This window comes from Cupressus sempervirens, chromosome 9 (assembly GCF_028749045.1).
Source record: "Cupressus sempervirens isolate cs-2001-9-10 chromosome 9, ASM2874904v1, whole genome shotgun sequence".
Lineage (NCBI taxonomy): Eukaryota > Viridiplantae > Streptophyta > Pinopsida > Cupressales > Cupressaceae > Cupressus > Cupressus sempervirens.
This window is the reverse complement of record NC_143126.1, coordinates 551,082,848-551,185,347: the sequence shown is the minus strand read 5'-3', so window position 1 is coordinate 551,185,347 and position 102,500 is coordinate 551,082,848. Positions and strand designations below refer to the sequence as shown.

Sequence of the window (102,500 nt, the reverse complement as noted above, 5' to 3'; positions counted from 1 at the left end):
ATTAGCAAAGTTGAAATTAAAATAATGTTGAAATTAAATTACAATTATAAAGATCAACAAGTAAAATTTGTTTATATTCCTATGATTACTTACTAAGTAGTTAGTACTATGATTGAGTAGATGACCCAAAGAGGTTTTTTAGGGTGCTCCATTCTGCATCATTTGGAAGCTTCGTTTAATTTAGGTTGTACATAAATAGTTGTAACCTCGTCAATAGTGCACACTTTGAAGAGATATTTTTTATATGAATCGAGCATTTTATCTATAGTTGCATTCAATGTTGACAATGGTTCGATGCAACTTGCAATTCTTTCTAGAGTAGTTTACTCGAGCAAGTTGCCTAATTTAGAGTCCATGATGTCCTACAACTTTTTCATGCAATCTTCTCTTCCAAGTAATTTTCCTTTTCAGTCAACGGGATTTGGTAATTCAGCATTTAGCATGTGGAGTATTTTGTAATTCATCTTCATCAATTCTCTCAAAGAAAAATTCATAGCTTCCTCTACTTTCATTACTTTCTTATAATTTTGGTTGACAGTTAAGGCCATTATAGAGGCATCGATGCGTTATTCCCTAGCTTGCCAATTTCTTGTCACTAAATCTCTACACTTTATGCAAAATTTGTTTCGCAATATTTTCTATCGGACTGGGGAAGATCCATTTTTATCCTCAACAAATTTTTTTTATATTTTCAATGACATCTCTAATATTGTTCTTTAATTCAATCCATTCAAACAAGCTATTAGTATTCTGCATTAATTTCTGCCAAATTTCTTGTTTGATATGCTTGACTATTTTTCTTAATCTATCATTGGCATGATGGTCTTCGGAAGATGTAGTTATATTTTGTGCAATTGCATTCTCCGTGTCTTTTATCATTTCACAAACCTCCATCCCTCTTTTTTCTTATTTCCTTTGGTTTCCCTTGTTAATTAGTTTCTCTTTTCCTCTCATCCTCCAATTATTTCTTTAAATTATAGATTGTCTTTGAAGTAGACTCCTCTTTTTTCTTCTCATTCTCCATTCCATTCTTCAAAACATGGATTGTCTTTGCAGTAGCATCCTATTTTTTCTTTTCATTCTCCAAATCCTTAAAATCATGGATTGTCTTTGTAGTAGACACCTCTTTTAACTTCGCATTCTCCAATTCATTGTTCAAATCATTGATTGTCTTTGCAGTAGACTCTTCTTTCTTCACATTCTCCAATTCCTTCTTCAAAACACAGATTGTCTTTGTAGTAGACTCCTCTTTTTTCTTCTCATTCTCCATTTCCGTCTTCAAATTATGGATTGTCTTTGCAATAGACTCCTCTTTTTCTTTTCATTCTCCAATTCCTTCTTCAAATTATTAATTCTCTTTGTAGTAGAGGACTCATTTTTCCTCTCATTCTCCAATTCAATCTTCAAATTATTATTTTTACTGACAACAAATCTCATCTCATTTTTCAATTTATTGTTTACCTATGCACTATACTCTACAGATTTGAACAACTGTGCAGTAAAGGTTTTTTCATCCTTAAACTTTTTTTTTGCTATCATCCAATTCTTTAGTCAGTTTTTTTTCATTGTTCATCCATCTTTTCTTGATGCAAAATTGGCTATGTAGAAAAAGAATTTGTTATCCTATTTTGCAATTCTTTGAACCTATTGTCTAATGCTTTCTCTTTGGCTTTCACATTTTCTAGGTCGGCTATAACTTTTCTATTTTCTTCACAAGTTTTCTATTCTCCCTCTTTTCTTTCACTACTATAGAATAGATCATTTTGTTGGTCTCTTTTGATATATTGATTTTGTCAATATTTTTCACTTTCAAGAAATTCATTTGGAGACTGCTAACTTGCATATCATTAAGAGTTATTGGACTACTTGGTGGATTATTATCTTTAGCTAGGGGCATAACAACCATGAAATTCATCATTTTTGTGTTTGGGTTAGATGTTGGAAATATATTGTTAGTATTAGATGTATGATGTTCATGACGAGCTAAATCAACTACATCACTTTTCAATGTCTTCATAATTTTCCTATTTCTTCTTTTTTGTTTGATCAAATTTTGTTGCAAAGTCATTAAAACAAAAAATCTTTTTTTTGTGGAGACAATTGAATGCTTGGAAGGTGAATTATCACTTGTATTGATGTATGCACTTCCAACTCCAGTTACTCCACCTATGTCAATGGTTCTAACAATTGTATTTTGAGGATTGCCAACAACCTAAGGAAGACCCATTACAAATCATGGAGTTTTAGGACTATTTTCATGGTTTTGTCTAGAAGCTACTGGTGCATTCATTTTTGCACTAATTGTTGACATTGTTTTCATTGTAATTGTCATAAGGTTTTGTTTTTGTACACTAGGTTCACCTGTTCTAGTGCCAGTGAGATCAACTTCAATTGGATTTGAATATTTAACAAATATTGTATTGGGTTGACCTTCAAAAGTATAACATTTTTTTCCCTTTGTAGATGAATCATGTTCAATCTCATCGAAGAGTCTAATGACTGGTTTACTTCCACTTTTTAATGGAGTTGGTACTATAGTTGAATTCCAAAGCCCTTCACCTCTTGGACCAAGGGTCCCTATACCAACATAACCCATGTTTCATATCATAGTTACCCTTGTAGTATACCTTTGTTTAATAGACTCTCTCAATTTTAGTTTAACAAAATTTCTTTGAGACTCGGTCTACCTAGAATCTTGAATAGCTTGAATGTCTTTGTCAAAGTCAAACTCACTTTGACGATCATTGTCAATACCATATTGATAAACTACAAATGACTACTCTTTATTCCAATAATCATGAAAAAAGTTCAATTTCCCCAAAAGGTGTTGAGGTCTTTGGCTCACCCAGATCCTTCCTTGTTTCCCAAAAATCATTCATTTTGGCTTGACACCAATATTCAAATTTGAATGCATCTTTAAATTCTTTTGGCATAGATTTCTTAGAAGGTTCAACAGCTTTCTTGTATAAATTGAAGTATGTCAAGGACTTTGATTTGTGTGACTTTGATATGTGCAATGTCGTAATTTGGGATGGCAATTCTTGCATTGAAATATTATTCTCTGCTACATGTTTCTCCATCTTTTTCTTAACCTCATCCCAAGAATCCATGTTTTTAAAATTTTCTACCAATGACATCCCTCAATGTTGATATTTGCTTGCAAAATTCCCATTGGCAATAAGTTTTTCTTTTATTATGTTGAGTGAATCATAATTCCAGTGAGTGACAAGATCAAAGATTTAAAAAATCACTAATCCATTTGCCACTTTGAAAGCCTTTCTCTCAAATGTGAGCTCTCCACATGAGAAAGGAAGGAAGGAAATATCATTTTCTTTTGTTGTCCATTGAGCACTTCATCTGTGCTCTCCATCTGACATACATATTCCAATCCAAAAACCCTCTCTATCACATGCATTGGAAGTTTGCACAGTTCACTACAAAACCGTAAAACCTTAACACAGTATAGTCTTCCATGAAGAACTAGTCAATTGAATTTGACTTCCCAGTTGAATGAAAAAAAGATACAAAAAATCTAGGCATCAAAGTACCCATAATTTTATGGTAAATAAGTGCCAAAAAGAAATCTACAAAATGGTTGTATTTATTATTATTATCTCATCCTCATCTTATGTATCCACTCATATACTAAACTTGGAGTCTCTAATTTCTTTTGGGATTTCTCATCAAACTTAGAGACCTCAATATGAAGCTTGTTGTTCTCAGTCTCAGATATTGGGTGATGCTTTTCTAAAAGAAGGTAGAAAAAGTACATCGTGAACCTAAATATCTTGTGTGAACCTTGTTTAATCATTAGTAATTGTTCTTACATAGATTCAACAATGTGTTGAACATAATTATATTATACCTTACTTTTACCTTGTCAAGTGAATCACCTCGACAATGGATATTATAAATCATTTCAAGAACACTGGCACCCACTTTCTTGTTACTGTCCAATCCTAGGCAAAATGCTAACAATGAAATAGTATTATGAACTCATGGCACAAAAATATCATATTCATAAGGAGGTGTATGATCTCTATGTAGTTTAACTCTAACACTAGTATTATTAGTAGATGACTCTGAGCTTATTAAACCCTTAATATAGGAATCTTGAAAAACTCTCTCCAATTTGTCATAAGCATGTGCTAGTTTATCCAACTCAATGTGCACGTTAAATCTATTTGCTTTAAACCCTAGGTCAAACATAGTGCAAAATTCAATCACAAATATGGATAAAATTTCCTTCTGAGTTGTTTCGTTTACATTTCCTTTCTATTTTTCGTCATAATTTTGAGCGCATAGCATTACAATTTCTAGGTAAGGGAATACTTGGGGTACTGCCAGGTGTGCTAATCCACTAACCAACACAACTAGTTTATTTTTACACGCACCAATACATTTTTTAAATTTGAAATATTTGGTCACCTTATGTGGATCTTCCTTCTTATTAAACAACGAATGTCTAATTCTCATGAGACCCCTATCTTCATCAATAATGGGATCAAAAATATCATGATATTCACCGATGAAACTTGGCATTTTTACCAGTTCGCTGAGCTTTATTTTGTCTTTCTTTTGGCTTGCACTCATACTAGAGGTTTTTGACTTTGTTTTTCCCATGTGTGCTCCTGGTATTTGACATTTGTGAATCATAATTGAAGTTAACAATTAACAATTAAAATAAAAACCTAAAACCCTAATTTACAAATTGTAGACCTAAGACTCCTACTGTTGCACTGCAAAAAAATAAAAAATAAATTTTAAATACCTAGAATCAAGATTCAATAATTGGAATTTGGATTTGAGTTGTGTCACTGCTAGCATAGACAACAAATACTCTCTTGTAATCCTCAAGTTTCACAACAAAATTCAGTCACATTCTTAGAAAACCCTACAGTATCGACTCTTGGACTCTTGAAAACTTCAGTCTAAGAAAATTAAAAGAAAAAGTTTAAAACCTAAGTAATTTATAATTATTAATGGTTTAAAGTACTGAGTATTGTACAATGTATATGTAACAAGTAAACTTAAAACTATATGTTACTAACATTACTAATAGTAATAATAATGTAAATAATTAAACTGGTACAATTCTTTTAAGAATTAAATAATAAAAAGAAAATTTCTTAAATCAACAACTAGAGATGAATTTTGAGATGATTTGGGGAATTTTATTGCTTTTGCCTTGATTCATTTGGATTTGTGACACATGTCATACATGTCACGAATCTAGATGAATCTAGGAAAAAGTGATAACATTCCCCAAATTGACTCAAATTTATCTCGAGTCATCAATCTTTCTTTTAATCAATGGTTAGACATTTGAAAGAGTGCAGTTGTCATCAGTGATACAATATGGTTACAGCTGTCATGAGTGATACAATATGATTACAGTCGTCATCAATGATCACAATGAGTGAATTTGGAACACGTCCTAATTTCAGGAAGAAATAGACTTCATGTTATAACTTAAAAAATTAGGCCTGATATAGAGTTGAGGTCGTTGATCTATCTTACATTTGAAGGTCCAAATCAATTCCTTTCACCATAACACTGTTAACATGCAAAATTTAAGTGACACTTAATTGAGCAATGAGCAGATACGTGCTACAAATCTGTATGAATCTAGGAAAAAGTGAACACATTCCCCAAATTGACCTGAAATTCATCTCGGGTCATTGATCTTTTTTTAAATCAACAGTCAAACATAAGAAAGAGTATAGCTATCATTAGTGATAAAATATGTTACAAATTTCATCGATGATCACATTGAGTGAATTTGGGATGTGTGTCCTAATTTCGGGAAGATATAGGCTTTATGTTATAACTTCTAATATTAGGCCCGAAATAAAGTCAAGGTTGTTGATCTATCCTACATTGAATGGTCCAAATCAATTCCTTTCACATAACATTGTTAACGATGTCACACCAACCAAGTTGGCAACAAAAGAAGGCACATTATTACTAGACACTTAATGAATTAGCAAACTGCAAGTACATTGTATAGTGTACACTTGGCATATGGGGCATGGCCCACCTATGACTATAAATTTGCAACAAATTAATGAAAATGTAATTATTATTAAAAAATAAATATTAATTGTCAATTTGTTGTCACTGGTAGGCTAAGTACTATTGCATCATTTTTCAGATTTACTATACTAGTAATTAAATCACACACATTCACATTATGAAAGGATAGATGCAATGTTTTTTTAATTTACAAGAGTTAAAAGATATAAATTATTTCTTGATCAATGATGATGTTATTGCCCAAATCAAGTTGGGTTTTATAAGTTATATAGTGAATTTTAGGAAGTCAAAACATCACTACTTTGGTTGAAATGTTTGCACATTTTTTAAGCAAGATTGAGGATATAATAAAATATAAACTTTAAACAATTTAAATTAGAATAAAACCAAACAAGAAATAAAAATGAAAAAATAGAATTATAATTTATTATATGTTATATTATAATAATTATAATATTTATACAATTATAATCAATAATTATTTGATTATGATAATTTTATTTAATAATCATTGAATTGTTGCTTAATTGGAAAAATTATCCAAAATATGATTAATATTAAAAATATTTCTCATCATATTTTAATAGATTTAGATTTCAAAATAACATAATGAATTAATATTCAATATTTTATATGAACAATTTAATATAAGTTATAATTTGAACTTTTTATTTTCAAATCAATATAATTTATACAATTGCAACATAACTTCTTTTTTTGATAAGCAAGAGGTTGAAGCCATATATAAAATATAAAAATGAGTACAACCCAACTCATAAGGCACCAAGAGGATTGAATTGGGTAATAGTCCTTTAGTTTTGCCTAATTTCAAAAAAAGTATCTTCTAATCCACCTCCAATGTTATAAAGTTTACCACATTCTTTAAGAACATCTCTTTTGTTTTAATTGACCTGAAACTTCATAGAAAACCAATAGTCCTTCAGGCAGCATAACTTCTTTTTTTGATAAGCAAGAGGTTGAAGCCATATATAAAATATAAAAATGAGTACAACCCAACTCATAAGGTACCAAGAGGATTGAATTGGGTAATAGTCCTTCAGTTTTGCCTAATTTCAAAAAGAGTATCTTCTAATCCACCTCCAATGTTGTAAAGTTTACCACATTCTTTAAGAACATCTCTTTTGTTTTAATTGACCTGAAACTTCATAGAAAACCAACCGAATAGGCAACTCCATATTTCTTTATTAAAGATTAGAAAAACTAAAAATATTAGCGCAATGAAATTAGATAAAAATAAAACACCTTAGGAAGCCGTCAAATAGAGAGAAGTGCATTGTAACCATAAAGTAGGATAGAAATAAAACAAAAAAGGAGCATTCAATCCTCAAAGAAGAGTTGCAATACTAATAAAATAATAGCATTCACAGAGCAGACTATTCTAATCTCCTCTATTTCATTTATCCAAAATGCCAACAAGACGAGAAATAAAATGGCAAAAGAGATTGAGAGAAGGAAGAGAGGGGAAAAATTTAATCCGCCTCATCTGAATGGGCAATAGTGGATCCTCCACCTGTAAGGCTTCTTCATCCACCAGAATCGAGAGCTCCAAACATTCCAAGCTTGCTTAATTGTCATTTTTCCAAGCTCCACTATGTTCCTTAGCCACATACTCCTCTAACCAATTACTAATACAAATAAGAAAGATGAGACAATGATTAAAAATTAGTTGCTAGGAAGGCATTAATCCCCATGTTAGCTAACTCATCCACTCGCTTATCACCTTCCTAGTAGATATGGTTGAAAATTATTCTAAAGCTATAGCCAATTTGCATCTATCCTCCAATTGGGAAGGGATTCCTTTCTAAGAGCATTAATTATGATTGTGAAATCTCCCTCAGCGTCCAAATTTTTAATATTCGTTGTTTTACGTAACCAAAGGCCTTCCATTAGAGCATAGATCTCTGTCAAGTTGTTTGTGGCATTACCAATATATTTGGAAATTTTAGCCACTTCTTCTCCCATATCATTGTGGATGCAACATCCTATGCATGCTTGGCTAGGATTTCCTCTTGAGGCTCCATCGAAGTTGAGCTTGAACCAGCCATCTTCCGGAGCCTGCCAAATGCATTCCAATCTTTTTAATTTACCTAGAGACTCCCCTTCACCCAGAAAGGGAGGAATTGCCAAACCTATCCTTCTTCCTCTCGTCCTTTAATCCCAATGAGACATCTTGGCAAGTTTGATGTGAGAATAAGCAATCTATTATTTGTTAATTCAATAATAGAGACTTCAATCTTGTGCTTAAGTTGATCAACTGACATTTGTTTATACTAGAAAATCCTTCAATTCCTCTCCTACCATAGCTCCCATAGAACTGTGGAAGGGGATGAGATTCAAAGGCTATGAAAGATGCTATCTGATCGCAATAGGGACCAAGAAGACAACATACTCTTAATTAAATTTGGAAAAGCCATTGAAACGTCTAGTTGCAAGTATAGCTATGCTCCACGGGGACACGTTTCCTAGGGTTTTACCCTTGTACCCATACCGGGTACAAAATGGGGACATGGTTACCCCTTTTGGTTGTCCCTTGTGCCATGCCAAATGGGCAATTTCGCATACTAGTATTTACACTTCAAGTATTTACTATTTAGTATTTACTTTCATTATGTCATCTTGATTTCATGCATCATGATGATACATTGATACTTGGAGCATTTGGGCATTTTTGCTAATTGTATGCGATATTCAGATATATCATATCATATTCTCATTTTGATTTTAATCTTGATAGTTTTCAATATCCATGTATTCTATGGTGAATGGTTTATCAATGTTATGATATGCATATTTGAAATATATCTCTAAAGTCTAATACTCCATATATAAAAATTTAAAAATTACCTATATTTTATAGCCGTCCCCTATGGTCTCGTCCCCTAAATTTTGGCTTCAACCCGTACCCATACCGGAAACACATTCCCATCCCTCAAAACATCCCTGTCCCAAAAACTCAGTAAAGCATAGAAGTATTGTCATTACCAACATGAACTAGAGTAAGAGCAGTGAAGAAAGAGATGGTCAAGCGATTTCTTCTCAAATTCATATAAGGGGCATCTACAGGGGGCCTAGATACCAAACTTCTTAAGTCTTTCAGCTATGAGGGACCTTTGATGAAGGACAATCCATGAGAAAATTCTTGCCTTGGAGAGGCAAAACTTATTTCAACACAGACGAAGAGGGAAAGGAGACAGAGAGAAGCTTAGAAGAGATTCAAGATACACATAGCCCATTTTTTAGCTATATTCTCCAGTTTTACTCCCATCCTAGATGAGATAGTATCATGCCCAAAATACAAGGGCAAAAACACACATAATTTTATTTTATTTTGTTTGATTTAATTAATTGATTTAATAATGAAATTTTAATTTAATGACCTATTCCTACACATTAATTATAAACCTAAATGAAATTTCAAGACATTGTTAGGAGAACCCGTATCTGTCTTGCAATGTACCTATGTTTTAACTCATGAAATAAACTTATCAAACTTAGCAGATTTAAATTGGATTTAAATTAAACAAAAACAACAATAACAAAAAATTACGTGTTTTTTTTCCCTTGTATTTTGGGCATGACAGATAGTCTTTCCCTCCCTTAAACAAGATCACTCTAGAGTAAAGGATAGATTGAAGAAGAGTTTTCTCTTCTGAGGGAATATCTTCAGCAACAATGTCTCTCCATTTCCAATTCAGACCATCTTCTCCAAAAACTACATAATCTTTACCTTTGTTCCCCCACTTTCTTCCAAGTAAGATTTGGCTTTCTAAAGGGAAGGATAATGATCAAGAGACTTATAAACTCCCCTTGTGTCATTCCAAAATAGAACCTCCCCGCCATCCCCTAGATTCCACGAGAGTTTACTCTAAATAATATTTCTACATTTCAGGAGGAGATTCCAAAACCTTGATCCTTTGGGAAAGTTGGCCTCCCTAAAGAGATTGATAGGATTGGAGGAAGAAAGGTATTTATGAGGGAGAATTCTTACCCATTTGAGGTTGGGAAATCTAAGCATCCTCCATAATAACCTATCTCCCAAGGCCATTCCTTGGTGCATGATGTTCTTTGTGCTTATACCACTTAGACTTTTGGGTCTACATATCAGGTCCCAGGATAGAAGGGAAAACTTTTTCTAATCTACAATAGCTTACCTTTAAAAAGTCCTAAGAAGACCTTCAATTTCAATCAATTTGTTGTTACTGAGGTCCAAACAAGAAAGGTGGTAGATAGGTTGGGTTGATAGAATTGCAGAAACTAGTCATCCTTCCTATTGAAGAAAGTCAACTACCTTGCCATTTTTACTTTTAGTTTTTTCACTAAGGGATCCCAAAGATAAGAAGCATTATGACTTGAATTAAGAGGAAAACCCAATATCTGCAAGGTAAGAAACCCTTGTTAAAGCCTAAAATGTCACATATTTGTGCTTCCAAATTGAAAGTAGTGTTGAAGAAGAAGATGTCAAATCTATCTATATTTATCTCATGCCTTGACGCATTTGTATATTAACTAGGATATCTTTCAAGGTTAAGGCCTCTCTAACCGAAGCTTCTCCAAATAACATTGTATCATCTACAAAATGTTGATGTGTGGATGGTCATCATTGCTAGTTATAAGGATACCTTTGATGGCCCCATCCACTCTTGCTCTCGAAATTGACCTTCCTAATGCATCAGCCATTAGAAGAAAAAGAAAAAGAGAAATAGGATCTCCTAGGCTCAAGCCTCTAGAAATACTTTGAAAGCCTACCAAGGTGCTATTTATTAAAATAGGCATTTTCAGAGTGGATATACATTCGAAAATTAACTCTATCCATTGTTTAGAAAAACCATATGCTTTAAGAAATGTACACAGAAAATGCCAATCTACCCTATCATAAGCTTTCTTAATATCCAATTTGATAAGCATATTGGGTGACTTATTATTCTGTATCGAATGAATTGCCTCCTAGGCTATTATGAAACCATCATATATCGATCGTCCCCAAACAAAACCAGTGTGTTCCTCACTTATGAGATTAGATAGCATCTTTTGAAGTCTATTGGCCAAAATTTAAGTGAAAAGCAATGGGTATAAGTCATTTAAAGATTTTGCATTATCTTTTTTTGGAATCAGAGCTACAAATGTATTGTTAACTTCCCTCAACAATTTGCCTAAGTTCCTAAGTCCTTCCAAGGTTTTCATTACATCTTCTCCAATGAAGTCACAACATTTCTGAAAGAAAAGGACATAAAAACCATCTGGACCAAGTGACTTATCTAGATTCATTTGTTTAAGGAATGTTTCAACCTTTGGTTTAGTTATTTTAATTGCATCATTATTTATCTTTAACAAACTATTTTTAATTTATTTGATATTTTTAACTAAATTATTATTAACTAAAAATATTATAACTAAAATAATTATTTATTATATAACTAGAACTACGTGGCACTAGCCTGCATGCATCTGCCATCAATTATTGAAGTTTACCGAAGTAATTTCTTTCAAGCCATATAAATTTTCATTCGAACAATGAAATTTGAATATTTAATAATTTTATTTTTAACATAATCTTTGACTATAATTTGTCTTTAATTTCCAAATTTTAACTATAATCTTTAAACTACGAATCAATTATGAAATAATAAAGGGAAAGTTGAAATCCTTCTTTTGTTTTTAACATTTAAATTTTTATAATGGACTAACAATTTAACAGTGCATCTGAAAACATCATCACTCAATAACAATAACAGTTGAAATGTTTTAAATTTTAAAAACAATAGTTCACACATTTCCAATAATAGTGAAATGAAAAGCCAAAAAGTAGTGATTTCATTAATTATATTTGACATTGTTTACATATTGATAGCATAAATATTCAAAATAGTTGATTCTATTATTTACATGCAAGGGCAAGGCCCAAATCCTAGACTCGAGTGGTAATAGTTTTTACACAAAAAAAGATTTCTAAAAACATTTTTTTGCCCCTAGGGCATAGGTTGGTTCAACAGGGTCCAGGTCATAGGGAACAAGGTTCAATTGTGGAAAGTTTGAAGCTTTCAATGGAGATTTGAAGCCTTCAATCAAAAAGGTACCTCCACGAAGAATCTTTTAGAGATGATTATATCGCTCAACTCGTGCAACCATGTGAAGTCAATCTCGTTGACGTTGTCCAACAACAACCACCTTCACAAAAAAACCCTCCCAAGTTGCGCCCACTTTCGATGGTGAGTCAATTGTCGTTCATTCAGGCCCAGTAGCAAGGGTGGTTTTTGCACATTACTCCTTAAGCCTCACTCCCAACACTTGTCCACTTCAACTCTTGTCCCCAGTGGAATCTTTCTTGCCAACCAGAGTGAGCACATCATCGGGTATCCAGCCCAAAAAGAGCTTTTGAAGATCCATTATGTTGCATCTCAAATTAATTGGTGTATCCATAACTTGTCACTCCAACCCTCAAACTAGAAAACAAATCTAAACCTAAGAACTTCTACAAACTAGCACAACTGACAACAAAATATTGAATTGAGAATTTGATAGTGATAGAGGAATTGAAGAGACTCTTTAAATAGCAGTTGCATTAAATTGTTTGCGATCTTTCATATCTTTAGTTTTCATTTTCTATTTAATTCACAAGTGTGGGAAATGTACTCACATTAATATCTGAGTGCCTGCCAAGCTACTTGAAATGCACTAGTTATAAGTTATAAGTTATAATTTATAACTGTCAGTGTCGCATTTATGATTTTAACCTTGATATGATGTTCAATACATTCCACTTAAGGGTTGTCGTGCAAAACTTGCCACATGTCTCCATTCCACATAATTTCATGCAGCTCCTGGGCTTTTTGAGTAATTGACCCCGAAATACATCTTATATCGTTGATCTCTAATTAATCAACGATCAACAACAATAACGTATTAGCAATACGAGAGTGGCGGCAGATAATTTGGTGACAATATTGATAATGAACACTACTCACTACACTTAACAATCATAAAGCCTTAAAAGTCACTAACCACTACACTTGACAAATTCACCTTCAAATTAAACAATTTTTCAATTTATCACCAAAGATTAGCCACAACCATTATTATTATTTGTTTCCCTACAAAACAATTAATTCACCTCACATTGCAAGACCATTTTAGGCTAACCAAAAAAATCACCACCATTTATTTTTGTGCCACCATGAACTTTTGTTTATTCAACACATTTTTAATGATTTTTGTTAGGGCAAGAAAAAATTTGCCAACAATATAATATTTTATTTCCCTATGTGGAACAAAACAATTGCCCTCCATATGAAAATTTTCTTGCCCATATAATGCTGGATTCGCCAACATTTTACATATTTTTTCCAAGAGAGGTTTCTTAAAGTTATCCCTGACATGTTGTGAGTGGGTGATCCTTGGGTATTTATGGAATTTTTTGTTTGATATATTTTGGCAACCGAATTGCTTTCAAATGTGGAGGTATGGTTCTCTGAGGATAGAGTGTCTTGGCATTCCATGAATGGGTTAATAATTTTAACGTTTCTGGAAAGCGTCCATTTTATTTCTTCTCAACTTTACTAAACAAATATAGGCTGAAGCTTCCTTGAAATCATATATCCACCACCTGACTACCTACCATGATTGATCTTGTTCCAAAAAGTATAAGTTTGACTCAATGTTGTTATTAACCGATTAACCATGCCGGCATTCTCAGTGTTGCTTTCACAAAATGTACATCTGTTAGAATTAACATTGATTAGCAACGAACTTATTCCTCAAAGGATCAGAATGAACCTTTTACCAGACTCACCAATCTCAAAACATGAATGCAGACTGAAATCAGCAGAATAAAAGTACGGGCAATAACTACAAGATGTGATCTTCCACATTTATGTACTCGAGGTAACAATTAAAGAGTGGCCTTTAGATTAGTCATGGACATCCTTTGGCAGGACTCCAAGCTTGACTGCCTCACTATTAATGAACAGAGTCCAGCTTTAATTAAAAAATAGTACTAAATAATCAGCCAAACTGTTTTATAAGGACAAAATGTTTGACCAAGGAAGGAAAGGAGAGTACATATGGTAAATAGTCACATATTTACCCAACAGCCTTAACTGCATGCCCATCACATTGAACCTGCTTAGATTCCAGTACAGTTCGTGTAGCATCCACAACAATCTGCCCATTAACATAATGCTGTCGGCAAACTGGCATGTAAACATCTGCACCTCCAATAACCTCAGTTTTTCTCTCTCCAGTTTTCCGTAACGTGAATGATGCAGGTCTACCACACATCTCACAGCGGGACTGCAGTTTAGTTACAGAATCAGCCAAGGGTATTAAATCCAGGGCAGATCCAAAGCTTTTCCTGCCAAGAGAACATGATCATCAAGAAAATTGATTTAATAGAACACCACATAAAGCATTACATTGAAAAAAATATAATATATATAAATATACACACACACACACATACATATATATACTCTTTCCAGCTCCCTGAAGGGTTATTAATCTCATAATAAAAGCAAAAATAGGAACTCGATTTGAAGCAACAATACCTCAAGTAGTCCCCATCAAGGCCGGCAACAAAAAGAGTTTTGGCATCTCTATCAGCTGCTACCTGGCAGAAACTATATAGATCTTTGAAGAACTGTGCTTCGTCAATGCCAATAACATCCAACTGTTTGCAAAAGCAGAGGAACACTAGAGACAATGTTAAATCTCTGATCAAAAGAATCATCGCCAACATCACCTTAAGGAAAAATTCTGTAAGGCAAAACAGCATTTTTTTTACCAAAAAATAAAGAAGAATAAAGTCATTATTCCCTTCTTAAAGATGTATTGTCAGATGCTTTACATGGAAAAACAACAATTAAACACTCACAACCTATCTAGCATACATACAAAAAACACAACTGGAAGAAATTCAAGTTTATACACCATAACTAAGCACACTAAACCAAAGAACCAAAACTCGGAATCGGATCAGAATCGGCAAGGCCTACTCGAATCATGAATCGCCTATGAATCGACTACAAATCGGTGAAGTGAAAAAACCCTTGAAATTTAAAGATTTTAACTATATAAAACTTATTTCATGCACCCTTTATTGAATATAACTTAAACACACTATAACATTATCAAATAGAAGTTAACATACACAAAAAAAAAAAAAAAATCATAAATCCATCACATACGTAAAATGTAAATTGTAGCTTAAGTAAAAAGAAATTGATAATATGATATCATATATCTGATTCAATGAAAGGTTTTAAGTGTTGCATATGATTGAAAGAGGTTAAGGAGGATCTAATTAACCTTTTAAGAATGTTGGAGGTCATGGTACGTTCGGTCAAGGAAGGTATTCTCAAAGTTATTTGTAACTATATATCTAATGTGTTTCCAAAACACTAATATCAGTTGATTGAACAATAAAAAAATTTAATAATCATAACTCTTAATTGAGATGCAACGAAAAAAAGAAACCGAAAAAAAAATTGAAATTTTTTTTTTTTTTTTTGCCGAGTCATGAAGCACATAACTCAGCGATTTAGGCAAAAATTGCCCATAATCGTCTAAACCGGCAATTTAGGCGATTTGTGCCTCAAAAATCGCCAAGGTAATTCAATGAGTTAGGAAAATCCGGGAGGGTCAAGTCGAAGATGAATCACAGCAATTCTCATTACTCTACACTAAACACACAAAATTTTGTCATATTGTATTTTCATGTGACTCATTGTTCAAATAATTGTACTCAGCACCCAAAACAAATTACTTGGACTGGGACTCGAACTCAGCTATAGGCGCAGCAAATAAAATAGGTACATAAATTCTAAAATAAACTTCACAGCATACTAAGCATAAAAAATGAACTTATAGGACATATAACTCTACTCTCTATTACATAGAAAAAGATCATATTGCCAATCAGAAACCCCTTCAAAAATTTACTTCTTCTGCCTCATAGCCATCATCCTCAAACTTATAAGTTAACAATGAATGCATCACCAAGTATGTCATCCCATTATTCTCCAATGCTTCTGTTGCCTCCACTTCTACTCCGCTCTTTAATTTTTGAAGATTTGTATCACTAAACATTGCATCCACATCTTTGGCAACCCAATAAAATACAAAGCAATGTCATCAAAATCAATTGCATTATCTAACTGCTTCCCTTCCACTTTTCTAACTCGAAGACAAACAATGTTTTACATTGTCATTAAGATGTTCATGGGTCATATGCTTCTCTTCATGTGTTAAAACTTAAAAATAGCTCAAATACTTGGTCTTGGCTAAAACTCAGCAGCCCAAGAATTTGACTCAAGACTCAGACCAAGCTAAAAACTCAATCTAATAAAATAGATTATGTAAGGCCTCACCCCGACCCATCATAGCATAGATATTGTATTTCCATTTTGTTACTTAGGACTGGATATCTCGACATATATTTTGATACTTGATGGACAGTAAATTAGGCTACTTATCCGATGATGTTTACCTTGTGATCTTCCATTATGATATATATTAGGACTTATTTGGCATAGTCGATGGATTAATGTATATTTATTCAATATTTCACTTTTATGATAAGAAATGGAAATATGATGTGTTTCAAGTGCTTAATTTGATCTTGTTAGGAAAGTTAGTAATATGTAATTTGTTTTTGAGGTTTAATGATTAAATGCTTAATATGTAAATGATGGAGAATAGGAAGTTAATTATGGAATGTGTTGTATGTGAATGGTAGATTAACAAAGTTATCATGTACTTTTACTTTCATATGTATTGTATATGTGGCTTTTCATTGGATTACTGACGCTCGATTTTAGTGTACAGGGAAGGAACCATGGAAACATAATGAAGAAACAAAGTATAAACACATGTTAATATGACACTACCAAGGTGAATCTTTATAAGATTCGTAAACCTCGTTATGATGTGTTTATTTTGTAAATGTGAGATGTATGTATATGGTACGTATTTCATGTGTAGATTTTGAACGTGTCATGTGTGATGTATAGTAAATTTTGTGTCACTTGACACTTGTACTCGTTATGTGAAACAACATGTTCTTGATGATGGATCATGCGGCCACCTTATCCTGAGTTAAATACCTTAATTGAGAAATTTGACATATTGCCTTAAATTAGTAAAGAGGACAAGGTCACCACCATAGGAAATTTGAAATTTGAACTTACCTAGCTTTGTGAGGGCCATTAAGTAGTTCTAAGGTGTAATTGTGACCAAAATAAGCCCTACCCATGTTAATACTTTAAGTTAGGGGGTTAATAATGACCACTAGGGTGCCTAGAAGACCTAGGAGACGCCAAAAAGAATGCATTTTATATTAAATCCGAAAATGAGAGTGATATATAGGGGACTAACCAAATTAGAAACTCACTTGGCCACTCTCTATCTTTAGAGACAACTAGAGTTTGGGGGAGAAAGATAAGGAGCTCTACTACAACTTCCATTTGCCATTGCTTGGAGTGAGGTTGGTACCCATGATCCATGATGTTCTTCTTTTGCATGTAGAGTTGATATGGTGTTCTTCATTCCATGATATATTTGGTGTATTATAGATGTGGTTTGAGGAAAAAGATCTTTTGTTGAGTGTTGCATGTGAGTTTTTTTTTGTGAATTCTTCCTTGAATCTTGTTGTTTACATGTTGTGTGTGTTTGTGTAATGGGTGTGAAGCATCACTCACCCTTGGGAGAGAAGAGATGCTTGAGTGAAGGGGTTAGTTAGGCTCACTCATGTAGTTGAGGAACTCTCCCATGTGTGGAGATGATTTTTATGTGTTCAATGGAATATGGAATTCTTGTTTACTTGCATTTGGGAGGTATAAGGAAGTGTGGAAAGAGGGAAGTCATTGTAAGCCTCGAAAGGGCATGATGATTATGAGAATATGCGAATATTTGTGATTCTTAGCATGGAAAATCCTCCTCATGGAGAGAGCCCACCTTCACCCTATAACTTGATTCATTTGTTGAATCTTTGTGCAAGCCTTGGGTTGAGTTGTCCTGTAATGTATTGTGTAGAATCTTGTTATATTGTTGTGATCATGCATGATATATGAATGTGTAGTTTGCTACAGTTTGTGCCTTGTTTCCCCAAGCTCGATAGGTGGCCTCCTTGAGGCCTAGGTTGGGAGGTGAGCCTCCATGGTTCTGCATTTTGTCTTTGGTTACAAGTATTTGCTTGAAGTCTTGGGCATATGGAAGTTGTTTACCATATGATTAATTAAGCAACGCACATAGGGGATCGATACGAACACCGAACAGCAAATAGCAAAACTTCTATTATTATTCGCATATGCCAACAGTACATCATGCTTTTCTCATATGATAATGATAAGATGCATACAATGCTTCCCAAAGGGGTTATAAATACTTTCCGACGAACCTTCCCGAAGGTATCCGTCGGCCAAGTACATTATACCCGCTACAAACTATTTTACCCATCGGCTACATAACAAGACTTCTACCGAAGAGACCCGTCAACCGATGCACAATTTCTGCCGACGACATTATCCCCCCCAAAAAGAAAAGTCGTCTCCTGACGACTACAGAACAAAACTCAAACAACTTATACAACAATATTGATCTGCCATATCACTTTCACATTCATCCTGTTGCATCTATAGCCTTTGCTAACACAATACTGACTCCTCGAGCTGACCTTGATAGCCACTTGTGCTGCTTCCTCTGCTTCCAACTCCTCAGTACCTTGAGCCAAGTGTCGCTGCACTGCCTCCAACTGGATGATCAGCTCCTCCCGAGCTCTCTAAGCATCCACCAAGACAGCCTCACGGCCAACACCTACTCTCAGTGCCTCTGGTAGACAGACACTCCATGCCTGCCGTAGCTCCAAGTCTTCTCAACTGGTCAAACTCCCATGACTGATATCCGTAACGACTAGGGGTCCAGGGGGCAACGCCCCCGGCGAGGTTGAGGGGCAGCGCCCTGGGTGCGTGCGCTCTCTCAAATTAGCACTTTGTAACCCACACAAAAATGCACGGAACACACCATTTCTGTCATTATCTGCCGATTTTGCACTCTTTCTGGCAACCACGGATGCATCCCCTTCCCTTTGGCATCATCTGTCACTCATTCTGAACAACTTGATTCTGTCGTCGTTTTTTCTTTTTTTTAGAAAACCTCCTGTCACCCTTCTATGATGAAATCCATACGGCTTCCAACTTGAGACAATCTGGATTCCAATCTGCTTAAAAAAAACGTACTACAATATCCTACCGTCTGTACAATGAAAATTAACAAGTTTTGGCTCCAGAAACCGTACGTTAATCTTCTGAGGCACAGAGCAACTTTGAAGGTGGAAACTGTACTTCAAATTTGAAACCCGTACCTTGTTTGAAAAAAACCGTACACCATTCTTCAAATGTTAAAACCGTACGGTATTCCTCTTTTATTGTGAAATCCGTACGGTGGTGCTCCTTCCTTACAAATGGAAAACCGTACATTGCTGAGAAATTCGTACCTTGCCAATTAAGAACCGTACGGCACTATGAAATCCGTACCTTGCTTATGAAAAACCGTACGACACTATGAAATCCGTACCTTGCTTATGGAAAACCGTACGGTGCTTCAAAATCCGTACTTCACTTATGAAAAACCATACGGCACTTCAAAATCCGTACTTCACTTATGGAAAACTGTAAGGTACTTCAAAATCCGTACTTTACTTGTGAAAAACCGTACGGTGCTTCAAAATCCGTACTTCACTTATGGAAAACCGTACGGTGCTTTTTGTCTCTCTTTTTTTCTTTTTTTTCTTTTTTTTTTTTTGAAAATCTCACTTCTGGAACAATTATGTACAATATTTACATATACACAGTACTTACAGTCTTCTCTCAGTTTGTCGTCCACGGGGGTGCGTTACTTCTTTCATTGCAGACATTCAACTTCGACCTCTTCACTACATCGAATACTTCCTTTCGGTCTAACATCCACTGTTTTATTGCTCCGTTATTGCTTACTTCCTGCATCTGGTATGGCCCGACCCATTTAATTTTGAACTTGCCTGGTTTGATCTCATTTTGATCGTCGTACAACACCCACTGTCCGAGTGGAAACCTGCTCCGCCTGTTCTGTGTCATCTCCATATCGCCCAGTTTGTTCCTGAAGCCCCGTACCATGGACTCCGTCAATTGCCCCTTCTGTCCGTCAATAACACTTTCACTCTGTACTGCTACAACTTTTATTGAGCCCTTCCTCTTTGTTGCCTGTGTAGACAGTATCGTGTGTCTTGCTGGCCGCCGGTACCTTTCTGCTATATTTGTGGTTCGACGTAATACTTTCTTCCGACGCAGTCTTATAGTAGAATCTTTCCTTCTTTTGGGTTCGTACTGTATGTTCTATCCTTCAGCTTTAGTCATACCCGCGTTTCTTTCTTTGGCTTTTTTGTGTTGCTTCGAACATTCATTTCCTCCTTCGGCTTCTCCATGTTCCTTCAGACATTCATTTCCTCCGTCGGCTTCTCTGTGTGCCTTCGGACATTCATTTCCTTCTTTCTTACCTTCGTCGATCCTTAGCATATTACAACTTGGAAAGAGCTCGTAATCCTCTATCTGCCAGTGGTAAAGACCATTTACTGAATCCAGATCGTCATCTCCTTCCAATCGTAGGACTCCCTCCTAATTGGGTTCCATGCTCTGCCTCCTCTCATCATCTTCTCCTTTGGAATCTGACGATAGAGCTTCTTCTCCAACCATCTGAGTGTGTAGATCAATGACATACTTTCGGCCTTTGCTTTCAAGTGATAAAGTATTTTTCTTCCAATCGTGTTTTACCTTGGCTTGTATCAACCACCCCCGGCCCAGAATGGCATCATATCCTCTCCGCTTCAATGGGATCACAACAAAGTCCAACAGGAACGGTTGTGTTCCAATCGTCACTGGTTGTGCTGTCAGGACTCCCAATGGCTTGATTCCATGTTGATCGGCCGTTAGCAGCTGGAATGTAGGCGGCCATAATGTTGGCTGTCCCAACTTTTTCCAAGTGTCTTCAGGCAACACATTGACACCGGACCCTCCGTCCACAATTGTTTCCGTCAATACAGTCCCGAGAATTCCCATTTCGACGACAGCTGGATGGCGTCCGGATGAGAGGGCTAACAACATCGGATCTTCTGCACTTGCGCCACTTTCCTTCTCCTTTTTGTGCACTGTACTTGCTCCACTTTCTTGCTTCCTTCCATGTTCTCCTAGTAGTTGAGCAACGGGAACAATGTTTGTGAGTGCCAATCGGAGCTAAGGCATAGTAAGCAACAGATCACTTATCCTGACAGGTATCTCGGCTTGCAAAATTTGCCGGACAATGTTCTGTTCTGCGCAGTTCCGTACGGAAGTACTCGGCGTGTCCTTCAGGTGTGTCGTTTCTGCCTGTGTTTCTTTCTGGATCTCTACCCATGCTTCTTCCAGTCTCTTCTTTTCTTCCGCCGGGTCGGGGTACACTTTTGCTTGCTTCCGTGTGATGGCCAAAACCTCTTCTTCGTTCGTCCTGACGGTGATCAAGTTTACTCCCGACTTCGGATGCCTAGCATCTTCATGATCTCCAGGTCCACACCAACGGCATAGCAACTTCGGTGTGTTCGTCATTGTGCACTCTCGGGCGAAGTGACCCCACAGATTGCATGCGCGGCATTGAACAATTAGCCGACCATTCGCATCGTACTGAATTCGACTCCTTCCTCCATTGTTGTTGTTGCCACCATTGTTGTTATTGTTGTTGTTGGTTTGACCCGCCGATTGTTTCTGTATCCACCTGATGTGGCACCTTTCATACTGGTGTTCCCGTTCCCTCCTGACGGGGATGCCTCCTGTGACAGGAACACTTGCTGTGGTGTCCTTGTTTTTAAATTGAAGGGACATTCCTTTACCGAGTGTCCGAGGATCTGGCAGATTTCACAAAATTGTCTTTCGGGCAGGATCCCTTCGTATGGCCTTCTTTCTTACATTCCGTGCACCATAGGTCATTGCCCTTAGTTTCCTTGTTCATGTTTTTGAATTCTTTCATCATCCGCATCATGTCCTTCTGGAGAGCACGGACCTTCTTGCTACTTCCCTCGTCATCATCGCTGCTATCTTCTCCTGAAGGCTCATCTGAATCCGACGAGCTGGTCTTCTTCTTCTTCTTTGTCTTCTGGTCACTTTCGAGGTTCATTGCTCGGTTATATGCTTCAATGTATGTCGATGGTGCCACGATCTTCATCTTCTTCCGCAGCTTCGGGTGAAGGCCTTCAATGAACCATCGTTTCTGTAACCCGTCAGCTGGCTTATTCTCCATCTTACTGATTAAGTCCTTCAACCTCCTGGCAAAGACCCGTACAGTTTCATTCTTCTTTTGCTTGGTATTGAATATCTCTGTGACAATTTCATTGTCATCACGCAAAAGTTGAAATTCTGCGATGAACTCCTTAATGTTATCGCAACTATTCAATTTCTGTGGATCAGCATCAGTAAACCAATCAATGGCAACACCCCATAGGGTTGCGGGAAATTGTCGGATCCATTCGTTTGTATCTGTTATGCCATTCTCCCTCCAAATCATTTCACATGTTTTACAATGTTGAATGGGATCCGCTACTTCATCACCATCAAATTTAGGCAATTTTTTCTTCGGACCTGCCATTATTACTGTATGTTGAGGGTTTTGTTGTGTACCTGCGCTGTTTTGCACTCCCGCGCTATTTTGAGCACCCGTGCTGTTCCGAACACCCGCGCTGTTCTGCACACCCGTGCTGTTCTGGATACCTGCGTTGTTCGGTACACCCGCGCTGTTCTGGACACCTGCGTTGTTCTGCACACCCGCGCTGTTTTCTGCTTCCGCGCTGTTTGGTGAAGAAGAGGGTTTGTCAACCGTAGCTGTCTGTTCCGGAAGTATATCTCGGACGAAGAGGTCACACCACGCTCGTGCTCCTTCGGCACTCCGAACCGTGCGAATAGATCTGCTTCCATCAGGATTCTCTTCCCGTGGCGTATGTAGGTTCAGAAACTCCTCCCGCGCTTCTTCCACCAAATCAAGCCATTGTCGAGTCTCCTTCAACAATCCTTCTGTGCTCTTGCTTCCGTCGGAAATCTTCTAAAACCTCCTTCGACGCTCTATCTGCTGAGCCAAAATTAACTTTTCCTGCGCAACGCGTATGTCATCTTTTTCCTTCAGCTTACTCTTGTCTTTGTTCAACTGATTCGGCATTTAATTCATCTCCGCCTGCCTGCGTGCCAGATCCATCGGGCAACGGCGCCAAATGTTTACCGTATGGATTAATTCCGCAACGCACACAGGGGATCGATACGAACACCGAACAGCAAATAGCAGAACTTCTATTATTATTCGCATATGCCAACAGTACATCATGCTTTTCTCATATGATAATGATAAGATGCATACAATGCTTCCCGAAGGGGTTATAAATACTTTCCGACGAACCTTCCCGAAGGTATCCGTCGGCCAAGTACATTATACCCGCTACAAACTATTTTACCCGTCGGCTACATAACAAGACTTCTACCGAAGGGACCCGTCGACCGATGCACAATTTCTGCCGACGACAGAAGTTGAGGAGTCTTACCTTTGCACAGTAGAAGAGGACACTATTGCTATTGTATTGCAATGGAGGACAATACCATTTTTGTTATCTGAACTTAATGTATTGAAGAAATGATGTTATTGTTCCATACATATGCCATTAGAGCGGTTGTGAATTACCTTGCTTGTAAAGATCCTTCCCTTGTGTATTTGGATATGATGATTCCACCACCCTAATGCTTGCTTGATATTGTGTTGAATGCAAATTTTGAAAAGAACATGAAGGGAAAATTTTCATTGCTTTGATGTTGCTTATCATTACTTGAAAATTAGAATGTGTTGAAGAAAAGAAATTGTATTATGATATACATTGGAAGAATGGATAGGATAATATCATTTGTTATTCTTATCTCCTCAAAATTTCATAAGAATAATCTTATTGCATTGATATTCAGTAATGTTTCTCATTTAGTTGTAGAGTATGCATTTGATAGTTGATAGATTTGTAGATAGATAGAAATTATGAAATTGTATGTCAATAATGCATATGAAATATTTGACGTTGTGAAACTAGAATCAAGAATTTCGTTTAAGTTCCTTACTGGTGTATCTTGCAAATAGCTTTTCTCAGTAATATGATAGTTGTTATCTTACATTAGATTTGCTAAATAGAATAAACATTAAGATGCATGATGCAATGTTAACGATCATCAACTTAAATCTAAACAACTTTAGAGATTACATGAAAAGACCTAGGCAAGAAGTTAAGTTGAAAAAAAAAACCTGTAGAAGCATAAAATGCCTCTGGAAAATGTATGGACAACCAAAAAAAAATCTCTTCCAAGATACAGTCATTATAATATTATTAAAAAAAAAATCAGTATAGAATAACCTTATTTTTCAAATATAATATTAAATGCATAAGTCACTATCATTATTATGACAGAAACCTTAAGAAGTAACAAAAAAAATATTATAATACCTTCCATAAGAAGGCGGCCAGGGCAATTAATTTGTTGACAGGGTTCATGGCCTTTTATTATAAAAAAATATATTGCAAGTAGGGGATGGATCACATCCTTACCCACCCCCTTACCTGTCAAATCAAGAAGGGAGGCATGTTTGGTTTAAAAGTCAACTTACTAAAACAATTATCATGTCCTAAATAGGACTTCTCCTTTTATGGCGCCTCAACCCAAGATTTACAATTAATGTTGGGGGGAGGGGGTGCTGTCTTATCAAACCACTCCCCGTGTTTTCCACTCCACCTAGCCATATGATTACGTGAGCAGCATGGAGGATAAAAAATGAGCAGCATGGAGGATAGAAAATTAATGAGTTGAGTGTTTTATAAAGTTTAATAATTGCCATGTATTTGACCAGCCCACATTCTCTCCTAAGCGGCCATGCTTGCAATGGGAGAAGTGTAAAAAAAGTTTTCAATTAATGCATGACCTGACTATACCATCTTTCACCCTAGGCGCCTAGCTAAGCATGGAATAAAGAAAAGCCTATTTGAAGACTTCTACCCACCCACGCCTAGTTGAGAAGAAGGTACACGTGGGGTAAGAAATTAGGGGCTGATCATTTAAAAAATAAAATATATGTGCATTAATATAATCATTGGGATTATTATGTAATCACATAGATTAGGATGTATGCATTGGTTTGATTTGACTTAAAAGGTTAAATTACAGGTTAGTAATAAGATAGTATGGTTAGGATAATGTATATTTGTTTAAAGTTATGTTGATTATGCTTGGATAGTAGGTAAATGTATATTTAGATTTTAGTTTATTTTGAGTATATTTTAAATATAGTTTAATAATAATTTTATGGGTAAAAGTTATATATTAGTTTGTTTTTAGATATTATGAATATAGTATATTTTACTTATAGATTTAAATACTGTTTTTAAAATAATTGTCAAGGGTTGCATAGGTAGTATAGGATTATGGTTAAGTTTTACCTGATATTTAATCGAGCAATATGTGCAATTATAGTAATCTCAGATTAGTATTAAATAATGATATTGTTAACAATTAAAAAATAAATGATGTGTATTATGAATAGATGGAATAGGTGGTTTAAAATAATAACCATAATAATAATTAAATAATAACAATAATAATAATAATATAATGACAATTCTAATATTAATGGAAATAAAATGATTAACTGAATAAACATCTTCTTGTTGCAACCCTCAGATCTCTTACCACTACTTGACACAGTTGAAAACCTTACTTGCACATCAGAGTGTCTTTCATTCTTGAGATGCAGTAGATTTAAGGACTCAGAACCATAACCATTAATGTAGTTCTGCATTCAGTAACTAGCAAACCAGTGAACACCTCATAGGAACTTGAAATCCAAATCCCGAGTAAAATAACCTCGTTCCATCATCTTACTTCTTCACTTCCGAGTTTAAGGTTAAGATAGGTATCGTAGTGGAACACTAGCAAAGACAATAAACAAGGAGATAGTTAACCTTGACACCTAAGACTATGTGGTAGTATCAGTGTGCCTCGAAGTCACTAGGCTTAATTTCTGTCACATAATCACATTTGTAATACCCTAGTGTACTACAAGAAATGAGTTATAGATTTCTATCTCTGTGTCGTTGATTTAAGAATATCTATTGCATAGGATACATATGTATTATTATTTGTCATGTCGTCAAAAAAAAAATTGTTAGTTGTGTTTTGCTTTGTACAATTTTGGGCATGACAGATTACAAAAATGTTTGAAATAAGCATTGATCCATAGGGACACCCCCCCCCCGGTCTCTTGCCAGTTCAAGAAACAGAAACACCTTGGAAACATCGAGAGAACATCCACCCACTGTTCCAGCTTCACTTTCTAAAAGAGGACATCCGAAATGCCTCCCTACAAGGTAAATATCCCCTTTTAACAGAGCGGTCACCTATCCTTCACATATCAAAAATAGTTTGCAGTCAAAGATAGTTAAAAATGAAGAGATTTTTTTTTAAATAAAATGCCTAAGCTTCTTATGAACCCTTCAAGTCTGCTTGGCATTTTATATATTTATTTTTTTATCATTTTTATGTTTCTAAGCTTCAAACTGACATACTCGCAAGCCGCAACACTGATTTACCTCTACAACTCTACCACAGGCTAAATAGTTTCAAAATGTTAGGTATCACTGTACCCACACCAGTTTATCCTGATTTCCATGAGGAGAAATGTGCACTTTAAAGACAATCTTATAGGCAGAGGAAGAGACAATTTTGGAAGGAACCACCACATTATTTTCTAAAGGAATTTGATGCAGCCGCATTTCGTATTAGCATTATTCCAAGAACCCCAAGTATTTCATGGAAACATCATCTTCTAAAACCTTAGAAAATAATCCTTTCTTTTACAATCACACAACCTCTCCATCTTTGCCAATCTTTGTGCAGTCTTCACTTGAGTCTTCTTTTTCCAGCTCTTGGCTTTCAAGAATTCATCTTACCCTATTCTTATTTAACCTTTGGCTATTTAAATCATTTTTAAATCCTTCTCAGTCTTGATGCAACTGCCAGAACAAATTAAATATCCTATGTTTACAATTGGAAGCCATATATATATATACTCAAGAGATACTGTCTTGTGATGTTTCTGAGATGTGATGAATTCCACATCCTTCAAATTCATATCAGGATCTGGAATGGTAACAAAGATAAAGTTTTTGTGACCTTCCGCCTCACTTGATTTATCTCTCTTTGCCATGTAACATTCTCCTCAACAAGACATCAAATGCATCTTCAAATATACTTTTTATACAATGACAGTAGTAGTCACCTGTATTACATTACTATTATCAATTATATGTAAAAATATTCAAAATGTATATTATATATTGTTAATTTTTATAGTGCATCTATTTCAGATTTCCTTACTCAAGATGAGTACATTCAGTGTAATCACCATTGTTGATTAAGAGAATGAAATGAGGAATGGGTTTTGGGCAGCCATATGCAAACCCCAAGCACACCTAAAGACAGCTCAACTGCTAGTGTATTGAAATCTGATTGCCCTTCAGAGTTGTTGGTACAATATTCCAAATGGCCATTTACCAAGAAAAATCCTACAGAATTTGCAACAATAACTGACATAAATTGATTTTCTAATTCATGTGGAAGTCAAAAATGGAAATGCAATGTTTGCCTAGTGGGTTGGAACAGCTGCATGACAAGGGCCAATCCACACTTTTTGCATAACCGGGTAAAAGAGATGAGCTTTGTGAGAAACTTGCACTTGAAATGAGGGATGTGAAATCATTACACAATCAATTTCTAGTACAGGAGTTTCAAGAAGCTCAGCTTCAATTCTATTATTTGAGGCGAGTGTGGTAGAGTGATGAGGGAAACTGAAAGCTACAAGATCATCCTCGCCAAACCTAATCACAGATATCTTCAATAAGCAAGAAAGGAAGGCTGTGTAGGATGCCACTGACAATTTGTATTTTGGCAATGGCATTCCTTTCCATGTTGCTCAATCTCCTTGGTACAAGATAAGCAATGTTGGTCTTGCTTATATGGATCAAAGTTTCAAACCATCCCAGCAAGACTGAATTCAAAACTACTCTCTTCGAAAAAGTAATTATTGATGGAGGAAAGGAAGGCCAAATGGGTGATACGTGGCTACAACATATTCTTGAATACTCGAGAAAACCAAAAGATTTTTGATACTGAGAGACCTTATTGAAAAGAATGGTCCTTAAAATGTAGTGCAAGTGATTATTAATGTGGCAACTGTTTGTAGGGTAGCAGGTATGTTGATTTGATCTGCATATGAGCACATCTATTGGACTCTTTGTTGTGTGTATGCTAAGATCAATGCATTCAAAAGATATTAGAAAACTAAGGTAGCTAAAATAGGCGGTGGAGTATGCAAGGGAGGTGCAACTGTTCATTTGCAAGCACCACAATTTGTTGCCATTGTTCCAAACCTTTCCAAAGAACTCACAAACCAGTTTCTAGACAATATGCTTGAGTTGCAAGAGCCATTGCAAATTCTTGGCCTGGTTTTTCACATGGTAAAAATCCCTCAAAATTTTGTTGTGAAAACTCAAGTTGTTCTTTTGTAATTAGGGTGTGTTACTCTTTTGATTAAATTGTGCCCTAGAAAATCGCTCATTACATTGTCCTAGTATTAATTGTGCCCTAGGTTCTTTTTAGAAAAAATGTTAACATTGTTCGCATTTTCAAATGTGTGCGGGAGTTCTAATTAGAACCTTAGTACCCTTCAAAAAAATTCTTATTATATGGTTTTTCTGCAATCTTTTAAAATTGTCACGAATTTCCATTTTACCCTAGTGCATAACTCTGCCTTAACCTAAGGTTGTCTTGTGGTTAGCCCGCATATTGTTTCTACTTAGTTCAAAACTCTCCTAGTGAGTTACTCTCGTGATTGTTGATCAGATGAAGATCAACGATCATCGCATTCTCGCATTTACAAGATGCATGGAGTTTACCCAAAGCGAGAATGCGATGACATGACACTTGGCCCTCTAGGCCCTTTTTTGGTTTCAAATAGAATATAAACAAGCATTTTTCGTGATCGTTGATCAGGTGAAGATCAACAATTGTTGCTTTCTCGCATTTTGAAGATGCTCAAGCTTTAACCAAATCGAGAATGTGACACACTGACACGTGGAATTTGTGGGGCTAGAATGAGTTGCAAGCCACAAAAGAATGTTGTCAACATACTTTTTCAAATGGCGTGTTTTAATTGGTTGTAGATGCTGATTGTAACAAAGGATTTTGCTTTCTCAACACTATCAGATCTTGAGTTGATCAATAGTTATCGCATTCTCGCGTTTTGAAGTTGTGCGAAGTTTAACTGAAGTGAGAATGCGACAAGTCGCCATGTGTCCATGTGGACCACATAATACATACAGCCGCAAGCAAAGATTTTAATCGTCCATTTGATGAGTATCGATGGATGTCGCTTTCTCGCTTTATGAAGATGCATGATGTTTAGCCAAAGCAAGAATGCGGCAAGTTGACACGTGTCTTAGTGGGCCCAAGTTTTAAAAGAAATGCAGCGACATCTAGGATCTTTTGTGATTGTTGATCAGATGACGATCAATGATCATTGCTTTCTCACATTTTGAAGTTGCTTGAACTTTAGCCAAAGCGAGAAAGCGATGTGTTGACACGTGTCCAACTTGCCAAAAAAGGTAATACAGCCATAAAGTTTAAAATAAGACCGTCAAATCGTGCCCAGATCGACGGCCAAATTTCAAATTTTCAATGTAACATTCTTAATTTAACTATTGGAGCATTAATGATGAATTAAGGCAGATTCGTCCGAAAGAAATCTGCATAAAATCTTTGATTCAATTCATAACTAATCACAAAGCGAAAGAGAATTTAATTGCCGAGAACCAGAGCTCAAAGTGCGATTTTCTCAAACAGATGAATTGTTGCGGATAGAGCTTTTCAGCTGAAAGAAGGAATTTGTAAGTAGAGCAAACCTCTTATTGTTTGAGAAATTGCAATTTGAATTGTGTTAGATCGATAGAATGCCTTCACGAAGAGATTTCTCTAGGAAGGTGGATTACCAACATAAGAATGTGCATGAAGATTTTCTGGAGCAATTGCCTTTGTCCACAAATAAGACAGCCAAAGGAAAAAAATTAGTCCCCAAGAACCCTAGATTGTTGGTTAGCGAGGGTTTCTATGACAAAGCTAATTGTTTAAGAGATGTTGAGACATCTACTAGGGGTTTGGAGTTGTTTAGAAAATGGTTTTCTAAGAGGAAACATGACACTCCATTAAGCAATGTCTGGCGATTTGATATTGGGAAGTTGGTTGTTCCTAGCGTCTTTTTCGATGATGATTTGTTGACGATGATAGCCAAAAGATATGATCTAGTGCTGAGGGTAGTAAAGAATCATGTGGGAGAAAACCTCTTTAGGGTTACACCTGAGGTAATTAGGGAGGTTTTCATGTTAAACCCTAACCATGCATTACATGAAAAGATTGACCTAGGTGATTTACAAGCAAGATATGATGCTCAGAGGGTTTACCTAAGGAGAGGACCACTGCAAGACCATTTTGTAAGGATAGGGCATCTACCCTTGGTAACAATTAATACTCCAAAGCCATTATTGAGGAAATACTTCAATCCAAGGGCACAAGCACTTTACTTCTCCCTCTACAGACTTTTTGGGATGGATGAGCAGGATCACATCCAAGGATCCCTAGTTTTTATTATTGCTCAGACCCTGCAGTATGGTATGAGTTCCATTTTTGACTTTGCAACATACCTCGCAGAGGAAATCCATAATAGATTAATCAGCATCAGCAAGGCCAAAGTTGAGAAGCCCTTTTTTTGGTATTCACTACTGATGTACATGTGCTTCAACAAAAGGGCTTTTGCTTTCTCTAAAGAGATGAAGCCGAAGTTAGAGAAGGATAAGGAGAAGCTACCTATTCAGTTATGGAGTGCTGACATGACATAGGAGGTAACTGATGCCAGTTTTGTTAGATTTGACAGTATTTTGCCTCAAAGTTGAGGATTTTGTTAACTAGAAACAACCCCAGGATACCCCAACCCTTGCTAGAATTGATCAAGCCCAAGGATCATGCCAAGGAACTGAAAGTGAGCCATAATTGGGGAGATATCATCCCATACTCTGTTTCTATTGTTTTCAGAGTGTATGGTTTCCAAGGGAAGCCCCATGTTCTTCCCTATCAGATGCCTTTGAAGGTTGAAATTACTGAATTTTTGTGGCAGATAGGAGGACTGGAAGAGAAGGAGCTGATGAGTAGGTCTAGAGGTACAATTTTCCCCCGCTTCATTGTCATCCACCATTTTGTTTTCACTAAGGGAGGATGGAGACACTTAGGTAAGTTCTTAAATAGATATCAAATGGCTTAGTCCCGTCCTCATTTTATAGATCCAAAGGGTTTTTATGACATGTTCAAAGATAGGATTAAAGGAAAATCATATGAGCATTTGTTTAGTTTCCTGAGAAATATAATTAGGAATGAGTTTTCATTACAAGAGCAAGAAGTTAGAAAAGAAAAATGGAAATTTTACAATAGAGTTCTTGAGTTTATTAATGCATTAGATAAAAAGTATGATCCCTTGGCTGATATGAAATATTGGGGAGACAAGATTAATAAACTTAAGAACAATTTTGTTGGGTTCATGCAAACCCTAAATGAGAAAAAGGCAATTTTGATACAAGCCTACCCAGTCCAGGCCATTGAAATTGAGAAGAGATTGACAAGTAGAGTCATATAAGCCCGGGTTACTATACATTGCAAAAGAAAGCATTGTGGCAAAAAATGTAAACATACAACCTGTGCCTCTATATAGAGACAACTTTTAGAAAGCCCTCCTATAGCATCTACTGTTAAAAGGCAGAAGTTAGAACAGGGATCATCATCTAGAGCTGAGGAGTACTCCCCCTCACAAACCCCCATTTGCATTGATGATGAAGACTCCTTGACGGAGTAGCTGAAACAAATTGGAGGCCAAGGTGATATTGTAATAACTGCAGCAAAGATGGAGGAAGGAGCACCTAAAGAGCCCCAAATGCAACTCCTAGCCCTCACAATAGAGGATTTAAGAGGGAAGGAAACTGATCCTATGGTAGATAAGGCAACAAAGATGTTTCTAGATGATAAAAAAATTGTAAAATCTAGGGCATTTACTCAATTTTTGTGATGGAGCAACATTGAAAATTTTGAGGCAAAGTGCAAGAAAATAAAAGTTGAGCAACCTTCTAGACAAGACTCAGATATTGAAGAGGAGGTTATTGCTAACCTTATGGAAGAGTTTAATCAAATAACCCCTGCAAGGGGAAGACATCTATTGAAAGATTCAGGAGTCCTGATAATGCCAGAGTGAGACATTGATTTTTGATGTAGTAAGGAAAGAGAAAGACACTAAATTCAAGACTGAAGATGAAGTAATGCAAACCCATAAAGGAGTAAAATACAGTGATGACCATAAAGCCCTAGTCATGTGGTCAATCTAGAAAAGAGATAAGGCCAGAATCCAGGAGGTTTCATATTCTGAACATACATGGAGCCTCGTGGTGTATAGGGTGGAGGAAGTAGACAGTGAAAAGGTAGCTTTAATGAATAAAGAGGTGGCATATTTTGGTGTAGTGTTTGCTGCTAAAGATAAAAATAAATTCCTAGAATTGAATGAGAAATTTGAAAAGGTGTTGGAGGCCTATGATGAAAGGGGCAGGAAAATTTACCAATTGGAGAACAAAATTGCAAATATGGAAAAACAATTTGGAAAGAGGAAAGTAGGCAGGCAGTCTAGCCAACTTAGAATTGCAGTTGGTCTTGTTCCATTGCCAACTTTTGGTCCTAGTCCTATTGTGGAGATTCCAAGCACGCCTCAGCAACCAGAGTTCTATACAGCTGATGAGCTAAATGAGGAAAAGGCCAAAATCTGGTCACTACATGTGGAATTAGGCATCCAGCATGAAGATAAGATCAAAGAACAATTTTACACTTAGTGGATAGGGTAGGTTGGCCCCTTTTTTACTCAAGATTATCAAGGTTGGTGGAAATGTGGAAAGAATTAAATAATAATGAAACCATCCTAAGAAAAATTTTGGATAAATGGATCAACAGAGATGATGCCATCACTGCTCTCAATTGCTCTGTCATAGATAATTTTGATGATCAAATTGAGAAAACTTTTGATCAAACAGGGGACCTGTAAGAATTTGCCTAAGGCAATAATGCAACGACAAGATCAAGAAGCTCAGTAGATAGCACAAGAGAGATAAATAGTGTACAAATGAGAATCTCAATAATGATCAAAATGATAATTGATATTAGATGAATACACAATAGAAGTGCTCGTATATAAAGGTAATTAGGATGTCTAGGAGTCAACAAAGAGATAATCATCACAACTAAGCATATGTCCACCAAGAGTGGATTATCCTCCATTATGCATGAATGTGTGTGCAACAATGAGAGGATAAGAATACAAAGCTGTATCTCGTAAAGATATGTAGTAGACAACATGTGTTCAATTAAAATGCAAAAAACTATATTGTCTACATGATAACTCATGTGAATAAGCAAACTCCTAGGTGTCTACATGACAACTAATATGCTAATGCATTAACCTAAGTAAATTAACTCATGTGAATAAGCAAACTCCTAGGTGTCTACATGACAACTAATATGCTAATGCATTAACCTTAGTAAATTAAGTAAAGTGTAATTAGTAAATACTTAATTACACCAACACCCCCTTAAGTGCAACTTAGGGGAATGCACTTAAGCTCACAATAGCTAGATGCAAGATGGGTCTCAGCTACTAAGCCATGTTAGGTACCCATGTACAAAATGCAAAAAAATGCAAGCTCTCATAAATCGGAGAAAGAGAGAAAGTCTCATTGGAAAAACCCTCCCCCAAAAGAGAGATTGAAAAACAAGATCCATGGATGGATGGAGTAATTAAGACCCCCCCATTACAATATACATCATGTATATACAATAAAGAAGTATGAGAAGAACACAATCCCAAAAGAGGAAAAGGTTCCCCCCATAAGAGAGAAGAAGTAGAAGAGAATAAAGGAGATGAGGTAGTCCCACCTCAATGTAGAATGCCCATAAGTGATAGTTGCTCTAAAAATGAATGTAGAAGCTGATCCATGACTGTTGAATGATGTTCCTCCCCTTAGGAAGAAACAATGTCATAGGTACATATGAGATGCTTCCCCAATGTGTAGAAAGAATCCTCAAGATGAATGGTGTCTCTAAAAACTGTTCAACTGTCCCTGTGTCAATATTGACAGTCACCCCTTCCAACACAGTTGAAAAGAACAAGTTTGGATCTAGCAAAGATGGATGTAGAACATATCCCAAAGAACTGTCTCCTCGAATGATAAAGAGACCTCCTGCAACTGCTGTACATAAGGATCCACAATCATATCAACCTTGAAAGATTGATCATGTAGAGAATGGACAAGAGAGTCAGAGTGTTCCCCCACAACAATTGAAGAAGGATCAACTTCATCAAAGAGAAGGTGTATATCATCAATAATGTCTCCCAAATCTGCTATGTAAGACTCCACAAACAAACCTGAAAAATCTGTCAAGTAGTCATCCCCTGATGCTGGAATCAGAAGACAAGGTGTACCCAACTGTACTGAATTACATGGACCTATCACCATAGCATGTGGAATTTGTTGATGTTGTGACCTTGTCCTGCATCTGTTAGAAGGATCCCCCACAAGTGAGCCTATTGAATCACTATCACTGTTGTCACTATCAGTTTCCACAATGTATGAAGTATTTAGAGGATTAGAGAATAAGCTCGGTGAACATTCCTCTCTATGAATATCTCATGAGTCTCAGGATCCATAAGTCTATATACCTTAACACTTTCTTCATATCCAATGAAAGTACAAGGCCTTGGTGGTGGTGCCTTGCATTCCCTTGAAGATATGTGTGCCCATGTTGGACAGCCAAAAACTCTAAAGTGTTTCACAACTGGTTTTCTTCCGCACCATGCCTCAAAAGGAGTCATTCCATATAAGACATCATGAGGAGATCTATTAAGGATGTGATTGGCACTACTTATAGCTTCTACCTCAAGTGATGGATCAACAAACTTAGCTTGAATCATGCAACTTGCCATTCACTTAAGAGTTCTAATCCTCATTGCTGCAATACTTGTCTTTTGTGGACTAAATGCTATTGGATTCTACAGATCAATACCCTCAAGTTCACAAAAGTCTCTAAGTCTTGAGTTCATATATCTACTTTCATTGTCCATACGAAGAACCTTGATGGCTTTACTTGATTGCTTCTCAACATGACTCTTGAAGGCTAGAAACTTATCAAACACTTCATTCTTGTGAAAAAGAAAGTAGACCCATGTGTAGCCAGAAAAGTCATCAATGAAAGTGAAGACATAGCAACCCTTGCTAACTGATGTCACTGAAAAAGGGCCTGCCAAAACCGTGTGAACCAACTCAAGAACTATTGATGCTCTCCAAGACTTCCTTTTGTCAAACTTCTCTTCTAGATGCATATCCATTGAACAAGTTGAACATTCACCCTTAGAAAAGTTGACTGTAGGTAGACCTTTGACCATATTTTTAAGCTAAGCTAATGAAGATAGCAGAAGGCAAGATGTCCATAACGCTCATGCCATAATTTACCTTGTGACTGTGAATGTGTCAGCAAGGCATGTGAAGGAGACTTAGGCACAAAGTGGGAGAAAGAATAAAGCCTTGTGTCATGATTAACTTTACCCACTGCAACCAATGAATCATCCTTAAGATTTTGCACCATTACTGAATCAGGAAGGAACTCAACTTTATTTCCACCTCCACAGTGAGTGATTTGGTAAATTGAAAGGAGATTAGTGCTAAGGTTAGGAACATAGAGAACATCTTTGAACTCTCCATTTTCCATCTCAACTTGTCCTTTCCCTTCAACTTCCGCTTGTGTATCATTCCCTACAAAGATGTGAGGTACCTTAGACTACTGCAATGAAGAAAAGTGTCCTTTTGAAGAACCCATATGATGTGAGGCACCCGAGTCAAGAATCCATTTTCTTGAAGAACTTGAACTTGCCACAAGTGCCTGCCCTTTTCCCTTTGAAGTGGATGGATTTAAATCCTTGGAAGCATTTGGCACATTGATTTTGCTCTTCCTAAGTAAGTTTTCCAACTCATCTATTCTCTTAGTCTTGCAATGATGCTCATCATGATTTGGTTTCTTGCAATATGCACAAAATAGTTTATCCTTCTCATTGTTGTTTCCCTTCTTGTTGGAAGAAGAATTGCCTTGTTGTGAGGAGGAAGATTGTTGTGTCTCTGATTGTGATTTTGGCTTCCACTGTTTTTTCTTGTTGTTGGTGAAACTTTTGCCGCCTTGATTTGTTTGGTTCTCGTTACTAGCCACCAATGCCTTAAACTTGGATGACTTGACAATTCTCATATCTATCAACTTGGATTGTTCCAACATCAACATTTCTACAAATGCATCAAATGAAGGCTTAGTGAAGGCACTTCCCATGGTCAACTTGTGAGTGTTGTAACTCGAAACAAAAGATGCACACTCTGAAGGTAGCCTCTTCAAGATGTGATGAATCAATCTATCACCCTTCATGGGATTACCACAATCATTAAATAGTGCTCTCAACTCATTGGCTTTGTTGACATAGTCTTGAATTGTGTCAAAATTCTTAGGATCCAAGAGAAGTAGATCATCCTCAATTTGGAATCCCTTTTCCTCATCCACCTTACCATACAACCCTTCAAGTTTGTCCCAAGCACCCTTGGCATCCTTAAAGCTGGAAATATGGAAGAAGAGATCTCTATGAACACAACTCCTAATAATTCCTAAAGCTTGGTTGTCTTTAATTTTCCAATCAACTTGTGCATCTGCATTAGTGTGTTTTACAATTGTACCATCAACATATAGATTTAAACCTTCTTCCATTAGTCTACTCTATACAATATCTTTCCATGTAGTATAATTGTGTGAAGTTAAAAGTGGAGTTTTAGGTGAACCCATGATGCAAAATTAAAAAGGCACAAGAGAGAAAGAGAGACAATCAAAGAACCCCCCCAAAAGTGATGCTTTTGGCACTTTATATATAGTGCTTTTACAATTTCCACTTACCAAAATAGACCAAAGTGGACTTCTAATTTTGATGGTTACAACAGAAAATGTGAAGTTATAGTAGACTCAAGTACAAGAGACACCACATCTCTCAAAGATCGGTCACAAATGACCAAATGCTGAAAGTACAATATCTACTTACAGTTGCTCCAAATTGATACCAAATATGGAAAGCAGACGAAAAACCATGCACTTACAAAAACAATGGCACCTGAAAATGTCTCCGTATGAACCCAAACGAAGCCTCTGAAGTTGCAAAAAAGAGGATTGCTCAGCACCAAAATCTGTCAATTCTGCAAGATCTGCTCACCAAAAACAGAAAATAGCTGCACCAATGCGAAGTTTAGGAAATTCTACCCAAAATTTAAAATAATTACGCCTGATTTTGAGTCTGGATGAGTGACTTATGGCCTTGCAAAGTTGGACTACAAAACTGAAAATCAATATGGTGAGGGGTCCAAATCTCAAATGCTTTCTAACATCAGCAAAACATTATCCTAAATTTGACAGTTTGGGTCCCATCAAGGAAAAGGTTAAAAAATTACCAAATCACTCCAACAGTGTGGAAAGTTTCGAACTCGCTGACAAGGAAGCTTGATCACCAAACTGTCTAATGCTTGATCGCTGCAAATGTCAGGTCAATGTACAGAGTGCCATGGATCTGATTGGGCTCGAGGCGAGATTAAGGTCGGGAGTCACTGCGAGAGATCATGGCTAAGTGCTCACATGTGGATCTGAATGTTTGTGACGACTTTCACCTTCCGTGTGCACTAACTAATGTTTGTTTGGTCAGACTAAGGGGCAGAAAGCTTGAGATTGGATGTTATTGCCAGATGCAACTCGTCCAAGTAGCAATGTCCTTGAAATGTAGCAAAATGTAAATTTACCTGTCTGTTGACATGGTATGATTCAAATCATATCAACACTAGGACCGTGTGCTCAAGAATTGGAGAATGACCACGTGATTATGCCCGGCAATTTGAGAATGCATGCGTTAGTACGCTCGAGGTGAGAAGGGCCCTCTGTAATGTTAAATGCACAGATCTATTACAGCTCGGGCCTTCTTATGGATGTTGCCACCAATGGAAGATTGGATCTTGCCAAAATTTGGTAATTTTTCTTCACTATGCAACTCGCATGAGAGGTGAATTGGGCTCAGTAGTTGCTCATGTATCCAAATATGATGATTGACTCAAACTCAGAAACTAAAGGTGCAATCTATCGCTGGTTGCGCAATGTGTGATTAGTCAACCCATGAAAAAGAAAAAAAACAATGCTCACGATGACTGCTTGAAAGTTCGATGCATTGATGTGCCAAATCTACTCCAGCAAATGGAAGATGCCGAGTGCTGGAGAATGTGGATACTCAATATGCCATAACCAACCAATGCGCTCAAGGTCTGAATGCAAGATGCAGTATGAGCAAGTTTCCAATGCCGAAACCTTCACGTAGCTAGTCTTAGATCAAGGGTCGAATGGAAACTCCATGCAACTACAAATCTCAATGCTTGTTGACCAAGCTCAAGTGTGCCACAAATGTCAACAGAAGGGCCTCCATTGTGAAAGAACTCTTCTTGTGATATTGAGGATGGTGGCTCAAGTTACACCCAATTTGGCAAATATGGGTTACTACACCGCGGCAAGCTTGAAGAAGATCAAATGTAATCCTCCAAATTGGCAAATCGGGCCTCCAAGTCCGATTTACAAAAAAAATTTGCCTCGAATTTGACTTTTGCCTAAGATAGGCGTATTTATAGTCAAAATTTATGGAAACGGCCACCCAGACGCAATGGTGAGGTCAAATCTTGCTCAAAACTCTCCCAATAACTGTAGATATTCGGATCTAAATTGTGGCCCTCCAAAATGAACCAAAATGAAGCTCTCCAATGGCTATGAAATGAAGCTCCTAGGGCTCTGATACCATGTAAGAATTTTCCTAAAGCAATAATTCAACGCCAAGATCAAGAAGCTCAGTAGATAGCGCAAGAGAGAAAAATAGTGATCAAATGAGAATCTCAATAATGATCAAAATGATAATGGATATTAGATGAATAGACAATAGAAGTGTTTGTATATAAAGGCAACTAGGATGTCTAGGAGTCAACAAAGAGATAATCATCACAACTAAGCACATGTCCAAAAAGAGTGGATTATCCTCCATTGTGCATGAATGTGCATGCAACAATGAGAGGATAAGAATACAAATTTGCCTCGAATTTGACTTTTGCCTAAGATAGGCGTATTTATAGTCAAAATTTATGGAAACGGCCACCCAGACGCAATGGTGAGGTCAAATCTTGCTCAAAACACTCCCAATAACTGTAGATATTTGGATCTAAATGTGGCCCTCCAAAATGAACCAAAATGAAGCTCTCCAATGGCTATGCAATGAAACTCCTAGGGCTCTGATACCATGTAAGAATTTTCCTAAGGCAATAATTCAACGCCAAGATCAAGAAGCTCAATAGATAGCGCAAGAGAAAAAAATAGTGATCAAATGAGAATCTCAATAATGATCAAAATGATAATGGATATCTGATGAATAGACAATATAAGTGTTTGTAAAAAAAATTTGCAAAAAATTTTTCCTCGAATTTGACTTTTGCCTAAGATAGGCGTATTTATAGTCAAAATTTATGAAAACAGCCACCTAGACACAATATGAGGTTAGATCTTGCTCAAAACGCTCCCAATAACTGCAGATATTCGGATCTAAGTTGTGACCCTCCAAAATGAACCAAAATGAAGCTCTCCAATGGCTGTGCAATGAAGCTCCTAAGGCTCTGATACCATGTAAGAATTTTCCTAAGGCAATAATTCAACTCCAAGATCAAGAAGCTCAGTAGATAGCGCAAGAGAGAAAAATAGTGATCAAATTAGAATCTCAATAATGATCAAAATGTTAATGGATATCAGATGAATAGACAATAGAAGTGTTTGTATATAAAGGCAACTAGGATGTCTAGGAGTCAGCAAAGAGATAATCATCACAACTAAGCACATGTCCAAAAAGAGTGGATTATCCTCCATTGTGCATGAATGTGCGTGCAACAATGAGAGGATAAGAATACAAAGTTGTATCTCGTAAAGAGATGTAGTAGACAACATGTGCTCAATTGAAGTGCAAAAAACTATGTTGTCTACATGATAACTCATGTGAATTATAACTCCTAGGTGTCTACATGACAACTAATATGCTAATGCATTAACCTAAGTAAACTTAAGTAAAGTGTAATTAGTAAATACTTAATTACACCAACAGGACCTGCTAACTTTTGATCATAAGAGGGATGTACTACAAAGAAGATTGAAAGTTTGCCTCTTAAGATATCTTAGCAACGATTTTGACCTGTTTCTACATGCTCTAAAAATCGTAGATTGTATAAAAGACAAAGAAGAATGAGGAAATGAGTTGAAGGAGCTATTAAGTGGTAGAATGAATGAAGTAATAAACAAAGAGAATTATATCTGGTTTGCAAGAACCACAGAAGAAATAGTTCAGGCCCAATTATTCTTGGATTCTTTCAAGCAAGATTTTGTTGAGCTAAAGAAATTGGGAAAAGATATTTTGAAGAGAGAGAAAGAGATATTGAGTTTAAACTGGCCAGATGGCACACTTTCAACAAGTGGATGGCAGACTACTCTCCAGCAATACAATTATTGCAAATGATAGCTGAAGAAAAAGTTGTGGACAAAGCAATTGCCACAGAAGATGTACAGTTGGTTGATGAAACAGTTAAAACAGATGATAGAGAGAAAAATCAACAAAGTACAATAGTGGATATAGCCACCAAAACTGATGATTTGGCAAATAACTAACTAGTTACAATAAATATCCAAATATCAGACCCTGGCACAACAAACAAAGAGCAAGTGGTCCGACAACCTGAAGAACAGCAAAAGGAGCAAGATCAACCATCAGGTGTAGTGGATGTGCAAGAAACTACTACAACGGAATTGGCCCCATCACAAAGCAACCAATGAAGAAGCCATTATGTTACCAAGATAAAAGATCACCAGTTTTTGTCTCTTCTTGTGCAAGTTTCGATTGTGACAGTTTTGTCTTTTTGTAAATCTTTTTTTTCCAAGGAGAGCTGTCCTTTTCCATGTCTAAAGCTTGTTGCAACTCACTATTAGTGTAAATAATTATTATTTACACTTTACTTAAGTTTACTTAGGATAAATGCATTATTTTATTACTTATTAGGTTAGACACTTAGGAGTTTGTGTACTCATATGAATTGTCTTGTTGACAAAACTAGAGTAAGCAACTCTATTTTAGCACATGGTGTCTACAACACTGGAGTTTGCATAATTAAGTTGTCATGTAGACAACACAATTGTTCGCACTCTTAATTAAGCACATGGTGTCTACAATATAATTTTACATGACGCACCTATGTAGGCTTATCCTCTCATCATCGCACTAACTCCTGTGCTTAATGGAGGATAATTCACTCTTGGTGGACATGTGCTTAGTTGTGAGGCTTATCATATTGCTAACTTCTAGACATTCTAGAAGCATTATACAGGCACTTCTAGTGTACTTGTACATCAATTACATCAATTGAATATCATATTGTTATTCTGATCATACTTTGTTGGTCTATTTTGTGCTAGTTGTTGAGCTTCTTGGTCTTGGGTGATTTTGCCCTAAGGTAAATTCTTACACTCACACTATACAAGTGAGTTCCCAAGGGTAGAGGAGGGTCTAAGTTTCTTTCATTGCATGAGTCTTTGTAAATTATTTGAGTCAGTCCATGCATACTGTAAAACAATTCCAAAATTGGATATAAAAGTTACAGTTGTTGATCTATGTGTGTTATTTTCTAACAGAAATGATCACTAAATTGTATACACTGTCAAAAAAATTAATACAAATACAGAGAGTTGATTTCATCCCAGATCTTGTCTCTTTTCTTGTTTCTATATTGTTTTATGAAATTTAATAGAAAAGTTTATTAAAATTTCAGTTGTAATTCATTTTGAATTATATTTCAATTTGCTTTTGCTAATAATCTAATGGATTATGTAAATGCTTAATTTGAATTGAAAAGCATTATAGTTTTAAGAAAAGATATGATAAGTATGAGATCTAGAAATGAATACAGATAAATTTTAGCATAAAGTGTTAAGGTAAGATCCAGAAGTAAGTGTGTAATCTCTGTGAGTGGTAACCCAATGGATAAGGCATTGGCCATCCTTGTGAACTAGTTTGAATGGAATGTTTTGGATAAAGCAGAAATATTATAATCAGTTAGTCTTTTACAATTTTGTTATCCAAGTGTGGAATGCCATCCTGTACTTGATTCAAAGTGTCTGGGGTTTGGTGAAATAGCTAATTATCATCTCTTCATTGCTATTTGAATTAGAAGAAAGAAGGCTAAGTAATCTGTTATTTCTGGAGTTCATGTTAAGAATTTTAGTCTAAAGTAAATAAGATTGAATTACTAAGGTAAACCCACCTGAATCTTGTAGAGTTCAAAGTGGAGAAGACTCTAATGTCTTGTTAGTTGGTCCTTTTATTTTATTTTCAAAACACCCACTATGATTTCTAGCTAATTCCTAGGTTTTCTAATATCATAAAAGATAGTTTAAATTCTGTTAAATCAGAAGCCAACATAACTTATGGTTTTGTGTTACATCCCAATTTTTGACCTAGCTTGAAATATAGACGTTGAAGTTCACATGAAGTCAGTTGGTAGTTTAATTTGATATAATCTGGCGAAATGGTAAGATAGTTAGTCGTTATGATCCCAAGTGAAGATGACATGCTAGTTATTCGTTAATCGCGAATTCATGGAATTAAGACGAAAGGTTAACTAATATGATTATTTATAATGTATAATTTAATTACAGAGAAATTCCTTGCAGGGAGCTTGTCGAAGGGGGTGGAAGCATTGTTAGAAAAGAATTAGGCAAGGCATCACCGTCATTGGATAGACAGGCATCAGGACCAAGCGATTTGTAACAAGACTCATCTCTAGAACTACATGAGTTGTTAATAATTAATTAAACTTAATTAATTAAGTTTAAATATAAATGTATTCATAAAAGATTTTAAATTATCCTTCGTCATATTATTTTTAATAATAGTTTATATGTGTGCATTTGTATATAAAAATATTTTTGGCATCTTTATAGGTTAATAAATTAATAGAATGATGTTTTAAAAAGTACTTATAAGATTTTAATAAATTTTTGAATTATAATAATATTAATAAAACTTTTCCCCCTTGTTCTAACATTTCATATTTTCCGATCGATGGGAATTTCAATCGCATTTCAATCCTGTAACGGCAGAAGATGGATAGCCAATCAATATCTTTATATGCTGCCTTGTCGTTTTGGAAGAAACACAACACTCCTGTTTGTTCTTGCTCCTGCCATGGTCTCCGATATTGTCTTCCTGTAACCCGAGTTGGTGATAAATGCAAGTCTCTCTCTCTCTCTCTATTGTGAGTTATTTGTTCCAGGCTTCCTCTAATACCCAACGACCTCTCTGCCCAAACAATCATTGCCTATCATAACATTTTGGTTCACCATGAATTCATACAACCGAGTTAACACGAAGTCGTTCTTGCATACTTTTTGAGCGACGGGATTCAATTTATGCTGAAGACTTCACCAAGTTGGGCGTACTGTAATCTGCAGACAAGTAAGGGTAAACCAAAAACAATTTTAACTTCTTTGCTCACGTTTTTCTTATCATCTTTTCCTGTCATCATTCTGAGTCGGGTTGAAATAAGTGTGAAGGGGTTATGTGTGCAGATTGAGTCTTAACATTACACTTGAGCTTACCATGTTTATAGAATACCAACAGAATATGTGAACCCTGTTTAGCAATAACAGTAAGTGAAGCTTGTGATAGTGTGGATTAAGAAAATAATAAGACTTATGATCTCATTCTATTTGTCTGATAATACCACTGCATTCAACCATGCTTTGCTTATAAATCATACCAATATCAGCCTGTCATTTATTAGTAAAAATGTGATATGAACTGTTCTGTCTCAATCCATCAAAACTAATAATAAAGATCAAGTCTGAGTATCAAGGAAGATCTGAGAATGCAGAATCATAATCTCATGATTAAGTATAAGATGTAATGGATTCAAGCACCGAGGAGACACCAATCTAAAGATCTATTGATGGTTAGTGAGTGCAATAAGTTGTTCTTTTCTAGTTTGCAAGTCGGATATAATATGAGTTCATCTATTGTATCTGTGTGTATTGAGAGTTTGTTTTTCAAGGATATAGTTATTAAAAATTGGTTGAAGATATAAGCGTAGGAGACAAGTAAGAATGTTGCCGAATTTAGAATGGCCAATCGTGTTTTTTTTTCTTTCTAATGCAACTGTTGAATCAAGAATGTTCAAAGTGTCTCTTTTTCATTAATACAATTGCAGACTGAATCAAGATGGTCAGTAAAAGAATTCTTGTTCTTGGAAAACTGTCTTAAATCATAAATGTTTCTTCATTCATAAGAGAGTATTAATCATGTATAAAAGATATGGATATTCAGTTCAGAATGTATTACAAACATTCATACCCTGCAAGAATGAATTTATTAAAATTAAACAAGCATTTGGAAATCATGGGCTTGGAGGCCTAATGAGGTTAAGGGGGCATTCATCAACAATAAGAACCGGTAATATCAGTTATGACTTTTTAATATATATCATTAATAATAGCTCATGCATTTTCTTGTTATGATGATCTCCTGTTGCCAAGTCGTATGGCATGTTATATATCATGATGCCCAATGGATGGTGAGATGTTCACTGTCAATTCCGGGTAGGGAGGGCCTTTCTCGTTAGAGATTGTGTGGGGATATAAATATTGTGGTCCGAGGTTGGGTGGTAAAGCCCCTAGCAATGTTTCACCTCTCTCAAGCTGTTAGATATGTGTCAAACAGAGATAAGCCATGAAATCAATTGTTTTTATCGGAAACAGGTATTATCATTTTTGTTTATGAGAAGGTAAGATTAAATTGAGTATATTCATTGTTATCATCATTTTACTTCATATAAATGAATATTGAATATATGTAATTATCTAATCTTGAGAAATTGTCACAGATAAGCAATCTGAAGGAAAAGAAATCCGAAGCCCTAATTGATTGTGTGACAGCTGGTACCTTGATTGATATGGTGGTATCAAAAGCCCTAAATTGAATTCGTCGTTGCGGAAAACCCTAGATAAAATCCGTTGTCGCAAAAGCCCTAAATTGAATCCGTAGTCGCAGAAGCCCTAAGTGGTAAAGCAGTACCAAAAGCCCTATATAAACCGATGGTAATTGATGCCCTAATTGGTAAGATGATAAGTGATGCCCTAATTTAAGTTATATTGGTATTTAGTGGTATTCATCAAATGATTTTTGAGTTAACAGTTGATATGAGAAATTGTTATAGTATATTTGTGGACTAACCCGAGTGGTTGCAGAAGCATACTTAGATGAATTTCAGTCCTTGTTTTTTCGAGGTATGTGATTTCAATTTCTGAAGTAATTTCATTAAAAAGAATTTCAAGTTTTTAGTTAAGAAATTTTGTTTAACTAACTTTAATGGTAATCTTCTCCACATGATCATGAATGATGTAACTGCCTTCTTATGAAGTCGAAGTTAAAACTGTATTCTATGCTTATGATAGATGTTAAAATTTGACCCAGAAAATTTGGTTGTTACATTTTGAGACTTTTTGGTTGAATGCAAGACACGTTGCATCTTTTGCACAACCTATTTTTATTGTCGTTGGATTGGGAGATTTTGAGTCCTGATCCAGGAAATATTTACAAGTGTATTGAAGGCTTCCATTTATGAAAAGAACCCACCCTAGAGTTTTAGAATGAGCATATTTGTCTCATCTTGCAGAAAGTGGGTAAGTCAAACACCCCTCTACACATGGTTGCACATGCTTTGAAAACAAAAAGGTATATAGAGAAGGTATGGCCTCGTGAAGGCCTCCAAAATATGTATAGCTTTATTGATCAAAGTTGAGTGGATTAAGTTTGTAGAACTAGATGGCTACAAGACTCAATGTAGATTGACAAGCGTACTTTAGCACATACTTACCTTATCATTGTAACTATAAGGTAATGTCATCAAGATATTCTCCATAAAGTCTTCATCAATTATATTGCCACCTTGATCCTTGATTTCATTAACTAAATTCTCTACTCTTTGTAAATAACTATTGATACCTTCACCATCTTCCATTTGAAGATTCTCATAATGTCTCTTAGCAGTCAAATTCCTTACTTTTGCATTTCCTTCGTAGATCTCTTTCAACCTTTTCCAAACTTCATTAGTAGTCTTCAAAGAAATAACTTTAGCAAGTTTTGATTTAGATAAAGCACTAGTGATAGCATACCTTACCTTCACATTCTCTTTATAGGCTTTGAATTCATCTCTACTATTGAGAGGATCTAATCCACATATAGCTTTATCTACTCTCTATAGAGGAATACACTAACCCCTATAAGAGAAAAAAGGTTAGGGTAATGTAATAATATATAATGTCCATTGTCTTTCATCTAATATAAAGCGAGATACCTATGTATAGGAAGAGCCTTATGCAAAGTGGGACGTAAAGCCCAATGAGCCAAACAACTTGATGACCACAATGGTTCATCTTTTGGACATGCTTGTGGTGTTTAGATGTTCTCGGTAATTGTAATATCTTAAGTACAATCTATCTGTGGGTCATGTTGTAGCATGTGGAAAGTATTCTTTAAGTGTGTCCCAGAATTAGGAGCGATGTTATGCATTAAATGTAAATGTAATAGTTTTGCTTCGGGTCCACATGCGTTTGATATGGACCAACAAAAAGTATGAGAAGATACCTATAAAAATGAAGGAAACCTTTTGTGTCCAAGGAGAGTGCAGAAGTGTATATATGTGTGCAGTATAGTGCAAATTTGTGGCATTCATGTATGTGGGCAGAAATATGTATGGCAGTTATTTGAAGATCAAGAAGAGACATACCGATAGCAGTGGATCAAACAGTTGCACACACAGAAGATTTAGATCTTTGTAGAGAATCAACAAGCTCATAAAGCAATGTAGCTTCGAAAGCTCCTTGTTTGGTCAAACATTAGAGTCAACTACAATTTATTGTGATAATCTATGCTGTGAGAATGTTGCTCTTGATGAGAGGGAGTCTCGGTATTGCTTGCTCTTGTCATGTGTTTTAATGCATTTTTCTCTAAGACAGAAATTTGAGGTGAAAGCTCTTGTAATGCATTTTTCTCTAAGACAGAAAAAATTTGAGGTAAGAACTTGTAATGCATTTTTCTCTAAGACGAAGAGATTTGAGGTGAAAGCCCTTGTAATGCATTTTTCTCTAAGACGAAGAGATTTGAGATGAAAGCCCTTGTGATGCATTTTTCTTTGAGACAGAGAAATTTGAGATGAAAGGCGTTGTTGCTCTTTCCACTCATGGGAGTAGCCATAGTAGGTGTCATGTTGAGAGACTCCATGACAACATCACATTGAATGAATCCGTGATGAGACACTGAATTTATTTCACACATGGGAGCAGCCAAGGGGAACATCATGTTGAGTGACTCCCTGATGCTTTCACGTTGAGAGACTCTATGATAAATTTTGATTTTCTTACAGATGGGTGCAGCCACTGTGACTGTCATGTTGAGAGGCTCCATGACATTAGAAATTGATAAAGTATCTCCTTTGCTAAGAGAGAATGTTAATGTTTGTAGTTGCAAGACATTTTTCTTATTTGTGATGACTCCATCTCATGCAGGTTGTGTATATGAGTTGTGATGTGACTTGAGACTGCAAAGGACCTCCCTTATTAATCGACTATTCTTATTAAGTGTCACGCCCTTGCTGACAATCATTGAAGACTTTGTAGAGTCTTCAGCGGCATCACTTAGAGAGTGACTTCCATTCTTGGAATGCCATGCCAACGGCACATGAAAGATTACAGTATTTGTAACTGTCGTCCTGAAAATGCCATGTCAACAGCATCCTTGTGTTTTCCTTTCATTTATATCAGTGTTCAATGCTGAAGGGATTGATTGTTGTGTCGTCTTTGGAAATTCTAAGGGTTGTAATATGTGTAACTGTCAATCATCTTTATGCCACACGTGTTTGTGGCTGTTGTAACAATCAGATGACTTTAGCGTCACCACTATGGTGTCTTGAGAGTTTTTCTGTAGTGTTTGTTTTTGACATCAACCCAATGTTTTGCAAGTGCAATTTTTCTGGGTACTGCTTTCAGGAGTTATAGAAGTAGCATCTGTTGATTAATGTCAGCATGATCATTTATTTGTTGTCTAAGATTACTGTTGATCATCAGCAGGGCGTCATTATCAGTGGGAGACCTTCGCAGAAGTTTTTATTATTATTGTGTTCCTTATTTTTGTATTACGTTGCTTCCTGTAGATATTTAGTGAAGAGTTAGTATTCTGTAGATGATTATTGTGTTGCATACCATGAACATTGGTTTGAAAATACAGCAACTATTTATTCTGTGACAACAGTAAAGTGCTTCTATGTTATCACTGTAAGGAGAGTATTTTGAGATCATGCATGCGTATTGAAGGTTCTATTTTTTTGTGGAGAGTACCTGTTTTTTCTAAGCTCGTGAAGCTTTGCATTCAGAATCTGATTTTTCAAAGAAGTATCTAATTTAGTGTGGCTGGGTTTTCCCCTCAAGTAGAAGGGTTTTCCCAGGGTATCTCTGGTGTTCTTGTGTTTAATTATCTGCAATATGTTTTATGCTATTCTGGTTCATAAATTTAACACTCAAGTAAAAATATTCCATCATAACAGCTCACTCAAGTTCTATTCAAGTGAAAGTATGCTATAGATTGGAACCTTAGCCATCACATAACAACACCTATATCCAGTGATTTGCTTTAAGGTGATATCATTCAGGGTGAGTGTGCATGACACCACCTCGTAGCTGAATCTTAGATGTAAGACCTAATAGGCATTAATAAGACCTTTAGGCATTATTAATTTATTTGCACCCAATGCGATTCAATGCTAGGTCTTGCATGATGCCATTGAGGTGGAGTGTGTGTGTCGATGATGTGACCTATTAACTAAATCCTAAAAGTAAGTTCTTCAAGCATAAGCAAGTCCTAATGTGCATAATAGAAGATTTCTAGGCAATAAAAAGTCATTTGGCCATTTAAGTCATGTGCTTCTCTATGTAAATCTACTACATGTAAAAACATCATATTCTATAAGACCTACAAGCACAATGTAATGAACTTGGGAAGAGGCTTATTTGAGGAGGCCCGAGCCCCAATAAGTTTTAAATAAAACTCATAGCATCATTTGTACAACATTGGATGAAATTCAAGAAATCCAGAATACAGGATCTTCATGTTGGCATATATATGTGTCCCTATTTATCATTGTCAAAAAAGACCTTTAGTACATGGGTGCTTCATTTTTTCTTTTATAGAAACTGCATGTGATCCTCCCTATTAACATTAAGGGGGAGTGTTAGAACATAATGTAATTGCTTATTTGGGATCTCACACTTGTAACATTTATATATTGCTCTAATCCAAGGTTATAAAACCTTAAATATTATATGTTTTACTAAGCATATCCAATTTAAAATAATTATAACCTGATAACTATTAGACTATTAATTATTTATGAATGAGGATTATTGAATAGGTATGACTAATCATAATAACTCTTAAGGTATTATGCCACCCTTCCTCCTATATTTAAGGAGGCTCTCTCTCAGTTGGGTGTGAATTTGGAGTTTTATTGTGACTTATGTCACTGCACAAAGGGTATTAATGGTCATGGCAAAGTAAGAAGAAGCATCCTAAAGTTCAGTCTCAGACTATAAATTGTAAGAGATTTTAGTAAAATGATGCTTTACAAGGGGTTTTTACCCAAAAGAGTGTTTCAACTAACTGCGATTGGAGATTCGTTCCTAAAAGTCTTTTCACTCCTAGGGAACTAAACTAACCGCCCCAACCAGATGTAGATAGGGGTGGGTGGGAAGAGGAGAGCCCCCCGGAACTATAGTGTTTCCCAACATATATCTTGTGTACTGTACTAAAGCTATGTTTATATGATAGCCAATTTGTTTAATTTATATTTTGTTTATAATGATTAGAGTATCCCAAGATACTACTTTTTAACAAATTTTCCTTTCTTCAATTATTTTCTCCTTCTTTTTGGTGGCGTCTACATTGAGGTGCTCAGCAACACCCTCATTAAAGTACTCATTCTCCCTCTTGTCTGCATTCTCCTTTCTTTTGCAACAACTTTCCTGTCTTTCAACATTGTATCTTTATATTCTTTTCTCAATGTCTTTCATGTTTGCTCTTGTCAACTTATTTTTTGTCTGCTTTCTATACATTTCTTCTTATCTCCTTTTACCATGTGTGATTATGATTTGGTGTTACATTCCTTATTTATTCCATCCTATCGCAGCCATTTTGTATCCACATTGATTAATCACATATTTTTAGGAATTCCTTTTTGAGATCCCCACCTTTCCATTCACCATCCTCATAATGTCTAACCTCCTTTCAAGGTTAACAACACCAAAAAGATTAGCTAACAACACCAAAGAGACTATGCTACAAGTTATAAGAAAAAATTCATCTATCTTTATACCTAACCAAATCCCAACAGAACCAATGTTAGCAAGAAAAGCCGGGGATCACATACCAGATTCTTGCACCCCAAGTCTTCTCTGTGTTTTATTATTAATTTATTACCCCAGAATCAATAGTGGGAGAGGAATTGGGGATTAATTTTTAAGTGGAATCAGAAAAGGTATCATGATAACTAACAGAGATTAAATGGAAATCCATAACAGCATACATAACCGTTGATCAACGATAATATATTGATATATCTTATATTACCTTTCCATCGTCCCAATACATTTTTTAGTTGTCATATATCCATCTGAATATAATCTTCCATATGTCTCCTATTATCTATATCGCTTACATATATTCACTTTCTTACTCTACTTCTGATACATTCTATTCTACTTTATACATATATCCTCCTACTGGGATGCGCCCCTTATAATTTACGTCTCTTCCCAGAGGTGACTTATCAGTCAAGATCTCTGCAACCCTATTGCAGTGGTTTGTGGTGTGTTTTCTTGTTTTGTATCTAAGTTCTACAACTTTCCCCGGCAACAAACAATATTATCAATAAAGAGATCCAATGTGTTAAGTAATATGGATCAGTTTCTACAAATGTAATTATATTGCTGTAGTTATAGATATTTTCCAAATGCAGATTTGAGGACTCATAAATACAAGAGGAGGAGACATATCTCATGAAGAGACACATCTCTATAGTTAATCATCATTAGTTAGTATAACCATATGTATAATATATAAATAATTATATATATGATATAATATATGTAATATATATATAAAAGAATATTTATCTCATGATGATTTACTATCACTAATGAATCTTATGATCATATCAATCTGACAGTAATTACAAACTTAACACTCCCTCTTAGTTAGGAAGGATTGATATAGAACATATTATGTTCTTGAGTATACGAAGAGATATCATCTCAGTATGATATTCCTAGAAAGGCATATTTAAGGATATCAACATAAATCCATCAACATAAACATATATATTACATATATTATGTATGGAATTTGCTATGATTCACAATGAGGCTAAATTTCTCAACATTTCTTCTTTTAAAAAAGAGGGAAATTAAGTAATTTTTGTAACTTTAATATAAGTTTAAACACCACCTTAACTGTGGTCTGTAATAAATTTAAGTTATGGTGTCCAGCAAGATCCGGCCTAAAAAACTATAACAACTTTCATGGTGTTTGGCAAAAGCCGGCCTAAAGAACCACGATAAGTTGGTTATCAAGGTGTCCGGCCAAAATCGGCCTGAAGAACCATGATAACACTTGCTCCAACACATTTTGGTATTAGGAGATAGGTCTACTATTGATAAGATTGTCACCTTTCAATAGTTACAATCTATTTATTATCATAACTTCCAGCACTCTGAGACAACAACTTAATGTAGTTTGTTATGATAACAGGTCTAGCTATTGATAAGATCGTCACCTTTCAATAGCTCCCCTCTAAATATATACATCAATGAAAAATCGTCACCTTTCATGACATAATCACAATAGCATCATATAGTAACTCACATGATATCCACCATGAACCAAGTCATAGGGTGGACCCACCATAGCTGCTACTATGTAATGTCCCCTTTTTAGCATTCGTAGCATGATGTTGTCATTAGCCTATTTCCCCACAGTCTCGTAGGCTAACCAGGACATTAAAGGGGCTTAGAGGCCATTTGGCTTAGATAGTTTCAATTGCAAGTCTTTTTGAGGGGTTTTGAGGCAACTTTGGACATACTTACTATTTATAGTAAGTCATCTTGGGCGTGGGCGGACATCCAGTGGCAACAGTATGTCGATGGTAATTGTTTAAAATCAACAAGAAGACTTGTTTGTCATTGATAAGATTTGTTATGCATTGATAAAGCTATTTTATAAAGTTAAATTTAAATATTTAACTTTATTAATGCATAGACTATAGTTTGTGGAAAATATTTAAATTAAAAGAGTCTCCTTTATTTTATAACACATTGGAGACATAAGTTACATAAAGGGAGTTATGTTTTATCCCACATTGAGAAAACGAAGGATGGAGTTCTTGTGAGAACACTATAAAAGAAATGGAAGAGCTTCTTTTATGCATGCTTGGAAATATCAAAGAAATTGGAAAATTTTCTGGAGATTATGTCTCAATAGTTTGAAGAAAGAAATCCCTTTAAGTTGGAAATCTTGACGCCATTGAAAGATATGGTCTTGAGATTCAACTCGGTAGCAGTCTGAAAAAGCAGGTGCGAAAAAGCAGTTTGAAAAAGCAGAACCGAAAATGCAGGCGGAAAAAGCAGTCGGTAAAAGCAGTTCAAAAAGCAGACCTAAAAAAGCAATTCAAAAAGCAAATCGGAAAAACAAAGCAGAAGGGGCAGCATTGAAGAAAATAATTAAAGCCATCTACAACCAGGTTCCTTTATTTATATTGCTTTCTTAGGTGTTATAAGTTTCAGCTGTAACTGTGCATTATACCAGCATTATCATTTTGTAATCCATGTAAATGCCAAAAGTCTTGGCCATATTTCACGAGCATTGTATTAGAAATTTCATTGCAAATTAAGAAGATAATAGTTGTTGGTGTCATTTAAGCAATTCAATATCATTATTTATCAGCTAGTTAGTTTGCATACCAACTGTTTGTAAAAATGTCAGTTGACTGTAGGTGTTCATTTCTCATGCTTAGATCATATATATGCACTAAATATTGTCAAAATTAGTAGCACACTCATGTTAGGTCATTGTGCAGTCCATTTGGAGTCTTCTAGCACAAGATTCTCATTGATGCAAATTGAAGAAAGAGACATTTAAAGCCAGCTAAAATACTATATCAGTCATACGTCCCTTGCATGTGAATTGTTTGACGAAATTCCTTGAGTTTTCATCAGCATTTTTTGAGAGCAGATTTGAGGAGGGTCTTTACATACTAGAGGGTGGAACAAGGGTTTTCACCTCAAACTTCTCTCTCATAGAGGAGAGTGCATTACAAAGAATTTCTCTTAGAACTTCTCATAGAGAAGATATCATCCACAAAGAATTGCATCTCAAAAAATTCCCTCTAAACATCAATCCTAGGAAGTCAGGTCCTCTAGTTACTTCCTTAGAAACTCTCTTTACACAGGATGTTTGTTGAACTCACTCTGAATCAATTTTATGATTTTCTAGTGATAAGTCATCACTACCACATGATATACATAGGAGTAGGCCCATTAACATCATGCAGTCACCCACATGTATTTCTAGACTCCCTCTGAGTATTAATCTTTTGAGCTCTTGCATTACCTTAGAAGAAGTGTCATACTCCCTTTTAATGTAGAAGGATCTCATAGTTTCACTTCATCCATCTTGATCATTGGGGTCTTTGGATCTACTACCATTAGATTGAGTCTACACAATATTTGGTAGCATGTATAAACTACCAACCTTCTTTTCCTGTAAGAACATCCTCAAACATAAAGGAAAAGATGAAAGCAAATAACCTTTATAGTATGTATAGAATTACAAATAAGAGAGAGACTATAAAGAGTAGATAAATGTAAAAGATAAAAATACTTATCTGCACATGAAGATTCAGAAATTGTCCTTTTAGATTATTTGAGAATGGAACATCTCACCTCTAAAGATAGTTCAAGTCAGAATGGGTCATTGACTATTATTCCCCTTACAATGTAAAATTCCCACTCTTATATCAACCTCTTTGGAAGAAAATGTAAACAAGAGAAACTATCTCAATACAATCCATTTCCTCTAAATTAATATGATTAATTTGAGACTGCCAATTTTGTAATATCTCCAATTTAGATTTGAAAAAAAAATTCACTCAAATCCTCAAAGTACTTTTGTCAAACAGTTACTTGCATGTAAAGATAGTTTTTTGTGTGTTGGGTGGATATTCTGCAACAGACAGTTTTGGATAAGAATCTAGTCACAAAATAGGATGACTAGCCACAGCGTGTGAGACAAAGTCTCTCCTACCTTAAAGGGAAGGCTCCCCCTTCTCACTGTTCCTTGGATCAATTCAAGGTAAGCAAGAAATCGAGAAATTTTATAAAATGGGTAATACCAATATCTTTTCTTCTTATCTTTCAAGAAAGAATCCACTTACTCGTGGAGCGAGTAACGGGCATAATGAATCTCTAACTACACTTCTATCAAGCACTGGAAATAGTGATACCGATAAACCTTCACTAACTCAAAGCCTAGTTGAAAATGTAACGGTTTGACTCTAAGTCTAGTCGTACTTCTATATAGAAAAGCTTTACAATTAGGGCACAATGACTCCTAAAAGTAAGAATAACTTAACTATTTTGCGAATTAAGAAAGAAGTATACGCTACAGACAAAGCTTCTAGCTCTATATTTCCACAATTGCTCCTAGTCAAAGCTCTGGCTCCAATTGCTTCTTAATTCTTTTATATTCAATTCACACGATACAATTACCCAAAACACAAGATAACATGAATCAAAGATAAGACAAAGCTTATAATTCATACAAGTAACAATCTCACTTAATTAAAGTTACATCTCAAATGCTCCTTTGTATTTACTTTCTCAAAATAGTGCTTACACAAACAAAGTTCTACTGGCACAATTTCTCCAGAGCTCTCTTGCATAAAGATAATGATGATTTTACATGAGGGGGCACTCCTTTATATAGGAAAAGGAGTTGAGAAAAAGGTGGAGGAAAAAGTGGGAGCAACTCAACCAACTTTGACCTAGTCTAACTACAAGAGTAAAAATAGGGTTACATGCAACTCGCATTACATCTTTTTACATACATGTAACTCGCATTACATGTAATTACTCTTTTTATGTAATGCATCCTCTTAAATCTACAAACACGAAATAAAAACAAAAAGAATCTTAAAAATTACTTCTCAATGCCTTGAATTTGACGATGATGTCACAAACTGTGGGAAGATCAACAATTTCCATGGTCTTTGATATGGTTTCTACTCTCACTGCATTTGTATACGCTAATTGCACAACTTTGAAATTCGCTACTATAGAATCTAACAAGTGTTTTGTCAAGGATTTGTACAAAACAAACTTGTTCATTATATGCAAACCAAAGTCTTCAGAATCTACATCAGCATGGATCCTGATTGTATATTCTGAGCTTACCCTTCCAACCGCAATGAGATTACCAAATTCATCAATAACATGGCATCCCATCTATTCCAAATCACAAGTAAAACTTGTTTCAACTGCTTGACAATCTCCAAAGGCCGCCTGCAACTTTGTGATTAGCTTCCCCAACGTTTCCTCTTTGTAACCAATGAGCCCTTGAAATCTGAAGAACATTTCACATGACGAAAGAATGTCACATAAGACCAAGGCATCCAGATCAAATTTTACCATTTCATCCCAATCATTGAGGATTTCCTTCAAGTTATCCGCTTCTTGAGTCAAAGAAGAAATTTCGCTCCATTTCATTCATCTCTTGGACGCACCTAAGAACTAAAAATGTCTCTGTGATGGCTCTAACTCCTTTAGAAATGATTTCCTGTATCCAAGACTTGGCAGCTTCAACCAACTTTCTCTCCTTAGATGTTTGAGACATAACAACAACACTCTAAGAAGATTGCTGCCAAATGACCTCATTTAGGTGAGAGACCTCCTGTTTCGGTTGATTTTTCTTCTCCCATAACTCATGATTGCTCTTTGATACATTAGCCAATGCATCTTGAGCATATTGCAAACAAATCAAACGTGATTGCTTCCCGATTTCAACCTTAGTAAACTTGTAATCAAAACGAGTAAGTTCTTCAACAGGTTTGTCCAGCAAGGGCTCAGCAACTTCAACAAATTTGGTTTTATCTAAATCAACCAAAATCCTCGAAACAATCTTATCTTTCAAAGATTTGGATTTAGTCTTCTTAATTGAGAGATTGTCCGGAGGAACAACCACTTTTCTCCTCTTCATTGTTATTTTGCTCAACCATGCAGGCAGGCTGAAACTTTCATTTGTAGAAGCAGATACAGTGGAGACCACTGGCATTGATCCAAATTGTATTTCTGTTGTAACAGAACAAGATTCAGTCTGCACAACTAAAGGCATAGGAACATGTTAAGAAGACTCCGTCATGAAAAGCTCAAAACTTGACAAAGACGTATCAAGTTGGGAAACTTGACCACTTGTAAGAGTTAGAAAATCCTCAAACACATTTGCTAAATGTTCATATTGTTCATTTGCAGGAATGCGAGGAGCAGCAGAAGAAATAGGAAGAGCCATTGTATGGACTTTCGAGGTTGGAATAGGAGTGAAAACAGTGGAGAATGAATCCACATCGTCATCTACTTCATGCAAAAAAGACTCTTCATGTAGAGACGGTGCATGAGTTTGTATAGGCTTTGAGCGATATATGATCATGACTTCCCTTTCTTTGTTTAAATCTCCTTTATTAGATTCTATCTCCAGTTCTTTTTTTTATTCTTCCTCTGGTTCTTGAATTGGTTCAAAGATTTGAGATGATTTGGCTCCTTTTCCACCCTTCAATTTGAATTTGAGAGAACCCTTACCATCAAAAGATGAGGCACCATCTTTCCCTGTGATTTCTAGCTGTGACTTCCTGCCACGAGGACAAAAACTTCCACAATCCAAGCCCATCTTAGGATTTACTCTCTTAAGGCCTTTATTTTTCAACCATTTATTGGTGTTCACTAAAATGGATTGAAATCTATCCATGATAGATGTACCTTCCTTTTCTTGCCACTAAATAGGAAAAGGACACTTCTTATCAGAGCTGGCTTGATGAAATTCCGGATCAAGGATGTTTCCATCATCTTCAACTTGGAAATTTGAAGGGATCTCCAACATGTTAAGATCAATTATCTGTTGCAGGGTTAATCTGTAGTAGTCCATCTTCATGATGTCAAGCTCTGTCCTCATATCAATCTAGATGTTCTCGATGCAATGAACATGAGTGCAAGCTCTTTTCATTTGAGAATTCATCTCTCGATAATTAAAGTCAAATTTGGCCTTGAACTTCTTCAAGGTGATCAACTGCAACTCTGCTTCCATGTTCTTTGCTTTTGGTATAGAATTGATCGAATAGTTACCAATAGCCAAGGGTTTTGCTGAGGTAATGCCAAAACCAGGCCTGTGCATAGCATGCTGACCACTTTGCACATCCATGAGCTATCTAGCTAGCTCCATCAAGATGATTCAATTTGTAGCATAACTAGGTAAGGTATACAACTCGCCTTTGAAATACCCAACTCTTAAGTATGTGAAAATTGGAAACTGAAAGAAAATACAACCGTATTGGCTCACCTTTTCCCATGCTGCATCAGATACTCTTCAGATAACTGTTTATTGAACAAGCACCGAAAATTCCCAAAGAAGGCATCTTGGAATAAAATTTACTATTTGTCAAAGTGATTTGATCATAGTAATCCCAAATGGGAACCTGAAGACGATCTCCCTTGGTTAAGAGATTGGAGAAAGATCCCATGGCAGTAACAATGTAAACAAGGTAAGAATTCACGTAGAAGGGCGCTGAAGTTCCCATGTTGCCTATATGTTGGCAAAGTGTAGTACTAATGAGCTCTCCCCAAAAGATGTGTTCTTTGTTTTCCATTATTTGAAAGATGAACTTATACATCCATGGCTCAAAATCAATAGAATCTTTGTGACCGCAAATTCTGCTGAGAAGGATGATGAGATCCTTATATTCTTGTTTGAAGTTAGATCAATGAATAGTCTTTGGCCATATAGAGAAGTTCTTCCTTTTATTGTCTAACTAGTATAGGTTGACAAACTTTTGATAATCACCCTTTGGCCCATTCTAGCATGCCAAAGATGATTCCTTGGTTAAATTTGCAAATTCTGCTTTATATGGTACCTTGAAGATTTGTTCAATGACCTCAGGATCAAGGCTAACGATAACCTTGCCGTCAGCATCCTTGATAGTCTTCGCCTTTGGAGTAAAACGTCGTGCACATCCAAGAATGAAATTAGGTTCTATGGCCGCCATAGGAAATGTAGACACCAAGTGGATGTTACTTCTTTTGACACGCTTCATTTCATGGCCATCTGGAGTTTCAACTCTCTGTAGAAAATCAACCACGTCCACATGACCAATCTTCGTGTCCATCACGTTATCAATAATGGATATGATTGATAAGTGAGCTGTATAAGCCAACTCTTTATCATATTGATATTTCATTTTGCCTTTGAATTTTAATGGTGAGGACATTTCTTGTGCTTGTACTACAACACAAAAATCCCAAAACATAAATACATCATCAGATGGAATCGCCATACAAGTTGATCTGTGATCAGCAACAAAGATTTGGAAACAAATTGGAGACTTAGTAGATCTAATGAAATGATCTCAAAAAGAAATCATGCATATGCAATGAATGAAAATGAAATGAACGGAATGCGAAATGAAGTGTTATGAAGGTGGAAAATGGAAGATGGAATGAAATGGAATGAAATGAGAATGTTTGAAAGTGGAACGCATGGGAATGTGTGCAAATGAAGATTGTTGATTTCAAACGTGACTTAGGGTTTTCAAGGCATTATTGCATGAAAAATGAGTACATGTAAGTGCAACATGTATTGGGAGATGAAAGGTGAGATGAGATGCGAATGCGGATGATGGATACACTTTACATGCAAGTGCAAATGGAGGATGAGATGGAAAATGGAAGAGGGATAATGAGCTTTATGGTCACCTTTGGTGAAAGGGGGAAGTCATAGTATATGAAAGATGAAAATGACATCTTTTTGACTTTTCAACAAATGACTTTTAATCAAAATCGGGCCTTTTGGATGCAATTACACGTAAAGAATTTCATGTAATCATGTCGTGCGAATGAGACGCAAAAAGTGAGATGAGTGAAAATGGAAGCGGAAAATGAGATTACATGCATGTACGGATGGTCAATGAGATGGAAAACATGTAATCGCACTTGTCGAATGAGATGTGAGATGTTGTGACATGAAAACGGAATGTGGAATGTGATGATGCTTTCACATGAAGTGAAACAACAAGTTCTTGGGAAAGAACTTGTGACTTCTCCAAAGAGGAGAAAACCGACAATCAAACACAAAACACAAAAACACAAAGAAAAACGTACATTTGGAAAGTGACTCAAACATGCCAAGATGCATAGCGCTTCAACACACAAATTCGAAATTGGAACTTGGAGAAGAACCAAAAACATGAAAATGAACAAATTTTTCATTTTTGAAGGAAAAATGCAGTTTCCATGGCATAGATTTCAACAAGTGGCAATCATCAAGCAATTATGTGGATAAAATCAGCAAGATAAGCACAAATTAAATAGCGAGAAAAAAAAAGTCCACTTACATGAAGATTAAGTGCCAAAAATGAAAGAGAAAGATAATCCAATGTTGAAAAATTCTCCAAAAATGCTAAGACTTTTTCCAACTTTGCAAATTCGAATGGGAAAGGGCAGCAAACAAGGCGTTTTGTGTGCTAGATGCAAAAACGTGCCCTAAAAAATGCTCCAAGATCCAACATTTTTGGATATGCATGCTCATGGGACGTTTTTGGTGAAAAACGTGTTTTACAAAGGAGCATGAGCAAATTGATTTGGTGTTTAAACATCAAATCATGCACCAATTTGCAATATAATCACCAAATAAAACCAATTCAATTCATATTGGAGCAGAAACATTGATCAAAAATGGATGTATTTGGAGTTTTCTTCAAAAACGTGCCCTAGAATAGAGCTTTGAAAAATGATTTTCGGCATACTAAATCCATTCTTGATGCAAGAAAACTCATTGTTAAGCAAAAACGCCTTCAATGGGGAAGATCTCATGCAAATCTACCAAGAAAATCTCTCTCAATGATCAAAATCAAGTTCTTGGAAGGCAAATGCATGCATTTCTTCAAAATCGGACTTTTTGGAGGTCAATACACATTTTAAAACATGCTTTTAGTTAAAATCGGACTTTTTTGGGTGCATAGCATGTTTTAAAATCTTTCAACAAGGCAAATCGGACCGTTTTGAAGCAATGACATATTTTAAAATGTGCAAGTGATCAAATCGCACCTTTTCAAGGGCAATGGACATTTTAAGTTACATCTCACATTTTGGATGCAAAGACATAAAAACTTACCTTTTGATGCAGTGACATCAAAAAGGTTCACTTTTGATTCCAAATTGAACTTTATATGCAGTGACATGTAAAATGTCCACTTTTGATGGATTTTGCATGTAATTGCATACAAAAGGTCCACTTTTGATAACTTAGTCATTTAATCAACTTAATTTCATAAAAATGTTACTAAATGGGACATAAACAACATTTAAATATCATATTTTAAAATACAACACATAAATATCATTTAAAAAGTAACATTTAAATGAGCATTTGATTTAAAAATCAAAAATTAAACTGAAACTATGAAACTATATAGTTATATAGTCACTTTAAGTGAAAAATCAAAAAGTAACTCAACTTAAAATTATAACATAAAGTGCACTATAGTCACTTTAAGTGAAAAATTTAAAGATGAAGTAACTTAAAAACATAACAAAAAGTGAATTTAAGTTATATTTTTCGAAAAGTGAAAGTCAAATTAAAATATAACATGATATTTTTAATTCGTGTTGTTTCACCAAAAAGGTCCATTTTTGAGGCACTAAAACAACAATAACTCTTGACTGACAACTCTGATTGAGCTCTAGGTTAGACCAAATCGAAGGGAAAAGCGAAAGACATGACATGAGCAAAACCAAAGGACTAAAAACCAACAAATGCAAACTCAAAAACAAAGAAAAAGATGATGAAGGCTTCAAAAATCAAGCAAAGGCTCGACAGAAAGAAAAACAAAAAAAACTTGACGAAAGCCTTCAATAAAACAATTTGATATACGAATTGAACTGATTGATCAATCAACATTAAGCAATTCAATATCAAATTCAAACTTAGAGATACACAAAACTAACTTGGAAAAGTTCTGTGTTGTTACCAATATTTTGTGGTGACAAAATGCAGGACAACATTGTGAATTCTTAAATTCGAGTATTCTCTCAAATCTGCCAAGTTGCTCTCAATGAAATTGGCACCCATATCAAAGTTCAATAATTCACCCAATCTTCGCACAGAACATGAATTGGACTGTATTATACTACCTCAACCTCATTGTTCCAGTGACTATGTACGGTCGATTGATTTCAGTCTTGCAATCTGAATTGGTTGTGGCTAAGGAATTGAGTTTTGTTGATAACTTTGCCGATTAAAACAATTACAAAAAGTTTTTCGCGTTTCTCCTTTCTTACTACTATTAACAGGAGACTTGATGGAGCCTGATAAAATGAATGACCCCCATATATATATACATATATATAATAAGATATTCGTGCTTTGTAAAACTGTTGCCAAATTCTAATAAATTTTGTTCCTGTCTTTAGTGTTAAAATATTCATTTCCAAATTTTGGATTTTGACCTCCAATCCATACGAATATGTGATTCAGTCTGCTCTCGTTGATTTATGAATCTCACATATATCTCTTAAGGGGACCAATCCAAATGAGGAACATCTTGTAAATTGCACTCTTTGATTTGGCTCTTGCACTGTCAATACCACTATCAACCACTTTTCCAAACTCAATGTAATATATATATCATCATGACTTCATAATAGAGCCTCGTGTTGGCGTTTGTCATGTATTCAAGGATCTAGCGTATTGCCAATCTGACTTCCTTGTTCAGCAGACTTGATATTTCAGGTTATATATATATATTTTATACGTAAATTATCTTAGCCCTCTTAAACATGTCTGATTATAGTCGCTTCTTCTCCCTCTTCTTAAACACTGGTTGTATATTATTTTTACTGTTTGTTGATCGCTTGCCTTCATATATATGCTACCATGTAATGTAGCATGTGATCAGTAGAATCTATCTATATTTCAGCGATTCCTCTTATCATTTCATTATATGCCTAGATTCACCTTCCGTTTATATTCTTCCTTCAACTTTGTTGTGATGCCTGCCTTGATACAAAATATAAATATTAGATCGTCTCCAATGATAACTTATCTCATTTGCTCATTAAAATCTATGAAACACACTCATCTTTTGAAGTCGTGCATAATCAGAACAACTTTTCTTTCCAATTGATCTACTACTACTTGGCTTCCTTTCTATCAAGATGACATATAGAATTCTCCTTCAATATTTGCACGAAGATTCTCTACACACATGCTGTGTTGTCAATTCTTTTCATATTCGTGAATTGTGATTTTGTTCTCTCTTCCATATGAAGCAGCACAGTTGGTGAATCTTACAGATACAATATTGGATGATTGGATTCAAATATCCACTAGGGTTTATAATATCATTTAAGATTTGGATAAATCATTCCATAGGTAAAGGAAATAATGGCAACCAACTTTGATGACCAAGCACCCAAGCTTCAAGAGTCTAGGCATTAATTTACACATTGAATCCTCTCAAATAATCACCGAGCATTAAGTCCTTTGCAAAAAATGGTTTTCAAGTATAGATTGAGAGTAAAGAATAGAATTGGAATGGTGTTGAAATTATTGCATCCAAGACTTGATGTAGATTGCCAAATGCAACGCCCAATTTAGGGTTATAGCGTTATAGCAATTTTTCATCATCTATCAATTTGTGTAAATGACAAATCTCCCAACCCTGGGTAAATATATCAATGTTTAATCACTATGATTTTCTCAACAAGATTAACTACAATATTTACTCTGCTCAGATTTGATCGTAGTTGTTCCAAATACTTCACATATAATATCATCTCTCTAAAAGAAAATATGAGAGGACTGAGGTAATTAATGATATGAATTTTGGTATTCTTATGACAACCACAGACTCAGAACATCACAACTCCTTAAGTAAGAATCTCTTCTTGAAAATATTCATTGGCTTCAATATTTCTGAATGATGTAAATGTGCAACACAATGAAAACTTTAGTTTTTTGTAATCATCGGGAGTATTTCGCAGGCCAAATTATTGATAAAGTATGAAAAATATATCTTAATAGTGATAGATTCAACCAAGTCTCGACAATAGAGGTCTCATCAGTTACTGGAGCAGTCCACTGCCTATCTTATTCACTATGCGGACATCATTTCTCTGTCATATGCAACTTCAATGATCTCAGTGGCATTGTCATCTACCACTCATAGTAACACATGGTCTTTGGTCAATGACATTGAATCCTCACACCTAATTCAGCTAGTGGTCCACTTTACAGTCGATAGAGAAGATATAAGCACATTATAATTCTGATTATTTTCCACAATAACGAGACATCTACAGTGACACATCATTTGGATACTAGAGATTTCTTTGTTTGAACAATAGGCCCAGATCTGTCATATTTAATCCCTTCCCACTGAATATACCCATCAGTGCTTCTACATTTGAAGTTGGTCCCTATAAACTTTCTTCTATCATTTATTTATACATTTGTAGTTAAGCTCTGATACCATGTTAAGTAACATGGATCAGTTTCTGCAAATGTAATTATATTGTCATCGTTATAGATATTTTCCAAATGCAGATTTGAGGACTCGTAAATATGAGAGGAGACATGTCTCATGAAGAGACATGTCTCTATAGTTAATCATCATTAGTTAGTATAACCATATGTTTAATATATAAATAATTATATATATATAATATAATTTATGTAATATATATATATAAAAGAATATTTATCTAATGATGACTTACTATCAATAATGAATCTTATGATCATATCAATCTGACAGTAACTACAAACTTAACACAATGTAGAATGAACTTGCACACAATGGCGCATTTCGTGATCGGAACTAAATCGACCGAAGATGTGATGCATGCAAATATTTTTTGCTTATCAAAATGGAATGATGCCCATTGTCACGAGCAAGTGAATTTGGACCATGTAGGAAAATAGCATAGGAAGATGAGTTCCTAACAATATTACGGTTGTGCACAATTGTCAAGAGGAAAAGTACCTTTCACTCTTTAAGTATTATGATAAGGACATCGAATTCAACTAAAAACATATCAGTTGTCATTTGAACACCTCCCAACCTTTGTTTTGTTTTATGCCTCTTTATTTAATAATTGCAGTATTTGGTTTACTATACCTATTTTGAATGAGATACACTCTGTTGCCACTTGCAGAAGGGTTTGAGTCATAAGTGTATTAGACAGATGTCAAGAGCACTTTCTTTGATAATTTCCGGCAGATCATGCTTAAGGAGCAAACATTTGCACCCACCTCTTATCACTGCACAAGTTTGAGCCTGATGCACCAAGGTAGCTCATTGAGCTCACACCACAGCTGGCACCCTTACTACACGCTATGCCCATTCCAACTAGAACGGATGCAAGACTTCCAAACAGAGAAATTTTCCAACCAAAAACAAACAAAGGAGACCCACCATTAGAAGAAAAAAAGTATCTTTACTGTGAATGGTTACATCCTGATATCATCAACTCTGTGTCCAGCAAAAGGGTTTGTCAGAGCCCTAACTGACCAGGTGTCACCCATATTTCTTAAATAAAGGCCTGGTAGAGGTAAACATACGTAGACAGCAGAGCTCTTAAATTTAAGTAAAGAGTAGAATGTATACAAGTTCTAAAACACTAAAATATCTTTATCGTTAGGAACAATCTCTTTGACCTTTGCTTGCAAAAAATGGATGACATATGAGATGTGTAACCGAGTGCAAGTCCTATCAAAAAACAAAAGTAATAATAAAACAAATTTAGGCATTTTTATTATTGATTTGAGTTATTAGGCATTATGACCTCTTCCTGTTCGAGCCAACTGGCACATTCCTGCCAGGTTGTTTTAACAATCTGAATACTGTAGCCTAGTCCTTTACTAGTCAACAAAATGGCAGATTCCAGAGCTAGTCAGCTAAAAAGCAAGGTTCTGATTCAGTCAACTAACAAAAAATGAGGTTGAGTTTATAATTTATGAAATACTTTATAGAAGACATATCAAAAAAGGCAAAGCATCAAGCTGTCTAATTATGATGTTCAAAACAAAGGCATCTCGGTATTTAGCAAAAACTGCTTTAAAAGATACCACAATCCACATTTTTATAAAACAATAAGGAATAAATAAGGTAGTTGGAAACAACCAAAAAATTCAAAATTGCTTCAAAAACCCACCTTCCTATATGCTTCCTCTCCCAATTTGGCTTTGAAGGATGCAAGATCTGCAGCAGCCCAGCAAGGCATTTTTGCACCATCATGCGACACAACAGAACTCAAACCATATCTTGTATCTTTGTTCGATTTCACAAGCACCACATTTCTGCATGTGACAAAAACAACATTATATTTATTTACAGTCAAATTGCTATAAATTATCACCATGCTTTACTTTATTGCCTATTAAAGAAGGATGCTACATATTTAACTTTTAAGTTTACATATTTTAAATTTTGATAGAATGCTTCTAAAAAGAAAACCTATAAAGATGCTTAAGTAATATGATAGATCCTATAATGCTCACCCAAACTCATGAAGGTTTTGGTGGGGCTTAAACCAGCAGACATATTGTGGTCAACAGTTTCAACTGTTAATGGTTTGTTTGTGATGCTTGAACGTGGCAACCTGCAATGATTTTGTACAACTGACCTGGGATATAAAAAAATTCCAAAAATAAGGTTGGGTTGACCAACATGTCCAAGTGTAAATGGACCAAATTTTTATCTGTTTATTTGACTTCTCTAGTAAGCAATTCCAATAATTGGTGTTAAAAACAAACAGCTACCCAGAGAAGGATCGGCGGAGAAAGAAATTTAACTAATGATTTACAGCCAAATTTCTGATTTTTCTTTTGTGGAAATTTTAAATGAGTTATATGTCAAGAAAAACTTAATTTGTACTTGAAATTTAATGGCCATAAGTTATGGCTTCATCATCCAAACTCTCTTTGAGCCTATTTTCAAATCACAGATATTCAATTTATGACCTCTTCACAATGGTGGTATTTTTTCAGCATTGCACTGCTCTATACTCAATTTATCTAAAGATAAAGAGGATTTCAAGGGTCCTTATGTTAAAGGATTATTCAAGCTTGGGAATCATCTATAACTACACTAAAAAACATGGGGTTGTGGTGGACTGCATGTTGGATTTTTCTGACCCATGCGCCTACTGCCAAGGAGAAGGTGCCTACCACAATCAGGGGGATCAGAAAACAGGATTTTTCTGACCCATGCTACCTTTGTGATTCATTCATACCTTAAGGAGTCGAAACATCAAATAAATTGTCCTCTTAAATTAATGAATTTAATTTATAAAATGCATCTCAGTCCCACTCCGCTTCAAGCAGGACTGCATGTAGGGCTACAAACAAAGATTGACCAAATCTCCAACCTCAAAACTTTGTTTAGTTGTGTACCTATCTTCATAAGTTCATACATCTTCAATTGACTCTAGGCCTACTGTAGATTGTCCTTGAGGAACCCGAGGATATCTAGGCTCTCCTGCAACCAATACTTAGCCCTAGGTGCCCAGTTGTCTCAGAATGCCAAATCAATAAATGATGCAGCCTCATAAATATAAAGCAGGAGAAACTCTCTTTGAGCCTATTTTCAAATCACAGATATTCAATTTATGACCTCTTCACAATGGTGGTATTTTTTCAGCATTGCACTGCTCTATACTCTCAGTTTATCTAAAGATAAAGACGATTTCAAGGGTCCTTATGTTAAAGGACTATTCAAGCTTGGGAATCATCTATAACTACACTAAAAAACACAGGGTTGTGGTGGACTGCATGTTGGATTTTTCTGACCCATGCTACCTTTGTGATTCATTCATACCTTAAGGAGTCGAAACATCAAACAAATTGTCCTCTTAAATTAATTAATTGAATTTATAAAATGCATCTCAGTCCCACTCCACTTCAAGTAGGACTGCGTGTAAGGCTACAAACAAAGATTGACCAAATCTCCAACCTCAAAATTTTGTTTAGTTGTGCACCTATCTTCATAAGTTCATACATCTTCAATTGACTCTAGGCCTACCGTAGATTGTCCTTGAGGAACCTGAGGATATCTAGGCTCTCCTGCAACCAATACTTAGCCCTAGGTGCCCAGTTGTCTCAGAATGCCAAATCAACAAATGAAGCAGCCTCAGAAATATAAAGCACCTTGAAAGGCGACATCCCTATCAACACATGGTAACTATTGTTGTAACATTGCACTCCAAGATGTAGCAAATGGATCCATGCCTTCTGTTGCACTACTGCATAATTCCTCAAGAAGCTCTCCAACCATTGGTCCACAATCTTTCTTCATCCATTTCGCTGGGGATGGCAGCTAGTACTTAGTGTAAATTTGGTGCCAGCTAATCTGAAAAACTCCATCCAAAAAGCACTAAGAAAGTGGTTGTCTCTATCACTAAATATTCCTTGGAAGGCCATGCAACTGCACTTGAACTGCTCAAAACTCCGTAGGAATGGAAAAGAAGTGAGCATACTTGGTAAATCGATCAACCACCACATAAATGAAATCATTACCTTGTACCTTGAGAAGACCTATGATGAAATCCACTGAAATGCTCTTCCCTTCAATCGGGGATAGGCAATGGCTGAAGTAGCCATGTTCAAAGAGTATGTCTCTACTCGCAAGTTGCACACTTCTTGATATACTGTAGCACATTGTACTTGAGGCCTTTCCATGAGAAGCTTCCATAGACTTGCTTGTATTTCTTGAGGCAGCAACTCATGAATCTCCCTCACGATCTTCTCCTTCAACTTCAAATCTGGCACCAATAAATCCTATCCTTGCAGTACGTAACATTATCCACCACCTTGTAGCAATCATCCTGAATCTGTTCATCCATCAATTGGCAAGCAAAAGTGTTCTTGGACTACCCTACCAGCAAATGAGCTTTCCAATTTGTTGACACATGGGACAATGAGCATATGGCGGGTCCCTTGGATAAGGCATTGACTACCACGTTCTTCTTCCCCTTCACATGCTCAATGTTTGTCATGGGCCTGAATCTTCCTCACCCACTTTTGTTGTCTCACATTCAAGTCCTTTTGCTCCAAGAATATCACAAATTATTGTGGTCAGTCCTCACCACAAACCTTGCTCCAACCAAGTCTTGTTTGGACTTGGCCAAGGCATGCATGATGGCAAGCATCTCTTACCATAGATTGAGTATAGTCACTCGACTCTCTAGAGCTTCCCACTCTCAAAGGCAATGCAATGACAATCCTACATCAAAAGCTCCCTTCTTTGTGAGATTTGTCAACAGTGCTCCAAGATGTAAGAATCCTTTCAAGATCTCATATGGCGATTGCTTAGGCCAAAGAAATCATGCAACTTCATGAGCGTCCTAGGTGTAGGTCAATCCAAAATTGTTTAAATCTAAGGTCACCATAGGTTTCTAAGATGCAAGGGTCAAGGAGACAAGTTTCTAAGATGCTGATTTGTTTTGCCAATAGTGGGGATGACTAGGGGACAGCAAAGGGGACAACTATATAAATATACAGAAAATTTAAAACATATAGGGAAATTTGAAATATTCATATAAAGCAAGGATAAAGCATGCATGTAAATTATATTCATATAAAAACATGGATAAAGCATAAATATATATATTATAAAATCTTAACATTATTTGTGTTCAAGAATCAAACTTCATTGTCACTAATTAATATGCATTTATAATTCAAAATCAATATCAAAAAACTATTAATAAATAATAATTAATAAGTGATCCCACTAAATTATTTGGACGTCATCATTCAACAATTGTGTGTAGTCATATGCCTTTCCTTTGGCAAACTAAAGTTATAGCTATAGTATTTTATTCAACAAAATATGCTAAGAATATTCTAATCAGTGTCACACTAGTACTGGGGTATGTTGAGACAGGGGAACACCAAGACGAGTTTTTTGGACGGGGAGACAATGGGCCTCAATTTCGGGATGGCGGGGGACAGCCAAGGAACGAGGATGAGGGGAGGCCAAAGCAGGGAGGGGTCTTGTATACTATACATATAGAACTGAAATGCTAGTTATGAAATGATGTTTTAGCATAAGATACCAAATTAAAATACTTGAACATAGCGAAATTGCAACACAAACTAGAACCATTGAACATTCAACACAGTAATATGGTACATACCCAAAAGTAACATTCAAAAAACAAAAATCAAATATAAATTCAAGTACCCAATGCAAGGACATCTCGAGGATAGGTACTTCCAGGTTTGGGAGGGGGTGTGAGTCCTCGTGTTTCAATGGAATATTCCCTCTCTTGGAAAAAAAACTATAGTAACAAATATATTTTGCACCTTGCTTGAATACTCTCCTATTCCAAGAAAATATGCTCAAAGTCTTCAACAAAATATTATGTAGAATGTTCTTTTGGTTGGCCTATGGAATAGAGATGACATCATCCTTGTAGTATTGTAAATTGTACACCTTTAATTAGGGTGTCCAATTTCACACTCTCCTAGCACTCATGGAGTATTTCTCATTCCTCTATGCAAGCTATGACCTTTATGAATTTAAATTAATAGTGTGTCCTCTTCGACTGTGTTAAATCAACACTACTATTTGGGCCCTTAACTATAGGTGCACCCTTCAGTTTATTTAATTTTAATTCATCCCTCATTTAAAACTTTTGGACACATTTTCCCCCATCAAGACATCATATTTCTTCACACCAATTATTTTTTGAGCTTATAGGCCCTATTATCTCGCATCCCTAGAAATGGCCAATTTTAGTCAAATTGTTGGTGAGTAGGCAAGATAGTCCTAGACTATGTATGAAATGTCCCCTATTTAGCTAGTGCGAGTTGTTGATGTTGTTAGCCCATCATTGTGACCCTCATTGGCTAATGTGGTGGTTTGATGACACAGCCAAGATCAGAGAATCTCCAAGGTAGATATCTAACCTTGTAGCTAGAGTAAGAAACAGCAGAAATACACAAACTTAACAAGCATGAACATAATATGGAAGAATATCACTAGATTATCATCAAGTTGCCTTGCAAATGCAATTATTACATTGCCATTGTCATTAAACAACTACTAGCAAGTTCACAACTAATCATCCGTCAAAACTATAAACCTAATCTTCCAATTGCTTCTAAACTACCTTCAACAATCTATGACTTTTGCACACTTAGTGCCATAGCTTGCACTTTTAGGCTCTACCTTGCACTACCTTAAACAAGACACTCTAAACTACTTATATACAAGATCATCAGCCACGTGTTAGCCTATCTGATCATTAAATCCCAAGACAAAAGAAATGTCTTACAACATATAGGTCAAGACCCAAATCATAAGAATATTCCTCAAATGAGTAGATGTCATGTGAACATACAAGAGGATCAATGAAACTTATTACAACATAGAATAATGTGTCAACACACATCACATATTTTGAATCTCTATCACAAGCCACATCTCGCCTACTTGACTGTTAGAACAAAAAAGCCAAAATAGTACCAGACCAATCTTAAGATAACTTTATCTGGAAACATTAGAAAACCATGTGAAGCTAGACATAGGAAGCCATTGATGCCTAGACCATGCCATAAGGATTGCATAAGAAAACGAGTCAACTAGATCAATCGCAAACTAAAACAACAAGAAGCCCAAATCAACAATAAACAAATAAACCTAAAGGAAATATTTTTGGGTAATGCGAAATTGCCTATAACCCAAGGATGCTCCTGCATCATGTGATGGTCTCTATTTGTTTCGCTACCCTTTGCGGAGGTGACATTACTTCCCTTCAGTATTGTGGTGATTAGAAACATAGCTCTAAATCCTTTCATTTGGCTCATTTTGAGGGGCTTACTATTTATAGTAAGTCATTTTTAGTCAATTGCTATTTTTGGCAAGGGTCTCAGGGATCTAACTCCAACAGTGAGTGTCTAGATTTTAAAGTGGATAATGTGGAGAATTAATAAGAGATTTATTTAATTATTAATTATTAGTTGAGTTATTCTTAATTAATAATCGAATTGAAGCTTATTATATGCAACATCTATTGCATTTATTGCGTATATTATAAAGTGACTTTAGCGCCTAAGTTGGCAGGGGTCATAATTGAATATTATAATTTGAGTTGCAACAAAAGAAGATAGTTTCAAAAGCTAAGTAAATTTTTGAGTAATGTGATGTGTAATTGTGAAGATACAAGATCGATGTTTGTTGGAGAATTATAAAAGCCAAGGCAAAAAAAAGTAATACATCCTACTTATGCATTTTCTTTTGGTGAATTTGGTGAAGGGAATTGTGATAACGGTTTGCAATTTCAGACTTAGAGAATTGGCAACTATAGTAATTTTTTCATCACTTTGAGATAGTTAAATGTCCACTGAATTGTGTTAGGCATTGGTCTTATCCAGAGGCAAAGATTGATTCGATTGTTAGCAGAAATTGGTTATTAGAAGTCCATTTCATTTCAGAATTGATTGCAAGGGCACAAGGCTTCAATCTATGCAGATAACAACCCATATAAGGTTCAACATTTGAGTTTATAGAGTGGCCGCAAGTCTTCTTCAGGCCATTATAATATCAAAAAGGGTGACATTAGGTTTTTGAAGGCACATTTTGAACAACTGACACCTTAATTTTGTGAAACCAAGTCTCGACATCAAATCAATTCGTCCACCAGAGAGATGCATTTCAAATTGTCTTTCCAGCTACGTGTGTTTGGTGTCCATGTTCCTTGTAGTTTGCATTTAATAAATTATAGATAAATGAATTCATCATTGTAAATATCTGCAATTAGTTGTTTAGTGAATTAAGATACCTTATGCACAGTTTGTGTAATTATTTTTTAAACTCAAGTGTTATTATTTCAATACATGTGTTTGGAGTCCATGTTCCTTATAGTTTGCATTTAATAAATTATAGATAAATGAATTCATCATTGTAAATATCTGCAATTAGTTGTTTAGCGAATTAAGATACCTTATGCACAATTTGTGTAATTATTTTTTAAATTCGTAAATTGTTATTTCAATAGTTTCAAAAAACAAAAAAAATTGAAAACACAAAAACAATATGAAGCCTCAGAACAAAAACACTTCTAACAAAGTTTGTCAGCAAGTAGGCAGCATAGTCCTAAACTATGTAGGCTGACACAACCTGGGCCCAAGGCTTTTTTCTAAAGTTTTAGGATCACAATAAAGCAGTCTTGCCCTGTCCAAAACTACTATCAATATGAATATATTTTTTTCTATACCAGCAAAAGGTGATTGCACTTTGAGATCCTTATACAAGGCCCCCTCATTAATTCATTTAAACATCCCATTTGCATCTTGTTCTCATCTAAACAAGACATCAGTTCAAGGACAGATTTGATTCAAAAAGGAACAAATTACTTCAAGCCATCTTCAATTATTGTTTTATTTCATGGTGTTTTATCATGTTAGTGCATTAACATATGAAGGACTTATCCTAAGAGCCTTGCACCATCAGTTGGAGGTATAATTATTTCAAGTCAAACATTTACATTCAAGCATTTCAATTCAGATTTCTATTTCAATGCATCAACAATTTAGGGTTTAGTCCCAACCTGAGGTTTGACTAAGGCAAACCCCTACTTATCTTAAGGATAGATTTTCAGATAAGAGAAAATTGATCCATCCTACTTATGCATTTGTTCTTCATGAAATTGGTGAAGGGATTGACTAGGGTTGGATATTAATAAATTTATCTTATCTTATACAACCACAAACATCATTTTTCTTCTTCTTGTGTGTAGATCCACGCCCAATTACAGGCTTTCAATTGAACCAGGGGAGAAAAAGCAATCAGAAGACAAAAATGACTTTCTCCCTTAATCTAACACCAAAAATTTGGACGAGGATGCTTGGGACACCCTAGTCTTGGACAGGTGCATTATAGAACCAGGACACTATTCCTAGGGCGATTTTGTCTTCTTGGAATCAGCTTAATTTTGGCAACTTGCAGATAAAGGCTCAAAGGGTCCCAAATTTAGGTTCCAATGTTAGAAACTCACCTAGCAGGTCCAAAACACCCAAGACAACATAGACCTTCCTATATTGGCTCGGATTATTAGTTAGAGGTGCACCACATAATTTTGCTTTCATTTCTTTACATGTTTTGAAGTTTACACTTTCTAGATTAGTCAATGTCATTTGTTTAGATCTAGATCTCTTCTAATCACTCTAATCATCACTTATACGCAACAATAGAATAGAAGCCCTAAACCTATGATATTGAATTGATTCTCTTAAAAAAATTAGTCATTCATACATATCTCTTGGTGGCTTTGTATTCAGAATGTAATAAAAGCAGAGACATGCCTAGTTTCCTAATTTGCATGCATATGCTAGTGAACCCTATTTCCCTACCATACAAGGGTAAACATGCACAAGTGCCCAATATGACACTGCCAAAAAAAGGTTTTTTCAAATTTGGTTTCAAAAAAAAGCTGTCCAAAAAAATTGTAGGCATGTTTAATTTTTTTGCCCTGCTTGTACAAAGTTATACGACTATGTATCAAAATGTATGGTCATACTGATTTTTGTACAAGGACATGACCGTAAAAACAATTCACCCAAAATTCTATAGTGTACGAATTTAGCTTTTGCACAAGCATCTTTAGAGTTGAGGCATTTTGAGGATGATGGTGAGGTCCATTTCACTCCACAATACCTAGATTTTTCGCTGACCCTCGGAATTTGCCTCAATTTGTGTGCCCTCAACCAAATTGACCGAAGACTTCAACTTCTAAAACTTTGACACAACGTAACCAATTTGTAGGTTTTGGATCATGTGAACGCAATGACAACCTTCGTTTGATCCCAATGTGCATAGGAGAATCTCTCAGGCTGGGTCGCTTGGGAATATGGACAAGAGACTTAGCAGATTTGCTCTAATACCATGTAGGAGTTGATGATTTCAACCACAAGCTAAGAATCATTTGCAAGCACACCGCCAATTAGAAGCGTAATGCCTACCCCTAGTTTATTTTTCATGTTATATTGCTGAATACTTTTAGGCGAGCTTTATGGTTATGTTTTATGATTAGCGGTACTTGGTTACCGGATTTGATTGGATGTTATTTCATACTCAATTATATATTTGATGAGCTACTTGATACTCGGTTATTTCATGTGTTCATTTGATTATTCTTTCGATGATGATGCTTCGTATGTTCATATAGTGATTTTAGTTATCTCATGATGATAGTTAGATGGATGATTTATATGCAGTTTTCTATAGTTACTTATGCCATACTTGCATGTGTATGGTGTATATGTATGTTTGACATTTCTGATGTGGTTGATGGAGTCGTAGTCACCTACTAGTTGGGATCTACACGATGCACCACTCCCTGCCATTGCCTGTTTAATTTAGATTTATATGTATATGTACATGCTCGGCTTTTATGTAGATTGCAAGTACCAGGCATCAACTTCCCTGAATTGCCAGGATGAGCGTGCCCTATCACAGTATCTCAATGGTAAAGAGGGGAGATAGTTCTTGAGTGCACATGCTAACCCTAAGCCAATTGTCCTAAAAAATAGGACAAGTATCTGAGATATTTACCCTTCTGAATTCGTCAAGTGACAAGAATTCGAGATTTTGACCCTTGAGTTTGATTTAGCACTCTGTCTTTATTATGGGCTTTCTTATTTAGATTTGTGGGTCTATTGTGATTTTTAGTTATTATTAAATCAAATAAAAAGATTATTAAATGATTTAATTTAACAAAGATGTTATAAAGAGAAATCAATTTTTAATTATATTTAATTAATTGAGAAATTAATTAGATAGAAGAATTAAATTTAAAAGATTTAATTAAAGTTCCAAATATTGGCGTAATTATATTTATTTAATTTAATAATAATTTATTTAGGAGTTTCATTTTAATAATAAACTCTAGATATTGTTATTAGTTAAATTAATAAATATATTATTTTAAAGATGTCTTATGATTCAATAAAAGGGGGGGGAGGGGCGGGGGGAGGGAGAGAGAGAGAGAGAGAGTATAAAGTTTATTTTAATTAAACATGCAAAAGTTTGCATATGAAATTAAAATAATAAAGAAAAGGGTTTACGTGATTGTAAAACCGAAACACTAAAAGGAGAAAGCTCTTTATTAAGAAATTAGAGCTCATTTCTCCACAGATAGATTTGGAGGAGCAAATTTCGAAAAAGAGAGTTTTCAAGAGGACGTGAATTCTTGCAAGCTCCGAGCATTCGTTTGGTTATCATCAGATTGAGGTAGGATCTTATTGAGATTTACACAGTAATTCCCCTTTGAAATTTCTCTGTCTTCTCCATGTTGGTATGGATCTGTTTTGATAAATTTTTTGTTGAAACCCTTGTTAAAATTTACTATTCTTTGCTTTTTGAAAACGTCTATGAATGAAATCAAATTGGAAACCCTTGTTTGAGAATCTTGTTATTCATGCGTAGATTGTTTTAGAAAAATCATGAATTCAGGATGGGGTTTGGAAAAGAATACCACAATTAAATTTACAAATTTGATAAGTTTACAATTGTTTCCCTGTCAGATTTATACTGAATTTTGTTTTGAAAAATATATATCTTATATAAAACTACCACAGTACATAAATTACTATGCTAATATTTATAATATATATTGAAATGGGAATTTTACAATACCAGAAAAATCATTTCTTTTATGCGTATGGGGGGGGCTGTGATTTTTGTTTCACATTTTTTATCTATTAAAAAAAAAAAATTTAAAGTAATAATTGAAAGGGGAATCGGGGGCCATTACCTCCCCTATCCCCATGCTGCATTGCAACTTGGCTGCGAAGGCTGTCAATAGCAATCGTAGTTGCTACGACAACCAAGGTTGCTGTTCACAGTGGCCGATGGGCCTTAAACGTATTGACATGGGGTTTTTTTAATTATATAATTTTATTTTATTTTTTATATAGTTTTTTATTAATTAATATAATTAATTTAAATATTATTAATAATTTGTATTATATTATTGTTATTAATAAATTAATTAATATTATTTTATTAATAATTTAATAATTTATTATTTAATTTTAATAATATTTATTAAACATACTTAGTTGATAGTTATCATTAAGTTGTTTTATAATCCAATTTTTTTTAAATTGAAGAATTTTTTTAATGATGTTGGATTTTATTAAAACGGGTGATTCATTTTTATATAAAAGAAAAATATGTTTTTTTTAATAATTTAGATGATTTTTTATGAATTGTTGAGTCTTTTGAGATTCTTGTGGACTCAAGAACCTTAGCAAATATGATACTTGAAATCAAAAACTTGAGCCCTTTCTTAAATCAAAATCTTATGTTTTCAAAACCAAACAAATTATGAAACTACACTTGTTGTAATATATGTTTTACTTTATGTTGGGATTTGGGGTTAACTTAGTATGTTGACCAATTTTTGGATGTTTGCCAGAGGCCTGGGATTCAATGTTTTATGATGTTATATGAGATGTCATGGTTATATATTTTGATTTCTGAATTATGGACCAGTGGTTATATGGTGATTTTCTAGGTGCAATCTATGAGTTTTGATCAGTGATCTTTTGGTGCTTCCTAGTTACTTGTATAGAACTGATGCGGTCATTGCAACCTTATGAGACTTTTTGTTATTTTGAACTTAGGGTAAGTTTTCATTATGTATGTTGGGAAGTGGCTTGCAATGGAGGTTGGATCCCTAAAGAGGTTGCCTGGGTAACCCATTGTAGGTTGTTTTAATAACATTTTATTAAATGGGTTTAAAATGAATTAAAAAGAGTTAGTGGTTTTTCCTAGCCCATGCCTCAAGTGCTAGTACAGGCTAGGATGGGAGTAGAGAGGATGCTTGGTTGCAACCTTGCCTCATTAGTATGCCTTGTCTATACAAAAGGATACTGATGCCGCATAGAGTCACTAGGGGAGCGGAGTCCAAAGAGGCTACCAGGGTGACCTTAGAGTTGACTCATGCGATGACACTTGCCCACTTACATAGTAGATTTCCTATGTGTCTTTGTTGCCTCTGGGTTTAGATGTTACTTGTGTCTTGGTACCTTTGAGATAGATTGCTATTAGGTTTTCCTTGACCTAGATGTTAGTTATGACTTTTGAGATTGATATCCGTATGGGACTTGAGATTCTCTCCTCAACATGGTGGGAGTGAGCCATTTAGGTTCCACGAGGTCGGGTGGCAGTGTTTCTTATACCATTGAGATTCAACGGCTAGATGTCGTTGTTGGATGTACTTGTGCAAGGACTTTCATTCTGATCTTGTGTTTCTATTGGATGGTTATATTATGTTCAACTGTACTTGATTATCTGGAGATCTTATGAGATGTTGTATTTATTCATGATGTATATTCTTTGAGTTTTTCCTACCTTGTGACTTGCACAGCGGATGATTATGCATTCTAGTTATGCCAAGTGGCATCTTATGTAATGGTATATTATTTAATTGGATTCGTACTTGTCATTATTCTATGATGTGGATTTTTTATGTATCAGATTTAGTATTAATGAAACTTATGTATGTGATTCAATGCCATGGAATCCTTAAGAGATGTAACATGTTTATGGATTGGTTGTATGTATGTGAGTTATTGCTTCCGCTATGTTATCTCTTGTTTTAATCTTTCAAAAAAAAAATGTTTGTTTAAACTTAGTGAACCTTTAGGTTAATTTCTTTTAGGTTCCCCAGCGGGGCATAACAAGAAGGAGAACCAAACAAGATAATTTGCTCAACACAACCTAAGAATTTCGTATTGATTGCACAAAAAAAGATATTGTATTTACAACGAATAATGAATTGTCTTTATAAAAAACAAAAAACCCTATATTAGAAATAAGTTAAAAAGTAAACTAAAGCTCAACTAAACTAAATTAGGTCAACTAAAGCTCCACTAAGGGTTTTTAAACTAACCAATGCATGTGCTAACATGTGCATGAATATGGAATGCAACAATGTGCACAATGCAACAAATATGCATGCTCTAACACTAATCACCGCCTTTAGTACTTTTAAATGATTACCAGTTAGCCCTTTTAGTTTTTTAAATTAATGTATATCCCTTTAACTAGTTGGTTTCCCCTTGTGATAAAATGCTAATAATTATACTCTTTCAGTCTTTGCATCTAGGTCGACCCCACTTTGAATGTATATTATTGTTTATTTCATTGTCTATTTCATAATTATACTTTCTTGAATTGCCCCCATTTTTGAATTGCTGATAATTAATTTTTTCTATCCTTGGTCCGCCTCTCACATGGAAAATTATTATTTTCTAATATTTTATATTTCAATGCCTAGGATTTACTTATTAGTGCTGCAATCTGTTTTGTAATTCAATGATCTCAATGGGGACATGACATGTAGCTTTTATGTGTAACTTGTATATGACAATCCTTGGGGCTGGTGCCTCAATGTAAGAAGAAAAGCATACATGCTACCTTGTTGGGCCACTTTAAGAATTTGTTGTACAATTAAGAACAAACAACTTATTATAGCTTGTAAAATTCTGCATACCATTAAATATATTGTGATACATGTTATCCAAGACTACCACTTAAAAAGAAACTTTTGAACAATGAGGATAGTCACCTGCAAGTGCATATAATCTTGTGCTTTGGCAAATATCTTTTGTAACAATAACTTCTTGCACATTGCAAACAGATGGAAACCTTTAATTGGAGAACAGAGTAATAACTCAGTTATGTGGAAACTATTTCATTACAGAAATCAAAACTAAATAAATGTGATGAAGGTATGAATCCGCAATAAGTTCCATAAGCCTTTCCATGAAACTATTTCATGACAGAAATCAAAACTATATAAATGTGATGATCGTATGAATCTCCAATAAGTTCCATAAGCCTTTCAATAATCAACCCAAACGAAGCATTGGAAGATCATCAACTTCTAGTCAAGAATAAAAGGCACCTCCTTCAAATGGCAGTCCTTGTATGCATAGCTAAGTTGCTGATCAGATGCGAATGCGAGAATCAGGTATGCGGATGCACAATTTTTTTGGGGGGATTTTGGATGTGTTTGGATGCGTATCCATATACATATACATTTGCATGCAAAGAAATGCATGAAATATACAAAAATAAATCATTCCATAGTATGATACTTCACCATTGATCAAGATTCAAGATATTTCATATTTGATAGTTCAACTTCAAACTTCACAAACACAAATATATAAATTGAAATAAGTTCAATAACTAATTACTAAATTAGCAAATTACTCAGGTTCAAGATTCCAATACAACTTGAATTACAAAATCAAAACTTAGTTCATGATTCAATGTTGATCAATCAAGAGTGCCCAAGAAGCGCTTACTGCGCGCATCCACAGGGCACCCAAAGAGCATCCACTTCCAGCCTTGGATTCCATGCACCAATAAGGTAGATGCATAGTAATGGAAAACTCAGAAGTCTTTGAGATGGGGAGCACACAATTGGCAAAGAGAAAGGCTCTAACAATAAAAATAAATCTTACAAGTGTTGAGGCTTAAACAGTAAACGAAAGTCTTAAAGAGGGGCAAAATCTTCTGGATCACCTACCCCAGCGCTACCCTGGCCCAAAAGTGACTTACTGTGGACTACAGAACAATTATAGGAAGGAACTTTCATATTTGATTATTTATTGAAACCTGAGACAAGAATCTTACAACATTTATTCTTCTGTGACTTGCAAAACATAGCTATCAGACTGTGTGAGTCTCTACATCCTTATCAAAATAAGATGCAGCATAAATTTCTGCCTAAACTTTCTTGCCAAGTTCGCAATTTTGGCAAGACCTGCAAAAGCTTTGTGAGGCTCAAGCACACAATTTAATTAACGGATTTTTTGTATGAACATCCAATAATACCTTATAAGACATAAAACCTTTATCCCTGTAACTGTGATTATACATTTGACTCGCTTTAAGTTGTGGTGTGTCATGTTGTATGCGATTTATTATTTTTTTGTCATGTGTAACTGTAAAATTATGTTTTATTTTTAGAAAGTATTTTAACATTTACAGTTTTTAAGTTTTCAACATTCGTGAAATAATGTTTTACGTAGCTAAAGAAGCTAGTTGGTTGCTTGCAGAAACTTCTTCCCAAAAAAAGTTTATTGTGCTTTAATTTACTGGCAGCTTTTGTTGACCCATTGTAGTAGTAGTAGTACGAAGTGTCTTTTGAGTACAAATTTTTAAACTAAGGTAAGAACCGAGTTGAGTAGAGATGGAAAATCTCCAACTGTTCCGTGCTGCTGATTGGCAAAGAGAAGTTCTAGCAAAGTAGATTGCAATCATACAAGCACAACAAAGGATTTACCATAACTATTAGGACTAGGCCAATACATCAAATTCAATATAAATGACTAAGATCAGGCGTCTGATCTTGTTTACAAGCCCAATGTAAATGAACTTATACTAAGTGCAATCAAAATAAAATAATATAGCATCTAACATACAATGTGCTAATGAACTTTGTAATTCGTAATCTACATCAAAGGGTTGTGGACTCAATCGGATGTAGGGAGATACCTGCACTTATAATTCTCGAAGTTTCTGTGTCTTAGACACTGGAGGAGAAAAGATATTGGCATTTCATGGACTAGATAGGAATGCCTCCAAAGGCGCTGACAGATGCTGATCCAACATTTATCAGTGGTCCGAGAAGAAATTACGTGATAAATACACTGCCAAAATTGAGTATATAAAATGAAACAAGGCATGAACCCACCGTATCACGATTCTATCATAACTAACCTAATGACCCATGAACCTTCGTTAATTGTCTGTAATGCACTCCACTTATAAGTGAATTGGTAACTTCAAATTAACTCCACTAATAAGGGAATTGGCATCTTCAAATTAACTTAGTCGTGAGGTCAAATCCACAAATACAAAATTTAGACAATATGTGATGTGTAAGATAGCTAGAGAACAATCTTGTTGAGATCTTATTTGCCAAATGGGTATCTAGCTCGGTGAACTTAAAAACCTAGATACAACATTTAACCTTTACATAGACTTCAGATACCCAACTATTGGAATGTTGAAAAGAGTGAAATAGAACAGAGCAAAACATAGCATCATAAAGCAGCAGAAGCAAGAACAAACAATAACTCTACCTTTTACAGTTTGAACCCAAAAGAAACAGAAGAACCTAAATTGCCATACCTGCCCATCTGAATTTCCGTTCGCATTCTATGAATAAGGGCAGTAGTCTTGCCGGCAAACATGGGCCCAACAATGAGATGAAGTTCTCCTGGTGCAGCGGAGCCCATATTGTCCAGCGCCTGGATTTGCCGCTTGTCTACGAGCACGTCTTGCAGCTTCTCGTCCTTCTCCTCTATTCCTCCTCCTTCTCGCATCAACTTCTTATTCAAATCGTTTCCCGCGCGAACACAAAAGCGCATACGATGAAACGAATATTCCTCATGTTCCACAAAAGAAAGGGTAGGGACAAGCCGGCTCAGAGGGACTTTGACCCTGAAACACGTCGATGAAAAAATGGGCATAAATTGGGTGGACGCTTTGAGAGAATTCCATGATGCCTGCAGAGGACATAACTGGACGGCGTTCGAAATCGCTACCACCATATTTGATGCTACCTTGTGTTCCACAGCTTGAAGTAAAGAGAATGGACTGTCTTCTGTTGCCTTCAATCACTCTACCCCATCAAAGCCCCTCATTTATATGTGTCCTGCGGCCTGCTGTGCTGCTCCTGCTTCACTCGAGTAGAGTTGCAGGAAAGTGGTGACGTCTGAAGGCACAAACGGGGAGAGGAGAATAAATTCTACAAAAATACGCCACCAGCTCAACCGGCAGTTGCCTGCACTCCTCCCAATTGGAACAAGACTGCTGCAGGGCAGCGGAGTTCCTGCTAAAAAAAATTGCATTACAAATTCAATACAATTTGAAATTAAAAAATTAGCACTTAGCAACCCAAAAAAAAAGTTGCAAGGGATACGCCAATAGGTTTTTTATACGCCACTAGGTTTTTTTTATCAGAAAGCATAAATGAAAATTTATATAATATAAACTTTTAAAAAATTTGATTAAATATATATTTTTAATTGTAGTAAGTAGATTGTACATATAAAGTTTTATATTTAGTCAACAAGCTTATAGAAGATCACCTCAATGTTATCACTTAAACCTTTTTTTTGTTATAAAATGACAAAAACTTCAAATTGTCTATATTAAATAAATATAACAATATTTATACATATTAATATATTGTAAGAATGATGTTATTTGTCTAACAATAAACTAAATAAAAAATTAAACTAATAAAATACAAACTAAATAATAATAAAATGTGTATTATATAAATCTTAAAACAAGTCCTTAAAAATTAAAAAAATTCTACTAATTTTTTAAAAATCAAAATGAAAATATTTTATTATATAATAATTTAATTTTAAAAACTTTTAAATTAATATATACCTTATGTATAATTTGAAACTTGATTTTTGTTATAAATTTTGTTTAAAAACTTAGGTTAATTGAAATTTATTGATTGTCATTTAAACTTAATTTAAGATGAATCAAGCCCATTTTCTTCACACATCACATCCTATCCCATCAACCTTATATTTAATAGTGATGAAAAACATTCCTGTACAATGAACATATTTACGTACATATGTACCAAAAAAATAAATCAAATTCAGAAGCAATTAAAACGACTAGTTTTATAGTATAACCATATAGTAGACAAGGAGGATACTTAACTTTAAGATTAGTCTATTTGCATATTGGAGCAACTCTATACACCTTTATATCCTCAATTATCGGCCTCAAGATTGCTTCAATACTTTATCATTAACAAAACTCCTGAGCTCTTAGTAATTATTAGTTCTTGCCTATGGCAGGATACTATTGCATTGGTTGGGTGCAATTAAAACTTTATAAACAACCAATCATATGAAAGAAATTATCCAGCTGACATATATTTACTATAGTTTGAGATTTTCTGTACATTTAAAAGATTTAAACAAAATTATTTTTCTACATTCAATGGTGGACCCCCCATAACTTGTCATGGTTGCAGAGCATGCACAGACGAAGAGGCTACCTTTGCTTAAAATAGAAGCATGTGGTCGATGAGTGTAGAGACGTCTGCTAATGGAGATCAAACATTAAAAACTAGAAGAGCAAGTGGTGTCTAAGAGATCATGGCAATAATCAGTGGTTAGACAAAATTTATCTCACCACCCATTTTGGGCAAGTCCCAAGACTTTTGCCACATGTCTATGTCTCTACTCTCTCCATACATACAATTTAGATGGCAATTTTGTCTGTTTTCCATAAACATATTATCGGTCATCAACACATATAATTTTGAAAAGACAAGGTCTTCCCATTAATTAAACTCCTGTAATTTTTTATTTGTCCATCCCTGGTCATGACTCCTTGCTCTGTGTCAAACCTATCAAAGAATGAAGAAGTTGTGGCTGGGGTGAGTATGGTTGGGTAAGGCAAGTCCGGAAAGCTAAAGCTAAAGCTAAGGGATAAAGCAGTTTCACAAGTAGCTGGAGGTCTGACATCAATGCTTGGTTGTAAGCAATTGAATACATCTTCAAAGTGTATCAGATGCATTATCCAAAGAATTTTCTTATTCAGGCTTATCTTAAATAGATCTTTAAAGTGTATGGCATTACAGTGATTGCCATTGCTTGTAAATCTATACTTTGTTTTCTTAAGCCTATGCCAAATCACTCAGATGCAACTCCACTTGCTCTAGTTTTCTTGATTGAATTTTAAAAATTAAATATTACATTTGGCCATGACCAAAGTTGGAATTTGTGCAAGTTCTTTAGTTTTGCATCTTTTTCAAACTGTAACAATTTAAAAGGGCTTCATTTTCAAACTGTGAAGCTTAGGAAATCAGTAGAAGGGTAGAATAATGTGAGGTGCAGATTCGTTCTAGAAATATAGAAAAAACATAAAAGAAAAGAGGAAAATATGAACCTAAAGCTACAATTATATTATGCTAGAAGTATCTTTAATAAGTCGTGGTTGATTGTGGATATTGGAAGTATGAACAATAGTGGCTCACTATTTAGCAATCCATTATGCAGCCCATACACGTGCCAAATTTGTCAGATCATGGATAGCTTGTCCATTCACGTCATATATGGTTGATATGGTTGTCATTACTTCTTGTGCAAATTGAATGCATGTGAAGTTTATTTACACTCCAAGTCATTAATACTTATGCAATTCAAAAGCGTTCACAGGGAGTGTATTACAACTCATCTCCAAACCATTTATGGACAATCTAAAACCATTTGTTGCCAGCTATTTTACAGCGTGAGTCAAATTCTGGTTGCAAGCAATCTCATAGGGAAAGCCTATTAGCTAATTACTCATGCGATTCAAAGGCGTTCACAAGGAGTGTGTTACAACTCATCTCCAAACCATTTATGGACAATCTAAAACCATTTGTCGGCAGCTATTTTATGGCGTGAGTCAAATTTTGTTTGCAAGCAATCTCATAGGGAAAGCCTATCGGGTAATTAAATAATCATTTGATCATAATTATATTTTTTTAATTAAAATTATTATTAAAATTGTATATAATATAAGTTATTTTAATAAAAAATAATAATTTTAAGAAAAATAAATTAATTATCATATTTATTTATTTTTATTGATAAATGGATGAAGCTTTGTATTATATTGAATAAAATAAAATTGAATTTACAAAATTCTTCATTCAAATGGGTAGTGGTAGGAAAGAACGGAGAAAGGAAACTTCTAGTCTCACCCGGGACTAAGTCCAATATTATACAATTTAAAAGGGGCATACCCCAATTTATATGAAACTTCGTACAGGTTTATACAAAATTTGATGAAACAATTAATGACAAATAGACTTCCTTTGAAAAATGGGACGTAAATCAAAGGAGAGGCAAGGTTTTGAACTAAATTCATCAAGGTTTCTACCATGAAGAAGTGATCCACCAACCATCTGCATGACAAAATACAACTATCTTCCAATATGGGATTAGTACCAAATCAATATGATTAGAAAAAGTGGGAGGAGTAAAAAGATCAATCAACATACTGAGAGACTCGTCATACAATAAGAATCCTAAATTTACCAATGGAGTTAATCGAAAGAATTTTATAATATGCTTTAAATGAATATTTATCTAAAATCTCATCCCTTATCCTATTCAGTTTACTATTTTTACTTAAAGTGGATTAGATATTAAGGGTTCTTATCTAGTTTAAATGAATAGATCAATCAAGATTATATTAACTAATTTCAATAATTTAAGATGTTCATTGATTAAGAGGAGAAGTCTGAATCAGTAGCCAACTTGAATTCATTCATATTGCCTAACTAAGATTATAAAATAATCAGTAGTAGGAGAATCGATAAACACCTTGCTCTGCTTAAAGCATAATGAAGTGCAAACTAAATCCATAACGATGAAGGGGAAGAAGTAGAGCAGTGGTAACCAAACAGAATACTAATTCAAGCATATAGGCCCAAAGGTTTATTTTAAATACCTCATAAATACATATTGACTTAGCATTCTATCTAAGTCTCCTTCATTAATTATTACTGATGAAATGAAATCAATAAAATAACAGATCATAGATCAACATTACTAGCTAAAAACCACCAGCATTTGTTCAATAATGATTATAATCTTTAATAACAGAGATCTAGCTCAGTCACAAAAGACTAGAGAGAAGAAATCAAAAGGAAACATAGAAGACTTCAATCTAAGCTAGGGTAAGGCAACAGCTAAAGTAATAAAAAAACTAAGAAACATCATCAACTGGGTTAAGGATTCTATTCCACCTCTCCTACTTGATAGCCCCTATGAATGTCATTGTCCTTACTTCCAGAGCATGAAAGAGGGCAACTAAAGACACAAAGAAACTATTGGTTTTATAAAGAAAGAAGAGCCGTAAAAAGATTTAGTACTCTGAACATTAAATAATAGATGATGACTCTCAAGTTGTTAAGCATTGATTGATGCCTACTCATATGTGTGTAGAATTATTAAAATACATTGAAAGAGACTCTACTTAATGTTTCATGATTGTATCTCAGATGCCTTATAAATGTAAGTAGATTTACTTGTTACAAATGTCTATCTAATAATTACTTCTTTTAAAAGTGTGTCATACTTCTACTAAACTATCCTTCGCTTTAATCTTAGTATTCTACTTAACTTAATTATGTCTTGCTAAATATATAAAGTTTTCTCCCTCCACTTCTTTATTTTCCAATTTATCAGCTTCTAAATTCCCTTCACGATAAATATGTTGAATTCTAATCTCCTCAAATTGATCTATAAAATTAAGTACACTTTCTAGTTTAGCATTTAATATCCAGTTCAATGTTTGTCGCTTTCTAATTGCATTTAGGATTATTTGTGAATCACCTTCAACAATTAACTTCTTAATATTCTTTTTTATGTTTAATTTTAATCCTTCTTTTAATGCTTCCAATTCAGCTATATTATTAGTTAAATTACCTAATGGTTTTACTCGTTTTAATATCCAATCTTTATTTTCTGATATAACTATATAGCCCAATCCAACTTTCCTAGGATTCCCTCTAGAAGCTCCATCAAAGTTTAATTTCTTTCATCCTATTGAAGGTGCAACCCATTTACATTCTTTCTTGGATATATTATCCTTTTTAGTATAAACTAAGGGAGGATTAATCAAATGTAGCTAGTTTTTCCTCATATTCTCATCCCATATTGAGAATGTACCTTCTGCCTTGGGTATGTTCCTGAGATGGTAATTCATAACTTCTGTGATGGCTGCCTCGACTTTATTGAAAAAATTCATCTTACTAAGTTCTAAATTTTAAAATATTCGTCTATTTCTTTCCTTCGATATTTCCCACACAATGATCGCAGGTATGATATTCCATTATTTCTCATATGCACTAACCTATTCGTAATAGGCCAACCCCTAAGAATCCTTCGATATCCTAAGGTATAAGGGATGTCTAATTCAATTTATTCTTAACCCAATACCCACAACCTTGCACAAAGGGGCATGTAAACAAAATATGCTCCATATTTTCAAATTCATTTTTACATAGACTGGATCTAGATGGTCCTTCAAACCCCATTTTAGAGAATCTATCAGCTATAAAAATCTGATTCTGAATTGTCGCCCAAAGAAAGATACTAGCCTTAGGTAGTCATGTTGAATCCCAGCATAGATCCAAGGGTGTAGCAATATTATCCCATCTTTGTGAGTTAATTATAAGATCATATCCTAGCTTAACTTTGTGAGTTGAATCACAGATCTACCCTTGAGGATATTTTCAAGGATAGTTTTATCTATACTTGGAATATTAATATTATCCAAAGATTTCCATACCCAAGTCTCGGTCTCATCAATCCTGATAAGTGTTTTGGCATCTGAAACCTTAGGTCCCCAAATATTAGTAATGGCATTGATGTTGTTTCTAGATATTCTAGAATTAATAATCGGGGGTTGACCATCCCATGAACCATCCCAAAATAATGCCTTATCATGCCTGAAATTTACAAGCCAAAACACAACCAACAATTTATTTTTTTTGAAAGGTGAACTAAAGGATAGAATGTATAGATCTGTATTTTGTTATAGATAATCTATCGAACTATGAGGTGTCTGGAATGTAACAATTCATGTTTCCTCGAGCATAGTGGAATGTTGTTTATTTGATCATTGATTTGGAGATGATTAATTTTAGTTGATGTGGAAGAATTTATTTTTCGTTTGAAATCCTACACTTCAAGTTTCCATGGGAGGCCAATAAGTTTTACTAACATTTGTTGGAGATCTAGGTTATAACATAAAGGCTAGATGATATTATCATTTCAAGTCAACATCTTATCCTTGAAATAAGACATTATGTATGTGAAGTACAAAGTTTGTATCAATGTAGTTGCAATAATTTTCAATCGTTTGCGAATGTGAATAAGTTTATAACTGTCCTAGATGTTCCAAGTACAAGTTGTATAACCTTAACTTGCTTTGTAATTCCATTCTAGTTTACTATGATACAAGTACAACTATTTTAATGAGTTTCTTACATTTTTCCCTTTATTAACTTTGACTAAGTACCACTAACTAGCTAGCTTCTTAAATCATTCACCAACTATTTATTTGTTTATTTACTTATTATTATTATCACTATTTTTATTTTTATCATTATTACTCTAATAATAATCTTCTTTTATACCTAAAATTTAAATTAGATATACCGTGTAAGATATCTTCATAAGTAGTACTAATCCTACATAGTTATTCTACGCACCAAGAAATTCTTAATATGCATGCAAGAATTATATTTAAAAAATCTATTAATATGCTTGATTAATAAATTTTCTAAAATTTAATCATCAATTAATATTTAATTTTAGCAACCCTAATACTAAACTTTCATATGATTTTCAATCTTTTCTTATTAACAAATTAAATCACATTACCCCTTTACAAGACAATCCCTACACTTTATTTATGACACATTTTTTTATTTACTCCTATCTTAACACCCTAACTCCTACTATCCTAACCTACTCCCTACCTGCCCTTATCCATCCTAGGAGCTATATTATTCCCAAGGCTAGTGTTTACCGCATAGGGTGAGAAGTTCAACACATGTATAACACGATTCAATTCATAATAGGTACTTTATTCATGTATGCACTTGCAAATTACAATCCGATTACAATGACTACAATGATCGATGATGATTACCACGATGATTCCAAAGTCCAACTCGAACGTCTACATATACCTTTCTGAAGGGGTGACTCAAGCGTCACACGCTCATTCGGATACTACTCTACCTGTTGGCTACACTATACATTTTACCGACAACATCATCCCCCCAAAAAGAAAAAAGTTGTCTCTAGATGATAATTACAAAATATTTGAGACAAATTAACAACAAAATACATTAACTAACTAACTACAACAAGATAGATATGTTTCTGTCACATCACTTTCACATTCATCTCGTGCCTGCACCAAACTGGTCTCCAAACCACGTTGCCTCTGTAGCCTCTACTAACACAATATTGTCTCCTTAGTGGACCTTGATAGCCACCCATGTCGCTTTCTCTATTTCCAACTCCTGGTTACACTAAGCCAAGTGTCATCGTACTACCTTCAACTAGATGATCAACTCCTTTTGAGCTCTCTATGCATCCACCAAGACGGCCTCACACTCAAACACCTACTTCAAGTGCCACCTCTGACACACAGACACTCATGCCTACCATCGCAACTCCAGGTCTCATCAACTGGTCATACTTCCCATGACTGATAATCCATAATGACTGGGGGTCTAGGGGGCAATGCCCCCAGTGGAGTCGAGGAGCAGCGCCCCTGCGGGGTCCTGGGGTAGCGCACCAGGTGCGTTCCCTATCGCAATACAGGGTGGGGTCGAGGGGCAGTGCCCCTCGTGGCCAAGACCAAATTAGTACTCTGAAACCCACACAAAACTACATGGAACACACTATTTCTATCATTTTCTTCAAATTCCACACTCTTTTTGGCAACTGCTTATGTCTACCCTTCCCTTTGGCATCATGCATTACACATTCCAAACTGTTTCAATCTGTAAGCTCCTGTTGCCCTTCTTCTGCATCTACCAGTGTACTGCAATCTTCTTCCCCCTCTCCAGTTCCTACCATACGAAATGACTCCCTTCTCCAATGTATGGCTTCCTTGTTATTTTGAAACAATTTTAACTCATGTACGGTATTTGTTATAGCTTCTAGACATCGCACGGCCTCATACCGTATGATCAACTTCAACTCTTTCTCTTGTCGTCATCCTTTTTATACCCATAGGAGCTTCACACGATCTTTCTACCTAGACTGTACAACCATTCAGTTCCCTACATGTTTCGTCCCCCAAGTTGTATAATGTATCCTCTTGCTATCGTACGACCTTCAAAATTTCATTATAGCTACCACCGTACAATTCAAATTCTTTTTATTGCCATCGTACGATCTCCAAATTTGTTTCCATTTGCCATCATACGGTCCTCCCTTGAATGCTTATTCTCAACTTCCTTTCATTGTACCCGTACAATCTCAATCTTCTTTACTACATCCATCTCTATTCTTATTTAATGAGCTCTCTCCCAGCTGTACACTTGTCTATCCACTAGTCGTACCTTTGTTCCCTGCTGGTCGTACAGTTTCCTTCTGTCAGTTGTATGTGTGCTCTGGCTGTACGGCTCCAAGTTCCCTTCTATGTTCTGCCTCTAGTTGTATGGCTTCCTCTTATGTTCTCTTTGGCCATACAGCTTTAAGTTTCTTCCTCCTGTGCACTTCTTGCTTACCGTACACCATATGGTCTTATGTTACCTCTTATGGTGTCTCTCAAGTCTATATTGTAAGCCATACTTCCATTGTTTTTATATCTTGATTTCACAATTATATTTTAATTTTTTCTATTATTTTAATCCTTCATCTTTTGTTTCTTTATTATCTAGCACTTAGAGCTATGTTTAACTCCATATTCTATCCCTTAAGGCCGTACGACAGACTTTTAATGTCTAAAATTCCAATCACTCCCAATTTGCGTCCTACTTCTTCATGTTTTATTACTTTATTACTTCATAGTGGCACTCAAAAATTATGTTTAACTCTGTCCTTACTTATCTTACATATGTACAGTATTTACATATATACAATATTTATAGTCGTTCTTTTCTTAGTTGTTTGTCCACGGAGGTGCATTATTTCTTTCATGGTAGACTTTCAATTTTGAACCATTTACTGCATCGGCTGCTACTTCCTTCTTATTGAGTTTCCATAACTTAATTGTCCCGTTATATCCAACTTCTCATATCTTGTATGGTTCGACCCATTCAACTTTAAACTTCCTAGGTCTAATTTCATTCCGTATGTTATACTTCAGTACTAACTAGCTAGGTTGAAAGTTGTTTGATTTTAAGTGTTTGTCATGCCATGCCTTCCTCCTGTTCTGTGTTACTTCGATGGCCCACGCTGCATAGTTCTTGTTCATTCGATACGGTCTCTTTCGTAATGGTACTGCATCTTCGAGTAATGGTATTCGATGGACACATAGTTCTCGTGGTACTCCTTTTAAGTCCTCATACATCCAAGCAAAAACATCTGTGTACTTCATGAATATTCTGAATGCTGCCGCCTTTAGTTCTAGGTTCCAATTGTCTCCTACAAGAATGTTCTTCAGATTTTCCTCATCACCCAAGTTCATTGTTTTTACTGTCAGCTCTTCATACTTTATTGGTTTATCTTTACTAAATGTATGGGCAGGTGTTTCATCCACCTATGCTTCTCCCTCCTTCAATTCATTGTATTCCTTCATAAACTCATGGCCTTCTTTTTCTTCCTCGATACTCAAAATATTGCAGCTCGAAAAGACCTCATAATCTTCCATTTGCCAATGTAGCAATCTGTTTACTGAATCTAGGTCATCATCAGTTGACCCTCCTTCTAATCTCAATACCCCTTCATCATCTAGTTCCATCCTTTTTTCCCCTTCGTCATCATTCTCACCTTCGCCTTCAGAGTCTACGGACACTACTTCTTCTCCTGCCATTTGCGTATGCAAATCAATTATAAATCTCCTACCTCCTTTCTCCATGGACAGGGTGTTTCTTTTCCAATCATGCTTTATCTTAGCTTGCACTAGCCACCCCTGCCCCATGATGGCATTGTACCCTCTTCTCTTTAGTGGTATGACCACGAAATCCAATAAAAATGGTTGTGTCCCAATTGTTATCAGCTACGCCATCAGAGTGCCCAAGGGTTTTATCCCATGTTGATTTGTTGTAAGTAACTGAAAGGTGGGTGGCCATAGTGTTGGTTGTCCAAGTTTTTTCTAGATATCTTTTGGCATCACATTCACTCCCGATCCTCCATCTACTATTGTATCCATTAGCACCATACCCAGAATGCCCATCTCCACCACTGTTAGGTGTCTAACTGTCGTAAGTGCTAGTAACATCAGGTATGTTGTTGTTGTCGTAGTTGTTTCCTTACTATCCTTTGCTTCCTCCATCACTCTCGGGGATGATGTCATATTTATAATAGTCGTATGCAACTGTGGCATGGTGAGAAGAAGATCATTTAATTTAATTGGCACTTCCATTTGCATTATCTATTTCACCATGTTTTGTTTCACCAAGTTTCTTTTCAGAGTTTTAGTAGTGTCTTTTACTTGTGACTTCTCTACTTTCATCTGCTTCTCTATCTCTATTTAGGCTTTTTGTAACCTCTCCTTTTCCTCTTCCGCATTCAGATATTTTTCTTTCCTCGCCTACTACTGTGTGATCGCCAACATGTTCTCATCACATGTTTCAATACTTAATAAATCTACGCCTTGCTTTGGACATTTTGAATCTTCATGGTCCCCCAGACCACACCATCTACACAGTAGCTGCGGTGTCACTTTTGTAGTATAGTCCCTCGTGAAGTGACCCCAAAGATTACATGCCCAACACTGTATCATCGGCCATCCACTCGCATCATATTGTATTCTACTCCGGCCTCCATTGTTATTGTTATTGTTTTCACCCCTTCCATGTCAATTATTATTTTGATAGCCACCTGAAGTTGCATCATTGCTTGTGTTATTGCTATTGTTCAATGCTTCCTGCATTAGTAACACTTGCTGGTGTCCTTTTGCTTTCAAGTTAAATGGGCACTCTTTCAGGGAATGCCCCACCACCTGGCAGATGTCACAAAACTGCTTCTTCGGGCATGAACCCTTCGTATGGCCATCCTCCTTGCAATCTGTACACCATAGTTCTCCTTTTACTGTATTCAGATTCTTTTTCAAATTTTTGAATTCTTTCATCATCTGTAGCATGTCTTTATGTAGGGCTCTCACCTTCTTATTCAATTCTTTATCACTACTACTACTTTTTGAGGATGAATCATCTGAATCAGAGGACTTATGCTTTTTCTTCTTACTCATCTTCTGTTCACTTTCCAAATCCATAGTGCGAGTATACACATCGGTGTATGATGCCAATGGTACAATCTTCATTTTCTTTTTAAGAGCTGGTTGTAGCCCCTCCACGAACCACCATTTTTTAAACCCATCTGTTGGTTGACTCTCCATCTTTCTGATCGATTCTTTCAGTCACCTGACATAGGTTTGGACTATCTCATTCTTTCCTTGTTTGGTGCTGTAGATTTCTGCCACTATTTCATTATCATCTTGGAGTAATCTAAATTCTGTTATAAATTCTTTTTTAACATTCTCCCATGTATTAAATTTCTAAGGACTAGTGTCAGAAAACCAATTTATCGCCACACCCCGTAGGGTCGCTAGAAATTGTCTTACCCAATCATCCTCATCCGTGACACCATTTGTCGTCCATATGGTTTCACATGTTTTACAATGTTTGATAGGGTCTGTGTGAACCATCACCATGAAACTTGGGTAACTTTTCTTTAGGGCCAACCATCGTTACTTGCCTTTGATTTTGATATACTTGTGTACCTGCATTGTTCTGGACTCCTGCATTGTTCTGTGCTTTCGCACTATTCTAAACTCCTGCGTTGCTCTGTGCTCCCATGCTATTCTGGACTCCCACGTTGTTCTATGCTCCCACACTGTTCTGTGCTCCTGTGTTGTTCTAGACTTCTGTGCCAAATATTTACCGCATAGGGTAAGAAGTTCAACACATGTATAACACAATTCAATTTAGAATAGGGACTTTATTCATGTATGCACTTGCAGATTACAATCTGATTACAATGACTAAAATGATCAATGATGAATACCACGATGATTCCAAAGTCCATCTTGGAAGTGTACATATACCTTTTTGAAGGGGTGACTCAAGCGTCACTCACCCGTTTGGATACTACTCTACCCATCGGCTACATTATACATTTTACTGACAACAGTTGGTGGGTGCTTTTTTCCCTTCCTTCCAATGTTGGAGGTGGTTTAAAAATAATGATTGTTGACATGGGTCCTTTACCCCCTAACACCTAAGGCTATCCCATTCCCTAGGTCCCAAAACCTCCGAGATGAGGACGCTTTTCTTAGCACTGAAGGTGAAGGCACATAAAACATGATTTTCTGACTATTTCAGCACAAGGACTAAACTTTTCCACTTCCATATGCACCTAATGTCTTTCAAAAGGTATGGGGACTAAAAAACATGTTTTGAACATTACTTTTCTCCCCTTTAAAGAAAATGGGCGCCTAAGGAGGAGGGTTTTGATTTATGTCAAACCCATGGTCAACTCAATACCTTGATTTGCATGCACCCAAAAGGTTGACAAGAGGGTGGGGACGCCTAGTTAGCTTATTATTATTATTATTATTATTATTTGTTTGAAGAGAGCACTTTATCCATTCAATTCCCCATCCTTAAAGGGATAACATTTTATGGGTTTTAAATGGGAATAGTGATGCTTTTATCTCCTAGATAGTTATTTATATAATAGTTTCTTCTTGCCTCTTAGATATGTATAATTATCCTAATAGTACCCTCTATGGAAGATCCTAGGCATATTCCTTCTGAATATTATATTGGTCTGTAATAGGAGGGAATTAATTTCTCATTCTCATACATTGTCCAAAGCAGTAAGATGAGCACCTAGAGCAAGTTTTTCCTATAGATTTTATACTATGCATTATGCTAAAGTTAATTTCTTCTATGTCTACTATGAACATTTAAGGAATAGAGTTGGTGACATGTTGATGCTATCTAGTCTATGGATTTATTGATATAATTCTAGCATTAATTTTTAACACACTAATGTACAAGGTTAATTACAAATGTGTTTCTATAGATAACTTGAATTACATATGATATTGCCGATTATGGAAAACAACATGAATCATTTCATATGATCTATTTCAAAAGAAAGAACTCTCATTTCCATTATAGCAATTACATAATAGAAAATCTTATAATGAAATCACTCTAATTTGCAATAACTATTCATTACAATATTTCTCTCACATGAGTATTCCTTAGGGTTTACTGATGGAATACAAAATCTGGTAAAAACAATGAGCTAATTTACATAACTTCAATATGTTTCCCCACAACATTAAATATTCTTTTGCATGAAATGATCCTTTCCTTCCCACACAACTGTGATAGTGCCACAATCTTTCTCTTGCAAGGACTACTATATACAAATCCTCAAAACTTAACCTTACACATTCACAACAATATGCAATAAGAAGTAATCCTTTTCATAGTACAATGAAACAATAATGGAAACTTAACATCACAACACACTATGAGATGACATGGAAATTATGAGGCTCTCCACAACACTTGAATCCTCCACATTGCCAAGGGTGAAGCCCTAATATCTTCAAAGGATCTACTTTCTCATAACCTACAAAACAACACAAAACTTGGAACCATGGAGACTCACCTCCCATCCTAGGATTCTATGAAGCCACCCACCAAGCAGTGGAAGCAAAGTCCAAACAAGATACACACACACAACATTTGCTAATGCATGAAAATACTGAATACAACACAAGACAATCGCTTCCGTGGGTTGCAAATTGATTCGTCATTGGAATCATTAACACATTGGGTGAAGGTGGGCTCTTCAAGGAGGAGAATGCCATATCCAAAACACAAAATCAAATTGCAATTACATTTTTGCCTCTCAAGGCTTTCCTAAAATCTCTTCCTTCTTACACATACACTTATACCTCCCAAAACAACAAAAAACATATGGCTTCAATGGAGCCCATACTCCATGAAGGAAGAACAACTCCTCATCATGAGGTAGATTTTCTCAACTACAATGTTGAGCCCAACTAACGCCTTCACCCAAGGCTTCTCTTCCCTCCCAAGGGTGAGTGAAGCCTTCACACCCATGAACAAATTCAACATTCAAACAAAACAAGAAGAGCAAGGAAGAAAACCAAGAAAATGCATGAACACCATTTACAATCACAACACAACACAAAGATTACAACAACATTACATGGTTCCATAACAACACTCCATACTTTGTAGATTTATTTTGCATTTCTAAAACAAAATGGTCATGGTTTGAGTATCAACCTTGGTCCAAGCTAATGGCAATGATAATTGATGAAGAGCTCCCTTAGCCTCCCTCCAAAACCCTAACTGTCTCTAAACTTAGAGAGTGGGTGAACACCCCACTAGTTTGTCCAAGACTCTCTAATAAGGTCGTCCCACTAACTATTTTAGGAAAAACACCAAGCCACTCCCTCTTACAAACTTGTCCCCCCCTAAGTTTGTTATTTTTGACTTAGTGGAAACATGGGATAAAGCTCATGTGACAACTCCATTTTCGAATTGATGGAAGAAGGCATTGGTAAAGGGGCCCCCTAGGCTGTCTAGGCAATATCATGGTCAAAATTAGGTCCCTAACATGTTATACTATCATATGGGTAGCTTATTTTCACACAAAGACACTTTGGGACCACCTAAGGACCCTTCAAAACCCTAGTGAAGGAAAAATTCGAATTTCCTTTAATTGTGACCCATCATATCCTTTGTCAAGTGGATTTACCTAATCATTAACAAGGTAATTAGTTTTAGGGTAACATGCTACCATGACCAAACCCTAGATGACATGTCATTAACACAAAATCCACAAGTGTCAAGTGACACATAAAAGCACATTCCACATCATTATGACATGTCCTTAATACATCTTTGAGATTAAAATTTTCACACACAAGCAAGCATACATTTACAAAATAAAATACATCACAATGAGGCTTTTGAATCTTCCAAAGATTTTCCTTGGCTAAATTGTGTTCACATACATTTGGAACTTCTTTCCCCCAAAAATTTGCATGGTTCCACTTCCTACACACTAAACTTGAGCATCAGTAGTCCAAGGAGGTCATATAAAATACATGTCATAAATACATAAGAATTTAAATGTTATGTAATCCATATTAACATAATTCAATAGAATTCCTTCACTTAATCATTTCAGATAAATCATTCAAAATGTTAAAATATCAAAATCTGCATATCACATTCAATCATAAATCATCATAATCAAATTAACATTTCACATCACATCATAATCTAATTTCTATCCTGCCATGTGTGAAGTTGCATCCATATTTGTTCAATCATCCCATTCATAATATTAGGTTCTTAGTACATATCATAAATGCATAACATTATTGTAATGTCAAAATCAATAGAAAAAACAAGACATTGTCTATCTAAGTCTCAAATAACTATCAAAATATCAAAGTCCTGAATATCAAAATGCCAATAGAAATATCTATGCTATGATGGGTTAGGGTGAGGTCCCGCATGCCTCATCACCTCTACCTAAATCCCAAGTTAGATATTTGTTGAGCAGAGACCTACACTTCATCGTAAAATTCTAGTTTTCAAAACCACTTGGAGGATTTCTAATTCTAAAGAGAGAGGAAGGGTCTAATGGATTAAGATTTTTATTATGAAGTATATTTGCCCATTTTTTATCTTTTTCCTTGTATAGACGTCATACTAGCTTTGCTCCTAATGCCTCATTTTTCCAACTAAGATTTTTTATACCCAATCCTCCTTTATTCTTAGAATGACATTGTTGGAATTACAAGTGGAAAGTGTAATCTTCTAAGAGGGGAGGGGGGTGAATCAATAGTTTAAACTTGGACTCATAAAACTTTTACCATGCATTCATCACATGCATTAATATACTGAAATAACATGTAAGCATATGCATCTAAATCATATAACCATGTAAGCATTCACACACATAACACCGCATATGATTACCTAGAAACCCTCCAAGTAAGAAGGTAAAACTGTGGTGGGGATGAAACCCACAAATCTTCACTATTGCAGTAATAAAGTGTATCCAATGAAGGTCACAATGATTTGACCATGAAACATGATCCACCTTGTGAAAGGTTTGCTTTGTTAAAGGCTTACAAAGACTGTTAGGTCTCACCTTGTTAGAGGATTTCAACACCCTGTTAGACGTGTGACTTATTAGAGAACTTCAACTTACAACTAAGCAGACACCCTATTAAAGGATTTCATACAGCATGTCAGGACTACTTTGTTAAGAGATTTAATTGAAATCACTTGTTAAAATGTCTCAGCATAGATCTTGTGATTAGCACTTGCTTGCCTGATAACAAATCACCTCTACACAATATCTTATTGATCCTTCACAATTAGATGTCTTAATATTGTATCATTTTCTCTATTTTATGTTCTTCTCTAATAATTTTGCAATTCACTCTTTCATCGTAACTTCTAAGTCACCTTTAATGCTCTGCATGCAAACTATCTTGTTCGTTCCTTCAATTCCTTCTACATTCACTCTCCTCTATCATAAAGAGTTTAGGGCTTTTTCCTCCTTAAGAAGACTTAGGTGGCTTAGGGTTAGGTATGAATCTATGGTTGAGATTCATCCATTTTTCCACTTAAACTTTCTCTTTTTCTGATTGGTTGCATGTAATTGCATAGGGAATCCAAATATAGATTCTTCCTTATCTTCATAATATCAAAATATAATCTTAAGTCGGCTCAGGAGTTGTTTGTGCCATTACAAACAAATATGTCAAAACTGTGTCACTTGGCATATGAAGTCTTTGATGCTTGGCATGCACTGTTATTTATGTTGTGACTCGACACCTACATTACTCGGCATCCATTGTTTACTTGGCTCCTGAATCACTTGGCATCCACTGTTTACTCAACTCTTGAATCACTTAGCACATGAGTGACTCAACACTTATTGCAACTCGGCATGGTCAAATACTTACATGTTGTGCTCAACATGTATTACTAGTTCAACATGAAGTAAATGGCTTGTGTGTTAAAACTCACTTGCCAAAACCAATTTGAGATCAACAATCTCCCCCTTTGACATGAGTGTCAAAAATACTTAAGTATACAATATTATCCTTGATCTCTCAAGAATAACATATCCATGACTTGGCTTATATACACGACTTCAAAATTTCAAAATTGTGCACTAACTTGTATACCTCAAAATTTTATAACTCCCCTTGAGTTAATGTGTCTAATTTGTATCCAAAATCTATGCTCCCTTTGACTTCAAAACGTTGTATTTGATACTCTTTCATCTGATATGCTCTCCTTTAACTGATATATGTACTTGTTTGTTGTTTTCTCCCAAAAATGTATATCTCTCCTTTATTTTTATTTTCCTCTGTTTCTATGCTTCCCCTTTCTTATTTCAATTACTTTTGTTCATACTCCCCCTTTCTTGTTTCTCCCCCTTTTTGACACTTATGTCAAATGGGCTATACACTTATGGTGTGTTTGTCCAAAAAATATTTATGTATATCCATTATTATCCTTAGAGCTCCATCCCATTTATTGCATGCAACATCCAATGGCTTAATTTGGATTGCAAGCTCAGTAGCAAGGTATACTAGACCATCTAGAGTAGAAAGATTAGGGTCTTTCTTCAACAGGGTTTCAGCATAGCCTAGTTCCTTGTGCATTATCTCCATCTGTGGGGTGAGGATAGCCTGAATACTTGTTATTTTAGCTCTAATGTTAGCCTCATCTACTATTAAGATAGCTAGCTAACTTTGTGTTTGAAGAAATGTTCTGAAATGCTTCTCACTCTGAGCTAGATTTGTATATAGGCTTTCACTTGGTGCAGATATTTTGCTCTCCAGACTCAGAATGTGACTTCTGGTCTCTTGGGTGAAGAGTGTTAGATTACATTATTTTTTGTACAATGAGAACATATTCTCAAGTACCTTCTTCACATCCTCAACCTTTGTTGCCAATGCAACTTGTTGTAGTGCTATCTCACTAGATATTTTCTCATTTACTTTGTCTTGAAACTTCTTTTCAAACCATTCCAAAAGTTTTTCATTTGTATCAAGGTCTTCATTATTGACCTTCTCCACTATAGTTGTTAATTTTTTTATTAGTGGCTTGGTCTCGTTAGGAGTTGGAAGGCTAAATGCATCTAAAAAGATGTTCTTTATATCTTGCAGTGCTTGCTTCTGCCTGTGTTCTCTCCTAAGCATGTCTTGATGCTTTTTCCTTTCTAAGGCTTGCTGTAAAATGCTTATTTGCTCCAATGTCATAGTATCATAGTCATACTTTGGAATAACAATTTCTTCATCAAGCCTTATGTCTCCATAATGTATTACCTTGTCAACCTTTGGTTAGCTTGGGCTTGGCACCAAGATCTGCAATGGAGTAGCATATGTGCTCAGTGTAGTGCTTGCCCTCATTCACATCTTTTTGGACACATTGTTGTTATTATTGTCGGACTATGTTAGACTAGTTTTATGTTGATGGTTAGTAGCATTGTTTTGATACTATCAGATATTATGCTATGGATTCAGTTGATGTATGATGAGATTACTTTGACTCTACATTTCATATGTGCATGATGATCATTACATTATTTCTAGTTATTGATGATAATTATTTAGATGGTTTATTATCACATGTTTTCTTATGGATACTTACCCCATACTTGCATGTGTATGGTGTGTGTGTTTGTTCTTATGTATGGCATTTCTGATGTGGTTAAGGAAGGGAGTCGTAGTCACCTGCTAGTCAGGATCTACACGATGCACCACTTCCTGCCATTGCCTATTTAGCTTAGCATATATATATTGTATGTACATGCATGGTTTTTATGCAGGTTGCAGGTGTCGGGTATCGACTTTCCTGAATTGCCAAGATGAGCGTACCCTATCGCACTATCTCAATGGTAAGAGAAGGGAGATAAATTCTCAAGTCCAAATCCTAAACCCCTAAATCATTTGTCCTAGTGAGGTAGGACAAGTATCTGGATATTTTACCTTTCGAATGTGTCGAATGACATAATTCGTATTTTTAACCCTTTAGACTGATTTTGTATGGATTGTTCTATGATGGGTTTTCGTATTTTATCTTGGAGGTCTATGGTGAATTTTCTATTAATTAAATCTAAAATTAAAAGATTTAATTAATAATTTAATTATTTGAGAAAAATTAATATAATATCACGATCTTTAGATATTTAGATTATAATTAATTAAATGAGGATTAATTGAGAAAAGAATTAAATAAAAGAAATTAGAAAATTAAAATTAATAATAATAATAATAAAATAATAAATAAATAATAATAATAGAAAAGATAAAAGAATTAAAATAAAAGTTATAAGCTTGCCTAGGAGTAAACGCACCTTTTGATTGCACATATGTCAACAATACAGGAGTTAGCGCACAAATCAAGCACATGGTGTCTACAACCTTATGACTCATCTAGAAGGTCGAAAAAGACTCATGCTTAGTTTTCAACACCTTTTGGTTGTTTCTAAAGACATTCTAGGTGCTTCGTGAGAGTTCTTTATATTCAAGCATTCCTAGAAGCTTAGGGAGAGCATGTTTGGAGGACTCGGGAACATGGGAGAAGGAAGGAGCTTGCTCTGTGGATTCTAAGGATAAGTGGATTAGCATCAGTGTCCAAGTAGACACTTGTGAATTTTGCATATGAAATCTTGTTTCTTGCACTTCTTGTCTTCTTCGTGTCTTCTTAATGCTTTCTGAGGATTTCCATATTTTTGGTTGTATGCATTTGTTATGGGAAGTTAAAATCTCTATAAGAAACTTTCATATGTGTAGATTCGATGAAATTATGGAGCTAGGGTTAGAATTTATAGTCAAACCTATTAGAAGAATTAATGGGTAA

The 102,500-nt window shown here is 35.4% G+C and overlaps 1 protein-coding gene across 1 annotated transcript; it reads right to left on the bottom strand.

Annotated features, from left to right (window-relative positions):
- Positions 1-13,896: 13,896 nt before the first annotated feature.
- LOC149539830 (thymidine kinase a-like) lies at positions 13,897-82,803 on the bottom strand. The gene is made up of 4 exons (XM_089801016.1): positions 82,010-82,803; positions 66,003-66,147; positions 14,598-14,719; positions 13,897-14,404 (listed from the first exon to the last, which is right to left on the bottom strand). The coding sequence occupies exons 1-4, from the start codon at positions 82,429-82,431 to the stop codon at positions 14,134-14,136; spliced, it is 960 nt and encodes a 319-aa protein (XP_089657142.1). The 5' UTR covers positions 82,432-82,803; the 3' UTR covers positions 13,897-14,133.
- Between the last annotated feature and the right edge of the window lie 19,697 nt (positions 82,804-102,500).

What these genes read in the sequence shown, in the direction of transcription:
- LOC149539830 (XM_089801016.1), bottom strand. Translation starts at nt 82,431, where the DNA reads ATGGTGGTAGCGATTTCGAACGCCGTCCAGTTATGTCCTCTGCAGGCA. An exon ending in ACGGAAATTCAGATGGGCAG is followed by an intron (nt 66,148 to 82,009) that starts GTATGGCAATTT and finishes TGTCACATGCAG; the next exon opens with AAATGTGGTGCTTGTGAAAT. An exon ending in CTTGATGGGGACTACTTGAG is followed by an intron (nt 14,405 to 14,597) that starts GTATTGTTGCTT and finishes TTCTCTTGGCAG; the next exon opens with GAAAAGCTTTGGATCTGCCC.